The 121,896-nt window shown below is 41.8% G+C and overlaps 2 protein-coding genes across 2 annotated transcripts; both read left to right on the forward strand.

Moving 5' to 3' along the window:
* Nucleotides 1-2,338: 2,338 nt before the first annotated feature.
* Nucleotides 2,339-4,125, forward strand: LOC135981272 (uncharacterized). Its single transcript, XM_065582895.1, has 2 exons — nt 2,339-3,003; nt 3,548-4,125. Exons 1-2 carry the CDS (start codon nt 2,463-2,465, stop codon nt 4,015-4,017), a joined length of 1,011 nt encoding a protein of 336 aa, XP_065438967.1. The 5' UTR covers nt 2,339-2,462; the 3' UTR covers nt 4,018-4,125.
* A 50,215-nt stretch (nt 4,126-54,340) lies between these two features.
* On the forward strand, nt 54,341-121,671 carry KIF5B (kinesin family member 5B). The gene is made up of 26 exons (XM_005290971.5): nt 54,341-54,752; nt 66,304-66,391; nt 69,067-69,140; nt 69,642-69,746; nt 70,206-70,254; nt 70,657-70,712; nt 70,795-70,882; nt 72,695-72,819; nt 75,350-75,454; nt 75,918-76,063; nt 81,795-81,943; nt 84,885-85,078; nt 85,972-86,040; nt 94,568-94,774; nt 100,540-100,683; nt 101,734-101,922; nt 107,024-107,141; nt 107,510-107,571; nt 107,660-107,769; nt 108,511-108,612; nt 111,484-111,544; nt 111,642-111,713; nt 111,869-111,973; nt 113,219-113,435; nt 117,076-117,208; nt 118,818-121,671. The coding sequence occupies exons 1-26, from the start codon at nt 54,627-54,629 to the stop codon at nt 118,822-118,824; spliced, it is 2,901 nt and encodes a 966-aa protein (XP_005291028.1). The 5' UTR covers nt 54,341-54,626; the 3' UTR covers nt 118,825-121,671.
* Nucleotides 121,672-121,896: the final 225 nt, after the last annotated feature.

Genomic DNA, 121,896 nt, shown 5'->3' on the forward strand with positions numbered 1-121,896 from the left:
TGCCAAGTATGATAATCTTGTTTATATGTTTGTATCACCTGTGTATGATGAGTTACAGATATACCCTGTATATCTATATTTCCAAACTTGTGCAGTGTTTCTGGGTGACACCCCCGACATAATGGCATCAGCACTGCCTTGTCTGTTCACTGGCCCATCAAGAGTCATCAGCTGTACAACAAACCCATTGAAAGGAGTCAGAGGACACCTGATGAGTCAGCAAGGCATGAAAGGGCAGGCTGATGGACAGAACTCTAAGGCTTTTCCATGCCAGGTACGGTGAAGCTTGTGTTTCGGACACAGGAAGTACAAGCCACATGGCAAAAGGAATATAAAGGGCAGCTGCATCATAGATTCTGGAAGGGACCTCAAGAGGTCATCGAGTCCAGTACCCTACCACATGGCAGGACCAAATACTGTCTAGACAATCCCTGACAGACATTTATCTAACCTACTCTTAAATATCTCCAGAGATGGAGATTCCACAACCTCCCTAGGCATCATCTACATTTTGTCTTCATGATTCTTGCTTCTTACCTCTGGAGTAACTTTTCTACAAACTGAAGCTCTGAACAAAGGACTTCATGACCCATCCAAGCTGTGGAGATGTTCCAGACGGACTTTCAAGCCAGCAACTCACCAATACTGCTAAGAACCTGATATACAGACTTTGTAGTCTTATGTAGGTATCTGATTGCTTATCATTTAACAACTTTCTTCTTGTTCTTTTTTTCCCTTTAGTTTTAGACACTAAAGGATTGGCTGGCAGCATGGTATTTTGGGTAAGATCCAAACTAATATTGACCTGCTGATGTTGCTGACCCTTTGCTCACATATACAAAATGTTCTTCTGACCCCAGAATTTTTAAGTAACTTCTCACTGTACTGGACCTATGTACTGATTGGGAGCCAGGAAACTGGAATGCAATCAAGGGGGCTGTGTAATTTTTTTTTAACCTTCTTAATAACCAATGTGGGGGATCAGAAGCACAGTTTGTGACTGGTTGGTGAGTCTACTGCTCTCCCTTTTGCAGCCTGCCCTGCCCTTGGCATTTTCAGTGAGGGCTACCCTAAGCACACTGGGTCACATCTCCCAAAGCAGGAACAATGTAAAGCTGGCAAATATGGCCCTATGCTGTCCCCCTTTACAGTACCTGGCCAGGGGCATACTGGGGCAGGAGAGGGAGTGGTCAGAGCATTCTGAACGCTGGCTATGGGGGGCTGCAGAGCAGCCCATTCTGGGCACAGCCCGATAGCCGTGGCAAAGCTGCCATAAGTTGGACCAATAATTTCAGTGAAGAAACACAAACAAAACTGAAATAAGAAACACAAATGGAGAGAGGGGGAGAGCTTGAAACTAACATAGGCTGAAACTCAACAAGATCAGGAAAATCAAACATCAGTGCACAGACCCCCTACAGCAGAAAAATAAACCAAGAGAAAAGTCAAGCAAACTAAGGGGCATATTTTATATCATCCTCCCTGCTGCGCACATGGAACTAGTGTTAATGTCAGTGGCACTGAGATGAAAATATACCTGCAATCATTCACTAAGTGTCTCTTGTTTTCAGCTGCTGAGTTTGAGTTTTCTTCAAAGGGCAAACTGGAGGAAGCCATCTACCGCCACAGAAGTGGCAGCCATCCAAGAACTGATGCTTGGTACAGAAATTGGTTGAGCAAAACAGTATAAGTGTTTTTGACAAAGCACTTTAAAAAGAATCATAATGTAGGAACAGAAGGATAGGGACAGCATAGTCAGCTGTACACTGCCAAGACATTTCCCGTTAAGGCATCCTCTTTAAGATTTGTTTTACAGACTCAGTGGATGGGTCACTGCAAAAAGTAATTTTCCCTCTGCTGATACTCTCACCTTCTTGTCAACTGTTGGGAATGGGCAACGTCCACCTTAATTGCATTGGCCTTGCTAGCACTGACCCCCCACTTGGTAAGGCAACTCCCATCTTTTCATGTGTTGTAAAATATATATACTGCTTGCTGTATTTTTCACTCCATGCATCTGATGAAGTGGGTTTTATCCCATGAAAGTTTATGCCCAAATAAATTTGTTAGTCTCTAAGGCCTGGTCTACACTACGGGTTTAGGTCGACTTTAGCAGCGTTAAACCGAATTAAGCCTGGACACGTCCACACAACGAGGCCCTTTCTTTCGACTTAAAGGGCCCTTTAAACCGGTTTCTTTACACCACCTCCGACGAGGGGATTAGCAATAAAACCGGCCTTTGCGGGTCGGAATTGGGGTAGTGTGGACGGAATTCGATGTTATTGGCCTCCGGGAGCTATCCCACAGTGCTTCATTGTGACCGCTCTGGACAGCGCTCTCAACTCAGATGCACTGACCAGGTAGACAGGAAAAGACCCGCGAAGGTTTGAATTTCATTTCCTGTTTGCCCAGCGTGGAGAGCACAGGTGACCACGCAGAGCTCATCAGCACAGGTAACCGTCATGGAGTCCTCCCAGGATCGCAAAAGAGCTCCAGCATGGACCGAACGGGAGGTACGAGATCTGCTCGCCATATGGGGAGATGAAGCAGTGATAGCTGAACTCCGTAGCAGTAAAAGAAATGGAAAAGTATTAGAAAAGATCTCCAAGGCCATGAAGGACCGAGGCCATAACAGGGACACACAGCAGTGCCGCGTGAAAATTAAGGAGCTACGGCAAGCCTACCACAAAGCCAGAGAAGCAAACGGAAGGTCCGGGGCAGAGCCGCAAACTTGCCGCTACTACGCGGAGCTGCATGCGATCCTAGGGGGTGCAGCCACCACTACCCCAACCATGTGCTATGACTCTCTCACTGGAGAAACACACAGGGAAGACGGTTCGGGGAACGAGGAAGATGACGATGGAGGTACTGTAGGTAGCTCACAGCAGCAAGGAAGCGGAGAAACCGTTTTCCCCAACAGCCAGGATATGTTTGTGACCCTGGACCTGGAACCAGTAACCCCCGAACTCACCCAAGACCCTCAGGGCACACAGGAGACCTCTGGTGAGTGTAACTTTGTAAATATTTGTAAACATTACAAAAAAAAAGCAAGCAAGTCTGTTAACGTGTATGGGGATGGAGCGGAAATCCTCCAGGGACATCTCCAGAAAGCTCTCCTGGTTGAAATGGGGTGATTTTATTAAGGGGGACATTCAGAGGCGCCCGTTCCTGCTATTCTGACCAGAAATGTTCCCCGCTGTTAACCACGCGGTGGGGGGGAGGGGTGAAGTGATCATCCCAGAGAATCGTGTGTGTGTGGGGGGGGGGGCTTTACTTGTGTTTGTGCCGCATGTTAACCGGGAAACCGCAGCCCCCTCCTTTTACATTGAAACCCCATTTTAAATGGACAACCCAATTCATCCTTGATATGGGAAATGCGCTGCTGTTTGCAACCTTTCCCGCATGCTAAGAAGGTTAAAATAGCCAAAACACTGTGGCCTACGATGGCTGCCTGCAAGCCGAAATATGCGACCTTGTAATGAAAGAGTGTACCCTTTGTTCCCTAAAATGTGTCTTTTTTAACCACCTCTCCCTTCTCCTCCACCAGCTGCAAATGTTTCTCCTTCGCAGAGGCTCGTGAACATTAGAAAGAGAAAACGTAAGACGAGGGACGAGATGTTCACGGAGCTGCAGATGTCCTCCCACGCTGATAGAGCACAGCAGAATGCGTGGAGGCAGTCAATGTCGGAGATGAGAAAAGCCCAACATGAACGAGAGGAGAGGTGGCGGGCTGAAGACGATAGGTGGCGTCAGCTTGCAGACAGACGGCAAGAGGCAATGCTCCGTCTGCTGGAGCATCAAAGTGATATGCTCGAGCGTATGGTTGAGTTGCAGGAAAGGCAGCAGGAGCAGAGACCGCCGCTACAGCCCCTGTGTAACCAACAGCCCTCCTCCCCAAGTTCCATAGCCTCCTCACCCAGACGCCCAAGAACACGGTGGGGGGGCCTCCGTCCACCCAGTCACTCCACCCCAGATGATCGCCCAAGCATCAGAAGGCTGGGCTTCAATAAGAGTTAAAGTTTTAAAATGCAGTATGTCCTTTTCCATCCCTCCTCCCCCACCCATCCCAGCTACCTTGGCAATTATCCCCCTACCTCTGTAAGGAACTAATAAAGAATGCATGAATGTGAAAAAACAATGACTTTATTGCCTCTGCAAGCGGGAGGGGAGGGGAGGGTGGGGTGGGGTGGTTGGTTTACAGGGAAGTAGAGTGAACCGGGTCGGGGGGGGGGGTTGGAGGGTTCATCAAGGAGAAACAAACAGAAGTTTCACACAGTAGCCTGGCCAGTCACAAAACTCGTTTTCAAAGCTTCTCTGATGCGCACCGCGCCCTGCTGTGCTCCTCTAACCGCCCTGGTGTCTGGCTGCGCGTAATCAGCGGCCAGGCGAGTTGCCTCAACCTCCCACCCCGCCATAAAGGTCTCCCCCTTACTCTCACAGATATTGTGGAGCGCACAGCAAGCAGCAATAACAATGGGGATATTCTTTTCGCTGAGGTCTGAGCGAGTCAGTAAACTGCGCCAGCGTGCTTTTAAACGTCCAAATGCACATTCCACCACCATTCGGCACTTGCTCAGCCTGTAGTTGAACAGGTCCTGACTCCTGTCCAGGCTGCCTGTGTACGGCTTCATGAGCCATGGCATTAAGGGGTAGGCTGGGTCCCCAAGGATCACGATAGGCATTTCAACATCCCCAATGGTCACTTTCTGGTCCGGGAAGAAAGTCCCTTCCTCCAGCTTTCGAAACAGAGCAGAGTTCCTGAAGACGCGAGCATCATGTACCTTTCCCGGCCATCCCACGTTGATGTTGGTGAAACGTCCCTTGTGATCCACCAGGGCTTGCAGCAGCATTGAAAAGTACCCCTTGCGGTTTACGTAGTCGGTGGCTTGGTGCTCCGGTGACAAGATAGGGATATGGGTTCCGTCTATGGCCCCGCCACAGTTTGGGAATCCCATTTCAGCAAAACCATCCACTATTGACTGCACGTTGCCCAGAGTCACTACCCTTGCTATCACCAGGTCTTTCATTGCCCTGGCAAATTGGATCACAGCAGCCCCCACAGTAGATTTGCCCACTCCAAATTGATTCCCGACTGACCGGTAGCTGTCTGGCGTTGCAAGCTTCCACAGGGCTATCGCCACTCGCTTCTCAACTGTGAGGGCTGCTCTCATCTTGGTATCCTGCGTTTCAGGGCAGGGGAAAGCAAGTCACAAAGTTCCATGAAAGTGCCCTTACGCATGCGAAAGTTTCGCAGCCACTGGGAATCGTCCCATACCTGCAGCACGATGCGGTCCCACCAGTCTGTGCTTGTTTCCCGGGCCCAGAATCGGCGTTCCACGGTATCAACCTGCCCCAGTAACACCATGATTTCCACATTGCTGGGGCCTGTGCCTTGTGAGAGGTCTATGGCCATGTCAATTTCCTCATCACTCTCGTCGCCGCGCTGCAATCGCCTCCTCGCCTGGTCCGGGTTTCGCCTTGGCATGTTCTGGCTCTGCATATACTCCAGGACAATGCACGTGGTGTTCATAGTGCTCATAATTGCCGCGGTGATCTGAGCGGGCTCCATGATCCCAGTGCTAGCTATGGCGCCTGGTCAGAAAAAGGCGCGAAAGTAGTATCTGATGGACCAGGAGAAGGAGGGCGGGAGGGAGGGAGGGCCGAGTGACGACATGGCGTACAGGTACAGGAACAGGGAGAAACACAAACAACTGTCACACAGAATGGTGCCCCCAAAGATTAAACTGGAAACCCTGGCTTAGCAGGCCGTTGATTTCACGGAGGAAGGGGAAGCAAATGAACACAGAACAAATCTATTTTTTACATCTTAAGGTGGCAGCCGACGCTGCAGCATGAGTGACAGCCATACCAATATGACGATGACGGTTACCAATCATAAAATACCATCATCTGCCAAAAGGCAAGGGGCTGCTGCTGTGTAGCAATGCAGCCCCACGTCTGCCAGCCCCACGTCCGCCAGCACCCAGCATCGCCCTCGGCCTCTTCTGGGTGCTTAGCAGACAATACTGGGCAATTGGCAGAAAATAGTATATTATGACTGGTAACCGTCATCATCAAAACAGTAGCATGTCTGCCCAGGTGGCCATGATTGACAGCCATACCAGTATGACGACGATGGGTACCAGTCATAATATACCATCGCCTGGAAGGGGCTGGTGCAATGCAGCACTACGGCTGCCAGCCCCACAACTATCACTCATGCTACACTGTCTACCGCCAAAAGGCAGTTAGCAGCTGCTGCTGTGTAGCAATGCAGTCCCACGCCTGCCGGCACCCAGAGGACATATGGTGACGGTGAGCTCAGCTGAGCTGAGCGGGCTCCATGCTTGCCGTGGTATGTTGTCTGCACAGGTAACCCAGGTAAATAGGCGCGAATCTATTGTCTGCCGTTGCTGTGACGAGGGGGGAGGGGCCTGACGACATGTACCCAGAACCGCCCGCGACACTGTTTTGCATCATCCGGGCATTGGGATCTCAACCCAGAATTCAAAGAAAAGGCGCGAACCGCTTCTCGGCTCGAGCTGTGGCGCAAACGTAGTATCTGACGGCCTAGGGGAAGGAGGGAGGGGGGCCGAGTGACGACATGGCGTACAGGCACAGGGAATTAAAATAAAGAACGGTGGCTGTGCATCAGGGAGAGACACAAACAACTGTCACAGAGTGGTCCCCCCCAAAGATTAAACTGAAAACCCTGGGTTTAGCAGGCCGTTGATTTGACGGAGGGAGGGGGAAGCAAATGAATACAGAGAAAATCTATTTTTTTACATCTTAAGATGACGGTGCAGCGTGACTGATAGCCCTCGGCATCTTTCTGGGTGCTTGGCAGCAAATACGGGGCGGTGTATGACGATGGTCTTCAGGCCTATTGCACAATCGGCTGCTCGGGGAAGACTCTGCTAACGTGCGATGACCCGACTTGTAATAGGCCGGCTAACAGTCATAATACACCATTTACTGCCAAAAGGCAAGCCCCACGGCTGCCAGCACCCAGATCGCCGATGAAGGCTACCAGTCTACTGCACCGTCTACCGCCAAAAGGCAGTTAGCAGCTGCTGCTGTGTAGCAATGCAGTCCCACGTCTGCCGGCACCAAGAGGACATATGGTGACGGTGAGCTCAGCTGTGCTGAGCGGGCTCCATGTTGTCTGCACAGGTAACCCAGGTAACCCAGATAAAAAGGCGCGAATCTATTGTCTGCCGTTGCTGTGACGGGGGAGGGAGGGGCCTGACGACATGTACCCAGAACCGCCCGCGACACTGTTTTGCATCATCCGGGCATTGGGATCTCAACCCAGAATTCCAAGGGGCGGCGGAGACTGTGGGATAGCTGTGGGATAGCTACCCATAGTGCAATGCTCCGGAAGTCGACGCTAGCCTCGTACTGTGGACGCGGTCTGCCGACTAGAGCACCTAGAGCATTTTATGTGTGGACATACACAATCGGCTGTATATAACCGATTTCAATAAAACTGGCTTCTATAAATTCGAACTAATTTCGTAGTGTAGACATACCCTAAGGTGCCACAAGGACTCCTCGTTGTTTTTACAGACTCAGTTTCAGAGTCTTCCAAAAGTTACAGGGCTATAGTTTTTCCTTGTTCCCATAAGCTGCTCCTCTGACTTACCACATCTACACATTCATAAAGCGAGATTCTCACCCTTTCTCTGGCCTCTTAACAAATTTACAAACATTGGAGAGGTGGAAAGGAGTTCTACAAGCCCCATGTCCAGTTGGGGAAGGATTCCCCCAGTGCAAGCACTATGGATAGCCATATGGCTGCCTTCCAAGAATCCTCTCAGAAGCCAGGGTATAGAGTGCCTGTTGGGAGCGGGTCTGGGAGGGGAGGGGGCATGTTGAAGGGTGGGGCCACACTACACAGCACTTTGGAGATTTCAGGAAGCACTACAGATCATAAAGTAGTCCTTGACACTGCTGTAATTTACACAGGCCTCCAGGATTTCTCCAGGGGTCTCTGCAGTCCATGGAGCAGCCCAGGATCAGGAGGATGCAAAGGTGGCTTGTAGCTAGCTTAGCATCCCCCTTCCTCTTGGGCTGTGACTTCTGTGCTGGACTCACAGAATCTCACCCGTACATTTTAAGGCCAGAAGTGATGGAACATTTACCGTATGCAGTGGAGGTCAGACGGTGCTGGCGCTAGGCATAAACGGACTTAGCAATTGCTTTGGGCCCCAAGCAGCTCAAGGAGACCCTCTATTCACTTGTGCCCCCCCCTCAAAAAAATTCCTGCTTAGGGCCCCAATGGGCTAGCACCACCTCTAAGGTCAGATTAAATTATCCTAATGATCTCTCTGCCCTTAAAATCAATGTCAATAGGTGTGTCATGTCAGGAGTACTGCATGTGGGAACATGTTCACAGAATTTATTTGTATTTGCAGGTATAACTTAAGCTTTCTGGGATTCTTTTATATAAATAACTCTACATACAAAAGAATTGTATTATACATTAAATCAGAATATTCAAATGTCCAAACGAGGGATTCAAGGGCACTTGGTAAAATAGAATCAACTACATACATTTATTTTTTTAAATTATTGCTTTTCTTTGCTCAAAAGTATAAGGTATCCAGTTTTATCAACGTCTAGTATCCCTTGTTAAAATTCACTGCCCCCAAACTTCATTAATATAGAGTTAAGGTTGACCAGCAGTGCCTCATATTTTTCCAGAATGTTGAGTACACGTGTATTTAAGCCTCTGAAAACCAGCAAATAGAGTGAAAATATAATGGTAGATTTTACAGCACTTAGAAAAATCAGCTGTTAAACTATTAAGCTACTTCACTAACTATAATGGTGCTACTGCTGCACTATAATTCCAAATTTTGTTACACTTGCTGTTATATTGCTGTTTTTAATTCAACCCTTTTTCTTTCCTTGTTACTCTTGACCTATGAATCACAACTGAATAATTAGTCTCATTACTAAGAATGAAAAATAGAAGCTCAAGAGAAGTTAATTGGTCTCCTCACTCACTAGTGCAGGTACAGTACACTAATGAATTTATGCATTAGAAATAATTCCAACATTGCCTTGTGTGAAAATGAGCTTGGGTTGTGGCTATCTTTTCCCTTGTCAACAGCATGAGTCAGGTTTAAAAAAAACCTCACCATACTGGGTTGCATCTCCTCAGGACTTTAATATGCAATATGCCAACACCAAACATTCCAAAATCATCAGACAGGCCCCCCAAAAGCAAAAGATTAGCTTAATAATCATGCATTTAAAAAATAAATATTGGGTTCTTTTATTTTCCTTCTGGTTTTTGAGCCTTTAGGGTACACTCGGGTACATTGTCAAGTTCTTCTCTGTAACCATGAGGGCTAGAATCTTACTTTGTTTTAAAAAATCAGAGCTAAGATTCTCACCTAATCACTTGTCCCCAGGAGCTTTAAGTAAGAAACCAAATATCATAAGACATGATAAAACTGCAAGAGTTGGTAATGCTGATGGTTCAACAAAAATAATGATAATTGATGATGTTAATACAACTGAGGATCAACAGACAAGGTTAAATAATAATTCAATCAAAAACTTGTACCTGTATACCATAAACTTTTTATAAGCCAAAAGACCAAAAAAAAAATCTTAATAATCATATTGAAGTTGTGAATTGCATATTCCATAGAAATCTATTTGTATTTGCATGACACTTACTGGGATAATTCTATGTTATAAAGGCGATATAGATGTATAAAAAACCCAATCTCATAGAAAGTCAAAATAAAACAATTATAGAATTAGCTAATTCTGAGGTTCAACATCCATTGTAAGTTCAAAGTGTGTTCTCTTCCCACATCCTATCAGAACTACTGATGCAGCTTTCAGCTTTCCACAACTGACTGTCTGTGATTTAAGCTTTTTATTATTTTTGCTATAGGAATAAGAATTGCTATATGAGAACAGACTGCACTGGTTCCTTATAAACCTATAATCAGCAATGTATGGTATCCTGTAGACAGCATGATCAATCCTAAATGTTTCTGCAGAATAACAAAAAACATCCATAATACACACAATTGTGCAATACTACACAATAACACAGGGAAGAATTTCTTCCCAACCCAATCAAACCTAATGATTAGTTCATGCCCTGAAGCATAAGTATTGATAATCAGTATAACTTCTATTCTAGAAGGTAGTGTTATATCCTAAGATTCAGGGAGAGTGGGCCCCCAATAAACACAAGTAAATCAAGTAATTGTGTGCAAAGCTACCCATTTTCACATGCAGTTACCTTATTTGAAAATGTCAGTGTGTGAGTTTTATTGGTACAATGTGCACTTTTGCAGCTCAGTGAATCTGCATGTATTTTTGCGGGTACGCCCATGGCACTCTCAAATCCAACATAATGACATCTATGAATAGTTTTTTTTACTTGTAAGAACCTGCCTAGAGGATATGTGCCACAATACTGGGTGCAATCGGGAGCGATGTTGTCTCCTAAATGAAGAGGTGGATGTGGGGAAGCATGCAAGCAAGCCTTGGAGAAGAAAAGATCCAGAATTTCCTTAATACAGCTTCCTCTGATTTATTGCCATGTCTGTCAGTGACAAAGCATTAACAAACATTTGTGATATGCACTTTGTCAGGCTTCTCTTGTGAAAGCTTTGGAGCTGTGCCTGACCGTAGCTGCTGATAGCGCAGCAGCCTTTATCAGCCAAACCTTTATTCATGCAGCTTTAAATTTGGTATCAAAGAATGACCTTCTATATCTCCTTTGATTAGCCCCTGTTCACAGGAGGTGTTCCCAATTACCATCCTTCACTTCTTTTCCTGCAGCTTCTCTAGTGTTGCCATCTGTCCCTGCTTGTCCATTGCCCTTCCTGTTTTATTTGCATTGTTCCTTGGCATATATCAAATTGGGATTATTGAAGTTCCTGGTTTAAAGGGTTTCGATCACTCAGAGGACTTGTAATGGGATACAGCGCCTTACCTTGGGGACGTTTGTCTGCATCCAGCATAGGCTAGTAGTTAACAAAAGAAGTTAACCTTTGTTAGCTGAAATGGGTTGGTGGTCTCAAGGCCTGTTCCTGCTGAACATGAATCATCGTCATGAAACCACCACCATAACTAGCACTCCAGCGTGCAAACTCAGGAGTAAGGCAAAGGACCTAATGGCCTACACTTTGTCCCCTAAAACAGAGCTGAAGCATGTTGGTGGTGTGGTGTGCTGAGAATTTTGGTTTTTACTGGAATCATTACAGTATTTATCACAATTCTATTTTAAAAAGCTCCTGTTTTAGTGAGAATCCAAGTTCCCATCTCCATCTGCCAGGGTTTCTGAGCCAGTCCCACTACTAATAAACAGCTACAGCAAAAAATGAATGCATTTTACTCCTAGCCACTGCCACCCAAAAGATAAAGGAGATAGTCTGACTCCAACAATGTCAGTCAGTTGTTCACTGCAGAGATGTCTTGAAGGTTTCTACAGAATGGCTCAAGAAGCCATTACTTACAAGTCACAAAGAAACTGATGACTACTCACCCAGATGATTCTTCAGGGCAAGAAACATCTGAATTCCTTCTGTTTCCTTGCACTTTCAAGACAGATTTACAAGATAACATTTGCTGGAATTCTTGTTCACTTTACCATTTTCAGTAAGGATCTACAGAAACAGAGCAAGCAACAGGACTGAGCAACTAACAAGAAAATTAAAGCAAAAGAAAACCTGGTACCCATTATTCAGGCAATATAAAACCAAATAATCCAGCGCGGACTAGGACCTTTAGCATATTGTAAAAGTCAAACAACACCCCTGTTTTGAATTATAATGAAAATATGTGGAGTATAAGTTTCCAGTCAAAACTGCACACTTTTCTCCAGTTTGGATTAACTCCAGGGTTAAAACTGGTGGATGGATGGTTCTGGTGAGGTGAGAGCCTGGCATCAAAGTATTGAAGCATCTGTATCCGACTGTTGTATTTATGTCCTTCCCCAGCAATAGGAACAAATTAAGTATCTTCAGATTCACCATTTTCTGCAGAGACTTTACATATTTCCCTTGTGAACAGTCAGATCATTTTAGTGAGAAACCCCATATTCTATCTTCTCTTTGATAAGTCTAGCATTATTGGACCAGTTATGCAAATAGTCTGCATTCACAAAATTGAGTGTCAAATATACATTGAACCTGTGGTCATAAGCAATGGGGAGAATCCTGTTGGTGCCTTGTGTCTGCTTAGACAGTTAAAAATATTGCACAAAATATGGACTCATGCGAGTCTCTTCTGTATTGTCATTGGCTCCTGCTGATGCTGATAAGTCGCACATAGCTTTTGGTGATGCTTGGTCCAATAGACATTTTGACAACAAATAAGGGATAGCTTAGTGGTTTGAGCATTGGCCTGCTAAACCCAGGGTTGTGAGTTCAATCCTTGAGGGGGCCATTTAGGGAACTGGGGTAAAAATCTGTCTGGGGATTGGTCCTGCTTTGAGCAGGGGGTTGGACTAGATGACCTCCTGAGGTCCCTTCCAACCCTGATAGTCCATGATTCTATGACTCATGCATTTAGAACTGACTCTGGAAGAGATCCTGAGGTTAGACAATGACTGGACTGCATGCTGAGGGAGACATCAAGCCTCTCTGTTCCTGCATTGAGGTGTCTACTCAGTCTTATGCATCTGTTGGGACTGACATTATGACACTGAGATGAAAAGGCACAGATTCATCAACCACCAAAGAGGTTGTACACAGAGTGAAATTCGCTAGTGGACTTAAGTAGAGGTTAGACCTTGTACTGATCATCTGCACAGGGGTGAATTTCATCCACAGGTAATGGAAATAGCTTCCCATTAATGGGTTATACTCTCTATGCCTTCAGTGAGAGATAGGTATTGTCTGGGTCTGCGATGGGGTATACAAACCCCACACTGGGCAATAAGGGGTTAAGGAACTGCTCTGGGCTCAGCCAGACCCTCCCTGTCACAGCTGTAGGAAATGCACCAGCTGGAAGGGGAGTTAAAAGGCGGAGGAGCAGCTCATTTGGCAGCAGCCCAGGGAAGAGCGCAGACGTACAACCTGGAGCTCTAGGAGAGAAAAGCTGAGGTAAAGGCAGAATCTCTCCTCACAGCAATTGCCAAAACTGCCTGAGGGAAGGTAGGATCTGCTACAGATACAGTCTGAGAGGGAAGCATTTCCCTCTCCCTCTAATATAAACTCACCCCTCTTTATTTTGTTTGATTACCCAGCAGGGGAGAGCCCTAGGACTGAGTTGGCCCAGGAGGGCGGGTCATATCGCAGAAGGAGACAGTTGCCACTCGAGAAAGGAAGAGAGCTACCACATTACACGAAGCTACCAGAAGGTGCCTTGTGGACAAAGGACATCTTTCACAGCACCTTAACCCAGATAGTGACCTTGGGGCAATCGTAAGGTGAGTGATAGGAAGTGGCCCAGGGAGGGCAGCCTTAAGTATCCCCTGGCTGTTAGATCACTGACATCCCTTAAAAGGCCCTGGGTCAGACCCCAGTGGAGAGGGTGGGCCCAGGCTCCCTCATGGCAACCCCCTGCAAGTCATGGGCCTAAGACCCCAAATTTGCCTTCTGGTTTCTGAGCCTTTAGGCTCTGTTTTCAATTAATCTGCAACTATGAGGACTAGGAACTTGTTTTTTAAAAAAAATGAAAGCTGAGTGGCTATGTAATCATGTGACTCTAAGGACATTGTTTTTAATAAAGCCCCCAAATATTGCGAGACTCACTGTAAAACTGCATGAGTTGAAAACACTGCACTTCAGGAGCTTACAGCCAGCTTTTGGGCTACACTGGCCCCCAATTTTTTACTCCCTTATATATTAGCACCAATCACAATTTCCATTGTTTTTAATGTCAACATCACTTCATTGCTGCTGATATGGCCCTCTAAAATGTAAATTGATCTCACTGTGTAAGTCTGACCAAGTGGTTCTTCCTATTTCAGTTTGTGGATACCTTCTCCAGGGTTTCTCAAGAGGACGGCATTGTTTTTGGTTTAGAAAACAGTGACTGTTCTGACTTAACAAAGTAAGCAGTGTTGAAAAAAGCATAGCAAAAACAACCAGCGCTAAGAACCTTTCCAGGTGAAATGACTTTAGAGTCACCAGTCATATTTCCCTTCAACAGATGTCAATATCACATAATGCACCACCAGAACTGGCATTAGCTGGCAACTTTACAGGAAGTCTCAGCAGAAAGGCCCAGGTTTGAATGAGCCTTGGAGACTGAACTCCCATCTCAACCCTAGCGATGATCCTTTCAAGTCAGGGTTGATTCATGAAGTAAATGGGTGAAGAGAAGGTTCGAGGTCTGGAGAAACGAGTATCGACTCTGCGTTGCATAAGGGAAAATGAAGATTTCCTGGACAGACGTCAGGAGATGCTTCTACGGCCACAATGTTCTGAAGATTCAGAGCAGGCTCAGCAGGGACAGAAGGATGGTGAAGAAGTTTGGCAGCATGGACCTCCAGAAGGAGAAAGAGGAGCATCCATGTACCAGCAATGGAGATACAGGTGAGCAATCGTTTCCATGTTCTCTCTACAGGTACTAATGTGGAGAGTGGACTAGCTGTCCTATCTGAGGGAAGGGAGCAGAAGGAGACTCCACCGATTGGCAGGCAAAAGATGCACTGTCCTAGGGATGGGGGTTCCACGACCACCACTCCTAAGAGGAGGAGGAGGGTGGTGGTGGTCGGGGACTCCCTCCTCAGGGGGACTGAGTCATCTATCTGCTGCCCCGACTGGGAAAACCGAGAGGTCTGCTGCTTTCCAGGAGCTAGGATACACGATGTGACGGAGAGACTGCCGAGACTCATCAAGCCCTCAGATCACTACCCCTTCCTGCTTCTCCATGTGGGCACCAATGATACTGCCAAGAATGACCTTGAGCAGATCACTGCAGACTACGTGGCTCTGGGAAGAAGGATAAAGGAGGCGCAAGTGGTGTTCTTGTCCATCCTCCCTGTGCAAGGAAAAGGCCTGGGTGGAGCCCGTCGAATCATGGAAGTCAACGAATGGCTACACAGGTGGTGTCGGAGAGAAGGCTTTGGATTCTTCGACCATGGGATGGTGTTCCAAGAAGGAGGAGTGCTAGGCAGAGACGGGCTCCACCTAACGAAGAGAGGGAAGAGCATCTTCACAAGCAGGCTGGCTAACCTAGTGAGGAGGGCTTTAAACTAGGTTCACCGGGGGAAGGAGACCAAAGCCCTGAGGTAAGTGGAGATATGGGATCCTGGGAGGAAGCACAAGCAGGAGAGCGCAAGAGGGGGAGGACTCCTGTCTCATACTGAGAAAGAGGGACGATCGATGAGTTATCTTAAGTGGCTATACACAAATGCAAGAAGCCTGGGAAACAAGCAGGGAGAACTGGAAGTCCTGGCACAGTCAGGGAACTATGATGCGATTGGAATAACAGAGACTTGGTGGGATAACTCACATGACTGGAGTGCTGTCATGGATGGATATAAACTGTTCAGGAAGGACAGGCAGGGCAGAAAAGGTGGGGGAGTTGCATTGTATGTAAGAGAGGAGTATGACTGCTCAGAGCTCCGGTATGAAACTGCAGAAAAACCTGAGAGTCTCTGGATAAAGTTGAGAAGTGTGAGCAACAAGGGTGATGTCGTGGTCGGAGTCTGCTATAGACCACCAGACCAGGGGAATGAGGTGGACGAGGCTTTCTTCTGGCAACTAGCAGAAGTTTCTAGATCGCAGGCCCTGGTTCTCATGGGAGACTTTAATCACCCTGATATCTGCTGAGAGAGCAATACAGCGGTGCACAGACAATCCAGGAAGTTTTTGGAAAGTGTAGGGGACAATTTCCTGGTGCAAGTGCTGGAGGAACCAACTAGGGGCAGAGGTTTTCTTGACCTGCTGCTCACAAACAGGGAAGAATTAGTAGGGGAAGCAAAAGTGGATGGGAACCTGGGAGGCAGTGACCATGAGATGGTCGAGTTCAGGATCCTGACACAAGGAAGACAGGAGAGCAGCAGAATACGGACCCTGGACTTCAGAAAAGCAGACTTTGACTCCCTCAGGGAATAGATGGGCAGGATCCCCTAGGAGAATAACATGAAGGGCAAAGGGGTCCAGGAGAGCTGGCTGTATTTTAAAGAATCCTTATTGCGGTTGCAGGAACAAACCATCCCGATGTGTAGAAAGAATAGTAAATATGGCAGGCGACCAGCTTGGCTAAACAGTGAAATCCTTGCTGATCTTAAACGCAAAAAAGAAGCTTACAAGAAGTGGAAGATTGGACAAATGACCAGGGAGGGGTATAAAAATATTGCTCAGGCATGCAGGAGTGAAATCAGGAAGGCCAAATCACACTTGGAGTTGCAGCTAGCAAAAGATGTTAAGAGTAACAAGAAGGGTTTCTTCAGGTATGTTAGCAACAAGAAGAAAGTCAAGGAAAGTGTGGGCCCCTTACTGAATGAGGGAGGCAACCTAGTGACCGAGGATGTGGAAAAAGCTAATGTACTCAATGATTTTTTTGCCTCTGTCTTCACGAACAAGGTCAGCTCCCAGTCTGCTGCACTGGGCAGCACAGTATGGGGAGAAGGTGACCAGCCCTCTATGGAAAAAGAAGTGGTTCGGGACTATTTAGAAAAACTGGATGTGCACAAGTCCATGGGGCCGGATGCGCTGCATCCGAGGGTGCTAAAGGAGTTGGCGGATGAGATTGCAGAGCCATTAGCCATTATTTTTGAAAACTCATGGTGATCGGGGGAGGTCCTGGATGACTGGAAAAAGGCTAATGTAGTGCCCATCTTTAAAAAAGGGAAGGAGGAGGATCCAAGGAACTACAGGCCAGTCAGCCTCACCTCAGTCCCTGGAAAAATCATGGAGCAGGTCCTCAAGGAATCAATTATGAAACACTTAGAGGAGAGGAAAGTGATCAGGAACAGTCAGCATGGATTCACCAAGGGGAAGTTGTGCCTGACTAACCTAATTGCCTTCTATGATGAGATAACTAGCTCTATGGATGAGGGGAAAGCAGTGGATGTGTTATTCCTTGACTTCAGCAAAGCTTTTGATATGGTCTCCCACAGTATTCTTGCCGCCAAGTTAAAGAAGTATGGGCTGAATGAATGGACTGTAAGGTGGATAGAAAGCTGGCTAGATCGTCGGGCTCAAAGGGTAGTGATCCATGGCTCCATGTCTAGTTAGCAGCCGGTTTCAAGCGGAGTGTCCCAGGGGTCGGTCCTGGGGTCGGTTTTGTTTAATATCTTTATTAATGATCTGGAGGATGGTGTGGACTGCACTCTCAGCAAGTTTGCAGATGACACTAAACTGGGAGGCATGGTAGATACACTAGAGGGTAGGGATCGGATACAGAGGGACTTAGACAAATTAGACCATTGGGCCAAAAAAACCCTGATGAGGTTCAACAAGGACAAGTGCAGAGTCCTGCACTTAGGACGGAAGAATCCCATGCACAGCTACAGACTAGGGACCGAATGGCTAGGTAGCAGTTCTGCAGAAAAGGACCTAGGGGTCACAGGGGACGAGAAGCTGGATATGAGTCAACAGTGTACCCTTGTTGCCAAGAAGGCTAACGGCATTTTGGGCTGTATAAGTAGGGGAATTGCCAGCAGATCGAGGAACGTGATCGTTCCCCTTTATTCGACGTTGGTGAGGCCTCATCTGGAGTACTGTGTCCAGTTTTGGGCCCCACACTACAAGAAGGATGTGGAAAAATTGGAAAGAGTCCAGCGGAGGGCAACAAAAATGATTAGGGGTCTGGAGCACATGACTTATGAGGAGAGGCTGAGGGAACTGGGATTGTTTAGTCTCCAGAAGAGAAGAATGAGGGGAGATTTGATAGCTGTTTTCAACTACCTGAGGGGGGGTTCCAAAGAGGATGGAGCTCAGCTGTTCTCAGTGGTGGCAGATGACAGAACAAGGAGCAATGGTCTCAAGTTGCAGTGGGGGAGGTCTAGGTTGGATATTAGGAAACACTATTTCACTAGGAGGGTGGTGAAGCACTGGAATGCGTTACCTAGGGAGGTGGTGGAATCTCCTTCCTTAGAGGTTTTTAAGGCCCGGCTTGACAAAGCCCTGGCTGGGATGATTTAGTTGGGAATTGGTCCTGCTTTGAGCAGGGGGTTGGACTAGATGACCTCCTGAGGTCCCTTCGAACTCTGATATTCTATGATTCTATGATTCTAAGCAGGATGGAGAATTTTGCAGTGCTGCTGCACATGCCACACATATTCTACATATAAAACTTCACTCTACAAAGCCAGTGATACACTGGACAATAGTTTTACAAAGAAAATTTCTCAACAGTTGCTAGATAGAAGTTATTCCTAGTGCGGATAAGATTTTTGATGGAACCCTAGCCCTATTGAAGTCATTGGCAAAATTCCCATTCACTCCAATAGGACCAGGATTTCACCCATTGTGTCTAGAAAGGAGGTGAACTACAGAAGGGAAATTGTTTTAAACGTCTCATCAACTTAATGGTGCAAATTTAACTAAGGGTTCTTGTGAGCCCTCTCCAGCCTGGGTGCTCACATTAATTTAGTGGCTGTCAAGTCCATTTTTACTGTTCCCTCCCTCTTTGTATTCTGCTATTTAGGTGAAAATTTTAGGGAAAGATGTGATCCTATGCACTCAATTGGCATTCCTGCTGCACTCTTTGAGAAAGATCCCAGAATATAACCTTGCATGTGTCTTCCTTTGCTACATGTACTGTCTTTGGTGATTGAGGTGGTGTTGTATACTATCTTATAGGACTCTAATTAATGAATAATTAAAAACTTGCTTGTTCATATCAAATATAAAAACAATAACAACAATGAAACATCTTAAAGGCCTTGAACAGATCTTAATTTTAGTTTTTTTTATAAAAGGAAAAGCTGCCTGTTAATAATAAATCTGAAAAGTTACATTTTACAAATTCTCATATTTTGGAATTTACAAACTATGGATACCAGTGCCATGATTGAATTCAAATAAGCAGACCCTTTCGCCCACACAGAGCCCTATTGACTGCAATAGGGCTTCACATGGCCACAAGGGTCTGTTTGCACAGAATCAGTTGCAGGACTAGGCTGTAAAAAGAACATATGTGTTATATTCCTGGTCATAACTGAACTAATCCAGACAAATATAATAAGATAAGACCCTATAGAAACTTGTTTACAACACATAGGGTTTTAAAACAAACTAGAGACAATGCTGGAGGTCAAGCCAGTACAGAGATTTAAGAGTCCAAGTAATGTATTAGACTTAGCGTTGGAAAGAACCATGCACAGCAGAATTTTGAACCAGATGCAGTCTATGAATCAGCAGCTCTGGAATGCCAGTACAGAAAGAATGGCAGTAATGGATCCAAGAGGACACACAAGCATTTGTAGGTCATTCCAAATCTATTTTAGCAAAGCACATGTCTCTAAACTAAAAGATATTCCTGTGATGGTAAAATGATGTCTTGGTAACATATTAACTAAGATCTTCAAAGCTTTAATTCAGATCCCTAAGATTCTGAACAAAAGATAAAATCTGTTAACCAGACACAGAGAGAGAACAAAAAAGAGCTCCGTGAAGCAAGGAGTGCATGCTGGAGGGGCTGGGTGGGGAGACAGGATGTTGTCTTATCACTACTAAGTTTCCAAAACATTTTGGGCCAAATCCAGTGGTGCAAGTAAAAATAATTTCTTGCTGGTGTATGCTGCACTCATGGGAGGGGCACAAATGGGGGGGCACATGACCCCCCCACATGACTCTGCCCCACCTCCAGTCCAGGCCCCCCACGTCTCCCCGTTCCCTCCCTATGATCCACATCCATCCCATGTCACCGGGGGGGGGGGGGGGGGGAGGAAGAGGGGAGGCTCTGTTCTCCTCCCACTGCGCTGGAGACTTCTGCAGTACAGACCCCAGGCAGGAGGACTCAGGAGACACAGCTGTATGGAAGGGCTGGGGAGTGGGCCGGGGGCGGTACAGCCGTGACAGAGGAGCTGTTGGTGTGGGGTGGCCCTGCAGCCCCACATTCTGCTCCTTTTGCTGCTGCAGTTCCCGGGAGACCAGGGCTCTCTGGAACCGCAGCAGGAAAAGGAGCAGAGTGTGGAGCTGCCTGACAGTTCCTCCAGCATGGCTGCTGTACTGCCCCCAGCTCCGACCCCCTCCCCCAGCCCTGTCCTCCAGCGGGGCTGCTGTAGAGACCCGAGGCAGGAGGACTCAGGAGATGCAGCTGCGTGGAAGGGCTGGGGGCGGACTCCTCCTGTTGTACCAGCTATAAATATCTTACTGGTACGGTGTACCGGACCGTACCACTGTACTTGCACCACTGGCTAAATCCTACCATGGCTGGTACTGAGACAGACTAGAGGCAGCAGGGACTGCTGTCTCATAATCCTCTAAAAAGCAACAGAGGGTCCTGTGGCACCTTTGAGACTAACAGAAGTATTGGGAGCATAAGCTTTCGTGGGTAAGAACCTCACTTCTTCAGATGAACTTGCATCTGAAGAAGTGAGGTTCTTACCCACGAAAGCTTATGCTCCCAGTACTTCTGTTAGTCTCAAAGGTGCCACAGGACCCTCTGTTGCTTTTTACAGATTCAGACTAACACGGCTACCCTTCTGATACTTGATCATAATCCTCTGTTACTGACATCTTCCTGGCTAGAGCAGCATTCCTCAGAATGGGTGGGAAAAAGACGTACTCTGGACAAGAGCAGCATCTGTCCCCAGCTATCTCAGGCTACTTACTGCATTGCAGCAGGATATATGCCAACTATCTGGAAGGCTGGATATAAACCTTTAAATTGCAGAACACTCCCCCACTTAGGGAAGTAGTATGTTGGACCAATGCATTTCCTGGCCCTCATTACTAACATTCTCTTGAGCACTATGGAAAGATCTTGTCCTGCTATTCATGTAGTGGAAAAGATTCCCTATGCTCTCTTATCCTTTCCAGACCCCCATTCCCACCTCCTTGCCTCTCTCCACTTGTGCCCTAGCCCAGTACAGGACAGCATTTTTTCTCCAGCATCTTCCAGGATCCGAAAGCATCTGAATACTCATTAGAGAAAAATGATTTTAGACTAAGTTAATGTGAAGAAAAAGTGGAGTAAATGACCTTTTTGTTACAGTGAAGGAGGGGAAAGCATGTGAGCAATGCTAGAAGAATTTTGGAACTGTGCTTTATTTTTAAATGGGTCATAATTCAGGACCTCTTCCCCCTGTCTAACCTACCAATTTTGAGGCCAATATAACCTTTTTTTGCATTTTAGAGGGGAGACAAAAATCAGTCTTGGAATGAAACTCAGTTGCAAACTTAACTGCCATTGCTACATAAAAGCACAAATTGATTAAGAAATAAATGATTTCAGAATAAATTTCCCCCCAAGCTTCTGCACAAAAGAACACAGATATCAGAAAGACTCCTCTAGTTAACTTTCTGCATCAGAAGCAGCTGACTGAATGAGTAGATATTATGCACTGATCAGCATACAAAGAGTTCATTGCTATCATTCGCAGTTTTGACTCTAAACTCTATTAGAAATTACGTGGCAAGGCAATAATGGTTACTAGATGGATAGCTGGCAGGCAAGGCTCTGATAGTAATGGGAGGGACAGCTACTAAAAATTATCACTTAGTTCTCTGATTTTCAGTTGTGCAGGATTCTTTCACTCATTAGAGTTTTCTGTGAAAAGGCAGGCTGTATTGTCAGCAGAACAGAGTGTCTTCAGTGCTTCTTATACCTACATCTATAATAGTCTCTGACTGGAGCGTCTTTCAGCATATAATAGGGGGTAAACTTGTGGCACCTTAAGAAGCACCAGTCACAAACAGGTTCTAGTTTTGAATGGTTCCCTGGGTTATCCAGTAATTGCATTACAATTAATTTCTAAATAACAACATGGAGTCCTTTTTGGAGAGAAGGATAATCCTTCCACCACTACCTGCTGCACTGAAATCCTTGAATGGGATTGGGATGAGGGCAGGCCAGAAATTAGGAGGAAGAAGCGTCACTACATTTCATGCTGCTTGTCAGTATAAAAAATTCTCAAAGGTATAATGTATTTCAGCAAGGATTGTGGTCAGAGAGAGAATATTGCATTCAGAAGATTATTGCTAAAGTACTGTTCTGAAGAACTGAATATGCTGAACTCTGAGAACACTTTAAGACACATTCTTTTCAGCCTCGGTATGTCCAAACCAAAGTCTTAAGTGGAACTTTAATGATGCATAAGACCTTGTGTGGGCCACCTGCACTGGGGTGAATTTCACCCACAATAATGTGAATGCAGGCAGCAGCAGCAGGACAAGTTTCCCCACAAGGTTCTGCTAATGACCTTAGCACTGGTTTGAAGAATGAGAAAGCAATTCACTCCCCTTTGTTCATTCAGTCCTTGGTCTCTACTGAGACTTTCCACAAGTGTGACAATTAATGTCAAATGTGATAGTGTGGGTGATGAGGACACCTGTCCACTGAGAACTGGACTGAGACCACCAAAATAATTTCACACAAGACACTGAATAAACAACTTGGTAAAAACTGTTGATTACTACCATTGTGAGATTTGAACCAATAAGGCATAAGGCTCTGTTTCCCACTACAAAGCCCCTGAGCCATCCAATCCTCCTTCAAAATTTTCTGTGCTATGAAAGGAAACCACTGAAACCTGTGGCTATTTTCTTTTGAGTTATTGCACAGGGAGGCTTTGTCTTGCCTCTGAATAATGAGACCTGGTTCCTGCTCAGCACCCTGCCCTTAATGAATAATTTTAAATAATTCAAATTAAAACTAAGAAATCATTGCGGAGTAATTGTTTTAACCACTGCATATAAAGCTGGTCCTTGGAAATAAATACATCATTAAACAAACAAACATAGTCTGTAATCTTTCCGGTCGAAGACTCAATTCATTTAGATTACTCAGCTGGTCCCTTCCCCAAAGACTGAGTAAAAAGGGGTCTCCAGAGAAACAGGCAGAAAAGAGGAAACAAAACAAAATTATGTCTAATGGTTTGAACAGAATCACTCTCAATATGTGCAAATTAAATAAAACTGTTTAAAAAGCTTATGATTTTGGACATCACTGCTGTTTGTGGGTGGGAAAATTAGGCTGAACAGAGCATATACTGTGTTTTACCAGTAGAATGTCTGTTTTGGAACACTTAAAGTAAAAGTTAACTAGGTATGGTACATCACTGTTGTCATCTAGACAGCCAATTGTAATGCATGGCTATGCACTTTAGGATTATGTAATTCTTTATTTTAACATCCTTTTATCAATAACAATGTCTGTGGAAGCTTGTGGGGGAAAAGTGCATAATAATCCGTATTGGTAGGCTATTCTGTTAATTGTGTAAATGATTACACTTTAAAATCTGATTGCTCATTACTTTTCTTTCAAATAAGCAAGAGGCATATGCAGAATTTGTCCCTTTAATGTTAAAGTAAAATGTTTGCCTTTCTCTCTATTGGCTTTTTAATGGAGGAAGCATGACAGGACAGAAAATTGAGAAGTCACTGGCCGATTTGGGTGTGCAAGGAATACAGAGTTAGACTCTAAAGTGTGCATTCTCTGTATTAATGCTGTGTGCAAGCTATATCCCTTTATACGCTAACAGCCCATTTTTTGGTGAGCAATAAGCAGACATTTTAACAGTTTAAAGGCAGGCGGTCCACTTCATAAATAATATGAAAGTACTGTACAGAGTCTTAAACTTAAATAAAAATCTTTTATGGATTATTCTTGATCATGCACAAAATTTTGACCTGAGTCAATGGTTTGTTGTGGAGAAGGTTCTGTAAAGCTAGTGCCAGTAGCCAGTTCCGAGGTTACTTTAGGGCTGTCAATTAATCGCAGTTAACGCAAGTGAGTAACGCAAAACAAATTAACACTTTTTTTTAGGACTGTCAAGCGATTACAAAAATTAATCACATGATTAATCATGCTGTTAAACAATAATAGAATACCATTTACTTAAATATTTTTTGATGTTTTCTAAATGTTCAAATATATTGATTTCAATTACAACACTGAATACAAAGTGTACAGTGCTCACCTTACATTTATTTTTGATTACAAATATTTGCACTGTAAAAAACAAAAGAAATAGTATTTTTCAATTCACCGAATACAAGTACTGTAATGCAATCTCTTTATCATGAAAGTTGAACATACAAATGTAGAATTATGTACAAAAAAACCTGCATTCAAAAATAAAACAATGTAAAACTTTAGAGTCTAGAAGTCCAATCAGTCCTACTTCTTGTTCAGCCAATCACTCAAACAAGTTTGCTTACATTTACAGGAGATAATGCTGCCTCCTTCTTGTTTACAATGTCACCTGAAAGTGAGAACAGGTATTTGCATGGCACTGTTGTAGCCGGTGTTGCAAGATATTTACATGCCAGATGCACAATAGATTCATATGTCCCTTGATACTTCAACCATCATTCCAGAATACATGTATCCATGATGATGACAGGTTCTGCTTGATAACGATCCAAAGCAGTGTGGACCGACACATGTTCATTTTCATCATCTGAGTCAGATGCCACCAGCAGAAGGTTGATTTTCTTTTTTGGTGGTTTGGGTTCTGTATTTTCCGCATCAGAGTGTTGCTCTTTTAAGACTTCTGAAAGCATGCTCCACACCTCATCCCTCTCAGATTTTGGAAGGCAGTTCAGATTCTTAAACCGTGGGTCAAGTGCTGTAGCTATCTTTAGAAATCTCACATTGGTATCTTCTTTGCGTTTTGTCAAATCTGCTGTAAAAGAGTTCTTAAAATGAACATGTGCTGGGTCATCATCTGAGACTGCTATGACATGAAATATATGGCAGAATGTGGGTAAAATGAAGCAGAGACATTGAATTCTCCCCCAAGGAGTTCAGTCACAAATTTAATTAATGCATTATTTTTTTAACGAGCATCATCAGCATGGAAGCATGTCCTCTGAAACGATGGCAGAAGCATGAAGAGGCATATGAATCTTTAGCGTATCTGGCATGTAAATATCTTGCAAAGTCAGATACAACAGTGCCATGTGAATGCCTGTTCTCACTTCAGGTGACATTGTAATAAAGAAGTGGGCAGCATTATCTCCTGTAAATGTAAACAAACTTGTTTCTCTTTGACTGAACAAGAAGTAGGACTGAGTGGACTTGTAACCTCTAAAGTTTTACATTGTTTTGTTTTTGAGTGCAGTTATGTAACCAAAAAACCCTACATTGGTAAATTGCACTTTCATGAGAAAGAGTTTGCAATACAGTACTTGGATGAGGTGAACTGAAAGATACTATTTCTTTTGTTTATAATTTACACAGTGCAAATATTTGTAATAAAAATAATATAAAGTGAGCACTGACTTTGTTATTCTGTGTTGTCATTGAAATCGATATATTTGAAAATGTAGAAAAACATCCACAAATATTTAATAAAATTCAATTGGTATTCTATTGTTTAACAGTATGATTAATCGCAATTAATTTTTTAATCACGATTAATTTTTTTGAGTTAATCGCATGAGTTAACTGCGATTAATCGACAGCCCTATTTTTTTTTTAAATGAGCGTTAATCGTAAATCTCTGTTTTGAACCTCTTCACTTACTGTACTTTATCGCTTGGTGGAATTGGCACAGTTCCACTGTGTTCTCATGATCTGGAGTAATTAAATATCATAAAAAGTTAATGGAGCAAAGCAGCAAAAGTTCAGGTCTTTTGAATAGGATGTTTATTTTTTAAAAACTTCGGATCATTCTCTGGAAAAAAGATGGTTATCTGTAGCTATTCCAAGGATGAGTTCCAGTACTATCAAAGTACTACAAGTCTGCAGTAGGACCTATGTGCTAAACATGCTTTCGCCTCCAGTTCTTGTGCTAGAGATAACCCTCCGACAGCAAATGAATCCCACCAGCCATGACAGAGTACACTTACAGAGTTTCAGGATTGCTACAAGCCCATGGATCAAACAAAGTAGAACAGCTTAACCAATGCTATTGCAAAGTGGATAGCTACGGACTGCAGAACACTCAACATTGTAAACGACAGAGGGCTAAGACATATTATTCAAATTGTATCTTCCAGAATTGCATATTCTATGTTGTAATTGAAATCAATATATTTGAAAATGTAGAAAAACATCCAAAAATATTTATAATACATTTAAATTGGTATTCTAATATTGTTTAACAGTGTGATGAAAACTGTGATTAATTGCGACTATTTTTTTATCTCGAGATTAATTGCAATTACTTTTTTAATCGTTTGATGGCCCTAGTTACTATGTATCCCTATCAATAGCAGTTTTCTGGAAATCACATTAAGAAAGTTGATCCAAGTTTATTGTGGACAGCAACAATGATAAACTTAAGAATCAGCATGAAATTGCCCTGATTTTCTGTCTGGATAACAATAGTTCACTGACACAGTTTGAATATTGGATTTTGAATCATGTAGTTGTTTAACATTCTAAAGAGCCTCCTCATCTAGGACACAGTGAATGACGAATTTAGAATCTCTCTGGGTTCTAGAACTTGAAAACAAGTCTGGTGCAAAGTAAAATAACCTTCAGCTTTGCCCAACCTACGTTGAACCCAAAACAAAATATTGATCAGATTCAACCAGATACCAGCCAGATTACAGACCAAGAACCTTGCAGAACCTCCCCACTGCTGGAGATGCAGCCACTTGCATGCCTTGCTATCACAAATCGATTGATCCTGTCACATGACTGGCCCTCATATGGCCAGGTATCTGCACCCAATGTCTCAGAAGCACTGAACTACCACATTAGCCTTTCTGCAAAACTCTCAAGCAGGATAAGCCCATACCAGCCTATCTAATGTGCCATTAGAGTTTTTACTGTTTACAGAAGAGATTTATTGAGATATTAAAATTCTTCTCCTCCCCAGTATGAGGAGAAACTGGATTTATCATCTATCCTCATAGTGAAAAAACATTGTCCAAAGAGGGCAACTGGATTTGTTCTTTCAATCCTAGGAGATGCTGCCAGGTACAAGGCATTTTTATGCCATGAAAACCACTTGTATGATCACATTTTATTGTAGACCCTTCATCACACAAACTAATGGGTCCTTACTTGGTATGCCCATGCTCATCTCTTTTGGTCTCTTCCTTTCTTTCTCACTTCCTTTCTTTTTTGTTCCTCATGAACTTTTTCTTCTTCTTCGAGAGATGTCCCTGTGAGTGCTCCACTCCAGGTGTTGGTGCGTCCCTGAGCCTTTGCTTGGAGATTTTTGTAGCAGTACTCATACCGGCCACACATGTGTAGAGCCTGCCCCCCCGCTCTGAGTGTAGCTTAATAGTGCGCATGCGCGGCCGGTCTCCTTAGTTCCTTCTCTACCGTCCCCGGCCTGAGACAGAGCTCAGCAGACTCGTTAGAAAATTCTTTCACAACAATATCTCTTGTTACAATTACCCTCTGTGACGTTGTGCAGTCTATATGGTTTTATAAAAACTTGATAAGATAATAAGTCAATATAATGTAACTGAAATGGTTTTAGAGAAAATACGGTAATAAGTGAATGTAACGTAACTGGGATATGCTTCATGCAAAAGGTCTCTTGTAAGGTATCATTACAAAGCTTATAATCTACTGAGTATGATCATCTGATTTGTATAAATGTATCACTCTTGTATCTAAAACTAGAAATATAAAATGTAACTCTGAGGGCCTATTGTAATTGTGTAAAAGTGTGGACCATTAATGATGGTTTGGAATCTTGATGACTCCCATTGTCTGCAGATGGCTGTATTTACCTGTGAGTCTTCCTGTATATGTGTGTGCTGGCAAGTGAGTAATGAAGTCTTGCAGTGACATGTGATCATGTCACCTGAACTGGAGTCCATCTTTAACCTGGTGCTTTTCCAGTGGGGGGGGGGGGTGGAAACCCAGAGGGACAAAGGGTTCCCGCCTTATGCAAAAGATATATAAAGGGGGGAAGAGAACAGAGAGGGAGAGAAGCCATCATGAAGAATCCCCTAGCTACCACCTGAGCTGCAACAAGAGCTGTACCAGGGGAAAGAATTGTGCCCAGGCCTGGAAAGTGTCCAGTCTGAGAAAAAACTTACTGAAGCATCTCTGAGGGTGAGATTATCTGTATTCAGTTTGATTAGACATAGATTTGCGCATTTTATTTTATTTTACTTGGTGACTTACTTTGTTCTGTCTGTTACTACTTTGAACCACTTAAATCCTACTGTCTGTATTTAATAAAATCACTTTCTATTTAGTAATTCACTCAGAGTATGTATTAATACCTGGGGGAGCAAACAGCTGTGCATATCTCTCTATCAGTGTTATAGAGGGCGAACAATTTATGAGTTTGCCCTGCATAAGCTTTATGCAGGGTAAAACGGATTTATCTGGGTTTAGACCCCATTGGGAGTTGGGCATCTGAGTGCTAAAGACAAGCACACTACTGTGAGCTGTTTACAGGTAACTTGCAGCTTTGGGACAAGTGATTCGGACCCTGGATCTGTGTCTGGCTCAGCAAGACAGGGTGCTGGAGTCCTGAGCTGGCAGGGAAAACAGGAGCAGGGGTAGTCTTTGCACATCGGGTGGCAGCTCCCAAGGGGGTTTCTGTGATCCAACCCGTCACACCCTCCTAGTTAGTTAGTTTGTTGTTTGTTAGTTATAGTTAGTTACCATTTCTATCTCTTAAAAAAAAAAAAAATCCTGTCAGCTGCAGCCGCTTCGGACATGCCTGGCTCCACAGGCTTTAAGTGCTGCTCTAACTTCAAGGAGGCTATCCCCCTGTCAGATGGTCACTCACCGTGTATAAAATGTTTGGGGGAGACCCACATTCCCCAAAGATGTGCCCACTGCAGCAAACTTAGCTCCAGGGTGCGGAAGGTCGGGGAGCTTAGACTGAAACTGCTCCTCTTCCAGAAATCCCTAGGCGCAGCTTCAGACCCAGGCGCTGATTCCGGTTCCGCTGCCCACCACAGCCCCCCTGCCTCAAAGAAGCACAAGAAATCTTCAAAAAAAGGCACCTTTTGTCAGCTTCAAAGGAAACCCTGCGACACAGGATTTCCCCGGGCAGATCTACCGCTTCCCTACCTGTGCTCCCCCGCTTGAGCACATTTGACGAGCTGGGCTCTTCCGGCATCGCGTGAAACTTGCCTGAGGCTGCAGCGGCGGTGCGAAGCTCCAGTGCCAAAGCTTCAGGCTTCCAGCTGCCTGCCTCGCTTCTGGCACCGTTCAGCACCGCGTCCGTCACGGTGCCGACATTCCACAACCTTCCTGACCCCCTACAGGCTGAGACTGCTCTCCCAGCACCGGCCACAGCACCGGTACCCGCGGAGCAGATTGGCAGTGAGGCAAGAATCAAAACCCCGGCTCAGAGGAATGTTTCCTCACTGCAACTTCCTCCTGCACAGCCTTCACCTCACACAGGAGCCTCAGCACTTCAATTTACTCAGGCAAGAGATCTATTTGTGTCACCTATCCTGCAGTCACCCCTGCTGAATGCCTGCTTCTCCCCAGTGGCTGAGTCAGGGTCTGAACAGCCTTCCTCCAGTGAGGAGGAAGCTGAACCACAGGGGGATTTTTCACCATATCAAGACTCCCATCCGCAGACCCCAGTCAACAGAGGTTATAGAAAAATTACCTCATCTTATCCTCAGGATCCTGCCCCCTGGGGGGTGAACCCCTGGATGGCACCACCTATGCCCTAACCACCACCATGGCAATATTGGGCACCATGGGCATCGTACCCTCGAGAACACACGCGCTACTCCACCTCAACCAGGTCAACACTGGTCTAGCACCACCACCTGACAAACCTGCCAATGACACAGGACACCAGGCAGCACCGTCACACTTGCAGGAGCAACCAAGTCCTGCTCCTATTCCAGTAGAGCCGGAAGTAACGCTTGAGGAAGCCTTACTTCCCCCTCCTCCAACACTGTCGGATGACTACGCAAAATTCCAAGACCTTTTTAAAAGAGTTGACAGTGACTTGAGAATTCACTTGGAGGAAGTCCCTGAACAACAGCATGAGTTAACGGACATCCTACAGCCCTCTTCTTCCTCTAGGGTTGCATTACCAATCAACGTAGCCCTTTTAGAACCTGCTAAGTCCATCTGGCAGACTCCAGATACAAGCCTACATACCTGTAAACAAGCAGACCGGAAGTACTTCATCCCTTCTAAGGGCTCTGAATTCCTTTTTACCATCCGGCGCCAAACTCGTTGGTAGTAGACGCAGCGAACCAAAGGACCAAACAACAGTATTCCCGCTCCACCCCGGCCAACAAGGAAAGTAAACGCTTGGACCTCTTTGGTCGTAAAGTATATGCATCCTCAACGTTACAATTTTGTATAGCTAATTATACTGCAGTTCTTGCGAAATATGACCATAGAAACTATAATAAATTCCTGAACTTTACTGATGACATTCCAAAACAGAAGAAACAACAATTCACAGCTCTGGTTTCCGAGGGACAAATCATAGCATGTACCGCTCTTCAAGCGGCCCTAGATGTAGCCAATACTGCAGCAAGATTGACCGCCACAGCAGTGGTCATGTGCTGAGGTTCATGGCTCTCCTCCTCTTTCTTTCCTCGAGAGGTCCAGAGTACCATTGAAGATCTTCCCTTTGATGGTGAAGAAAAACTTTTCACTTCCACCACGAACGACGTGCTTCACTCAATGAAGGACTCAAGGGCAACCCTCCGGTCCTTAGGTCTCCAGACAACTACGACCAGAAGGCGACAATATAGATATCAACCTTACCAATGCCCATGCTACCCCGCATATACACAACACTTCCATAGAGCACAGAAGCAACAACAACAACAGCAACTCCAGAGACTGAGATTCCAGCGTCGTCGTCCCAATTCTGCAGGGGCACCTCAACCCCCTCCAACTAATAAGCAGATTTGAAGCCTTGGTCGAGGGTTTAGAAAACAGTGTTCCCACTTCAGCCAGCACACCTATTTTTGGACACCGCCTATGACCATTCTCCCATCAATGGCAGAACATTACCTCCGATAAGTGGGTTATAGAGGTCGTTACAATTGGATACGCCATCCCCTTCCTCTCCTTGCCTTCCAGCCACCCACCTTCCCCATCCCTCTTCAGGGACCTTTCTCACGAGCAACTACTCCGCCAAGAAGTGCAACATCTCCTTCAACTGGGAGCAACAGAAATTGTGCCAGAACAACACAAAGGGAAGGGTTTTTACTCCCATTATTTCTTAACAGAAAAGAAAACTGGGGGATGGTGACCAATCCTCGACCTCAGGCAGCTCAACAAATTTGTCAAAAAGCAAAAATTCAAGATAGTTACACTCACCACCATAATCCCAGCGCTGGAGCAGGGCGATTGGTTTTCAGCCCTCGACCTACAGGACGCCTATTTTCATGTGACTATACACCTGGCCCACAGACGCTTCCTATATTTTACCCTTGGCTCAACACATTTCCAATACAGGGTTCTCCCCTTTGGACTGTCCACGGCCCCCCGTGTTTTTTCCAAGATCCTAGCCATAGTCACTGCCCACCTCAGGAAACAAGGGGTCGTAATATTTCCTTACCTCGACGATTGCCTCCTCAAAGCCTCAACGTTCGATGAAGCTCTCCGATCCACATGGCTTACCATTGCTTGTTTCCTATCTCTAGGCCTGCAAATAAACAAAAACAAATCCACATTATGCCCCACCCAGCACCTGGCGTTCATAGGAGCAGACCTCGACTCCCGGACGGGATTGACATCTCTCCCACCTGACCGCTTCAACTCCATAAACCTACTGGCCACAAAACTTCGCAACAGTCCCCAGGTCACTACCCGAGATAGTCTACAACTACTAGGTCACATGGCCTCGTGCACTTTTGTGGTCCAAAATGCACAACTATACATGAGGTGCTTCCAAGCGTGATTGACCATGGTTTACAGACCGAATGTGCACGCTCTAAACAAACCTCTCTCCATACCTTTCAGAGTCAAAGACTCTCTACTATGGTGGACAGTTCCCTCCAACCTCTGTTCTGGAGTCCCTTTTCTCCAGGAGGCTCCATCCCTCATACTGACTACCGATGCATCCCTGACAGGATGGGGTGCACACATGTCTCACCACACAGTCCAGGGACTATGGTCTTCAACTGAAACCTCCCTGCACATAAATGTCCTAGAACTTCAAGCCATATGCAATGCGTGCCATCACTTCCTCCCACTAATCAGGAATCAACATGTACGCATAATGACAGACAACATTGCCTGCATGTTCTATGTAAACAGGCAGGGAGGAGCTCGCTCCCACTCACTTTGCACAGAGGCTATGAAGCTCTGGAATTGGTGCCTTGCGAACAACATCAGGATATCAGCTGTCTATCTTCCCGGAATGATGAACACCACAGTGGATGAATTAAGCAGACGCTTTCCCTGGGATCATGAATGGGAAATAGATGAGAGAACCATTCACAACATATTCCGCATTTGGTGTCACCCAACCATAGACCTTTTTGCAACTGCGAAAAACACGAAATGTCCCGACTTTTGCTCCAGAGCAGGACTGGGCAAACATTCCCTGGGCATTCATGATCCCGTGGCACCGGAACTTACTTTATGCTTTTCCCCCGATACCGGTTCTCAACAGAGTCCTGATAAAGATACGAACAGACCAGGCCACGGTGATCCTGATTGCCCCATCGTGGCCCAGACAACTGTGGTTTCCGTTTCTCACCAGAATGTCGATTCGACCTCCAATTTCATTGCCCCTCATCCCAAACCTCCTATCACAGCAACACGGCCGATTTCTTCACCCCAACCTGTCCATGCTTCACCTCAAAGCCTGGTTCTACATGGTTCTCCCAAAACGAACTAGGTGGCTCTGAACAAGTTCAAAGAGTGCTCCTACACAGCAGAACACAATCTACTCGCACCACCTATCGACAAAAGTGGAAGCAATTCACACATTGGTGTTCAGATAAACACCTTTTTCCCACGTCAGTACCTCTCCTGCTCATACTTGACTACCTATTGGACCTTAAGCAATCTGGCCTTTCTTTCAGCTCCATCAGAGTCCATTTAGCTGCTATTACAACCTTTCATGACAGAACTGATGATACCTCTGTTTTTGCTCATCCAATCACCAAGCGTTTCCTCAAGGGACTCCAAGCTCTATACCCAGACATTAAACCACCTACCCCTCCATGGGACCTTCCTTTAGTAGTATCCTGCCTAACTCAACAACCATTTGAGCCCCTAGCCACTTGCTCCCTTTTATACCTTTCTATGAAAACAGCATTTTTAGTAGCAATTACCTCCGCCAGACGGGCAGGAGAAATAGCAGCTCTTATGGCAGACCCACCATATACGCTAATTTTCAAGGACAAGGTTACCCTTAGATTACACTCCAAATTTCTTCCAAAGGGGCATTCCTCATTCCACATTAAAGAGCCGATACACCTACCAACCTCCTTTCCGAAACTACATGCAAACTTGTTCGAAGCCACAAAGCATACATTGGATGTACGCAGGGCCTTGTCCTTCTATTTGGATAGAACCAAACCTTTTAGAAATTCTTCTAGACTTTTTGTCTCCATCGCGGAGCATTCCAAAGGGACACCTATTTCAAACTGGATTTCTCAGTGCATCCAATTGTGCTATCAGATAAAGAAGGTTACACCCCCTGCCAGCAGCAGAACTCACTCCACTAGATCTCTGGCTGCCTCGGTGGTTTTCTTACGCAAAGTTCCCCTGGTGGACATCTGTAAAGCAGCCACTTGGTCCTCTGAACACACATTTGTTAAACACTATGCCCATACTCAGGGCCCTCTCTCTGATACACGACTGGACAGAGTTGTACTATCTACTGCATTCATATCAGATCCGAAGTCCCTACCTCCTTGAGACACACTGCTTTTAAGTCACCTGGAGTGGAGCACCCACAGGGACATCTCTCGAAGAAGAAAAGGAGGTTACTCACCCTGTGCAGTAACTGATGTTCTTCGAGATGAGTGTCCATGTGGGTGCTCCACTACTCACCCTCCTCCCCTCTACTTCGGAGTTGGGGTAGCCTCCGTTGTAGAGAAGGAACTGAGGAGACTGGCCGCGCATGCGCACTATTAAGCTAGACTCAGGGGGGGGGGCAGGCTCTACGCGTGCGTGGCCGGTACAAGTACTGCTACAAAAATCTCCGAGCAAAGGCGCAGGGACGCACCAACACCTGGAGTGGAGCACCCACAGGGACACTCATCTCGAAGAACGTCAGTTACTGCACAGGGTGAGTAACCTCCTCTTTTCTTTTTTTATTCCTCCTCCTCTGTTTTTATTTCATACAGGTTGACAAGGTGCTAATGGTATATTGTTAGACTGCACTCTTTTCTTAAGAGTTTGATTTTTAATGTTCTTGCATTTTTGCGTGCTTAAAAATCTGACCGTAAGTTATTTTTTTCCTAATTCCTTCTCTCACGTAATGGCAATCCCTTGGACCAAACCGAACCTTTAAATATTTCCCTTTAAAGTTTCCCTGGTCATTGCTTTCTTATATCAAATTAAGTTTCCTTGTATGGACTCTGTCCAATCTGCTATCACTTTACATCTGTACATTGTTTATATGTTTATAAAAAAAACCCAAAAAAGTATTTCATGTTAATAGAAAAAAAGAGAGCATTCTAAAGAGCTATTCCATTATAAACACAGCCTTTTAATAGATAAAAGATCACTCTTTTCTTACCCTTTAAAAGCATTGCTTGATAGTGGTCTAAGAAGGGGCAAACTAATCTGGATAAAATAATTGATCTGAAACTTCTTTTAAGTGTGGTTACCATTTCTTTTTGTTTATTTTAATGTTCTTGTTCCTGGGTTGGAAGTGGTACTACTAGAAAGCTATTCTTTTGACTCAGCCAAAGTCAGGAAGTACTGGAAATCTCAGGAGAAACCTGTTATTTCAAAACATCTAGCCCTGAAAGGTTCAGATAAATTTTGTTACGTAAAGGTTCAATTATTTATTAAGAAGACATCAAATACTCACAAATAACCAAATTTATTAACCCATGAGTACTAGTCAAAGATCAGTTAGCACAAATACAGAAAGATAAGAGTTAAATACTTTACTATTTAATTGATTATCTGGGGATGCAATCAGCAGCATGGACTGTTCCAAAAATATAACTGGCTGCTGAGGAGTATATATACCTTACGTTGTTACCATGGGCACAAATTCTCCAAAATTAGTTTGCATAATTCTTCCCCTAATATTTCCATTTCTGTGCAGTCTGCCAAGATTTGCTAGCCAAGTTTGTTGGAAAATTTTACCTAATTTTTAGCACAATTATATTAGTTGCTTCTTATTTTCACAAACCTCAGCAAAATACTGTTTTATCTCTGTGTGAGCTAAGAACAAAAGCTTACACCCAGTTTATAATATATTTCAGTATAGATGATTCTGGGGAAATGGTTTACTTTAGCATAAGCATGGATTCCCTTAAAATATATAATATTGACTGAGTAATTTTGGTAACAATTGGAAAAGTATCTGAATTTTTGATTTGATTCAAACAAGCATCCCAACCACCACAGTTTTTGAAGTATGCTCCTTATGGAGTTGCACAAATGTACTTGAATGGAATATAGTTGACAACTCTCCTGCTGCTGCACGAGAAAGAACAGAATTTGGCTCACTCCCTCTCAACAGGCAATACTTTTTTTTTTTGGTCATTAAAGCCAGCAAATAAAACTTTGTATAGACAAAGAAAGCAGATCTCATTCTCAGGTAATCACTTTTTCAGGATAGAACCATCCTTTAAAGTAAAGCAAAAACAATCCCCACCCGCCCCTGCCCAACACACACACACACACACACTTACTTTATATATTAAAAGTAAGGACTCCTTTGTATTCTTGATAATTTCCCACTCATTATTACTTATGTTTGTAGATCTTCTAAATCTCATGAGGCCTTCCAGGGTCTCACTAAAGATTCATGCTCACATTGGCGTTGCTGGTTAATTTAAAAGTGATGTAATCAGCAGTCTAACATTCTGTGTCTGTTTTATAGTCCAAGTCATACTGCTCAGCAGTAAAAAGCAATAGCTAAGGATATGTCTGCCCCCCAGGTAAAAAGCTGTGCCACACCCACATGCAAACAAGAAACAAAAATGCACTTCAGACCCAAAGAAATAACTGGATTGTCAACAATCTCCAAGCACTTGCCTGGAATTTATTAAGAAAAGGCTTAACTTTTATTAGACCTAGAAGAAAGTGTTCCAAGCAGTTTAGATCAAAAGAGCCAGCCTTCCATGCTTACAGAAACTGCTTCTCCCTCTGCCTCTAGATTTATACCTATGTGCAATGTAGAACATTAGCTGTAACAATAAACTATTGTCTGTCTGTTCCCAGACAAATCTAGCTTGTGGGAACACAGTAGGCACCGGGTGTGTTGTTCTTTGTTTTAAAGAAACAAGAGCTTGTAATTAACCCTTAAATTATTTTTATTGAAATGTTACGGGTGGGATCCATAAAGGAACTTAGGTGCCTAAGTCCCATTTTTAGGCACAAGTGTGAGCCACGAAACCTAGCTTAGTTGCTTTCTAACTCTGTAGGCATCTATAGTTGCTTGGTGTCTATGTTTTTTTAAGTAGAATTTCCCTAGGTGCCTATGTTTCTGCATCAAGCATGCATACTGCTGCCTCCCTCTAGGCACCTGGGTGCCTATCTCCCATCTAAGCCCCACAGCAATCATGGACCAGGGGAAAGATAGGTGTTTAAATTGTGCATGAGGTCTGATCCAGTAGGTGTGCTCAGAGGCCCCCTAACCACTAGGCTATAGAGTTAGTCTAATGCTTTCTCTAGTCCAATTAATATGTAATTGAATTAAAGTGGAACAACTTTAATAAGAGAGATTGACGGAGCCCTACATCAGAATATTCCACAGGATAGTGATTAGGGTTGCCAACTTCCTAATAGCACAAAACCTAACACCCTAGCCCACCCCCTGCCCTGCCCCTTGACTGAGGCCCTGCCCCCTGCCCCACCCCTTCTCCAAAGCCCTCCCCCTACATTTCCCCCCTTCTTCCGTCACTCGCTTTCCCCCACCCTCACTCACTTTCACCAGGCTGAAGTAGGGCGTTGAGGTGTGGTAGGAGGTGAGGGCTCCAGCTGGGGGTGCAGGCTCTGGAGTGGGGTCAGGGATGAGGGTTTTGGGGTGCAAGAGGGGGCTCTGGGCTGGAGTCAAGGGGTTTGGAGTGGGGGACCTCAGGACTGGGGCAGAGGGTTGGGGTGCAGGAGAGGGCCCAGGGTTGGGGCACAGTGCGGGCTCTGGCAGGGCAGCGCTTACCTCAGGCGACTCCGGTTGGCGGCGTTGCGGGGCTAAGGCAGGTTCCGTGGGGCACCCCGGAAGCGGGCGGAATGCCTGGCTCCTAGGCATACGTGGGGCCAGAGAGGCTTCTTCTGCTCAGAGTCTCCAACTGCAAACCCCCTTCTTGTATGAGGCACCTAAGCCAGATCAGCTGTTTAGGTAGTCCATGCGACTCCCATTTGCTTTTTATTTGCCCGTTTTAGTATTATGGGAAGGGGGCCAAAAATATTCTGCTTATGGCCCCCAATGGCCTTTTGGGTGTGGTGTTCTGTCCCATTTAGTGGCACTGAGCCCACTTAGAGAGAGAGATAAAATGAGTCTGCTCTACAGCCTTACCTAACAGCCAGTTGGCTTTTAGCTCATGCACTAAGTTCCAGAGGCCCCAGGTTCGATCCCGCCCATCGATGACCGGGGTCTGTCGGCGTTACACTAGCACTGGCTCTAAGTCCGGATTTGCAGTCTGCTGAGCCAAATGCTGGAGCGCTGCCCCAGTCTGTGATGTGCTCCAGCTGGCTGCAAGGAGAGGCTCAGTCAGAACAGAGATCCGTGTACCTGGCCTGAGGGGAGTCGGGCACCAACCTCCAGCACAGGAAGGCTAAGGCTGGTAAATCTCCGGCTGGGGGGGGCACAGACACTTTGCCTCCACCCTGTGCCTGGTGCTGTGCATGGGCAGTGTCACTGCGGCCTGCGGTATTGGGTCCCTGCGGGATCCTCACTGCTGGGGTGGACCGGCCGCAGGGTGTGCTGTGCTGCGCTGGCTGCCTCCCTCCAAGTTCCTCTTGGCTGCAGCGCCCGCCCTTCATTTTTCGGAGCCGGAAGTAGCAGCCAAACTGGGGGTAGAAGCCAGAGGCAGTGGTTCGGCCCCAGGGTGAGTGCCTGGGTGGGGGCCGCTGGGCCCAAGCCACTCAAGAACAGACCTGCCGGCCGCTTCCAGGGCACTGCAGGGAGCCTGTGGTAGCACCACAGCGCCTCTCTCTCCCCATTCATTGTACAGGGAGCTTAGTCACCAAACTCAGGCTTTATGGATTGCAGTGTTGTGCCTGTGATTTTCTAGGCACTTAAAAGTTAGCCTCAGTCCCTTTTGTGGATCTGGGCCTACATAACTCTAACATAAGAGCACCAGAAACTGGTGTTTACTACAACCAGCAGTGCCCTGCAGGACAGACCCCATCTTCCAAAAATGAATGATGATCTTTGGTCTATGTAGCCAACCCCCCCATCCTTACACAAGGATCCTTGCTCCACACATCTGGCATCTACTTAATCGACACAGAGAAGACTTCAATATAACTAGCCCTGCACAAACACTCTCACAACTATAACCAAGGAGGGAGGCAGCCGCATGGTGCAAACAAACTTGTATTACATGTCTACCACCAGGGCTGTTTATACTGTGTTCCTGAAAAATGTGCAGAGTATAGTGACACTCCAGCACAGTATTCACTGTGTGTAATTAGAAAAAGACTTTTATTGGGCCATTCCAATAGCAAAAATATGGCTCTATTTTTATGAGCCCTGGAGACAAGCCATTTCTGGCAAGGTGGATTCTATTCTCCTCCCTCCATTCTGGTAGTGTAATGTTAACCACAGGCTCTAGAGAGCCCCAGAGAGCTCTCACCAGCACATCTATTTTCATGCTTTATCCTTTCAGTTGGAGTGAAGGGTCTTACACCTTTGGTAGGGTCATTTTGTTAACATCTGCCATAGGATGAATGTTTCTCAATCATAAGATAAAAGAAAATTATGACACTTCCCTACTGCTGAAATCACAGGTTAAAATTCTTAGGTCCAAAAGAATCTGCTCTCCTGCTGTGACCCATAACTTCCCTGTGGCATTTATTAACGGCGACCCCATCAACACAAATCCTAACTCATCCCTTGTGTAACATTCTTACAGGTGTATCAAAGGAGATCTCATTTTATCTTGGCATATGTGATTTTTTTTCTGGGAATTTGCATATCCACACCTCCAGAATCACTTGATTGACTAATATATTGCTTCCCCTAGATGAGTCACATCCACTAACATTAAAGACCTCAAGATTTGGTCTGAGGAAGCAACAATGCAAAATCCTTATCAGCACTTCAGCTGTGTATACCTGAAAACATTTTTTGCATAAAAATTCACACTCAATTTTCTGCTGTTTCCTTTTGGATTATTTTTGTGCTTCTAAAATTTACTTTTTCATGAGATTGCTAAAATGCCTCGTTTTGCACTGAAGCCTGAATACATTCAGGTGTTTTACATTTCTTTTTGAATTTCAAAGCAATTTTTCATTTGAAATAGGCCCCTTTTCCACTGGCAAAAGGGGTCATTTTTGAGAGAAAAATTCATAAACCGTAGTATATTTTGAGAAAATCAATCTGTTTTTTAAGTTTGGAAGGAAATAAATGAAAAGAAAACGAGAAGTTTTGCTTCTTGTTGTAACTATTATACCCACTTCTGCTCAGCAGGTTGTGCTACCTGAGTAACAGGAAGGAAGAGCAGCCCATTTGTTTTGGATTGGTGGCGCACCAGGCAGGAAGATGGGCGTGGAACAATTCTGAGAGTGAGCTAAACTGCTACAGAATAGCAGAGAACAAAGGCAAAGAAAGGAGATTGTGAAAGCTTTGAAAATGGTTTTACAATTCTCTTCTTGTTGCTGTTGCCTTATCTATGCTAGTCCCACACTTTGCTAGGAGTATCCCCTTTTAAACAAAGGAGGTACCTGCTTTGTAGATGCTCAGACTTCACTGTCTGTTATGTAATAGGTGTATCAAATTAAATTCACAGAACAAAATATAGAAATACAGTAAATAAGATTGGGAATAAAATTCCTGGATAGCAATGCCAAAGAAGAAATTCAATACTGTACTACCAAAGACAATATAGATAGATCCAGCATATGGACCTGTGCAGGCAGACCCCTCTGGATCAATTTACAGGATCTGGCATATAGTAGGCATGGTATATAACTATTCTCATATCTTAGTGGTGGTCTGCTTACCCTGCTTTCCTTCTTCCCCTCTCCTATGCTGGTGCTGTGCTATGAATTACAAAGGCTATTGGTAAGCCTTTCAATACAAATACACATTTTATGGTGAATATTAGACTGATTTCACTGATTTTTGTTTGAGGACTGGGAGTCAGGAAGAAGCTCAGGTATCCAGGAATCTTTTCTGTCTATTATTTTCACTATTTATTATTTGTTTCCAGTAGCACTTACGATGCTGTGCAAACACCTAGGAATACAGCAGAGTCCCTGTTCTGAAGAGTTTTGGGAGAACTGAGGGTACAACACACAAGTGAAGTTATCGAAGGGATGACAGACCATGTCTTCATAATACATTAAAAGTACAAAGTGTATATAAACTATTCCCAGTTGTCCCTCTACTTTGCCATTACTAGTTGGCTAATTCTTGTAGGCATCAGAATAGTAGTGGTTTTTTAGGAAGAACTGGTAGCAGCTTACAGATCAGCTCAAGAGGGCATTTCATGTGTAAAAAGTGATGTGGTAGAAAGCATAGAGCCAGCTGTGGGAGAAGTAGACAAATAGTGTACTGAAGTTGGGATCATTGGCAGAGCAAAGAGGATGAAGATGCCATGAAAAGAGGCAAAGACAGATAAGTAAAGAGAGATAGGGTTATGCAGGGCTTTGAACACAAGAGCAAGGATCTTGAACTTAATACAGTGGAGGTATTCAAAGAAGGAGTGATATGATCAGAACAATGGGCAAGAAAGATTATTTTAGCAGCTTTGTTTTGTATGGATTAGATGAGTCAGTGTAGGAAATAGGAAAGCTAGAGAGGAGGATGTTACAGTAATCAAGGCAGGATATGATGAGAATTTTAGCAATAGGAATGGAAAGAAAAGGTAGGATCTTAGAAATGTTGCAACTGGTTGACAGCATGAATGAAATCTAGATGTAAATGAAATTTACTCATGATGATAAAAGCTGAGCCAGGGAGTGATTAGCAACTACCTTCTACCTTACCTCATTTTCTTTTTGACTCAGCCACTCCCATGTGTGCTAAATCAGCACTTCTAGAAGCAGAAGCTCCTGACTAACCACCAAGAGCCATTGCTTTCAGAGATGCCAATTCAGTGTTGTAAGGATTGGGCAAACATTCAAGTTGGAAAGGAGATCTTTCCTAAACACCCTGAAAAGCTATTGCAACCCCTTTGTTGTATCCTGTGTGTGTGGCACGATGAATGAGCATGGTGGTGGAGTGATTCTGAGGTGATTGAGAACTTTGTTTTTAAAGCTTGTACGCCTGAAGCTATGACACTATGACATGCACACGCATGCGCACACAAATAACGTCATACCAACTTTTGCAAGCTTTCCAGCAAATGAGGCCTCTTCTACTTCTTTGTATGCAGAGAACACATCCATTTATGGGAAGATCAGAAGTCAATACTGTTAGACTGTTTTGTATGAGGTTAGCAGGAACAATAGCAGAGGTTTAATTTTAATATACGGTTGTACTCTGAAAATGGATCTGTAAAAACAGCATAAGGTTCCAAGGTCTATCATTGCCAGAGAAATTATGCTCACTTTACAACTTTAAAAAAAAAATCTTTCAGCCTGACAAACTCAGCCTGGGTTCTGAAAGTCAAGATACATTCTTTTCCACCTGTATGACTCATGTATTAGAAGCAGTAATAAATATTGTAACCTAGTTAATTGTTTTCCTGATAAGTGAGCTAACATACAACTCAGATCCTTCTCCCATAGGTTTGTTGGCTCTGCAGAGCTTAAAATAGTAGAATTTATTAGAAAGTAGTAAAAAAATATTTGTCCCGTCATCAGTTCTGATCTGTAAAGTAATGCCTCTGTCCAAACTAAAATCTCAGCCTGTCTCTCTGACATCTCCTTATGGATATCAAGCTGTCAACTCAGGTTGAACATAGCTAAAACAGAACACCTAATCTTCCCACCAAGCCCTCCCCACTACCTCCATCACTGTGAAAACACCAATCATCCTGCTCGCCTCAAGCTCTCATCATCTCACATCTTGATTGCTGCAACATCCTTTCTCTAGCCTTGACAAGTTCAGTCTTGCCTAGGGTTACCATACGTCCGGATTTTCCCGGACATGTCCGGCTTTTGGGGGCTCAAATCCCCGTCCGGGGGGAAATCCCCAAAAGCCGGGCATGTCCGGGAAAATGGGGAGGCTCGGCCGGGGCCTCTTTGTGCGGGGCCGGGGTTGCGGGGCCGGGGGCATGGTGCCGGGCCGGGCGTGCGGTGCCGGGCCGGGGGCCAGGCCGGGCCAGGGTCGCAGTGCCGGGCCGGTCCCGCGGGGCCGGGGGCGCGGGGCCGGTCCGGGCCCACGGGGGCGCGGGGCCGGGGAGCCGGGCCGGGGTCAGGGAGCCGAGCCCGCGGGGCTGGGAGCCGGGCCGGGGTCGGGGAGCCGGGCTGGGAGCCGGGCCGGGGTCGGGGAGCTGGGCTCGGGGAGCCGAGCCGGGCTCGGGGAGCCGGGCCGGGCCCGCGGGGCTGGGAGCCGGGCCGGGGTCGGGGAGCCGGGCCCGCGGGGCTGGGAGCCGGGAGCCGGGGCTGGTCGGCCGGGGCCGCGCCTCCTCCCCCCACACCCTCCCCTTACCTGCTTCAGGCTTCCCGCGAATTAAATGTTCGCGGGAAGCAGGGGAGGGGGCGGAGACTTTGGGAGGGGGCGGAGTTGGGGCGGCGGCGGGGGCGGGGCTGGGAGCGGGGGCGGGGCCCCCGGGAGTGTCCTCCATTAGGAGGCACAAAATATGGTAACCCTAGTCTTGCCCCGCTTATATCCATTCAGAATGCTGCTACACAGATCATTTCCCCAGCCCACCGCTTTGACCATATCAACTTTTTCTTTGTATCTCTCCACGGGACAATCCTTTCTTTATGGCACCATACATAAGATGCTTGTGTTTACTTTCAAGTCTTCATGATCAATCCCCACCCTACCTGTAATCTCTTATTGGCTAATGGAACTGTCAATACTCACCTCTGATTGCCTCATGATGCCAACATCCATTGCCCACTTGTAAAATTTTCAACTAAACACCTTTGTGCTTTCTCCTATACTGCCCCACATGCTCATTGAGAGGTGCTCTCTGTAAACATCTGCAGAGCAACCTCATTATATCCACCTTCAAATTCCTCCTTAAAATTCTCTTTGCTATGATAGCTATAAAAAAAAAACTTACCCTTTAGGCAGCTGGTGTGCTGAGACCACAGCCTAACATACTGACCAATACTGTCTCACTGTTTTCTCTCCCACCTGTCTGTATCCATCTGTTATTTCTTGTTTTATACTTAGATTATAGCTCCTTGGGGTAACGATCATCTTTTTGTGTTGTGTTTGTACAGCACTTACCACAATGGACTGCTGATCCATGATTAGGGTTCTTAGGCCCGATGGAAATACAAATAAATAAATACATAAATAATAATAATAATAAATAATTACGTGTATATAACCACTTTTCCAATAATAACCACTCATGAAAAAATAAATTGTATGTGAATTTAGTTCATCCGTCATCTCACAGTGCAAGACATGTATTTCATTTAACTTTTAACCATCTTGCTGTGTTCCTGCTTTTATATTTTCATCTCTTTTTAAACTGTTCAAGTTGACAAGCACTAACAAATTAGTAGTAGTAATAACTGTCTCTTCTCTATATAATATTGTATGTGAAGTTATAAACCTCTTTCGGCAAATAAAAATTGGGTTTATATTTGTTTAAACACCCCTCCTCATTCAGTGCACAGCCTGGCCAGTGCTCACTGAATGAGCAGCTATTCAGTATTTTTTCCTCCTCATTGTTCAATGTGAGCATACTATTCATACAGCGCTCTGAAGACAGAAATATTAATTTCCTCCTGGTTTTTGATGGTGCTCATTATTATTGTATCCACATTAATTAGTTTATCTTCAAAAACAAGGAGTCCAGTGGCACCTTAAAGACTAACAGATTTATTTGGGCATAAGCTTTCATGGGTAAAAAACCCACTTCTGTAGATGCATGGAGTGAAAGTTTATCTTCATCACTCCCCTGTGAGATGAGGGGATGGTATTATCCCCTTTTACAAGATGGGAACTGAGGCACTGAGAGATTAAGATCAGTTATCCACTGCTTTTGGGTGCCCAATTTGAGATGCCAAGGAACTGATTTTTTAAGAGTACTTTGCATGACATGGCACTGTATAAGTTCAAAGCACAGTTCCCATTGACTTCGGTTGCAGTTATCAGTTCTCAGCACTTCTGCAAATCAGACCCTAGAGTCTCAAGTCAGGCACTCAGAAAACAAGGAACACCGTTAGTGACCACCTGTGAAAAGTTTAGTTTCAATGACTTGCATAGCTTGCTTAAACTTCCAAAAGGTGTTTGACTTGGATTAAAAAACTAGAACTATATAAAATTAACATGGCCCACATTAAATTGATTAAAAATTGGTTGACTGATAGGACTCACAATGTAACTGTAAATGAAAAATTCTCATTGAACAGGAGTGTTTCCAATTAGGTCCAAGAGGGATCAGTTCTTGGCCTTATGCTATTTAACATTTTCATCAATAATCTGGAAGAAAACAAAACAATCAGTGATTAAGTTTGCAGATGACACAAAAATTGGGGGAGTGGTAAATAATGAAGAGGCTACAGAGTGATCTGGATCACCTGGTAAACAGGAAACAAACGAACAACATGTGTTATATTATGGCTCACTGTAAATGTATACCTAAGAACAAAGAATGTAGACCATATTACACAATGGGGGACTTTATCCTGGGAAGCAGTGACTTTGAAAAATATTTGGTGGTTGTGGTAGATAATCAGTTGAACATAAGCTCCCAGTGTGACACTGTGGCCAAAAGAGCTAATGCAGTCCTGGCATGCATAAACAGGGGAATCTCCAGTAGGAGAAGAGAAGTTATTTTATCTCTATATTTAGCATTAGTGTGACTGCTGCTAGGATACGGTTTCCAGTTCTTGTATCTACAATTCAAGAAGGATGTTGATAAACTAGAACGGGTTCAGAGAAGAGCCACAAGAATGATTAAAGGATTAGAAAACATGCCTTATAGTAATAGAGAGCTCAATATATTTCGCTTAACAAAGGTTAAGGGGTGACTTGATTACAGTCTATAGGCACAGGCGCCAACTTTTTTCCGCACTGGTGGGTGCTCGTGCCCCCTCCCCGGCCCCGCCCCAACTCCGCCCCTCCCTGCCCCCATTGGACCCCTCCCCAAATTCCCAGCCCGGCCCCGTCTCCTCCCCCAAGCACGCCGCGTTCCCCCCAAGCGCTGGGAGGGAGGGGGGAGAAGCAGGACCTGGCGGCGCGCTCAGGGGAGGAGGCGGAGGCGGAGCGGAGGCAGAGGTGAATTGGGGCGGGGAACTGCCGGTGGGTGCAGAGCACCTACCAATTTTTCCCCGTGGGTGCTCCAGCCACGGAGCACCCATGGAGTTAGCGCCTATGTCTATAAGTATCTAAATAGGGAACAAATATTTAATAGTAGGCTCTTCAATCTAGCAGAGAACATTATAACACGATCCAATGGCTGGAAATTGAAGCTAGACAAATTCAAATGGGAAATAACAGTATTTTTAACAGTGAGAGTAATTAATCATTGGAACAACTTACCAAGGGTTGTGGCGGATTCTCCATTACTGACTATTTTAAATCAAGATTTGATGTTTTTCTAAAAGTATGCTTTAGGGATTATTTTGTGGAAGTTCTACGGCCTGTGTTATACAGGAGGTCAGATCACTAGATGATCAAAATTATCCTTTCTGACCTTTGAATCTATGAATCCAATCTCAGTCGCCTCCTAGCCCTCTTCCCAACTCTTTGCCCCACTCTAGCTCATTGTTCCAGTCTCTTTGCCTAACCAGTCCCAGTTCTCCCTGTCCCATGCACCCTGCCTCCTTGTCTTAGCCATCTTCCTCTGCCCTCTGGTTTCCAGTCCTAGTTCCCCCTCAGATCCCAGTTTCAATTTCCTTCCTCACCACCAGAACTAGTCTCATCCGCTACCCTTCAGGTTCCTTTTCCCAGTCTGTCCCTTCCCTCCTGCTTCTGTCCCTCTGCACGAGACAGGCAGCTTCTTCTTCTATGCTGCTTGAGAGCTAGCAGGAGGGGTCACTGATAGCACAAGAAAGACACACTCCCTACTCTCAGTTCTAGTGCCCAGACCATACCAAGCTGCAACAGCCATTGCAGGGAAAGTCCTGGTCAGCCCCTGTAGTCCTAGTATGGAGCATGCTCAGTTGCTCTGTGGGAATAGTGCATGCACCATCCAAAGATACATAGGAACTGTGATCACCTGGAATATGCTCACTGACAACAGCATCTTTGGAGATTTTAGCTGCAAAGATCCAACAACTTTCTGAACATGGGCAAACTAAGATTTTTCAAAGGCTTATAAAATGGCCAAATTTGGGCAGTTTTACAAGGGCACAGCAAAGGCATTTTCCTGGCACAAGGTTAACATTCCCCCGCCTACTGCCAAATTTCAAAGCACTGCTCCAAAGCTTGGGTAGGTTAGAGCTTCTAAATGACACAGTTGTAAGAATTTTTTTAACATGGCAAAACAGATGTTTCCCTAATCTGGTTCTTGGAAACTGATGAACTGTTTTGGCTGAAAAATAAACAAAACAGCCTGAAGCAGACACCCAGGGTGGACAATTTTCAGTCTAAATGGTTAAAGTTTGACAAAGTTAAAAGCAACTGAAAAAAGGATCTTATAATGGGAAATGTCAGGCAACCTTTATGAGAGGGAACAGTGCCAGTATAGTAGTTGAAAATTTAGATATAAGGTCCAAACCCATGTTCATTTATCTGAATGGGTTTCAGAGTCAGATTTCTAGCTAGGGAGGTTAATAAAAAAACTTATTTAAAAAAGTATTTATTTAAAAAAAAAGCTGAGATAAATATGTTATATGTAAGGACAATATTCTCCAGGAGAGTTTTAACTGGTTAAAAAATGGTATGAAATAATATGAAAATAATATGGAGCATGTGAATTGGATGAAAAGTCAAATCTGTTTTTAAGTGTTTCTGATTTAATCAGCAGAAAGAGTTGATTTGTGTAATTACTTAAGATGTACAACTAGAATAAGTTGATGTGCATCAGCATTTGCATCTTCAAAGATGTTCCATCCTGTTGCTTCATTCAGGACTCTAGCTATAACTGAGATAGGAGGTTCATTCCATAGAAATTCATACATTTCATATAATTTATGTCCAGAAGGAATCACTGGATTATATGCTCTGGCTTCCTATACATCACAGGCCATTAAATTTTACCCAGACACCACTATCTTGAGCCCATCAACTTGGGCACGTTGCAGAGCTCCCTGAGCTAAGCGGGGAAAACAGCTCCTTTTCAGGCATGTCATGTTAATGAGGGTATGAACTTTGAATGGAAACTGGACAGTGAATTTGAATTAAGAAATTTAACTTGAAGGGTGAAATGGGTTTGCAATCAAGTTTTATTGGATTGGACCGCAATAATATTATTCCTAGTTACAGGCCAATGAAAACATTAAACTGATGTTAATGTTGCTTACATGAAAATACAGGGTAAGAGGGATGAAAGGAAGATAATTCCTGACATCTGTGACTGTCAGGAGACCACAAATCAAGAAATGTGTGTGAGATAGAGAGCTACACTTGGAAAGGGCAAAGGATCCAGCAAGGCTTAAAATTGGCTAGGTTGCATGTGGAGGCAAATTGGTTGCTGGTGCAGAGATGTTATAAATGTATTTGAATAAGCTGTTAGAGCCCTAAAATATTTGTATTCTAAATTTCCATTGTCAGGCAATAACAGACCTAACATATCTTTGATGCCACTTTAAGCCATGTTGTCCATGGCTTGCTTTTGTCACTAGCACCCAGAAATTCTCTTGGTAGCCCTAGATATATGAAGCGAAGTGTGAGGTAACAAAGTATTTCAGACTGTTCAGAGGATGCTATGTCTGACTGACTATTCTCTCATCTGCCTCTGCATACTGATTTGCAAATTCTAAATAGCTTTGACATGCAATACGCTTTGAATTCTGGCAAGTGCTATATATTTCCAGCACATTGAAAATTAAAATGAAAAAAGCACTTGTGTTTGCATTATGGATACTGAATTTTGACTTGTGCTATCAATCGATGAATCTATCATCTCGGTAATTTTTTTTAAAGGGGGGGTAAGTAGCTTTGATTTGCTTCTGCATGAAAACCTGGGTTAAAGATTTAATAAAATATGTTCAATCTTTTTAGATCAACTCAAGATTGCTGTCATTGCTCCCAAAACAATTTTGATGGGGCAATTACATCATTATTTTGATATAGTTTCACTGTAAGCCTCAGAATTGGCATATCCTCTTTGCTGAAGATGCTGCTCTTATAATGCTGGATAGAGAGAGGAAATCTCAAGTAGCTGCAAATCTCCTTGAAGAATTTCTAAAGTTTGTTGCATAAATCATTAATGAGAAGAAACACTCTTGGTGAACTCAGACATATATCAGACAGATAAATTACTTTTTTACCAAAGTCATCAGTCTTTACCAACCTACTTTACTAAAGTTATCAGTAAGATAAAGTATGACTTTAAAATTATATATAGTACAGGTTCTACACTTGCCAAGACATAATCCCAGGAATCTGTTTGGAAAATTATTGGGGACTTTAAAAAATTCATTCTTTATGCCTACTAATCCTGTGCTTCTCTGAAACTTTGTAAAGGTGTTTTTGTGATGGGAACACCATTTCTTAAGAACTGATTAAGGCTCAGCAGAACTCATTTCACCCAATAGCAATTATGAGAAGTATTGTCAACCAATATTCCAATGAGTTTGCATGAAACTGGTAACACAGAAGTGAAAAGCGTTTTTAATGATACATTGAGCCAACTCTTCGAGATATCTTTTGTTCAAGAGTAATTCAAATATTTGTAATTATTTATTTCATGCTTCCTTTCTGTGTATTTGTGGCGTTTACACAATTTAAAACATTTAAAAGTTTAACAGTTGGCCCCTTCATGTAATTTCTTGAGAATTACTTCAATTTAGCACTAGAATATTATGGAGTACTTGGGGGCAAGCTATTGCAAACCTGCTCTTGTACTGAAGTTGTTTTAATATTATGCACAGTATCTCATCATATTTAGCTAATGATTTATATTCCCTTTGGTTCTGGATAATGATAATTACAAGTTTCCTAAATGGACCAAAATAAAGGATGTCTCAGCAGTTGAAACAATTGTTTATGTGAGTAATAACCATGGAGGGGAAAGCTTGTTGATTTTGCTGTTAGTATATTTGTTTTTGCTTGGAAATGGATAGAAAAAGAAAAGGAATTTACATGGTAAAAATAATTGACCTCCGTGTTCTTTAAGCAAGGTACATAAGCACATGCCTAATTCTAAGCACGTGAATAACCCTAATAATGGTTAAAGTTAGGCATGTGTTTACGTATCTAATCACAGTTCTGAAATTATCAATAAACAGAAATAGGCTCTTTTATTTAGAAATATAGAGGGCATATTCTTAAGGCTGGCAGCCATTATGTTTAAAATATTTTACTACAATTAAAGATAAACACAACTTTAGAGTGACATACATATGCTATACCTCTTATGTTAGATTGCATCAAGCATCAGTGCCCCGTTCACACCCTGTGCCTAGCAAATAATTATTGCATAGAGTACTTATGTGGCTGGAAGGTGTAGCTGTTGCTGTCCTGATTAAGACAGTATGCTCCTGCAAAGGTTTTAACTAGAGCAGAAAGATGGACTTGTTACAACATGATCTTGATTGAGAAGACTGAAAACTTGCTTCACAACACAGAACTAGATTTTAACAAATTATATCATGTATTAAAATGAGAAAAACAGCTCTGGATATATTTAGACAATTGGTAATATTTAGAATGATTCCCAGCTGCATGAGCCATGATGCGCTAGTATAATTATTGGAGCTGCATGGTGTCTGAGTGCCTCAAACCCTAGGGTGCCAGTTGCATGCCATGTATACTGCTATTCTGAGGCAAGCACTGTATGTTCTTCAGCAGGTAGGCTTTGTAGACATTAGCCCTGTTGAGTCCCCATAACCATTCAGATACATGGCTATGTGAAAAGGTATTTTACTAGGGCTGGCAGGAAAGCCGAAGTTTGCAAATACCCTAGGTACAGAGGCTTGAATAGTTACAGCTCAAAGTGAGCACTAGCGGTTCTTGGTTGGGCCACTGGGGCAGTCAAGGCTCTTCAGGCCTAGCTGTGCATGCTCCAGTCCAGTTTATATTCAAGAAAATAGGAACTTGCAGATTTCCAGGCAGAGTTCAGTTAATGCCTCTCATTGGGCCCTTCTGCACTGGCTCCCTATCCAGTCACTGCTGCTCCCCTATGAGTTCCACCCAGACCTGCACTTTGCTCTCATGTCTGGCAGTCACAACCTATTTCCTGAGGATCTTCTCTGGATTCAGCTTCTCTGCAGCTCCTTCTTCACCATCTGGCTGCTGCTTCTCAACAGAGCCTGGCCCCTTCCTGGTTCAGTACCTGACTAAGGGAAGGGGATATGCAGTAGGGAGGGGGCTGGTGAGAGTTGTAGTCCCCTGTGTTGTAGATCCATCACACTAGTTTTGGAACAGGATCCATCTAAATAACCTACACCCAACAAACACATAGTATTCAACCAAGTCTTTGCTGTGAGAATAGGGTTACCATACGTCCAGATTTTCCCAGACATGTCCGGTTTTTTGGACCTCAAATCCCCGTCTGGGAGGAAATCCCAAAAAGCCGGCCATGTCCGGGAAAATAGGGAGGGAGGGCCTGGCGGTGCGGGGCCGGGGCCAGGACGGGAACTTTGGGGAAGGGGCGGAGTTGGGGCTGGGGGCGGGGAAGGGGCGGAGTTGGGGCGGGGCCAGGGCCCCGTGGAGTGTCCTCCTTTTTTAAAACTAAAATATAACCCTATGTCAGAAGGATCTTGGGGATGGACAATGCTGTGTGGCAGATCAGTCCCCATTAAAACTCATAATCCTCACATTTAATTTATAAGCACAGCCACCATTTTTGTTCATAAAAGCCATAAATAGTGCAGCTACCATTAGGGGCCATTTAGACCGTCTAAATCTTACTAATTTAAGAAAGGGACTCCCTCATTTTTAAAAATAATTTCATGGCCATTTTAAAAGTTTCCATTTTGCAGGCTGCTAATCTCTGAAAGTGAGCAGACTAAACTGAACAGAGATGTAAATTTGTACTTGGATCCAATTTCCAGTAGTGGAAAAAGCTCATCGTATATCTGAATTTAAACCAGCATGGTGGTAAAACCTGCTTGGAACCACCCCTTGAGAGCCTCCACACTGAAGGATTTAATTGTGTTTCAATTACATTTAAAACTTCATTCAATTTTAACTCTCTCTCTGAAAATTGTTATAGCCTTAAAACCAACTGATGAGTCAGTTGATGTGGGGAGGTGGAGGGCGGGGATGGGGGGGGGGGGGGAGGGTGGCCTTGTGCTGTCTTCTCTTCCAGTCCAGGAGCACAGTGGCAGAACAACAATGATGAGCTTGGCTATTCAATAGTTCTCTCCAACATCCCTGCCACTGCTTTAACAAAACAAAATGAAAGATGTTAGGTAAACAGGGCCATCCTTAAGATTTATGGGGCCCTATACCGTATTATTAAACTGGTGCCCCAATGCCCGACGGCAGCCCGAGCTTGCATGTGTATTTTAGATAAGAGTGGTCTTTTGAAGGATTTATTTAAAAAACTATATGTCTGAAGATCCAAGCATTTAAGACTAAAGATGAATACTCAGATTATGCATCTAAAAATCTATGCAAGAATTTTGTAGAGATGTGATATTATAATCTTCAGCAACACACTAACGAAATATTTTTAAATCAAATTTTAAACTAAGGTTCTGTACACTAATATTTTCTGAGGCCTTGGCTACACTCGTGCAAGTGTAGTCGCGCCGCCAGCGCTGCGAGAGCTCTCTCGCAGTGCTGCAAGTACTCCACCTCTCTGAGGGGAATAGCTTGCAGCGCTGCGAGCGAGCGTGCAGCGCTGCAGGAGCTGATTACACTGGTGCTTTACAGCGCTGCACTCGCTGCGCTCAGGGGGGGTGTTTTTTCACACCCCTGAGCGCAGCAAGTGCAGCGCTGTGAATTGCCAGTATAGCCAAGGCCTAAGTAAATAATGTTTTCACCCCTCAGCTCATGCACAACTGTTTTTGTCAGTAAATTCAGAAACTGACAGTATATACCTGGGAGTTGGCAAATGTGTGTTAAATGGCTTCATTGCCACTTGAATGGCTCTTTAACAGTTTCAATGTTAAAAGTAACAGAGGATCCTGTGGCACCTTTAAGACTAACAGTTTCAATGTTGTGCTAATAGGTCTGGCAGGCTGGAAGGCTTTTTCACTTTTAAGTACTAGATCCCCTCCAGAGGAAGACTCACCAGGCTGCAACAGCCAGCTGTGGTGGGAGCCTGCAGGAAGGGTCAGATTAGAACAGGGATAGGAAGAGGCGGAAGGGTGGACACTAAGATCCAGGAGTGCCCCAAATTTTTGGGTGCCCTACGCAGCCACGTATGCTGCGTATGCCTAAGGGCGGCCCTGTAGGTAAACTTGACCTAAACTGGACAAAACCAATAGGTTTGTATTGATTAGAGTTTAAAGGGACTGGGACTTTTCAGCTTGGAAATGACACGACTAAGGGGGGATATGATAAAGGTCTATAAAACCATTACTGGTGTGGAGAAAGTAAACAAGGAAGTGTTATTTATTCCCTCTCATACCACAAGAACAAGGGGTCACCAAATGAAATTAATAGGCAGCAAGTTTAAAACAAACAAAAGTATTTTTTTCACACAATGCACAGTCAACCTGTGGAACTCCTTGTCAGAGGATGTTGTGAAGGCCAAGACTATAACAGGGTTCAAAAAAGAACTAGATAAATTCATGGAGGATAGGTCTATCAATGGCTATTAGTCAGGCAGGGTTGGTGTTGCTAGCTTCTTTTTGTCAGAAGCTGGGAATGGGTGACAGAGAATGGATCACTTGATGATTACCTGTTCTGTTCAGTCCCTCTGGGGCACGTGGCATTGGCCATTGTCGGAAGACAGGATACTGGGCTAGATGGACCTTTGGTCTGACCCAGTATAGCTGTTCTTATGTTACCTTACATATGGTACCCCAAATACCTATATGAAATGCTTTGTACACCCATTTTCTTTCAATGTGTAGTGTGTTTTGTGCCAGCCATCGTTCAAGGCAAAGCCTGTCATTACTTGTCAGATGACAACATTGCAATGAGTCTGAAAAGTGATGACCTGGTCTAATCTGTGTAAAATTCCTGTTCTGGCCTCTCCAGGCCAGTTGGTGAAGATATGTAGTGGCATGGTGCTCCCTCCCCGCCTCTCACTTGTGGTTGCCAGAGCCATAGGGATTTGTCCAGAAGCCACATATGGCTTCCTATTACAATTTCACGTAGACATGATTTCAAACAGATAGGAAACCACACGGATTATGCATATGACATCATTGCCCAGGCCTTCACGAGCAGTTTTATACAGATGCCCTTGGTACAGCTGGGTGGATCTGTGATATATCACACCATGGTGAATGACGATTTTGTCATGCCAAAACACGTCAGAAAACTGCCCTGGTTTGTGTATTTTGAAAACAGGGTGACTGCTGGGGGGGAAAACCCAGGGGCTGACCAGCTACAGTGGGGATGGCACTGACAGGCACAGACCCTTGTAAATGACCCCTGGGCAGCATCCCTGTCGCTCGACCCCTGCCTGAAAGCAGGGCGTCCTCTGCTACCGCGCCTTCCCACCATGCTGTTCACACGCCTCATCTCTAATGTGCCCCCTTGACCCAATGACTGCACCTGCGCTACGGCATAGCCCAAACCCCATTTGTGCGCCTGCGCAAGAGATTCTTGAGTCTGCGGGTGGCCATGTTTCCCCCCTCCTCCCGGCCAACCTAGTGTGCGCCTGCGCAAAGGAGCTCTTCGGTGGCAGCCGCGGCGCTGTCCTCGACGCGCGCCTGCGCGGTGAGTCTGAGATGGAGGGGGTGGGTGTTCTCTGCGGAGGGTGACGTCACCCCTCCCTGCTCTGCTGTCGGCACCGCCTCTGCTCGAGGAGGGGAGGGCCCGGACTCGCCGGCTGCAGGCGCCGCCATGGCTGCCATATTGGGGAGGAAGTGAGAGCAGGAGGCGGCAGCGGCGGCCAGGGAGGAGCCCTTCCCCTCTCCCCTCCGCTCAGTGAGGCGCTGCTTTGCAGGCGGCGGCCGCTCGCAGGACCCCGGAGTGAGCGGCGCGGAGGCAGCGGCGGCCGGGCTGAGCGCCCCGAAGGCGGCGGCTTTGGCCTAAAATGGCGGACCCGGCGGAATGTAACATCAAAGTGATGTGTCGCTTCAGGCCCCTCAACGACTCCGAGGTGACCCGCGGCGACAAGTACGTCGCCAAGTTCCAGGGAGAGGACACCGTCATCATCGCGGTGAGCGCCGGGCCGGGAGCGGCGGGCTGGGGAGAGGGCCGGATACCACGGGGATGGGCGCGGTACGAAGGGGAGAGACAAGTCGGAGAGGAGCGGAGGGGGCCAGGCTAGGGGAGCAGCCGGGCTTCGTGGGGACATGAGAGGGCAGAGGAGGGAGCAGGGCAGACGCAGGGGTTGACTTGGCCGGGCGGAGTGCATGTACTATATAAAGCTGCCACCTAATCAAAAACTCCCTGCCTAGCAGGCCTCTTGCAGCAGCAGCCCCCGAAACTTTGGGCATGACTTTAAGTGGCAGTTTTGAAATTGAGATGGGACCATCGTGCACGTTTCATACATTGTGGATATGAAAGTTGTGCTTTATCGCAGATCAGTCAGTGCTGCAATGGGTGCCCTCCCCCACGCCACATCAGAGACAGAGAGAAACAGCTCTTATGTGTGGAGGAAAATGGTGTATACAGTAGTGTGTGCCATTAATGGATTTGGACTGTTCGTTACTGATCACTAGTAACTTACTAATTCATATCTTTGTTTACTAATCAGTCTGAGGAAGTTTGCACTGAACTAAGGTACAAAATAAGGGTGACTCTGGAGAATAGAGCGCCCCAGATATTGGGCTTTCCATTCTTCTGTTTTCAGGATATTGAGAGTGGTTTTTTGAACACAGTAGTGAAATTTTAAAATAAAGAACCGACATCCTGGAAATAGGTGTATGGGAAGAGAGAGAAAATCTGCAAAAGAACTAGCCTTCTTTTGTGTAACCTAATGAGTTGGCAACTAATGTAACGTCTGCATTAGTAATGTCTAAGAAAGAAGTTACCAGAGTAATTTGTCCACTGAATAGTTTTGGCAAAAGAAAATCTGCTGAGTGGTTTTTGTGACCAGTACATCGACCAAGTATCAGAGGGGTAGCCATGTTAGTCTGAATCTGTAAAAAGCAACAGAGGGTCCTGTGGCACCTTTGAGACTAACAGAAGTACTGGGAGCATAAGCTTTCGTGGGTAAGAACCTCACTTCTTCAGATGCAAGTAATGGAAATCTCCAGAAGAAGTGAGGTTCTTACCCACGAAAGCTTATGCTCCCAGTACTTCTGTTAGTCTCAAAGGTGCCACAGGACCCTCTGTTGCTTTTTACATCGACCAGTGGGCTAGTGGCTAATACTTTGTCCAGCAAAATAAATTGAGATGGCTTATGTCTTTGTGGTTCATCACACATTTGTTTGCAATTTAACAAAAATCACATTCTGCAGAATAGAGGCCTGCTGTGAAGAGATCTTGTTGGTGTCCTGGAAAAGATATTTCCAGCAGTGCCAGTTTGCAATGCAGCTGCTGTAGAGTGAGTTATTGAGTGGAGAGCTAGACTATAATTTACAGTAACTGTCTTCTCTGGTGTCATTGGTATTTGTTGGTAAATGGGTTGTACAAAGATTTTTTTTCCCCCTCTAATGTTCATCTCTCATTTGTACTCATTCTTAATCTGCACATTCAGATGAAGAATTTGCCACACAGTGGCACAATTGCAAATTTAGAGAGGAAATGAGGAATATAACTTTAAAATTTACCTTGCTAATACTTGTTTAGATTTTAGGTTCTGTACACTATTTTCTTCTTGAAGCAACCCAAATTAAACATATCTATTCATAGCAGCTTAACTTGGAAGTGGAACAAATGTTTAATAGTAAATAAAGCTTCTGTTAAAAAGCTTCATATTTATAGTACAAGGCTTTAAAGTATTTCTTCTCTTATTCTACTTAAATTCAGTTTTAGAAAACAAATGGATTGCTAATGGAATACGGAACCTTTTGCTGTTTCTGGTATAAATGCAAATCAGGTCAGCAATGAGTAGACCACTGAAAAGCCAACAAAATGCTTGTGAGATGAGCTGGTATTGGCCCATTCAAGATCTCATTTCAGAGATTGGTGCAGCAGACTTCATTAATTCTCACAGTTACACAGAAGCCTCGACCCTCATTTATCTAGACTGTTAGCAGACACAGAATATGACAAAACTGGTGTCACTATCTGAAGTAAATATGCTCACTTTCATGCTTGGTTCTGAGTATCCATTCATAGATCTTGCATCTGAAGAAGTGAGGTTCTTACCCACGAAAGCTTATGCTCCCAGTACTTCTGTTAGTCTCAAAGGTGCCACAGGACCCTCTGTTGCTTTTTACAGATTCAGACTAACACAGCTACCCCTCTGATACTTGACATTCATAGGAGTGTGTCCCATCTGAAATCAAAGGTTGTTAATTCCATTCCTGATGTATCAGACTTTCTAGGTGATAAATTCTGTTCTGTCCCCACTCTCTAACCTTCTAGCAACTACCTTTTGGGCCAAAGTGCAATCATTGCTAATGGGGCAGGGGTTTGGAGTTCATTAGGAGGATCTGTGGTTTAGGTTTCAAATCATAAAAGTGAGGTAATTTGGGGTGGACATTGAGAAACATTACCATTGTGGTATAGACTGTGTAGGATCTTCCACAAGAACTTCAAGATGGTCAGTTTTTACAAATTAAAAAAAAATGATTGAATGTTTTTCTCTTTACAACTTTTTACCACTAATGCAAAAGCTAGACTCACTAAGTCAGTGTGAGGGGAACTAGTCATTCTCCTTAGAGACCACATGGAGCTTGAAATTGACAGAATTAGTAGGGAATTAACATGCATTGTAATGAATTTTTTATTAACCATATTCCTCTGCAATATTGAAAGCCGAATGTAAAACATCCAGAAGTCTTAGGTCCAGGACTTGCTATTTTCAGCCTTGGACCAGTGCCCAGGAAAGCGCTGATAGGTTGAGGTACCACTGACAGTCTTTTAAGTCCTGTCTCATGATATTCCAACCATTGGGATTGTAAACAAATGCTCTTTACAGTGACTATGCTGAAATTCCCATCATTCCAGTAACATAAAGCATTTTTACTCCTGATATATGGCAAAATTCTCAAACTCAAAATCACATCCTCTGATTACTAAATAAAATTGAAGACCTAATTCTCCAGAACTGTCAAACTTGCACCTTTCATGACCATTCAGTTTATCTCCAAGGATGAGTTAGTCAGAGTTTGCAAAGCTTCACTGATCTCTAGTAGCCTGAACATTTAACCAGCTAGCCTGTTTGAAATATCTTGTCTGAACTGAGGAATGGCTTTAGGAAGGCTATTTATTTCCATGCAGACTATATCAGTTTCCCTCTCCTTTTCATGCATATTTTATCGGGCTTCTCTTCACCACTATATATAGTGGTGGTTGCCTGCCAAGCTCTTCTTTCCAGTAAGTTGAGCTAGGATTCTCTTCACAGCCTCCTCACTTGAGGAGAGGCTCCAACCTCTTGATTGGTCCGTGATATTTACAGTGCTGCCTTTGCAGGCCCATGCTGAAATATGGAGAAGCTTGCCTCTTACCTACCCAGTAACATTTGGGAGAGTTATCCCTTTTCGCAGGGAGAAGGGCAAGACTGGAAATAAGTTAGGAGACAGAGTGGGAGCAGAGATGCTTCCAGTGCTCTTCTCTGGGTTTGTCCTACTCTAACCATACACATGCGTACCTTGACTTCCCCTTACTTTCTGGGGAAAGCAGCAATAGTTTTCTTTTTCCTACATCTAGAGGCATGCTTGTTATCCTGGACAAGTGAGTCTTTTCTATCTCTGTCTTTTAGAGAAACGATTTATTGTAATTGTAGATGTTATGTATTTCACAGCAATTTGTGGTTGAGATGTAGTATTAGTTTGTTTTGAAGAACAATAGCTATAAGAAAGATGCAGCTCATTAATAGTTCTCGCACGAGGCCATATCTCTTGGGCTTTGAATTCTAATTCCAAGAAAGTCTTTTCATTTTAGAAATAGTTAATTTTAAGGGAAATCTTTTCTAGCTGTTCTTCCTGATGAATTCATGTGTTTAAACAAATGCACATCATTAAGACAGTATGTGGACTTGTATGCATATAACATTTTTTGTTATAGCAGTATCAAGGGCATATGTTTTCATTGTGACTCCAGTTCTTTGGAGGTTGGGTGGGTATTATCCTATTCCTTCAAGTACTGTTAACACTGGGGATTTGCTCAAGATATTTTTGCTTTGGTGCTAGAAAAAGTTGTCAACCTAACCTCTTTTTAAATTGACTACATTTAAAAAAAATCTAATTTGTTAAAACACCCTCTAATTTTTAAAGATTCAGAACACAAATTTCTTTAAAAAAAAAAAAATAAGGATTTTGCTGATCTCCTTTAAATAATTACAGAGGGTTTTTTTTCATTTGAGGGATGAACTGACTATAGAGGGAAATAGTGAAACTGATAATATATTCACTGGTCAAATACACAAGTTAACTAAAAAAAATAATAATTCTGTAATCCTATAGTTTATAGTAACCTTAAGTGTTGTAATTATTGTAGGTAGAATATCTTCAGGTTTAAACATGGCATTTTGTGAGGAGCACTGGGACTGTCTGGAAACTGGGCTGTGGAAGTAGCTGTGCCCCCTAAATGTTGTTATGCAATTTAGTCCTAGCGTAGCTCCTCCTCTTTTCTCTAGGAAATTGAATTGTGCTTAAATTTTATTTTTAACAAGTTACAAGCACAATAATGAAGGTGTGTGTTGTAGGCAAGGACAAATCATATTGTTTGGGCTGTGCCGACAGAGGTATGTTGTTGGTAAAGCTTTCAAGTGTGGACCAGGCTATGATAAGCATCATGACACCTAACTCGAGGCAACTTAATCTTGTCTAAACGTGACTAATGTCTTAGTGATGATATTTCCTTGATGATTGCAACAGCATAATTTTCAATTGATATTTTTAAGTTATCGTGCTTTTAAAATAGTAAAGCCTTTTCCAGCTAGTGACTCTATTAAAATATTTACAGCATGAATTCAGAGAAAACTGGGTTCTTTAATGCAGAATTCATTATAATGCCTTTTTGTTTAAGAATGTATGCAAGGCAAGCTGAAACCTAACACAACTGCTGTGAACATGTTTTTATAAGTCCATATTGGAGTTACCCACAAACTTATATTTCTTCAGTGTTAAATGTAAGTTATGGGGAGTGCTTACTGAAAAGGTCACACGAAGAGAGAAACCAGCATGTTCATATGTATGTGGTTTTGACCTTTATTTTATTTACACTTGAAACTGTTTGCAAGCAGAGAGCATTATCACTCTGAATGAAATGCTTGTATGCCACTTTTAGTACCTGTACACGTGCTCTTTCTTGTCTTGTGATTGTTCCCATCCCCCCCCCCCCAACCAAAAACAAACTACTGTCACACCCAGGACTTTTAGACTGTTCACAACTGCTAAAGTCTGAATTGATATTTTCAAGAGCAGTCTGGGTATTAACATACAAATAAGCAGCGTCCCATTTTTCCTTCAAATGCCTATATTCGGTAATGTAGAGAGCACTCCCATCTTTTTCTGTTTTTTAGAAGACATCTGACTGCCTCAGTGTATTTTCTAATTAACTGGGTAGTATCCGTAACATGCAAGGCCTGGTGCCTGTCCTGAATATCTAAATATATCTGGCTTTGTATATTAAGTTAAAGAAAGGTTTGGCTCTGTCACTTTCTTGCAGAACCAGACTAGTGAAGAACTTTCTTCTACTGACTTCATCGTCTTGGCAGCGGAAAAGCAATATTCAGAAAGAAAATGTAATTCATATGGAACATTGAAAGAGGGTAGGGCATGCAAGGAGTGGGACACTTACACAAAACAGCAGAAGTACAACGATGATATGCTATTTTTGTATTTTAGAAGGAAAAAAACACTTCCATACTTGTAAAAGTACTCCACCTTAATATTATAATCTGACCTTATATGGAAAATGTATATGTTAGAAGCTGTACTCTGACCTATAACTGAAGTATTTGGATTTTTTGAGTGGTGGTGTTTAGTTTAATATTTTACAGAGCCTTGATCACTTAGGAGAAGTACAAGAGTTTCTCAAAGAATATGGCTTTGACAAACACTGTAGTAGTGCAGACCTGTATGGCTAGAAGACTTGTTTCAATATTGAACGAAGTAGACTGTACTGCTGCTGTGCTATCATCTTAGTAATAATCTCTGTTGGTCTCAAGTGTGGTGTTCATTTCTAAAACCTAAAGACACTTTTTAAATGTCAGCATTGTTAACTATTTCACTGTTGATCCCTTTAGAACAGACATCCAGCTAAAGCGATAATCCCAACCTACCTCCCAGGTCTCCTTGAATGCCAAAATTCCAGCTGTTCCCCACCCATCTGCTAGAACCTCCAGCTTTCCATAACATCTTCCCTGCTGCAATTATGCATTTTCATTACAAAAACTTCTCATGTTGAAAGTGAATATGGGGCCATCTTAAAATGGAGACCATCAAATTAAATAACAGGGCTGTTTCACTGATAGTATTTTCCCATTTATCCTCTGGCAAAGGAAATGCTGCAGAACTTTATCCCTACTTGTTGCAGAGTATCCAGAGCCTTATATTTGATGTACTATATAAGCAAGTAAGGAACCACTCAAATTTCAATCTTAACACAGAAAAATAAGAATGGAAGACAGGAAAACTAAGGTCCAATGACAAACCCTGCACCCTCTACAGTTACAGAAAATCAGTTCTATATGCATCTTATTCTTCTCATGCACTTCAAAAGAATTGAAAAGCATCATTTTTCTTACTAGAAGCAGAATACTATACTGGGACTCTGCTTACCTGTCTTTTTTGCTACTTTGAACTCTGTTACTGATAGAGCAAAAATACATTATCTTTCAAACTAGGAAAGAGGATTGGGAATGGAAAATAAATGTGCTCTCTAATTATTGGGAAAAAAAATATGTTAAAATCGCTCAGTTTGGGATAGCAATACTGTATCATACCGTTTTGCATTGGGAGAAAAGCTGTTTTTTAATACCTCAGTCTTTTATAAACTGTCTTGTGTTCTTCATGCCAAGAATAAGCCAGCTACAGTGTCAGACAGGATGGGTTTATAAAATGATGCATTACATTAGCAAAAAGAATATGCCTTAGAGTTAAAAGCGCTGTGTACATTGTGATAGAGAAATGGAACGTTACTGGCTGCTCATCTTATAGTATCAATAATGAAAAGACTATTCCAGGTGTTAAGGATCAGAAAACAAGATGATCCAAGCCACACATTGCTATGGATGGACTCTGAAAATCTTACAGTAAACTTCAAAACTATAGAGTATGAATGCAATAGAAATAAATACTTAATACTGTTATACAATTTATTTTCTGTACTTCTGAGGATAACCTGAAGTTAGAGGTTATTCTGTCTCATTAAGAGTAATGGAATTGTCTTCTATGAAGAAGACGCTAGGAGATGATGACTTGCTAGCGGACATCTGTGAAGAGCAAAGTTTTGTACATTTCAGTTGTTTTGAATATATTTGTATATAGGCTAATACTGAAAACTGTTGCCCAGTAAAGCTAAACTGTCCATTAATTATGATGATAAAAAGATACTGTGTCAAAGTCTGTGTAAACCCTCCATTAAGATTTGAGTAACTACTGCTGGGTCATGCTGGCAGGTGGCTGCAAGTTAGCTTCAACAAGGGCTTGGAATGTTGCTTTGAGACAGACTGATTTAGGTTCATTTAGAGAAGGTTCATAGCGTGAAACCGTAGAAGCAGCCAAGGAGGAAGCTTAGGCTGATGTCTTATGGGGTAATGTTTGTTTACCAGTATAGCCAAACTCTGAGAAAGAGGTGAATCTGGATGTTTAACTCAGGGTCTGTGGGCTCTGGGGAGACTGGAAAATAGGGACTTGGCACACACATGAATAGGCAATCTATAGGCTTAATTTGCAATGTTAACTGAAATATTTTACTGAGCTATTGAGAATCTGATTCCTAGTCAAAAGGATATCTGTATCCCAAAACACAAGGCTTATTACACCTAACGTATAGAGTATGTGATGGTCCAACTTGGTTTTTTGTCACTTATGGTAGTACCCAAAAACTGCAATCCAGAAAAAGGCCTGATTCTGTACCCTTCCTCAGAAAGCTTTCAGTCATAGCTTCTTGATGCAGATAAGGTGTTTGTGGCGAAGTGAGGGAAATATGTGCCACAATAATGGTGCGATCCGGGCACTGAAAAATAGGATTGTGCTTCTTCATAATGTATAAAGATGTACTGATAGGTTTTTTTCTGAAGATATTTTTTTAGAAATTTGGTTGTTCTGCTGTGAGAAAGTAGGCCACTGGAAAAACCAGGTAGAATTGATATTGCAAATGCCAAATAAATGAAACCTGTTTGGAATTACACAACAATCTTTCAGAGTGCTTTTTGTGATCAGTGTATATGTAGTTCTTTTAAAATTAGTCACAGTAGTAGGCAAAGCTGTTCTTTATCACCTCTGCTTATTTTGGCATTGAAATATTTTTTTTAAATTAACAGTTGTTGATGTTTGACAAATACGGATCAGTGGAGATGCCTGAGCTAGAGCCTCATTGGTATAAAGTGTGATGGGAGGGAGTGGACTGCAGGTAGACAATTCTGTTAGGGCACTGAACCTTTGGAATTTGCTTTCCTAGTTTGGTCTGTAATCACTCAACTTTCAGGGCATGCCACCAAGACCACCTTCTTCCTGGTCAGTAATGAGAATGGGGAATCTAGTGGGGATTCTGGTAGACTTAGTAAATTTGTTACAGGGATCTGTGTTTTGGAGTTAGTCAGTCTGTCAAGGATTCCTGAAGCTTGTGATGTATAAACTTATATGTTTAAGATCAATTCAAATAAGAGATTCACTGTTTGAGAGAGAAGTCCTTAAATATAGATTAATTCCTCTAACTAATCCATAAAATTCAACAAGGCATAGTATGTATAGTGAGTAATCCTATAAATCAGTAGGAGTGGGAAGAAAATTAGTTTTTTTTTCTCCTTTTACCTCTTTCCCTTTCATAGTAGTATCTCAATGGCAGCTTAAAGGGGAATTATAAAGGCATGACATAGCTAAATTATTTTAAGTAGAGCTAGTAAATACAACCTCCCTCCATACTGTTTGTTAATGGGAATAAATGTTATACCTTAGAATGTGGGGAAGAATGTTAAAACTGATTTTCAAAGAAGCTTGTCTCTCACCAACAGAAGTTAGTGCAGTAGAAGATATTCCTCACCCACCTTGTCTCTCTAAAGAGCTCAAAAAAGTTAGACTAACATGAAGTTTAATTTGATTGAATAAATTGTTTTGATTGAAACTAAAATGTGTTACAGGCACACAGAATGCGATGTTTAAGAAATTCCTGTATGACTTGGCATTAAATCAAAATAAAATATAGCAGTCTGATTGTTTTGGACAACATCACTAACCTATCTATCCACTACTATAACAAAGAATTTTGGAAGTTTCTTATGCAGCTTACAGCTTTGTTTCATAGCTCTATTTTCATTTTCCCATGTGAGGAAATGAAAAGCTAAAAATTAACCATACATTGTACTGGAAACATCAGGGATCAGGTACATTGACAATCTACATGAAGAAAAAAAACTTGATGAGTTAAACAGTCTTTTAACTATCAGGAGGTAGCCATGTTAGTCTGTATCCACAAAAACAACAAAGAGTCAAGTGGCATCTTAAAGACTAACAGATTTATTTGGGCATAAGCTTTCGTGGGTAAAAAACCTCACTTCTTCAGATGCATGGAGTGAAAATTACAGATGCAGGCATTATAACAGTCTTTTAACTGTTAAAGATAGATCTGGATTACTGCAAGATCTAAGAAGTGTTTTAAGATCAATGACATGCCTGACTTAATCCCTCCAGAGAGAGTCTCCAAAATCAGTTGATAGTCACTTAAGACTTTCTCAAAAATGTACTGACTTGGAATAGTGTATTCATGAATATCAATTTTTTTTTTAAGTGGAAAAGTAATTTAGAGGAGGTTTCAAATTGCATCTGAACCTGAAGGAATGCCAGCCACATCAACAGTACACCATAAATTTTGTTTAGGATGTTATTGGACACAATCTGAATAGCATAGATATGGAACAAAAGGTGATAATGGGGGGCAACGTGATCCAGCAATAGGGATGTTCACTTCATATGAAGTAGTGCATGCAGACTTGTACGTACACCTCTACCCCAATATAACGCGACCCGATATAACATGAATTCAGATATAACGCGGTAAAGCAGCGCTCCAGGGGGGCGGGGCTGCGCACTCCGGCGGATCAAAGCAAGTTCGATATAATGCGGTTTCACCTATAACGCGGTAAGATTTTTTTGGCTCCCGAGGACAGCGTTATATCGGGGTAAAGGTGTATTAGACAAATGTTACCTGTGAGTTATAATGGAGTTGGCCTGCAACACACACAATAGCAGATGTGCCTGTTAATATTCCCTTTTTTCAAAGTCACTACAGGAAGGTTGAGGAAATGGCTGTCTATAGCTGTATCCTTTATTCAATGGCTAATTTTATATATGTGCTTATTGAAACTTCAGCCTCACACCTCAAGACTGATAGTAATTGTTAAAGAAGGCATCTCTCTTGCTAATAATGTAGCAGTGTCCATCCCAGTTTTAATTTGGATTGGATAAACTTCTTAGACTGTATTAAAAGAAACTAGCATAAATCATGGGTGGGATTTCCAAAAGCACCTGAATGATTTCATGAAGATCCGTGGATCTTGTGTCCTAAATTACTTAAGTGCTTTGGGAAATCCCGCCCCAAAATACAAAATTTCTTTCATCATAATGCATCTACCATCCCAATGGGAGTGGTTATGAGTGTCTCAGCATACTCACTCAGATGATGGGAGTGGTAGCAGCATACTCCGGAAAAAGGGGATAGTGACATACTCTACCTCAGTGACATAATACTACATTGTCTCTTTAGTCAGATCAGCATGTAGTCACAAGAATATCCAAAATAGTAGTAATGGACAGCTCCAAGAGCCTGCTAAGTCCAAAACTAAGTCTGCACTAACTGAAACACTTGGAAGTAGAATTCAGTACTGCAGCAGCTTGAATATTTCCTTCCATCCAGAGAATAAAATATAGGCAGCAGTCTGCTTTTCCAGTGTAGACTTCAGCTACCTCAGGTTTAGCTTCTGCCGATTAAGCACTGAAGTTTCTTGGCATACTTCCTCTAGAATGCTACTACTCTTCCCTTTCAAGAGGGGAGACTATCAGAATCCTGAAGTAATAACCTTGTAGTCCTTTTCCCAGAGGGAAAAATGTTCTTGGGTGTACAGTACTAACCTGAGCATTTTGGTTTAAGATTTGTGTGAAAACTTAAAATGAACTGACTTGTTGCTAAACAGTAATGAAGTGAGACTGGACCATACTTCTGGTGAAAGTTCTTTTGAAAAACTGTTTAGGCTGATTTCAGGATGCAAATATGTTTAGTTCAAGGCTTCATTCATATGTGGTCAGGTATGGATTATCTTTCACTCAGGTAACTTGTGTATAAATCAGTTCTTCTTATTGAAGGCTTCAAGTATACAAACGAGCAAAAAGATACTGTAGAAGCAGGCTATTAATATGGACAGTTCAAATTTGAAAAATGTTCAGTTTTACTTTCTGTGACTGGGATTTTTTACTCTTCTTGTGTCTTTTCAGTCCAAGCCGTACGTGTTTGACCATGTATTCCAGTCAAGTACATCACAGGAACAAGTGTACAATGATTGTGCTAAAAAAATTGTAAAAGGTAAGGAAAAACATTGAACTTGACAATAAGGAGGCCATCAGTAGATTAAGTGGCTTTTACTGTTGAAAATTGTGTTGTAGTTCCAGCTCTTCTCTTCCTACCCATCTTTCCCCCAAAAACTGTATCTAAAAGAAACAGCGTGAATTATAGCGGGAATGGCAGCAATCACTACAGTTAAAGTTGATGAATGACATCAATTTTGACCCCATGTATTCAGTTCATAACTGTTTGAAATGTTAATCTTGTCAGGTTGCAATCTTTCAGGCCAGGTCTCTTCCATTAAAATTTTCTCTTGGACAATTATAGGGGAAAAGTTGTTCTTACGTAAAAAAAAAAAAAGAAAAATATAACTTTTCTATTTTAAAATGATGCTTGAGACTCTTTTAAAAAAAAAATTGCAGCCAAAATCAATGGGGTTGAAATATGGCATAGGAATAGATGATGCTATGGAAATATCTGTTCCAGGAAAAAGCCTTGATTAGTATGAACCTTCAAAAATCAAGCATATGCAATGTTTTTCTAAGCTTGTATAATACATAGCTAAGTAAGAGTTTGAGATCATCTTAGTTGACTAAAGTTCTCATTGCACAACTATAGTGAAGATCCTCTGCAGATAGAACTCCTGCCTCAATGCTTATACATCTTAGAGTACAGAATCTCTGTCCTTGAATATATTAAATTGGTTGCGGCAATACTTTTAAAATAGAATTATAAAAAACCTAGAAAATCATCATGTGATAGTCTAACCAGTTCATCTTCTGCAAAATAAAATCTTGCTTTACAACTGTAGTAGAATCCCTTGAACAGGTCAGTAAAATATTGGGTAAAGGAAAGGCGTCCCAGTAGATGTAAATTATTTGGGCTTTCAAAAGGCTTTTAACCAAACCTTCACAAATAACTAAAAAAAAAAATTAGTCTTGGTGTAATAGGCAATTTACTGGTAAGGATCAGAAGCTGGCTAAGAGATAAAACAGAAATAAATGTTAAATTTTCATGATAGCTGAAGTTAAGCAGTGAATTGCTATAAGGGTCTATAGTAGCACTCGTTATGAATGCATTAATGATTTTTAAAGGGGGATGAGCAGTTTGGTACTCAGACTTGCAGATACAAATTACTTGAGCAAGACTGCAGAAGACTGAGAAACTTCAGAGGATCCTTACCAAGCTAGGTAAATGCATAACATGGTTGCAGATGAAATTAATTCATAACAAATGCAAAGTAATGAGCACTGGAAGAGATAATTTGAACTAATCATACACCTTTCGAGGTTCTAAATTAACTGTAAAAACTTAAGAAAATCATAACTGTGGACAGCAAAATTAAGACTTAAGCTCAATATGCAGCAGTTGTCTAAAAAGCAAATAAAGTTAGGAGGCATAAGGAATGACAGAATTAATAGTACAGAAGTATTATGTCAATTGTATAAATAGTGTGTTCTAACCTGGACTGCAGTGTTCTTTATAGTTATTTTATGGGGGGAGGGATAGCTCAGTGGTTTGAGCATTGGCCTGTTAAACCCAGGGTTGTGAGTTCAATCCTTGAGGGGGCCACTTGGGGATTTGGGGCAAAATCAGTACTTGGTCTTGCTAGTGAAGGCAGAGGGCTGGACTCAATGTCCTTTCAAGGTCCCTTCCAGTTCTAGGAGATGGGATATCTCCATTAATTATTATTATTATTGCCTCCCCCAAAAAAATATTGCATTATTTGAGGGAGTTCAGAAGATGAGCGATTAAGGGGATGTGTAAACTGTCATGAAGAGTTTTAAAGATTGGTACTACTCCTTTTCATCGTGTCCCTCCTTATTAGTCTCCTCTCAAGTAATTAATAGTATTGAGAAGGTAGATAAGGAACTTCTGTTTGTCCTCTCTCATAACAAAAAGACAAGGGGCCATTTAATGAAACTGGCAAATGGCAAATTCAAAACTGATAAAAAGGATTTCCTTTTTCACACAAGTCACAATTAAATTGTGAACTTGTGGCAGTGAATTAATCATTTAGACAAGTTACCTAGGAGACTTCAAAAAAGTTTAGACATTTATATGGATAACAAGAATATCAGTTCTATAAATATTACAATTACAATAAATTTGAAATGTTACATATATTAGTCACAATACTTTAAAAAAAAACCAACTAGCTTTAGAAAAGATACAAACGTTTACGTTTATGGCATAAGCTAACCTCTTAACTACTGGAAGTTAGAAAGTTTCTCTGGGTGGGCTGGTTATCCAATAACAGCATGTTGCAGGATTTCTTCCTCTGTCTTCAGAAGCACAGTATTTGTGTTCCTAGTTTTTCAGTTTTCATAGTTTTCCAGCCTAAACAAGACACTAAACTTTTTAAAAAAGCCTTTCACTCTGCCTTTATATACTAAAAAGAAGCAAAAAGGTACAATCCCATTTTTTTCCTTTGTCGCTCACCTTTTAAAAGTGTCTGTATCTTGAGTCTGAAACTCTTATGTAATGCATTAGTTTACATTTTAATCTATTAATGTAATTTCTCCTACTCTAGCAACATGCAATTCTGTTTTATTAGACTTGTGTTCATAGTGGAGACACCTTGTAATGGTCAAAATTCATTTGGAGTCAAAATCCTTTATTAGATTTGTCCATCAAACACTGAATTATCTTCTTGCTTAGAAAAGAACCCTAATGCATCAATTCTTTCTTGTTAGATGTACTTGAGGGATACAATGGTACAATATTTGCTTATGGACAAACATCATCTGGGAAAACACACACTATGGAGGTAAGGTATCTAAAAAGGACTGTCTCATAATATTTCTTTTTCTGCTGCTGGAGGATCAAATAAGGCTCCACAAATTAATTACTGCTATTCCCAGTCTCATGGTAATAATGATGCCCAAAATACTATATTATGGTCAAGCCCACCAAGAAATTGTGGGAGAAGGGATGCCAGATGAACAGAGGAGACTGAGGATTTTTATTTCAAAAGGAGAAGGGTAGATAACTATGGGAAAAAATGATAAAATATTAAGTATTCCATTAATAGCAGCTTTTTATCTTCAATTTATTATTTAAGAGATTACTGGGGTCATTTTTTTACGCTAACAAATCTTGGTCCTAAATGGGTTGGCAAGACTTGTTAAAAATTTTCTTTCTAGTTACTATTCTAAAATCAACTCCTTCAGGTTCAGTTTGTCGTCTTTGAATAGTAGAAATCTGTTGTGTGCATGGAATTATAACTGATAAAGAATATTGCATTTAGTTGTCTTTTTTTTCTCAAAAGGGAACACTTCATGATCCAGATGGGATGGGGATTATTCCAAGAATAGTGCAAGATATTTTTAATTATATTTACTCCATGGATGAAAATTTGGAGTTCCACATTAAGGTAAATTGTTTGGTTTAAGAAGTACTTTTGAAACAAAAAAAAGTTGCATCTGATTTTAAAGTAAAGTAATTGATGGTTAAATCTTCGGGGGTGTTGGGGGGTGTATATACAAGTCTCCCATTTAATTTGGAAGATATGAATCCAAAGACAGTTGGACCCAGAGGTTGGGAATTCATTGACAGTAAGATGCTAATCTTTAACAGTGAGGGAAGTTATCCTTTGGTAACTTAGATAATGGTTGTGGTAAATTCTCCATCACTTGAAGTCTTAATTAAGATTGGATGTTTTTCTAAGAGATGCTTTGGTTCAACCACAAATTCTTGGGCTAGGTGCAGGTATCACTGGAAGGAAGAAAGTCTCCTCTGTTAGGCAGGAGGTCAGACTACATTATTATAATGGTTCCTTTTGGCCTAAAATCTATGAATTACTGTGTTTTTAATGCTGTATCTTTTTTATTAGGTGTCATATTTTGAAATATACTTGGATAAAATAAGGGACCTTTTAGATGGTAAGTCTGTGCCCTTTATATAGGATGGGGATAGCAGCTTGTTAGACTGCAAAGAAGGGGAAAGAAACTTTACCGCCAGATTAGGATAGTTATGTGGCATACTAATGATACATTGTAAATGGCAACTATAAATGTAGTCTTTCATTGGTTTTCATAATCTTATAATTGTAAAATTAAGTATAGCTCTGCCTTTTCTTTGTATAATGTGTTATCTGTATAAAAGCATAAAAGTTTCTCTAATGGCCATTTTGTGTAAATCCTTGTTCAGATGTTAGAATATAAGAATTGCATGGGATATCATGGGAAATGATGTTTGTTTCCCTCGGGATATATATGCTCATTCCCCATATTATTCTTTTGAACAAATGAAATATCTTATCTGTAGAGTTTTTTTTCTTCCAGTTTCAAAGACCAATCTTTCTGTTCATGAGGACAAAAACAGAGTTCCTTATGTAAAGGTGAGTATAAGTGTTACACTATTGAACTAACCTATCTTTTCTCCGTGTACATCACTTATTTATGTTTTGTCAATTTTTAAAGGGCTGCACTGAACGTTTTGTATGTAGTCCAGATGAAGTTATGGATACTATAGATGAAGGAAAATCTAACAGACATGTAGCAGTTACAAGTAAGTGGTTTTTTCCCCCATGGCATTCTTTTCCTTTCATTAAGTTTATAAACGAGAGAAGCCCAAACTGTGAATATAAGTGAATGGTTCTAGTTTTTTTGAAATATTGACTTGTGTGACTCACCTCAGTGTGTCACTTGGGGGAGGCAAGAGTAGGTTAAGACAAATTAAAACAATCTTGGTCTACTTAGTTTGTCTCCCCTTCATTTAACTTCCTGTTTCTAGGGCAGTGTTACTCAACTTGAGGTTGCGTGCCCCCTCTTGGAGTAGGGGCAGAGCACAAGCATGGGGTAGTGAACGTTCATGATCCCAGATCCATGTCCCTCACCCCTTGAATGTACTCCTGTATCTGGAAGTAAAGCAATTTGTCTCTCATGAAGCCACCTGCTTTTTGTCTCTACTACTGCAGAGGCCTATAACAAAGCTGATCACGAGATGCCCACGTTTACTTGTCTGCAGATTTAGGCAGCATCCCATAGGTCCAAGTTTCTCTCTTTGGTCCTATGGCATTCCACTAAGTTGTAAAAGCAGGTGCCTTCTGTCTTTGGAGCTGTCAGTGGACTCTCTCACTGTAAGCAATATGTAACCTTCTACTGAGTGGGACGTAGGGAGGGAAGCTACAACATGAGATGGCAAAAAGAGGAAAAACAGAAAATGCTGCATTGGCGACAGAACAGAGGCAGAAAAGGTAAAACTGAGGCAGAAGAAAAGAGAATATAAACAAAAAATATGGCAGCATTTGGCCAAGGGAATGGACAAGCTTTTCATCTACAGAGGACTTCATCAGAAAAATGTTGGGAAAAATGCTGTTTTTGGCAGAAATTTCCTGTTCCTGCTGCCTTTTCTTTTTTTATCAGTAAAAGGTTGGGGAAGGCAATCAAATATCAAGGCCAAGCCTTTTCTGGCCCTCCCTTTGATCAGGAGAGTGTTTTTGGAGGAGTGATAAGCCAAACACAGTTACTTTTTTTTCTTGGTGGCAGCAAGGAACAGAAACCAGAACTGGTCAGCATTTAAAAGCTGAGGAACAGGGAAGTAACAGTGGCTGGGAACAAGGGACTATTCCTTCTTTACACTTCCTCAGCTTCTCTTGTAGCTACCCCCACGTCTTTAGAGGGCTGTGGGGGATTTAGGGTTGTTTCTGTCTGACACAGAGCTAGAGAGAAGACTAAATAGGGGGCTCATCTTCTCCCTCTTCCCCTCCAAAGTAAATCAGCTCTCCCTCTTCAAAGTAAATCAGCTTAGACTTCTGTTACTGAACTCGAAGAACTGTTTTAATTCAGTATGAACTGTGTGTCTTTAAAAGTTTACTTGTGCTTCACATATCTTACCTATGCCATGAAGCATAAAGGAAAAAAGAAAAAAATCTATCTTTAATTTATAACAAAAATGAAATAGTTTCTAAAGGAAACTCTGACACGTTGGGTCAGTATGTAACAGCTTTGAAAAATTTTTTGACAAATGTTCTAGTGTTTCTTATAATCTCCAAAAATACTTAAGCCCAGAGTAAAAGGCCAGATTAGTAAACTGTCAATACACTTTACATTTTATTAATAGAAATGTATAGGAAAAAAGATGACTTAATCTATTGAATAATATGGGATTGACCCTTCATTTGCCTACTTTAGTTTAAATACGCTGTATTCATCACAAACTACTGTAAGGCTGTCTATCTCTAGATATATTTGTTCACTGTGAGAGGTTCATATTAGTATACTAAACGTTCAGCTAAAGTCAAATTAAAGTAATTGTTATCCAGGACAGATTTGTTGCGTAACCAAATGTTTTGAACATTCTTAAATATTTTCATTATAGATATGAATGAACACAGCTCTCGAAGTCATAGTATCTTCCTTATTAATGTAAAACAAGAAAACACTCAAACAGAACAGAAACTGAGTGGAAAACTTTACCTTGTGGACTTGGCAGGTAGTGAAAAGGTAACTTTTTCTTTATATATTTGAAAACTAAAGGAACATACGGAACCTTGTTTAACGTAGAGCTTAGGTTGCTGAAGTATCACTTCCTAAGAACACACAAATCATAATACTGACTCCCCAGTCAGCTTCATGACTCTTCTTAAATCCAGCGCTCATATGTGAAACCCAGACTCCAGTATAGGCTAGTTTGACATGCTCCCTATTGATAGATAAGCTTGAATTTGGTAAAAGGTGTCGTGATTTTTTTGTACATGAAAAAAGTAGATTGAAGTTCCATTGACCCTGTTTAAATGTGATATGACAAACTGGAGGTGTGGGTTGTGATTGGTTATATGTTGGAATTGAAAAGGAGTTTGTTGTGAAGGTGGTGCCAGTGTGGATATTGTGTCGGTTGTGGTTGCTTGTATTAACACTGTCCTAACTGGTGATCACGTTGACTGGAAATGCACTTGAGAAACCTTAATTCTGAGACAAGGCTGTTATGTGGAAATTTCTTCCTTATTTTAACTGAATGAAGTGGAGTCACCTTGTGCACCACTCTGCCAGTACTGTGAGCTCCCTATTTATGGGATCCTGTTTGTCCCCTATAGTCCACCAGGAGGCCCACATTAGGCCTGAGTGAACTATGGTTTTTAAATTGAGTTTGGATAGTAGCATGAGGGATAGGCGCAAAGCATTTGACCAAAGACAATCCCCCTTTCTCATGATCTTATTCTTTGTTAAGTTTGTAGTGGCCCTTGAAGTACCAGTGTTATCTTACTTAAGGTTTGGGTTGAGGTAATCAAAATAAAGAAAAACATGGCTAATTGGATACCCACCAGGTGCAGGAAATAATTAGTTATATTAGTTTGTTTTTGAAAATAAATTCTTGCTCCTGTAACTAGGGGAAAATATAGCAAAGTGAGATGAGGAAACCTTGAAGAGAGCAGGTTTCAGCCCTGAACTGCTTCATCTGGCGTTAGTTAAGGTCCAATAACCAGCAGTGACATCACTTGTTTATTTACAGTGTATAAAAAAAACAAGGTTTTAAAGGTTTCTTTGTCAGAGCTTTTCCTTGCCGCTCTGGAGTCATGCCATGATGGGAAGGCATTTCCAGGCCTGATCCTGTTTGTGAGTATTTGGCCAGAGGAATGCAACAAAAATGACAAAAGGTTTAGAAAACTTGATCTACAAGGAAAGGTTAAAAAAGTGGCCATGTTGTCGAATCCCCTTTATTGTTTAACTGGTTCCTAAAAATGGTCAATGAGCAGTTTTCCAACAAATTGTGCACCCACCTTCTAGCATATGTATTTGTGTTTTAGTAGTTTACACTTAACGCTTGTTTACATTAATAAAATAAAATGTAACTTCAAAATTCTTTCAGTGTAGATTGGGAGAATGTGAGGGAGGGGAGATGCAGATCATAGAACTGTAGAGCAAGGTTGGGCATTTAGACTAGGAAACTAGGCTGGGCAGCAGAACTGGGGAAAGGTGTTAATAGGAACTGGTGACGCTTCTTGTTCTTCAGTCTCTCCCATCTTTATCCATGACCCTCAGGTACCTTCTGAGGGAAGTCAGGTTACAGTAATTTTCCACTGCAATCTTCTCTGCTCTTGTAGACTTTCAGTGTCAGGAACCTGTATCTGAGGTTTTTTTGTGACAGAGGCTGTTTTTGAATCTGGTATATATAGTCTTTCCCTATTGTTTAGGATGGTAACTTTCCTGCCTGACTTGATTGACTTTTGGATTAATTAGTGTCCATAACTTTGAATTTCTTAGCCTTATTCATGTGCAAAAGCTAAGATTTTTGTCACAGAGGTCATGGAAGTCACGGAATCGGTGACTTCCAGAGACCTCTGTGACATTTTCGCTTCAGCCCTGGGGTAGCGGGGCTGAAGCTGTCAGCCAGTGGGGCAACCTGCTGACGCGGGCAGACCACTGCATCTCCGAGCTGCTGCCAGGAGCAGGGGGATCCCACACTCTCAGTTACCGAGGGTAGGGGGAATCCTGGAGGCCCAGCAGCAATGGGTGCTGGACCCTCCTCTTTCCCCATTTTGTCATAGTTATTTTTAATAAAAGTCAGAGACAGGTCACGGGTTTCTGTGAATTTTGGTTATTTCCTGTGACCTGTCCATAACTGACACAGTCTTAGCCTTACGCATGAATTGTTTGCATTCAGTCCTTTTTTTTTTTTTTTTTATGACTGGTGAGTACAGTTGGTCAAACTTTTCACCAAAATTGGGTTTTCAACTAAATTAATTTTTTTTCACAGAAAGTATCTGCTTTCCTTGGTAAATTTTTGATTTTCATTGGAAAAACTGAATAGTCTTGAGCTGAAAACTTTTGTTTTTTGATAGAAAATCAGAATTTTTCTTCAGGTGGTGTGGAGTGAGGGAAGAGAATCCATTTTCCCAACTGACTCTGCAAGTTAGAGGTGCTACAGTGACACTTCGTTTTAAAAAAGAGCAAGCTGTTCAGGCTTTTTTTATAAGCACTGAACCTGAATAATGCTTTCTAGAATGTTTACTTTTATTTACTCAATCTTTTTTAGGTTAGTAAAACTGGAGCAGAAGGTGCTCTGCTGGATGAAGCTAAGAACATCAACAAGTCTCTCTCAGCTCTTGGAAATGTCATTTCTGCTTTGGCTGAAAGCAGCGTAAGTGTATTTTTTTTAAGTCCAGAAAGAGAGACAATACAGATGTAATAGTACCCAGGAACTATGGGCTGAAATTTTCAAGGTAGTGCATGAGATTTAACCACACATCTCCCCATGCACTGCCTTAAAAATCTCAACTATTGTATCACTACATTGCAAGTGCAATAGTGTCTGTTAGAGTCAGTCTTGCTGTGTAAAGCAGAAATCTTAATGGAAGCTTCTTCTACCCTAAAAGTACAAAAGCTTAGACATAACTCTTTTTTTGAAAGGTTTGTACTTGTACCACTGTGTTGGGCATTGTTTAAGAACCTGAAGAGAAATTACCTTTACTATTCTTCTTGCTAATTTATTGGTCCTAGCTGAATTAAATGCAGATCCTTATCCAACAAACTAAATAGTTAAGTCTGTCAACTCTAACTTATTTCTTCAAACATATGCTAATCTATTCATTTATTTATTCCAGACTTACGTTCCATATCGTGACAGTAAAATGACCAGAATCCTCCAGGATTCATTGGGTGGTAACTGTAGAACCACTATTGTAATTTGCTGCTCTCCATCATCATACAATGAGTCTGAAACTAAATCTACGCTCTTGTTTGGTCAAAGGTGAGTAAACACTTCAAAAATGCTAGTAGGGAGAGACATTTGTTTCATTGAAGTCTTGTAAGTCATGAAGTACAAGCATCTTTTTATTAAGCTCCTATGCAACTTTTCTGGTAACATTGGTGTAAGTAAACACATTCGATGAAATGATAACTGCCAAAGATGTCTGCTCTAATCAAGCAAGGTAGGTTGAGCTCTTAAATTCTATTGCTGACTGCATGTTCAACTATACACATTTGCTTTTTAAAAACCAAAAAGCTCAGTGAAGAAAGACACTAATGCAGAATAATTAATTTTTAATTTAAATTCACAGATGGTGACGGTTCCTATATCAAATATAACATCAACACTTAATATTTCTTTAACTCGTGTATATACACTGCTAAGCATTTTAGTGCCCGATTACGTAATGTGCCTAAAATATCCATAAGCAAGGCTTGAAAAATCCACTCATCATGGCAAGTGTAGTGAGTGTGGAGGACCAATATCATCCTCTTCAGCAGAGTTTACTTTAATTTAAAATAAAGCTCTCATCCTTATGGAAGAAAAGATTGATCTAATGCTGTCTTCCGCAGTTCCAGCGCTTCTGCATCTGCTCTTACTATGCTGCAGAGTAAATACCAACCAGTGTGTGTGAGGATTTGAGGGAGTGGGGGGTTGTTACTATTCATTACCTTATGTGCTTCAGTGAAACAGGGAATTGTTGATCTTGCTCTTTTGCTGCTTAGCAAAGCACTGAGCAGTAGCAAAGGCTGTCACTGGAGCTATTTGTGGTGGAGGAAAACTCAGAAATGAGAACAGTGAGTGGTAGAGTAGCAGAGACCTCACCAAAGCCCGCTTCAGGCTTTTGAATGCGGGGAACACACACACAACGCTGCATCTCCTTTCTGGCAGCTGAGGAAAGAGGGGTTCAAATTTCAGACCCCTGCTGTTTATGGGAAATACAGCTAGTCCCTGAACGAGATCCAGTGACACCACCCAGGTAGGAATCCCAGCAGGTGGGGGTGTATGGATATAGGCATCTCATGTGGGACTCCATCATTGGATGGGATAAAAAACTTGAGGGCAGAAAGTAAGGTGGGAAAGTCCTTCCTGAGAGGGGCATGCCTGATTCACTGGAGTTTAAATGTTGCCTCTTGTGTAGAGAGGCCATCCTGGTCAGTGACAGACACACAAAGTGCATTTGCTGCTGGGAGAGTCGTACATACTACAAAAGTGTAACTTCTATTTAGCTTTCAAATCTAGGGCTCAGAAGAACAGTCATTATGACTTGACTTCCTGGATGACGATGCACCCCCATACATCAGTTTCCCCCATGGGTCTCTAGCACCTCTTTGGCCTCAGTGCAACACTCTCCCAGAAGGGGGAAGTCCTCAGAGACCTCCTCTAAACACTGTAAGAGGAGCTTTAATTTCCCTCCCAGGAATGCAACCCCAAAAAACTTAGTTTCCTGACCAGGTTGACAACCTCAGAAACATCATCCTTGAGGCTCAGTACTGTGGAGGCAAGGAGTCCACCAGTACTGGTGAAATAGGAAAGTGCCGCCGCCCTAAGGCTAAACATGGCTCTGAGAAGGCTTTGATACCATCTAGTGGAGATGGTCAGAACAAGCTCAGATGTTCCGTACCATCAGAGTTTACTCTTGTTCTGTTACGCGTATCGAGTTCTTTGGTACCAAATAAACTTCCAGACATATCATCACCATTTGTAAAGCACTTCAAGCTATTGGTACTGTCTGGCAAGGACAAGCTTACAGGTCCGTCTCTCTCACAGACGTTTGTGGCTCCCCCATCTGATACAACTTCACAACAGGCTTCATCACTGAAGGATCAGTTTTGACAGAATGATTGAGGGTTTGACCCCCTCCTGCCTCATTAGCCTGCCAGCTTCAACATTTTGTCCATCTCCCCCCCATTTGGAGACCGACTGTTCCATTTCCAATAACCATGGGAACGCATCACCTTGGACAAATGGGTGATGGAAGTAATATCATTAGGCTACGCCATCCATTTTACCTTCCTCCTTGTCCCGCTTCAGGGACATCTCTAACAAATTACTGGTAAGACAGGAAATAAAATCCCTTCTTCATTTAGGGGTGATAGAACTGGTCACCACTCAGCACAGGAGAGGGTTGGGGAGGGGGGCTTCTATTCCCAGGTGTTTGCTTGTACTGAAGAAAAATTGAGGGTAGAGACAAGTATGAGATCTAAGACTTCTGAACAAATTTGTGAGGCCTCAAAAGTTCAGGGTGGTGATTCTGATAGTTATCATTCGTTCTCTAGATTCAGGGGTTGGTTTTGGCCCTTGACCTTCAAGATGCGTACTTCTGTGTAGCGATACACCTGCCTCACAAAAGTTCCGGCAGTTTGTCATAGGCCAGGATCATTTTCAATACGGGGTGTTCCTGTTCGGGGTCTCCTTGGCTCCAAGAGTGTTTTCAAATATTCTATCTATGGTGACTGCCTATTTGCATTGTCAGGCAATTATAGTATTCTGTACCTCGACGATTGGATACTCAAGCATCAGTCATACCAAGAGGTGTTGTCTGCCACAAGGACAGCACTTTCTCTATTCTTGGACTTGGGTCTTCAGTGTAGAAAAAGTCCACACTGACTCACGTTCAGAACATATGCTTTATAGGGGCATCCCTGGATTCCTTGGCATCCAGGGCCTTCCTACCCCTGGACAGATTTGTGATTTTATCACACCTTGTCAGAACTATTCAAGGGAGCCCCCAGACTTCAGTCAGAAACTGTCTTCATCTTGGTCACATGGCAGCTTGCACCTTTGTGACAGTGTGTGCAAGGTTATGCCTTCACTGTTTTCAGGGGTGGCTCAAATCCGTTTACTCGCCCAACAGGCACACCTACTTGTCTAGACTGTCCGTTCCCCAGCAGGTGAAGTATTCCCTAGACTAGTGTAAGGTCCATTGCAAGGTAGCAGCGGGGGTTCCCTTCCTCCAACATAATTGGTAACCGTGACCACGGATTCATCTCTGTTATGGTGGGTGGAGGGGCACACCTTGATTCTCTAACAGTGCAGGGCAGATGTTGATCCTAGGAAACCACCCTCCATCTCAACCTGTTGGAGCTCAAAACGATCAGATATAGCTGCCTTGAATTTCTGCCTCTCATCAGGCAGATCTGTCAAGGTCATGATGGACTACCTAGCCTGCATGTTCTGTATCAGCTGGCAGAGAGGAACAAGATTGCCTTCTGTCTGTGCCGAAGCAGTGAAATTATGGAAGTGGTGCATAAAATATTGCATAGGAATTTCAGTAGTGTAACTTCCGAGCAGACAAACTGTCATGGCTGATGTTCTCAGCAGGTGGTTTTCCCAAGATTATGAATCGGAGTTGGATCTCCAGGTTCTAGTTGGTATTTTTTAGATTTGGGAGTTTCGAGAAGTCGACCTCTGCCACAACTGCAAACAAAAAATGCCATTTGCTTGCTTTGGGGAGGGTAACGTCACAATTCCTGGGGGGACACCTTCCTTCTCCCTTGGATGAAAAAGCAGTTTTATGCTTTTCTCCTGATGCCTCTGATCCTCAGAATGACAAACAAAATCAGACAGGACAAGACCAGAGTCATCCTTAAAGCCCCGATGTTCAAGGCAAGCATGGTTTCCTTATCTGTTCCACCTAGCTCTTTATCCACTGATAAATCTTCTGATCACATCTGAACCTCTCTCTCAGGACGCCAGTCGACTGCTGCATGCGAATCTGAGCAGTCTCCTCGAGCCGTGGCTCCTCAGTGGTTTGCGGGGCTAGAGGTTGTCCTGTTCTGGAGAGGAACAATACAGATTATTCAATAGTAGGAAATATTCAACCAGAAATACTTACCTTTAAAAAGCACCCTCTGTTGCTTTTTACAGATTCAGACTAACACGGCTACCCCTCTGATACTTACCTTTAAAAGTGGAGATGAGTTAGTCATTAGTGTGAACTCCAGAAAGCTGTCCATGAAGTTGCCTTGCTTCTGCTCATTTTGGAATTCTTGTTGCAGCTTAAGAAAGCAGGACTTTCACTTAGTTCCTTCCAGGTTCTTCTGGCTGCCCTGATGGCTTTTCACACCACTATTGAGAGGTTCTCCCTGTTTGTAAGGTTCATGAAAGGTCTGGGAAATCTCTTCCCATGGGTGAAAGTCCCTACCCCATTTTGGGACCTTTTAATTTGGTTCTTAAATCATATAAAGCCTCCTCTTGAACTGACGGCGACCTACTCCTTATTGAATTTCTCTATGGAAACAGACTTCCTACTGGCTATTACCTCAACCCACAGAGTTCGAGAGTTTGGGGCATTAATGACTGACCCTCCTTTCACAATATTCTACAAGGATAAGGTTTCCATTACAGCTGCATCCTAGTTCCTTCCTAAAGTGTCTTCTAAGTTTCATCTAAATCAGATAATTTAGTTACCAGTCGCCCTCCCTGCCCCCAAAACTGCACAGTTCCAACTGGGAGGCTGTCCTCCATATTCTAGCAGTCAGAGTGTTATCCTTCTCCCTAGATAGAACTAAACTGTTTTTGTGACTCTCCTAAACTGTTCACTTTCTTTGCAGACAGATAAAAAGGTTCTGCCTTTTCTACCCTGGGACTATCAAAATCAATACAGGTGTGTCATCTCATTCAGTGAGGTCACAATCTACGTCTCTGACTTTACTCAAAACACTCCAGTTGCAGATATCTGCAGAGCTGCTACAAGGTTTTTGGCACATACCTTCTCCAGACACTATGCCTTAGTCAATGCCTCCAGATCTGATGCGGCAGTTGGCATTGCAGTTCTTTCCTTTAACTTATTTGACTCTGAATTGCCTTCCTCCATATGGGAATGCTGCTCCGGAGTCACTTGAAGTGGAGCACCCATAGGGATACTCAAAGAAAGAGAAGTTACCCTATGCAGTAACTGTAGTTCTTTGAGATGTGCATTTCTATGGGTGCTCCACTACTTGCCCTCCTTCCTCTCTGCTTTGGAGTTTCTCTCTGAGACTCAGATGTGGAGAAGGAACTGAGGCAGATTCACCCATGCAATCTGATACAGCTTCAGTGTTGGGCACAAAGATATCAGTGGCACATGCAGGGGCTCAACAGACAGTGGTAATAGAAAATCTCCATTCGAAGGTGTGTGGGGCACATGAACACCTGTAGGGGGACACATCTCAAAGAACTACAGTCCCTTCTCTTTTTGCCTAAACTAGAGAACATGAAAGAATCTGAGAGATTCAGATAGTTTGTCAGGGCACATATCCTTTACCTCAGGCTATTCTCAGTTTAAACCCTACTTCGTTGAGTCCACATTAGTGATTCTTCTAAAGTTGGCATTTATGTAGAATTTGCAGAATTAAAATTTGCATATGTCTGGCACTGGAATTATCTTTATGATTGAAGTTAAGGCCACCCACTGGTTGTTGAGCATATGGAGCTTATCTATAGATGGTTGGAACGAAGATGGTGGTGGTTTAGAAGGGGAACTGATTAGTGCAGTGTAGACTGGATGTTTAAGAACTTCACTGCTTAACTTTTGATGTACTATGTAGTTGTCTTATCACAGTTTTATTGAAGGTTTTGTGTGTGGAAAGAAGAATAAGGACACAGTCAGGCACAATATTGTGCCTGTTGGATAGGCTAGGTAATGAATCAAATCTGATCAAGCTGTGAGTAGGCTGGAATCTCTGTATCAGACTTGTTCAGCCTGGCTAATTTTCTGTTTTTTTTTTTTTTTTTTTTTTTCCCCCAGAGCTAAGACTATTAAGAACACAGTCTGTGTCAATGTGGAACTCACTGCAGAACAATGGAAAAAAAAGTATGAAAAAGAAAAAGAGAAAAACAAGACACTGCGTAACACTATACAGTGGCTTGAAAATGAGCTCAACAGATGGCGCAATGGTAAGAAGTTATTACATTTTTTGTTGCTTGAATTTTAGCTTAGTGAATATAGTTGAGTTAGTCAAACTAGATCAGGCGTGGCCAGACGGTGGCTCGTGAGACAGATGAAGCTCTTTTATAATTAGTGTGGCCCATTCTCCACCTACCAGACAGGGGAGTGGGGAAAGCTTGGAGCTTCTGCCCTGCAGCGGGGTGGTGGGGCTGGGGGCTTCTACCCTATGGGGGGGGGGGGGAATGTTGCGGGGCATCAGGGCAGAAGCCCTGCGGGGCAGATTGTGTCTTGTGGCTCTCAAACTTCTGAAAATTATCATACGCAGCTTGGAAGGTCAGTAAGTTTGTCCACCCCTGGATTTAGATGATCATCGTAATCCCTTGGAATCTATGAATCGTTGAAAAGTAAATTTAAAAAAATGGGTATATCAAAAACTGATAAATCATAAACTGTAGTGTCAATCTGAAGTCTCATCTTCCACTTTGCATTTCATGGCTTGTTATAGCCATAATGATACTGATTTCTAGGTTAACTCTTCAATGTTACGCATTTTTTTTGCATTTTGTGAATCTGAGGTAAGGCCTATGAATTGCTGTTCTTTTCCAAATAAACTCAATACACTAATTGAATCTTATTAAATTAATTTTAAAAAGTTAGTTTGGTACAGTTGCAGGTGTCTGAATGAGGTACAGACACTCCCTGGGTTACACAAACCCCGACTTACGCAAACCCACACTTACAGAAAAAGTTCCATAAATGTGGGTTTGTTTTGTTTTTTGCGTAATTGTCGGGTATACATCCCCAATTTATACAAAATTCGACTTACCGGAACGCTTGCGTAAGTCAGGGAGCGTCTGTAAACTATTTTTTACCCTTATATAACTTAGACACTGACCAAATCTATTTTTCCAATTCAGTTTGTGTTACTATAAGACTTTGCTGACAATTTTAACCAGGAGCAAACTTTTACAGGCACATTAATGGCCTGTGAAAACTAGGGTTGTATAATCTTGAAACATGCTATTAAAATAGCATATAATCTTTGAGGCTACTGTAGTAGTCCTTATTCCTTTTAAAATAAATTGTACCTGAAACTACTGAAACGTTTGGCTAAGAATATTCCTTCATGTTCCAGTTGAGATGACATGCGTTAGCTTTCAATTTACTGGATTTTTACTTCAGTAGACACTGTATTTGTGTTAGGTGTTTAACTTCTAGGAAAATATTGATTGCATTAAACCAGGGGTTCCCAAACTTGGTTCACGGCTTGTCTCGCGGCCCACGAGGGGCTTACCCTGAACAAGCTGCGAACCAAATTTGGGAACCCCTGCATTAAACTGTTGTACTTTTTAAATACATTAAATTGTATAGGAATGGTGGCTGTTTAAAGTAAATGTGCACTAATATGTTCTTTGTGGGAAGCACTTGTGGGATTATGGAAAGCGGAAACTTGAAATGCTGTGTTTTGGAAAATTTACTGTCTGTGGATGGCAAGATAGTTTTCATAATACTAATATTTAACAGGATTCTATTAATTAAAGGATAAGAATATAATGAATGCTACTCAAAATGGTTTAATCAAACAAACAGATTACATTCTCTGAGATTACAAGTTTGGCTGATAAAGGTAATTACATACATGAACTAGACTTGTATAATATGTTTGATTTAGTACTCACACCAGTCTAAAAAATTTGCAATATTAAAGCACAAATTAAATAGATTAAGAACTGGTGAATTGACAGATCTCAAAGTAGTCATCAGTGGGAAATCATTGAATGGTGGGAGGGCTAGTAGGGTTATGACTTGATAGTATCAATAGCAGTGTTAATTACTGTTTAGTAAATACTATTTATTATTTGATACTATTTACTAATATTTATATACTAAATATTGACACTATTTAACTGCTTGGTAAAGCCATTCAAATAATATGCATTTTAATATAGCCAAATGCAAAGATAAACATCTAGAAACAAAGAATGCAGGCTATGCTGTATCCTGGAAAGCAGGGACTATGAATGATATCTAGGGATCATAGTGAACAAGCAACTCAGCCTGAACTCCCAGTGTGATGCTGTGGCTAAAAGGTCTAATGTGATCCTTAGATGCATAAACAAGGAAGTAGAGACTATAGGAGTTGGGAGGTGATTTGACCTGTGTATAGTAGTAGTGTGATTGACTCTAGAATACTGTGTACAGTTCTGGTGTCCACATTCTAAAAATTGGAGTGGGTGTGGAAAAGAGCTGTAGAAGTAATTCAAGGGCTTGAAGAATGCCTTATCAGAGAGAGACAAGGTGGTTGATATCTTTTATTGTACCAACTTCTGTTGGTGAAAGACAAGATTTCACGCTTACACAGAGCTCCTCTTATAGCAAGAGACTTAAAGCTCAATATATTTATCTTGTCAAAAAGAAGATTGAGAGGTGATTTGATTACAGGGTATAAGTGCCTTCAAAGGGAGAAATGCTGGGTACTAAAAAGCTCTTCAGTTTACCAGAGAAAGGCATAACAAGACTCAAACTGGAAGCCGAAGCAGAAATAAGACCTACGTTTTTAAGTGAGGGTGATTTAACAACTGTCCCAAACTATCCAGGGAAGTCATGAATTCTCAGTCTTTCAAATAAAAGCTAGATCCTTTTCTAGAAGTTATGCTTTAGTCAAACAAATTGTGCTTACTCAAGCACACAAGTTATTAGACTCAGTAATTAACTGGAATAATAACTGGGTGAAATTTAAGGCCAGAAAACACCATTCGCCCATCAGGTCTGACTTCCTGTATATCACAGGCCCTTAAACTCTCTGGAATATTTTATTTACCATTTAACTACTACCTGTCATAACTACAGACTATCTCATATATAACTTCTCAGGGATACTTCCCTTTGAAAGACATTTCTAAACTAACTGTGATAAGAGAACATATTTATAAAATCTTTTTACTTAAGGGGAGATTGTACCAGTTGATGAGCAGTTTGACAAAGAGAAAGCCAACTTGGAAGCTTTTGCAGTGGATAAGGATGTTGCTATCAATAATGATAAACCAGCTGCTACAATTGGAGTGACTGGTAATTTTACTGATGCTGAAAGAAGAAAGTGTGACGAAGAAATCACTAAATTATACAAGCAACTTGATGACAAGGTATGTTGTTCTTGTTAAATATAAAATCTCTTAGTAAGCATGTTTGGAGCTACAGTAGTTGATTTTTAATTCAGACAAATCTTCATTTGTTAGTACAAATGAGCATGATGGGTGTTCTCAATCCATATAACATGGTCTCACTGCAGTTCCCATGGATTAAACACAACAGAAACCATCCCCTCATTTGGGACTAATTGGCATTCTCTTTGTCAATTTCAACAGGCGGGGGCGGAGATTGAAAGGATAGAAAGAACAAAGCAAAGTGGGCAGAGCATAGGAAATAGATGAAAATGGAGTCTGATGTAGGCAGAGTAGAGTTGAATGCAGAACATTCTTTGAGACCACTCAACTCCTTGATAGTTGGATGTCTGTGATAATACAATACTAATGGGAGGGGGAGGTAATATGCAGTTAAACTGATATTTGAGTGATCTGTTTTGGAAAAGCTGAGAGATGTTGCTTATTTGTCCATTATTATATTTTACAAAATATGCCATTTGGTTACATATCTCTAACATGTAAACAATATTCTGGTACTAAATATCTTAAAGTAATAAATTTATCTAAAGTCAGGAGAATTTTCATTCCAAGTAGGTTACTTGGAAGTTAGAGAGCACATGTCCTAGTTCTTGAACTTGGAGAAGACGTTGTGACGTAACAAAGGGGTAGGATTTTGCTCTTGGGTGCAAGGTAAATTACTACAAATGCATCTAAAGCTAGAAGCCTACTATATTTTTTTTCATATCCCTTTTGAGTCCATGAATCATCGGTCTTGTATTTAGTTTCCATTTTTGGAAACAATTATCAAAGGTTGGTGAACAACTGACTTCTAATGTGTGTTTGAGATTTTTGTGTGTTCAAACGGTTCAATGGATTGCTGGTTTTAATTGCAGGATGAAGAAATCAATCAGCAGAGCCAATTAGTAGAAAAGTTGAAGACACAAATGTTGGATCAGGAAGAGGTGAGTTTCACTATTGTGTATTTTATTTTGGGTTTTTCATTTGATTAAAAAAAATAATTGGGGATAATGCAGAAAAAAAACCACCTTAAAGTCATAACTAACTTTTCAGTAAACTGAAAGTAGGATGATTATATAAGGAAACCAGTTTATTCATTTACCACATCATAATCCTTCTCCAGTTTTAAAGTCAGAATCTAACTGTTCAATGTCTATCCAGAGCTCCCCGTTTGATGTACTTTGGCCAGTCAGTAACTACAGATTCACGAACCCCTTTACCAATTTAGTGTGTCTGTTCAGAGTTTTGTCGCAGTAGGACTTCCCCACCTTTTCCATGGGTATCAAGAAGTCTCATTCTTTAGAAGTTTCAAAATACTTGCATTCCTCTGTAGGAAGAATATGAAATGGAGGGGGGAAAAAAACCCTCTAGTGTTCATTTTAATCACCATATTTTGATTACAAAACTATTCAGTTTTACAAGGCATTGAGTTGTGACATCATAATTTGTATACAGTTATCCTCTTATCTAGGTTTGCTGGAAGTATTGGACATAATGTTTTCTTTTTATTTATGAACTGTATATGAATCTGCTCTTGCTGTGTAATGCCAACCAAAAGTATTTAATTTGGTATAATTTATTTAAAAAACAAAGCTTTTACCAGATCCTTCTGTTTGTTAATTTTGACAGATGTTTAGATTAGGTAATATTAATATCTAATCTCCATACAAAGCTAATATGTTTTTACTAAAAACTAGCTCTTTCGGTCACTGAATTATTTCTTAATTTTAGATGCAAATGATTCCGTTGCTAGAGAAAACAGAAGGGAAGCATGGGCAACCTTGCCTGGCTCTCCTATGTAAGAAAATAGATTTACTTAATTTTAAATATTTGTCTGAAGCCATGTCTACACTACAGAGTTATATTGACTTAAGATAGAGCTATTCAGGCTGGAGCCGCAGATGCCAAAATGTCCACCAGTTTGAGAGATTTTTCCTGGACCACCTCTGGTTGGATATCTAGGGCCATAGCCATCCTCCTCAACCACTCCTGATGAGTCTTAAAATTGTCCCAAGGTGACGAAATAGTCTTCGCTACAACTGCCTCATCTGGGGATGAGGAAGAGGGACTTAAGTTATGTCGACGATCATAAGCCACTTTAATTACATCAGTTGTGCATGTCCACACAATGCTCCTTGGGTTGGCGGAATGTGTCCACAGTGAGTGCTTCGTTTTGTGCTGTTTTTCAACAGCCCTTGTTAACTGTGCGCCCACCATCTCTGCCTGAAAGCATGGATCCTGACCTGCTGACCAGTCTGGTAATGAGCATTATGAACACAACAGGGCTGGTTCTGCAGTATTTCGTGAGCTGTGAATCGGTGGTGCCTGCCCTGCTGCCTGCCATAGAAAGAAATAATTCAAGATTGCTGCTTGCATTCATGGAGCAGCTGCACACAGTGGACTGTCGGTACTGAGCTTGGGGAAACAAGCACAGAGTGGTGGTATCGCATTGTGATGCAAGTATGGGATGACAAGCAGTGTCTGCAGAACTTTCAGATGCACAAATCCACCTTCCTGGAACGGTGTGCGGAGCTCACCCTAGCGCTGCAGCACAAGGACACCAGAATGAGAGCTGTCCTCACTGTGGAAAAGCGAGTGGTAATCGCCGTGTGGAAGCTTGCAACTCCAGACTGCTACTGGTCAGTCATGAATCAGTTTGGAGTTGGAAAGTCCAGCAGGGCCATTAATCACCTTCTGCTATGAAGGACTGTGACTCTCGGTAATGTGCAGGAAATCATAGAATATCAGGCTTGGAAGGGACCTCAAGAGGTCATCTAGTCCAACCCCCTGCTCAAAGCAGGACCAATTCCCAACTAAATCATCCCAGCCAGGGCTTTGTCAAGCCTGACCTTAAAAAAACTCCAAGGAAGGAGACTCCACCACCTCCCTAGGTAACGCATTCCAGTGTTTCACCACCCTCCTAGTGAAATAGTTTTTCCTAATATCCAACCTGGACCCCCCCCCACTGCAACTTGAGACCATTGCTCCTTGTTCTGTCATCTGCCACCACTGAGAACAGCCGAGCTCCATCCTCTTTGGAACCCCTCTTCAGGTAGTTGAAGGCTGCTATCAAATCCCCCCTCATTCTTCTCTTCTGGAGACTAAACAATCCCAGTTCCCTCAGCCTCTCCTCATAAGTCATGTGCTCCAGACCCCTAATCATTTTTGTTGCCCTCCGCTGGACTCTTTCCAATTTTTCCACATCCTTCTTGTAGTGTGGGGCCCAAAACTGGACACAGTATTCCAGATGAGGCCTCACCAATGTCGAATAAAGGGGAACGATCATGTTCCTCCATCTGCTGGCAATGCCCCTACTTATACAGCCCAAAATGCCGTTAGCCTTCTTGGCAACAAGAGCACACTGTTGACTCATATCCAGCTTCTCGTCCACTGTGACCCATAGGTCCTTTTCTGCAGAACTGCTACCTAGCCATTCGGTCCTTAGTCTGTAGCAGTGCATGGGATTCTTCCGTCCTAAGTGCAGGACTCTGCACTTGTCCTTGTTGAACCTCATCAGGTTTTTTTTTTGGCCCAATCCTCTAATTTGTCTAGGTCCCTCTGTATCCGATCCCTACCCTCTAGTGTATCTACCACGCCTCTTGGTTTAGTGTCATCTGCAAACTTGCTGAGAGTGCAGTCCACACCATCCTTCAGATCATTAATAAAGATATTAAACAAAACTGGCCCCAGGACCGACCCTTGGGGCACTCCGCTTGAAACCGGCTGCCAACTAGACATGGAGCCATTGATCACTACCCGTTGAGCCCGACGATCTAGCCAGCTTTCTATCCACCTTACAGTCCATTCATCCAGCCCATACTTCTTTAACTTGGCGGCAAGAATACTGTGGGAGACTGTATCAAACGCTTTGCTAAAGTCAAGGAATAACACATCCACTGCTTTCCCCTCATCCACAGAGCCAGTTATCTCATCATAGAAGGCAATTAGGTTAGTCAGGCACGACTTCCCCTTGGTGAATCCATGCTGACTGTTCCTGATCACTTTCCTCTCCTCTAAATGTTTCATAATTGATTCCTTGAGGACCTGCTCCATGATTTTTCCAGGGACTGAGGTGAGGCTGACTGGCCTGTAGTTCCCCGGATCCTCCTCCTTCCCTTTTTTAAAGATGGGCACTACATTAGCCTTTTTCCAGTCATCTGGGACCTCCCCCGATCACCATGAGTTTTCAAAAATAATGGCTAATGGCTCTGCAATCTCACCCGCCAACTCCTTTAGCACCCTCGGATGCAGCGCATCCGGCCCCATGGACTTGTGCACGTCCAGTTTTTCTAAATAGTCCCGAATCACCTTCTCCCCATACTGTGCTGCCCAGTGCAGCAGACTGGGAGCTGACCTTGTTCGTGAAGACAGAGGCAAAAAAATCATTGAGTACATTAGCTTTTTCCACATCCTCGGTCACTAGGTTGCCTCCCTCATTCAGTAAGGGGCCCACACTTTCCTTGACTTTCTTCTTGTTGCTAACATACCTGAAGAAACCCTTCTTGTTACTCTTAACATCTCTTGCTAGCTGCAACTCCAAGTGTGATTTGGCCTTCCTGATTTCACTCCTGCATGCCTGAGCAATATTTTTATACTCCTCCCTGGTCATTTGTCCAATCTTCCACTTTTTGTAAGCTGCTTTGTTGCGTTTAAGATCAGCAAGGATTTCACTGTTTAGCCAAGCTGGTCGCCTGCCATATTTACTATTCTTTCTACACATCGGGATGGTTTGTTCCTGCAACCGCAATAAGGATTCTTTAAAATACAGCCAGCTCTCCTGGATCCCTTTGCCCTTCATGTTGTTCTCCCAGGGAATCCTGCCCATCTGTTCCCTGAGGGAGTCAAAGTCTGCTTTTCTGAAGTCCAGGGTCCGTATTCTGCTGCTCTCCTTTCTTCCTTGTGTCAGGATCCTGAACTCTACCATCTCATGATCACTGCTTCCCAGGTTCCCATCCACTTTTGCTTCCCCTACTAATTCTTCCCTGTTTGTGAGCAGCAGGTCAAGAAAACCTCTGCCCCTAGTTGGTTCCTCCAGCACTTGCACCAGGAAATTGTCCCCTACACTTTCCAAAAACTTCCTGGATTGTCTGTGCACCGCTGTATTGCTCTCCCAGCAGATATCAGGGTGATTAAAGTCTCCCATGAGAACCAGGGCCTGCGATCTAGCAACTTCTGCTAGTTGCCAGAAGAAAGCCTTGTCCACCTCATCCCCCTGGTCTGGTGGTCTATAGCAGACTCCAACCACGACATCACCCTTGTTGCTCACACTTCTCAACTTTATCCAGAGACTCTCAGGTTTTTCTGCAGTTTCATACCGGAGCTCTGAGCAGTCATACTCCTCTTACATACAACGCAACTCCCCCACCTTTTCTGCCCTGCCTGTCCTTCCTGAACAGTTTATATCCATCCATGACAGTACTCCAGTCATGTGAGTTAGCCCACCAAATCTCTGTTATTCCAATCGCATCATAGTTCCCTGACTGTGCCAGGACTTCCAGTTCTCCCTGCTTGTTTCCCAGGCTTCTTGCATTTGTGTATAGGCACTTAAGATAACTCATCGATCGTCCCTCTTTCTCAGCATGAGCCAGGAGTCCTCCCCTCTTGCGCTCTCCTGCTTGTGCTTCCTCCCAGGATCCCATTTCCCCACTTACCTCAGGGCTTTGGTCTCCTTACCCCGGTGAACCTAGTTTAAAGCCCTTCTCACTAGGTTAGCCAGCCTGCTGGCGAAGATGCTCTTCCCTCTCTTCGTTAGGTGGAGCCCGTCTCTGCCTAGCACTCCTCCTTCTTGGAACACCATCCCATGGTCGAAGAATCCAAAGCCTTCTCTTCGACACCATCTGCGTAGCCATTCGTTGACTTCCACGATTCGATGGTCTCTACCCCGGCCTTTTCCTTGCACGGGAGGATGGACGAGAACACCACTTGCGCCTCAAACTCCTTTATCCTTCTTCCCAGAGCCACGTAGTCTGCAGTGATCCGCTCAAGGTCATTCTTGGCAGTATCATTGGTGCCCACGTGAAGAAGCAGGAAGGGGTAGCGATCCGAGGGCTTGATGAGTCTCGGCAGTCTCTTGTGGATGGCTGTGGGGCAATGGGATTCCCTAACTGTGGCAGGGCAACATGTGGAATGAATATCCCAATTTTGGCCCCAGACCATCTTGCAAACGAGTACATCAACTGGAAGGGCTACTTTTCCATTGTGGATCACCAAGGCCATTTCACTGACATCAATGCGGGGTGGTCAGGAAAGGTGCGCACATCTTTAGGAACACTGGACTACATAGAAAGCTGCACAGTGGGACTTTCTTTCCTGACCAGAAGATCCAAATGGGGGATATGGAAATGTCCATAGTAATCCTGGGAGACCCCATCTACCCCTTTTTCTCCTGGTTGTGACTTTGCTGGTTAAAAGATTGCTGGTACTGCCTTTTGGCAGGTTGATCATTTTCAGTCGACTGTGCTCCGCATAACATTTGCGAAGCAAAGGGAGAAAAGTTTCCTTGGGATGGAGCGCTGAGGTAGATCAGCTGGCTACTGATTTGGAGCGGCTAGATACCTGGGCAATTAGAGGGGCACAGCAGGGAGGGGGCTATTCGAATTAGGGAGGCTTTGAAGAAGCATTTTGACAATGATTTGCAGTAACGTGTCTTTATGTGATGCATTCGGCCAGGCAATATTTACTTGCCACCCTGAACAATCCCTTTAGTGCTTGCTTCCTGAGCTTTAATTGTACTGAGTAAATATTCCTGCCAATAGTCACTGTGTTTAAATGTTAGCACCAACTAACATGTATGAAACAAATAGACTCATTTTATTTCAAAGACTAAAGTTTAATAACAGGACGAAACACAAATTTTGTCAAACAGGACATGGTAATGAGGAACAGTCTCTCGGTTACGGCTCTCACAGCTGCATGTAACTGCAGCTTTCATTATGAAACCAGTCCTTGGAGTGCACGGGGTACTGCGAGGGACTGGGAACATGTGAGGAATGTGGTGGGGGAGTTTGGGGAGGGCATGGAATGAAGTTCTGTATTGGCTGCAGGGGGTGTCATGCATGAATATGCTCTGATTGCAGGCTAAAAGGGGACTTCAGCATCTCTGGCCCTCCAGTAGCTTTATCATCCGCTCCTGCCCCTGTGTCCTTTCCAGGCTACCCAGCCTGAGTCTTGTTAGTTGTCTCCCTCCATGCTCTTGTTTTGCTATGTGCTGCATCTGTTGATTGCAGCACTTTGCGAAACATATCCTCCTTACTCCTTCTGGTTTGCCGCCTTATCTGATTGAGGCGCGGCACTGGTGTGGAGGAATGGGTCTTCAAGGGCACATCTGCAGAAGCCAAAGAAACAATTAACAGACAGTATTGTGAATTCACTCAGAGCCATGAATCACAAAAGTTACACACACCTCTTTCTCACTGTCCCTTTGCTAGCACACAGCTTGGTGAGAGTCTCAAATATGGTGAGTTTGACGGGGGGGGGGGGGGGGGGTTCGGAAGTGGGGAATGAGCAAGAAGGGACAAAGGGTCTGGGTGGTTTGCAAAGAGTGTCACTACATGCATAATAAAACCCAATATCTTACTCCTAAGGGTAACCCAGGATGCATCTCCTGCATGCATGCAGCTTCAGACTGGGTCTGTATGCTGCTCTGATCCCTGCAGAAATAATTTCCGGTTGGCGTGGCAGTTTCCTACAGCGGGGGGGGGAAACAAGGCAGCTCTGCCAAGGAACTTTCAGCAGAGGATTGCAGAATACCTACAGAAAAATTTCCTAGAGATCTCTGGCAGATTCTCGGGACATGCAGGTGTACATTAAAGAACTTTTCCGCTGGGCCCGCGCTGCGTAGAAATTTGTTAATTTCTGTGCCTTATCCCTCCTCTACCATATAACAAAGTACATGAACTCAATTTCCTCTCACCATGCTGTATCAAAACAAAATCAAAGCTTACCAGAGCTCGCGTCCCTTGCTTCAGGAACACCAGAGCTGGAGTGCTGGGACTGGCTGGACCTCTCCGGAGTCAAAAAGAGGTCCTGACTCACCTCACCACACCACTGGCTGACCCTGTCGTTTTCCACAGCCTCCTCCAACTCCACTTCCTCATCTATCACTTTACCACTTCATCCTCAGGGTTGACTCTGCTGGCCGCTGCCTCAAGTCCTCCCGAAGTATCCTTGGGGTTTTTGGTGGTTGAGGTAGGGTCGCCGCCAAGGATGGTGTGCAGCACCTTGTAGAAGCGGCATGTCTTCTGCACTGCACCAGAGCGACGGTTGGCCTCCCTTGCCTTCTGGTATGTCTGACTCAGCACATTGATCTTAGCACAGCACTGCTGCATGTCCCTTTCTTGCCCCTTCTGCATCCCACTAGTAATCAGGCTCTAGGTATCAAAGTTCCTATGGCTGAAACGAAGCTGCAACTGCACAGCCTCCTCTCCCCACAGACCCAGAAGATCCAACAGCTCTGGTATACTCCACGCAGGAGCGTGTCTACTGTGGAAAGCTGGCATGGTCAGCTGGAAAGGTGCTGTGTTAACTGTCCATGCTGAACAAACAGGAAGAGGAATTTCAAAAATTCCCAATCCTTTAAACGGGGCAGGGGCGCATGCCTGTGTTTCTTCAGGGCAGCAGAGTTCAAACTGCTGACTAGAGCAGTCATGATGGGCATTGTGGGACACCTCCTGGAAGCCAGTTAGAGCAACATAAGCAAGCGCAGTGTCTACACTGACACTGCGTTGATCTGCCTTTTGTCACAAAAAGCTCTACACCTCTCGTCGAGGTGATCTTATTTTGTTGGCATAGCAGGAATGTTAAACCAGCGGGAGGAGCATTGTAGTGTGTACACCTCCAGTGTTTTGTTGATGAAAGCTGACTTTTGTTGACAAAACTGTAGTGTAGACAAGGCCTGAGCATATAAGACTTCGACCATACTTCAGAAAATGGTTTCAGCTCCGGTTTTTCAATATTTTGAAAACTCTCCATTCTGCTTGGTCATGTGCCTATTCAGTAATGAAATATTAAAATACAGAGAGGGTGAAGTACTGGCCACGTTTAAGTCAGTTGGGAGTTTAGAACATTCTAAGTAAACTAACGATTAGCAACTTCTTTAAAGTTCACCAGGAAGATCTGCTATATGATTTTCAAGCCTTCACACTTGCTCCCCACACACACAGGTTTTGACTAATAGTTAACTGTAAATAAAAATGCAGATCTTGTCAGTTAGACCAGATGTTGAAATATACAACAAGAGCTTTGTCTGCTATCCTTGACAAATAGTTTAACCATCTGTTTATTAAAATATGGTTGTACTGAGGATAAGTTCAGGGATTGCTATTTCATAATGATAGACCATGTACAAATACTAAATAAATAAGGCTTTATACTCTAGGAGAAAATGTTCAGTAAGTTTAGGCTCCCACTTGCATTTCTTAATGTCACTGAAATGACAACTTGTGTTTTATTACTTTTTTATCGCTTTTGTAGCTTCTAGCATCTACCAGGCGGGACCAAGACAATATGCAAGCTGAGCTGAATCGCCTCCAGGCTGAAAATGATGCCTCTAAAGAAGAAGTAAAAGAGGTGCTACAAGCCCTTGAGGAACTTGCTGTCAACTATGATCAGAAATCTCAGGAAGTAGAAGACAAAGCAAAGGAATATGAGCTGCTTAGTGACGAACTCAATCAGAAATCGGTAGGAAATCAGGACAGGGAATTACTAAATTTTTTTTATTAGGAAACATGTTTTTTCAACTGCTTACATACGTTGTCTCTTTTAAATGGCTTTTTTGAGTGTTAAAACATGAAATTTAGCTTTATATTTTTCTGATGTGGAATTGTAATAGTTCTGATTTGATTATCTAAATCAGATTTTGGCAAATATTAATGTGATATGTAGCTTGCACAACAAATCATAGTTAATGGGAAAGATAGAAAATGTAATTTATATCTGCCATTCAGATTTCTCTTCTGGAGTCTCGGCTTGGAGTTGCCCGTTTGAGGAGTTATTCCATAGCTGCTAATTTTTGCAATTTGCTTGGGGGAGTGGTGTCAAAATCCTGTTAAGTCACTGTAGCAGCAGGTTGTGCAGTCAGTTCTGTTGCCTAAAGTGAGCAGAGGTAGGTGTTGACTCTCAACATGTTAATGCAATAGGCAGTTCAAACTTATCACCCTTCAAAGGCTACCAGCAGTTAAGGGTGGAAAGTAGGCAGTTACTGTATTATTGATGAGAGAAGTGCCTGCCTGCCTTGCACTCTTGGTGTCCAAGTCTCATTCTGTGGGTCTGTTCTGTCCTCGTCCAGGTGTTAGCGGTATATCACCAACCAAAAGGTGGAGAAAGATTCCGCTCTATACTTTCTTCTATTTGAGCTGCTTCAGAAGTTCTAATGTTTGTCAGGTTTTGAATTCATAAACAAAAAATCTACTTAATCCTCTTTCCTGTGGATTCTTTCAATACTTTTCAAAACTAGTACCCAGGTAAAATATTTTTCTTGTTGATTCAGTTTCCAGAACTGCTCTGTTTTTAGGATGAATTTTGCCTTTGCTTCCATCACACTAGTAACACACAATTTTCTTTGTTTTCATTGCTTATATAAAAATTGTGTGGTTTCAGACAGGCAACATAGACATTTCCATTTGTTTCCTTACCAACCAGTTGCAGAGTTTCTTAATTAAAAAAGCATTTCGTGATACAGTTTTGTATCTTCATTTGCATGAAACATTTTTAGTTCTGTCAGCTGTACTCCAGCTTGGGGAGTTTTCTTTTCTTCTCTTCCCTGGAGGGATAGCTCAGTGGCTTGAGCACTGGCCTGCTAAACCAAGGGTTGTGAGTTCAATCCTTGAGGGGGCTATTTAGGGATCAGGGCAAAAATCTGTCAGGGGATTGGTCCCGCTTTGAGCAGGGGGTTGGACTAGATGACCTCCTGAGGTCCCTTCCAACCCTGATATTCTATTCTATTCTATTCTATTCTATTCTTCTTCTTTATTTACATTTCACTTCCTTGCTATGCCAATGAGTAAATAACTGGATACTAGCTTGAGGTTTTCGTTCGAAACTCTCTGCTATGGTGACTAGATGTACATAAGAGGTAGTATTTGTTGACTGTCAGCAACATAAGGCTGGTTGGGCCTTATTTGAAATAGCAATTAGTGTCTGCCATCATGCCCATCTTTTTTTTTTCCCCCCTCCAAACATTCTAGGTTGAGTGGATAGCAGATACTTTAAGAACGAGAGCGCTGGTAAATTAGGATTATTTGACACGAACAATTTTAGAAGAAAGTGCTTCTCCATCTTTTTTTAGGAGGATTTTATCAAACTTGAGTAGTACAAAGAGCTTAAATGATCAATCTAGAACCAGTACAAAAATATTTTTAAATTCACACTTCTCCAAAGAACCTAACTCCAGGAATCCCTCTTGTGTGTCTGTGTGCTAGCCAGCTTGGGAGTTCTAGTAGTTATCCTAAACTTTTGGGCTCAGCAGCAGGCCTGTGACATCCCTCTTGCCTGGGAATCTGCTAACTTCAGTCTGCATTTAAAGGCTTAGTTTCTTTCTGATTATAGTTAACGAAAAAGTTTCTTACGAGTGGGATCCTCTGATCACTAGTTTTTCTTAACTCGGTGTGAGGTGTCAAGACATTGCTGCATATACCCCAGTGAAATTTTTTTGTTTTGGGTATAAATTTTCTGTTTAAACAAGATTTTGACAACTGGTGTCCCTTTGTCAGTGACAGGCTTGTCTCTTCTGGGCATGTTTGTGCCAAAATTGGGATAATTGGTTTCAGGCCTCCCTTGGTCACAGGTGTGACGGGGGATCCCTGGGGTACAACCTGGAACTGTGGGACTGCTGTTGCCCCTTAACTCTCCAGCCTGGGCTGTCTCTCACAAAGCTATGCCAGTGACAAGCAGCAAAACTCCTGTGATCAAAAGAGGCGCTGTGATCACTCAGCCATCAGCATGTGGAGTCTCACACCCAGCTAAATTACATGAATGCTCTCTGAGCCACTCATGAATCGTAGAGAGAGCCACCAGCAAATCACTCCAGCCTTGCACCCTGGAAATTTACAGTCTTACATTGCTCAAGACTCACTTGGACAGTGCAAGCTCATTAATTAGTTTGCCACTTTGTCAAAGGAAAGTGAACATGCATCAGCCTTTGTAATCTGAGCTGAGATTCCCCAAGGACTTCAACCAAAAACACACTGTTCAGGTAAAATATAAAAACAGATTTATTAATTACAGAAAGATTTTAAGTGATTGTAAGTAGCAGGTATATAGATCAAAGTTGATTACATAAGAAATAGAATTTAGAGTGTGAATTTATTTTTAACTTTGAGACTAAGCAGGATTTGAATCAGTCTCTCACCCTAATAGATCATACAGGCAGCTCACAGTTCTCAGTACACAGGCTGGATGCCCTTTCCAGCCTGGACCAATCTCCCCAGCTCAAAGTCTTTGTCTTTCAGATGACCTTCCAGGTTTTGAGATGGGGGAAGAGAGGCCAAATGATGACCAGCATGCATTGTACAAAACATAACATAATCATATGACAGTGGTGAATATGGGGGGTTTCATGGTGCTACTTTGAGGTCTAGAGAGTCACAACATGTGTAGTTGATGTTGAGCTTATTAATCCCAACTTCATTGGAACATTGGGCTTCTGAAACTTGCCTTGATACAAGTGTACTATTTGCATTCCAAGCTTTGTGCTAATCTTAGTAAATCATTCCTTAGCAACAAGGATGGGCCTCACATTTTTACTAGAAGTAGTAAACAGTCTCCTCTGTGTAGCTTCCCCCTCCACCTTTTTTTAAAATAGTTTTTGCCAGAGCCTTTTAAGTGTGTGTAGAGTGCAGTTTTAACTTGCCTGTCATAGAATGGTATGATTTACATGGGGCATTCTTCAGAAACATTCATGATTGGCTGTGGGATATATCAGTTGTTGCCATGATCCAGTGAACACACCTGAAAGCTCCTCCGGTTTCGTACAGTTCTTTAGCCAAGTCCTTTTCAAAAACCAGTCTTAAGACTTAAAAGTGATTTGAGACTTTATATTGGTGCCATAAATCCAATAAGGCAGGCACTGGTGTCATTCTCATCATTGTAAAACACCTAGCTGGATCCCATGCACTACTTCTGCTGCTCTGTCAAGGCTTTGATTCCTCAGGTGCCTGAATCTGCTTTGAGTAAGATGTCACCTCTGTCCATCGTGATCTTTGAGAGTGGACCATGCTTGATTTGTAACATACTCTGCTCTTAACTTCAGAGACCAAAAGTTTCTGGTCACTTCAGGATAGACCTGGTACCTTTGACGGTGTTCCTGGTCTTTGCACTGAAGCACTGGCCTAACAGCTGTAATGGTCAGTGTCCTCTACATCCTGGAATACCTGGGTGCATTGGCTTTGGTACCCATGCACTGAGTCTTGGACCATAAACGCCATTGCCTTGGCCACATTGTTGACCTCTTTGTAAACAGCGTATGTTGCTGCCAGTGCAGCCACTATGCTGCAAGTTATTACAGCATACTGATGTTTGTCTGGGATGAAGTGAATGCTGCTAAGGAACAGGAATGTTAGAAATTTGTTTCGTGTTGAGAAGGACACGAACTACCAGTTTCCCTCAGGATGATCCAGCTTTGTTTTTTGTTTAAAGGTAGCTATAGCCATCCCATTTGAGATGGAGACCATCCAGGAAAGCCCAAGGGTACTAAGAACAGAGATACTTCCCACAGAAAGGGCCCTTATACTGTACTCTGGATCAGTTGGTAAAATATGGCAGAACACTCAATTGTAGAAAGTACCATTTGGGTTTAGGATGTCACAGGCTGTTCTTCCCACTATGCCTATGGTACAGTGTTCCCTAGCCATGATTCAGAATACCAAGATGTCTTTGGATGCAAGATAAGAGTGAGCAGTGTTGGCAACATTAGTTCGGACTGTCTTCCTGCTAAAATATCAGCAAACTGTGGGAGAAGTTGCACCTTTGTTTAAAGAATTCACAGACTAACATGCTACAGTGTGGACATGACCACACGTCAGGTGCAAGGTTCCCTTGATAATGCATTGATATCTGTTTATTTGTGATGTTTGAGGTAATAGTGATAAGTATTTATCATTGATGCTTGCAGTCATGTATGGCCGCATTCATCAAGCCTTTGTATTGATACTCGGCAGAAGGTAAAGAACCTGGCAACAAACCTTTGTGAAAATGGAGTCACTCAAAGACTAAGGAAACTAAAACAACCTTCTGTCCTCTTAGGCCTGGTCCACACTAACCCCCCACTTCGAACTAAGATACGCAACTTCAGCTATGTGAATAACGTAGCTGAAGTTGAAGTACCTTAGTTCGAACTTACCGCAGGTCCAGACGCGGCAGGCAGGCTCCCCCATCGACTCCGCGTACTCCTCTCGCGGAGTAGGAGTACCGGCGTCGACGGCGAGCACTTCCGGGATCGATTTATCACATCTAGACAAGATGCGATAAATCGAACCCAGAAGATCGATTGCTTACCGCCGGATCCGGAGGTAAGTATAGACGTACCCTAAGGGTCATTATCCAGTATTTGTCTACCTCCATCTATAGAAAAGGCAGTCTTTTGGTATAAGTTTCTGATGCTGAACCTAAATGTGCTTCGGATGACTTTATCAAAATTAAGGTTGGAGAACAACGAAGAAGTATGGTCTGTTTGGCAGCTGGTATTGGCATAAAGTGGCTTCTTCAATTTAAGTCTAACCCTGGATTTAGAGTTCGCTGTTGGTGGCACATGGATGGGCCAATCCTCAATCTGTGTAAATTGTCATACCTTTATTGTGAATGTCTTCTCTAGAATTAATGGCACTGCACAAAAAGACAATTTAGAAACTTCTCCCACAGCCATATCTGTTCAGAAAGCTCTAGGCAGGGATGGACTGAAATTGATGTAATCTGCTTCTGTGCAGTGGACAACAGATAAACATCTAAATTGTCCCACCAGCAAAACATACATAGTGATGAATGCATGTCTTACTATGAGAGAAAGCAGATAAAGGATGGGTCACATTTTAATGTCTTTGAGAAAAACCCCTGTGCTGTCACGCATTGGTAAATGTAACCATAAATGCTCTTCTAGGGTGTTGGCAGAATTATTGGCAGAGTTGCAGGATTATGTATTGTGTGCTGAAGGGCTTTGTGTCTTTCAGAAAAGAACTCTAGGAGTTTTGGTGAAATACTATTAGTTGTTGAAACTTTTGTTTTGCATATTATGCTACTCTACAGTGCTTGCAGGTTTTTAACAGTTACTTTTAAAACATAATGTAGTTATCAGTTTGGGGCACTTTAATGGAGGGAAAAGATTTTGCTAATATCTAAATTAAAAAATTAGAAAATTAATTTTGAGATTGCAGATGGAAAAACAAAGAAAAATATTCCCATGTAAAGATTTAAACTGATAAAATCTAATTTTACACCTTCATCCCTTGTTCTAGGTAATTTTAGCCAATATAGATGCAGAGCTTCAGAAACTTAAAGAAATGACCAACCACCAGAAAAAGCGGGCAACAGAGATGATGGCCTCCTTATTAAAAGATCTTGCGGAAATAGGAATTGCAGTAGGAAATAATGACGCAAAGGTAAAAAGAGGAGCTGTCACAAATGTAAAATGATACATACATTTATTCATGTTTAGGTCTCTTCAGTCTAGTAAAGATGTAATAACTAGGGTAATTTATAACACCTGTAACCATATAAATGTCTTCCTGTAAGGTTCTGAGAGCGGATAAAGAGAACCAAGTGTTAGTATTTGCCTTTTACAGTTTATACAGTGTTTATCTCTGACTTATTTATAACAAGGCATAGTGTACAAAGTCTGAGAACAGTTTAGTCTAACTATGCAAATACAGTGCAAACATTCCTCAACTTAAGTCACCAGATGTAATTTGGCACAGTTGATGGTACCTGCTTAGGAAAGGCTGAGCACTGACCGGGAATGGTTGCTTTTACTTCTAGAATAGCTGTTCCTTCCAGAGTAATTGAGTTAACTAATAAGCCATGTACAGAAGATACTACAGCTGCCTATACCTTCCCTGTGGGTGAGCATTGGCCTGCTAAACCCAGGGTTGTGAGTTCAATTCTTGAGGGGGCCATTTAGGGAACTGGGGTAAAAATCTGTCTGGGGATTGGTGCTGCTTTGAGCAGGGGTTGGACTAGATGACCTCCTGAGGTCCCTTCCAACCCTGATATTCTATGATCTAAGACGACTTCATTTTCCACTTCAGTTAGTTTCTTTTCAAATGCTCACCTGTGTTCAATTAGAAAAATCCCAAATAGACTAAAAAACTAAATTATTTTGAAGAGTTTGTCGCTGACCTGTAAACACTTGCAGTGAACTACAGCTTGGCAAACACAAGTCAGAATTTCTTGAGGGGGAAAAAAGTATGACTTATACTAGCCTTTCTAGTGGGAAGCAGGTGGAGTTAAGTTGTGTGAAAATGAAAAACAGTAGTAGCTGTGGCTACCATAAACATGGTCTGAAATTGAATAGCAGTGCCATGACTGTGTACTAGGGACTAGGCACTTCTGTTTTCTGATTGCACTTTGAGCGGCCGCATCCCATATTTAATATGAATATTAATGAATTTTTTGATCACTTAAACCTTTCAAATTCTGAATTTCTCTTTCAGCAGCCTGAAGGAACTGGCATGATAGATGAAGAATTCACAGTTGCAAGACTGTACATTAGCAAAATGAAATCAGAAGTGAAAACAATGGTAAAACGCTGCAAGCAGTTAGAAAGCACTCAAATTGAAAGCAATAAAAAAATTGAAGAAAACGAAAAGGAGCTGGCAGCATGTCAGCTTCTTATCTCACAGGTAAATGTTGCATTACTCTAGCTTTGCTGATTCAAGTCATTTTTGAAACATGATTCTTATGTTGGTTGTTTATCTAGTTACTGGTCAGTAGCTAGGTTGCTCTCACTTAACCTATGCATACATTTTTGAAAATAGACAGACAAGGTGGAAGCAGTAATATCTTTTATTCAGCCAGCTTCTGTTGGTGAGAGACAAGCTTTCGAGCTTACACAGAAGTCTTTTTCAGGTCAGATTTTGAAAACAGTAATTCAGAGGTTTTGATCTGAACTTCTTTTTGCAGAACAAGTGAGAAGTCAGACATCTGTTTCTTCAAACTGTCTTAATGTTGTATTAATCAACCTGTTTTTAATATCAGCAATACACTAAAGTGTTTAAGATTATCTTAAAAAAATCTTATCATTCCTGATACAAAGTACACTGAGAACTATAGACACCAGGGGGACTTAATGCTTCCTGTGAAGCATAAGAGCACAGTTGAGTGGTTTCGGATGTCTTAAAACCCCAATATAGGTTCCTAGACTTAAATCTCCATTTTCATAATTTTATATTTAACACTGAAACAACATTCTTACACTGGGTTAATCTTACTTTTGTGACTTGTTGACTTTTTTTGCTGTTGGAGGAGTGTTGCATACAAATAACAATTTCTCAAAGCTTGAAAAAGCGGTCACTTTTTCTGAAGTGCTCTGAGGAGACCGCCAGTTTAAACACCAATTGAAAGGAGGAGGGGAGGCAAGGCATCAGGGTGTAGACACAGTATGAGGAGGTTATCACAGTAGAACTGCTCTTTTTTTTTTTTTTTCCCCCTATTCAAAATTTTCAAATTAGCTGTCCATATGTAATAATCTGGCTGTTCCCCTAATTCTTTTCTCTGTGGGACTGGTATGACTTTATCTCCATCTTATAGGGCAAGCAACTTTCCATTTCTGGATAGATAAATCCTCAAGTGCAACAGGGTGGATTGATTTAAATCAAGGCAATTTAAATAATCATTTTGAATCAACTTTTCCATTTATACTTCAGTTATTTTCTAAAGAAAGGTGCATTCTCATTGGTAGATCTAACCATTAAAACATATTGATTTACAACTAAATAGAGCCTCCACACTTGATTTGGTACATCTTTTTGACACCTAGGAAGCTACACTATAACTAGATACATTTATTTAAGCAACTATATAGCTCAATATTTTCAGGTTCTTATTAATTATACATTTTAAGTATGTTAGAAAATGGTAAACGAAATATTTATTTACTAGATAATTAACTTTTTGCTTATGATGTGTGTCAAGCTGCATTAGGATGGTAACTGGTATTTAAACAAACACACACAACCACATATAACATTATTTTGTTTAATAAAAATAAACCTTAAATGTTTTGGATACATAAACTTATCAAAACATGTTTCACATTTACAGCTAAGTGATTTATTAAAGAAACAGAGGTATTAACAATAGTCAGTGAATTAAACTGATTGTTTCAGGTCTGCTGGGGACATTTTTTCAAATATGCCTTAGTAAAAGTGACTGGAGCTGAAGTTCCTACTCACCTAAGTCTCTTGAATATGAGACAGCAGTCTCCTAACTTACATAGGCTGCCTACAGACTTTTAAAACAGTAAATATCATCCCCTCCCTCCTCATTTTTAGTCATAGACTGCTTTTTCAACTCCCAATCAATTTTTCAACTTTGAATTAGTCTAAATGAAGAAAATATTCCTTCTGTGCCTGCAGAAGAGGCTAGTGCTGTCAAAAGCTGGGTTAGCATTTCAACAATATCTGATTCTACAGATTTCCATCAGTTCATTAGTATGACTTTCTTTAAAACATCAGCAAACATGTACTGTTTGAGTGGTTCACTTCCACTCCTGAAATTTAATAGGTTTGCCATGATTGGTTGGTGCCCATGTTACAGCAGCATCTTCTCCAGCACTTAGGTATCTACCCTTGTACTTTGCGTTGAGAATATTGACAAGAAAATGAGATGGAGTAAGTGCTTGATCCATCCATTTCCGTACTGCCTGCAATTTAACTTTGTTATTGGGCATTTCTTTCTCCAGTGTCTCTTGAAGTACATTTCCAAATTTCAACACCATCAGCAATACAGCAGCAATCTTTCTGCAGTTTGTTCAAAGCCATGGAAATACATTTCAGAGTATTCAGTTTCAGTTTATCTTCATGTCTGTTAAATCCATACTTTGGCTTAGATAGTTTCATTTGTTTTTTTATAATTTTCCTCACAAATTGTCATCAGAATAGGCCAGTTCTTAATAAATAGCACAAAACAGTCACCCACATAGTATTTTGCTATTTCAACATTTTCCTTTATTCCTGCAGTTTTATTTACATCTTTGGCTAAAAGATGCATCAGATGGGCATGGCCCCCATGTTACAAGTTTCAGGTTCACTTCATTATCTTCTGGATTTCTTCTCATCTTTTACAGCATTGTTACATTTACAGCATTGCCTCTGACAGAGTTATGCATTTGATACTTGAATTTTTGTCCAGTTTGTTGCAGCGCTTTTTTTTTTCTTTTAAGTATTCTGATATATGGGCATTTACTGATTGCTTCAATTGTTTTGGTAAGATAGACAACCACATCTAGTGTTACACAGCACATATTACTGGATCAGTGTGTGCATGGCTAAACCATCAAGACTGTAATTAACAAATTTCCTGTCAGTTTTTTGCGCACTGTTCATTTTCCTTCTCATACACTGTATCCAGCAACCTTCCAGCAATGTCTGCTCTGCTGAGTTGAGTATAGACTGGTCATATTGATTGTACCATGTCAATAAAATGTTTGTTCTGAACAAGACAAAAGGAGCGAACTTGATGCATAAATAAACCATGCATCCTTTTCATCTATGGAGTCTTGCTGGAATTTGCTGATCCAGATTATAAATTCTTCCATGATTTTACGGGATGACGAAGAAAGCCTGCGCGCCCCCCCCCCCCTTTTTCTTTTTTAAGCAGGTGATTTACTATCTGGTGTCTGTTGTTAGTTGCAGCACTGCTGGTGATACCAGCAGATGACTCTGAAGCTGTAGACATTGCAGATGGATGTTCATAACTCTTTATGTCTAAGCTGGATCCTGAAACAAAATGGTTTAAAAAAAAAAAAAAAAAGTGCCATTCACGCTGAGTATTACTCCGTGAACTGCTTTAATAGTGCACTGAGATTTGTAAACTGATTCATACCACTGCAGCTGTTTGTACCACTGTTTAAATAATATAACTTATTGTAAACCCAACTTCATAGGGAAATAATTAATAAATCATAAGTATTATCTAAATCTATTTAAATCTTTATTTCTAGCAACCTATCAAACAACTTGGGGGGGAAAAGAATTAAAAATGTTAAAATTTATGAATGACTAATAAAACTTTACTGTTAAACAGGAAATCTGCACCTAGGACGTTTGATCATGTTAGCAATAAAAAAGTTGTCTCAGAAGTTCAGCAGTTACAGTAAAATGTAATTGATAACTACTCCTACAGCAGACTAACATACCAACTATAGTTGGAACATTTTGAAATTCATAAGTAATCAAGCCATCCAAAACTCAACTTAGATTACTGTCAAAAATGTATTATTCTCTAGCATAGTAAAACATGGTAGGTAGTGCTTAAGAATGGTGCAAAAATAAGTTGACCAATCAGTGATCCAAATTGTTTCAAACATGTCCACATCATCCTCTTCAAAGTCATTGCATTCTGAGAAGCATTTTTCATAATGTTTCATTCTGACAACTAGATCGTACATCTTTGTTGTACTGTTTACATTTGGCACATGTTCCTTTTTTTTACTCTGAGCTACAGGATTTTCTTGAAAATACTCCCTAACAGGGACTATGACATGCAGCCATGGCGTTTTTTTCCTCCTGTTTCCAGGTGTTGAAATCAACACTAGAGGCTGCACTCAAATGAATGTCATCCCTTCTTCACACAGTGTCCTGCTTTGACACCAGTGTTGCTCCCTTTGGGTTGTGTACACTACTTCTCCCTTATTATATAACTCCGCCATCACTGCCCCCAGAAAAACAAGGACTAATAACAATCCAGGATTGTTGCTTGTGTAACCCACATGCCTTTTGCACTGCAGTATTTTATTTGTTTGGAGACAGAGAGAGGCAATTAAGAAATTAATGGATTTCTGTTTGTAACTCTCTGTGTACACATGCCAGGAGACAGAGCAAGGTCATTTACTTGAAGTGTCCAGAACCAACACGAAGCAAGGGCTGGTAGTTACTAGGCAGATCAGTGTTTGTCCATGAGCTGGAGAGTAAGTTTCAATGGAAGGTGGAATCTTAAATATTCATAATTTGAGACCATGTAGAGAGAAGCTATAAAACAGGAGTGGATGATCCTAATGAGATGCATGATGGTGTCTCCTGAAGTCAGAGGCCAGATTCCAGTGCCTGTGATGATTTTGTCAGTCTCTTGCACCAAGTAGTACAGTCCCTGGGTCCCCCACAGGATCAAACCCTTAAATAGTATATGATGTATTATGCCATATTTATAAAGTTTGACCTCAAAAGCCAGATATTTCCCCCCTGACTTTCTTTATAGAGAAAAGCAGCCTTTAACTCAGTTTTTGATAGAGACTCATGGATTCAGCATATTTTTTTATTTTAATGTTTTAAGAGATTATAATTTTAGGCCTTAACAAATCTTGCATTAGATTCAGATTTCATTGTAAACAGGTTTATTTTAAAAATAAAACTTATGTAAATAATAAAATATTTAAATTTTAAAAAATAATTTTTAAACATTTTCCCAAAAAATCAATTTTTATCCACCTGATGTACAAAGATAAAAATCTATAGCTTGCCTTTCTCTCATTCCATCAATGTATTTACCTGTGAGCAGAGATTTTCGAAGTATTATGATAGTGTGTACAAGGCATACTATGAGGGTCCTGATCCTGAATTGGGTCAAGCCTTCCTTTTTCTAGAAAAAGAGACTATTTGTATGCATTTGGTTTTCAGATTAGTTATTTTTGCCTTTTAAATTTTTTAATATTTTTAAGTCTTGCATGGAACTTCACTTTGATATGCCTAGTTTAAATGTAAATTAATGTTGTTTTCATTCTGAAAGCATGAAGCCAAGATCAAGTCACTGACAGAGTATCTTCAGAATGTGGAACAGAAAAGGAGGCAACTAGAAGAATCTGTGGATTCCCTTAATGAAGAACTAGTCCAGCTTCGGGCACAGGGTCTGAATTATTCTTTATATTTAAGAATGTAACCATTAATGTGGCTATGCAGTATGCATAACTGGCATCGGAGAAGATATGTGGTTAGTGTTTGTCCTATTAAGATAGCAGTCTAGTGCTATATAATGTGTAATTTAGAAGTTTTAGAAAACAAAGTAAAGTAGTTAGAGATAATGTATTTGGAGACACTTGTTGTCTGAAAGAACTATTCAGAACAGGGTTAAGATACAGATATAAGACTGCACCTTAATCTGTCTGCATATGAAAAACTAATTCAAGGTTTAAAATGAAAGGGTGTAAGTATAAATCTGACAGTTGTTCCTGTGATTGACTAGGCTCTGTAACTGAAAACTTTATTTTCTCTTTAGAAAAAGTCCATGAAATGGAGAAGGAGCACTTAAATAAGGTCGAAACTGCAAATGAAGTCAAGGCAAGTTAACGTATTTTGCTTCTCCTTAATAGTGTTATATAAAATTTCATATTTTAAATAGTAAAACAAATATTCTTTTTTTCTATAGCAAGCTGTTGAGCAGCAGATTCAGAGCCACCGTGAGACACATCAAAAGCAACTTAGTAGCCTAAGAGATGAAATTGATGCAAAGGAGAAGCTTATTACTGAACTTCAAGAGTAAGAGTTGTGCTGTTAAAATATTTTATTGATTTTTACTTAAATTTTTAGACTACAGAGGTAATTCTTTAACCATATACCTAGCATATTACTGAATTCCTTAGGATATTAATTTCTGGGTAATATTTGATTATTCTGATTTAATTAGTTCTTCAGTTAAGTCTTTAACCATTCTTCATAGTAGTGAGTAGGATAACTCATTGCTGTCACCTGAAGTACAGTGCTCAAAACAAAGCAGAGAATGTCATCCCTTTTTTTTTTTACTCTGGTTTGTTGGTGCTGAGTTTCAGGGTTTCTACAAGTGATGAGTAATGAAAAAACCAATGACATTTAGCATTTGGAAATCCTAACTTTAGTGTGAATAAAATAAAGATAATATATTAGGCATCTATTAGTATAGTGAAAAAACCTTCTTTCCAACATTGTAAACATATTTACTGTGAGCATGATGCTTTGATAAAGATTTCATTCATCTGACAGATGATCATTTCATTTGTTGACCATTTATCAGATAATCAGACCTGCGTAAGAGTTGGTTGCTAAGATTTCTGATTAAATTTATAATGCAGTCTGAACAGACTCCTTTTGGACCTTATAATCCTTTAATAAAGGGAGCAGAGCATGTCCTGTCTCAGCTTAGTTTTGTTAAGAATGGTATATAATGATGAAGACTTGGAGCATTGTTGAAGTATCGTCATGTTTCTCTATAATTGTATCTTAATCCTAACTTTCTGTGTCCAGCCAAAACCAGAAGATGATGCTTGAGCAAGAACGTCTTAGAGTTGAGCATGAGAAACTGAGAGCTACAGATCAGGAGAAAAGCAGAAAACTGCATGAACTTACGTAAGTAATAATCTTACTTCAGGCAAGAATGTGTGGCTGGGGATCTTAAAATTGTAAATACTGGTGAGCTGAAGTGGTGTGGGAGATGTTCATTACTTAACACATTACTAAGGATACGATTCTGTCACAGAGGTCACGAGTTCTGTGGCTTTCTGGGGACCTCTGAGACTACTTCTGAGGCAGGGTGGGAGCAGCTGTCAGATCCGGGCTGCCAGAGCAAAGGCTGCTGGAACAGCTGACCGGTGGCCACCCAGGGGTCGACGGAACAGCTGGCCACCATCCAGCCCCAGAGCAGGGGGCCGGTGGAACAACTGGCTGGCGGGGGGACACCAGAGCAGTGGCTTGGGTTGTGTGAGCAACAGTGGTCAGCCCCCTGCGGGGCTGGAGCAGCTGCAAGCCCCAGCAGCTCTCTTTGTCCCTCTCTGGCCCCCAAGGTTGCGGGCTTCCGTGAATTTTTGTTTATTGTCTGCGGCCTGTCCCTGACTTTTACTAAAAAATATCTGATAGAATCTTAACCTTGCATATTACGTAAAGGCTCCAGAACTGCTCAGCCACACTATCCATAGTCATGTTAGTTCCTCCAATATTAGAATGTTATATTAGTTTCGTGCCACTTCACTTCAAAATAGTCCATATTTTAAGAGAATTGTTTTCCCTCCCCATGGCAGCCACAGTTACTTGAGATGTTATTGTGATTTAAGAATTCCATTACTGTTCTGAAGTGGAAATGGGCTACTACTTATAGGATTGTTTACTCATCTTTAATATATTTTCTTCCTCTCATCTCACTGTTCTCCCTCTCCCCTTTTTAAAAATCAGTCTGAAAGTGTGACCTGATTCTGAGGCACTCTCCCCCTCCCCCACCCCAAAATAAACATGCTACCATTTAGTCGGCTGTAATGCCAGTTCTTTATGGGAGAACCATTTTGGATTACCCACATGTCAAATTTAAAATGGGTAGTGGTTTGCCCAGTGCATGCAAGATTGAATCTCCTATAGACTTTTTCAGGAAACTAAATAAACTGTTTAAGGGAATTGGTTATGATGGCTCAAAATTGGATGTATAAATGTAAAAAGAAATTTCTCTAAATGCCTCTAGCCAGAGGAGCTCTCATGGATATCTTTTTAAAGACTTTGTCCAAAAATGTATTGATTTATGTGGGGATTGGGACACAAAACATACTCTAGTTTACAGAAAATTGGTGAGCATGTATTTGGAAGGATTACCAGAGAGTTGAATGCATTGTTTTATTGACTGCCTTATTGAACTATGTAATTTACATTTACTGGGTGTCATATTTTGCCCTGTCGTATTGTAGTTTTCCGTAAAGACAAAACCTGAAATTTTTATTTGTGCCTGAAAATTTGTAGATTTTAATTTTGCCTACCTAAAACTTGAAAATCAGTCATGAACTTGGTTACATTGGTCTGGGAGCTGCTGGTCAGTCAATGATCTGTGGCAAAACAAAATCCCTTTGTTTTGCCACGGATGTGAGTGATGGCAGCCAAAGCACGTCTAAGGTCTAATATTATCAATCGTCAAAGATTTTTAAACAAATGCCCTTACACCAGTGCAGCTTTATTTTATATCCTGGTAGGTTACAATTTTTTGGCCCATAAAGTCACTTCATTCTAACTCTGCTTTATATCCACACCCCCAAAGCAACTTGGAACCAAATTATATCAAGCATTAATCTCTTAATCTATCGGTTCCTCATACAGTATGCATAATTGAATCATATTATTGAAGTTTGGATGGCGTGAAGTGCAAGATTATCACAATTAGATGATTTTAAAGTGTAGGCCAAGGTATATCATTTTTAACTTTATACAGTACAGTACCATAAATGCATGGCCTTTTCAAACCAAAGACAATGCTGAATACTAACAGTGTAAAACTTCTTTAGTCTCAAACTCAAAAACATATTTATAAATTTGCTGTGACTCCCTCCAGATGAGATCTGAAATGCAGCTGGAGCTCATGAGCATTTCCTGTTGCAACACTAGAAGTGGTAGAATAGCCTAATCAATTTAGACTTCAGACTTTTGGTGATACTGGGTGGAAGGAAATTGTTGTTATAAAGACCAAAAAAAAAAAAAAAACATGGCAAAGTTCTGTTTCCTTTCTCGTTAAACCCAACACTGGTTCCCTACTTTTCACCCTTCACTATGTTTTTGATCATAATAAAGTGCCTGGGTCCTTTCCCCAGTATCCTGCCTGATCTCTCCAATTGCCTCATAATTTGAAAGAAGCTGAAACCAGAGGCCTTAACAATAAAGTTGATGCTTATTTCCCAGGAAGGAATCTTAAATAAGATGTTGAGAGAGACCCTATAATGTGATTGGTGTCATTAGGCTGTTGTATCTTTTGGAAATTGGAAATCTGAACTTCTAATACATAAAGGAAGAAATCGGCATAACAACATGAAAAGTTTTTTTCAAATTGAATAAATCCTCCAGCCCATCCCCACATACTATCTATTATCTCCTTGATCAGTCAACGCAAGAAATATTTGTAGGACCAGTAGCTCTTTCCGAGCAATGGTTCTGGACCTATAATCAGAAGTTTTCAACCTCTGGTATGTTAATATGGCGGTTTTAGGGGGTTCTGCAACTCAGCTGTCTGAACTGACTTATTAAAATCCCTTTTAACGCTAATTGTATACAGATTTTCACACAATATCCCTGCTCTTCTAGTCTTGGGCTCTTGAATGCTCTGCCATCTGTGACTGATTGTAAGGTGGTTTTGCACTTTGCATAATTAAGGATTAATCTCCTTTCTATTTGGAACATAAAGTAGGATTTATAAGGTTTGTATTTTACACAAATATAAATGTTTGTACTAGTGTGTATATATTCTCTAATTGTTAGGGTTATGCAAGACAGACGAGAACAAGCAAGACAAGATTTGAAGGGTTTGGAAGAGACTGTGGTAAGTTAGTTATTACAATGTGTACTTAAAATAAATGCTTGTAACTTTTGTTCATGTTAAGAATTCTAAGCTGTAAAATGCTTATTTATTGTTTTAGGCAAAAGAACTTCAAACGCTACACAACCTTCGGAAGCTGTTTGTTCAAGATCTGGCTACCAGAGTTAAAAAGGTAACATGACATGATAGCAAGACTTGTCTCTATTTTAAATGTGGAAGGAAGGAAGGAAGTGAGCCTAACTAATTTAATGTAATGTAGTTCCTTTGGTTCCGGTTTTATTAGAAATCTGAACACCCACATATCACTATTTTCTGTTATTACCATAGAGTGCAGAGATTGACTCAGATGATACGGGAGGCAGTGCTGCGCAAAAACAGAAAATTTCCTTTCTTGAGAATAATCTTGAGCAGCTCACAAAAGTCCACAAACAGGTATAGTAAAACTCAAGACTAAATGAATTTAACTTTAGAACTTTAAAATACATCTTGAACAAGGAACAGTTTTTGAAGGTATAATGCATGTGTACATATTTGTATTGTGGAGTAGTTGTTCAGACATTTCAGAGATGCTTGCTTGTCTCAAATTTTAACTTCAATTTTTAATATTAAATACATAGACTAATGTATTCCTATGAAGGTTTTTTTACAATAATTTAGACTTAAATGGTGGTGTGTGTTTGTATATATAATGTAGTGATGTCTATATTTAGATAAGTGGTGTAGTTCTATTGACTCTTAATACTTAAAAGGAAATTTTACTGCTCATATGTATTATTTTAATTACCGTATATACTCGTTCATAAGCTGAATTTTTTTAAGTAAAAGGAAGCACCAGAGAAGGGGGTCGGCTTATGAGAGGGTATAGAGAAGGGAGAGGTGGGACACAGCCCCTCCCCCCCAGCAAGGAGAGGCAGCCCAGCCAGCAGAGCCAGAAGGGAAGAGGTGGGGCCAGAGTGTCTCTGCTTCTGGGCACACTGCTCTCCCCCCAGCCTCCGAAGCAGCTGTGCAGCTCTGAGGCTGGCAGGCTGCAGCCAGGCCGCTCGGCCCCGCCCCTCAGAGCACCCTGCGGCCATGCCGCCTGGCCCAGCCTGCTGGAACATGCTGTGGCCATGCCACCCAGTCTGGCCCTCCAGAGCAACTCTAGCCAAGCCAGAGACATCCTTGCCTGGCCCTCCCCAGGTGGGAAGGGATGGGATGGGGAGAGTGTGTGGGTCCCAGACTAGGGATGGGGTCATGTGGGGGGTGGTCACAAGGGTTATTGCCGTGACCCCCAGCTTCTCCCTCCTCCCCTCTCCCAAAATTTCCCCACCAGTTGCTGTCCCAGCCCGTCAGGGTAAGCAGCTGGTGCGCCGTGACACTTTGTTTACTTAGGTTTACCTCCGTGCCTGCGGACACTCGAGGTAAACAAACCATCTCGGCCCCCCCAGCGGCTTATCCTGTTGGCCCGGGAGCCAAAGTTTGCTGACCCCTGAATTATAAAGTCGGCTTATGAACATGTCATAAATGTTTTCCATTTTTACTTATCCGGGGGGGGGGGCTTATAAACGAACCGGCTTATGATCGAGTATATACAGTTTATTCAGTTTAAACTTTCAACAAAGAAAGTATTGTCCCATCTATTATGGTTACTTTCATCTTGCTACAGTGAAAAACTAAAGATATTTTGCTTATCCTCAGCTGGTACGTGATAATGCAGATCTTCGCTGTGAGCTTCCTAAACTTGAGAAACGACTTAGAGCTACAGCTGAGAGAGTTAAAGCTTTGGAGTCTGCACTAAGGGAAGCCAAAGAGAATGCATCTCGTGATCGCAGACGATATCAGCAAGAGGTAGACCGTATTAAGGAAGCCGTGAGATCCAAGAACATGGCCCGAAGAGGACACTCTGCACAGATTGGTTAGTAAAGAAGATACTGCAGTTTCCAAACATGTTTTGCTTAATTTTCCTTTCCTTTCCTTTCCTTTCTATTCTATTCTATTTTTTTTTTTTTTTTTTAAATAACTTCAGGCCAAATTCTGTCCTGCATACATGCCTGCAGCTCCTAGTAATGTCAGTGAGAGTTGCACATGTGAAAAAAGGCAAGATTTGTCACTTAGTACAAAAACTGCTATAGTTAATTTCAGTGTACAATACATGCAAATCTTTGTAAGTCATTGCTTTGTTGACCTGATTTGTCTCTTCGGTGGTTGGACTTTCACACCATATAAAACCTCACCTGCATGGAACACTAACTACCGAGGTGAATGTTCTGTCTCCTTTAAAAACAAAACAAAAGTTTGAACATAAACCAAAAAATTCTATAATTTGCCCTTCAAGTCTTTGCTGTACTCTTGTGATGGCAATATTACGAAGTGGCTATCAAAACAAGGGAAGGACAAGAAACTTAAGTGTACCCAATTTCATAATCAAATTATTAATGCCTTTGCTAAAGCAATAAACAATTTTCTCAGTACTTTTTTGGTAATTGATTTGCTTAGTTAAGTATTTTGAATAGAAGGATTTCATCAAAACTTGACTATCATTTCTTTATAAAACTGGAAAATCCAAGGAGAAAACACGCAAGATCTAAGACTTCCGTAATTCAGTGTTTTGAACTTAAACGTAAGGATCACAACAATCCTCATCACCTTCCATTCCAAATGCAAGGTCCATTCCTTCAACTTTGCCTTCTCTAATATCTGTACAAAGCAAAATGTACTTAAACAAACAAACAAAGCCCAATCTCAAAACACTCCATCGCTCACAAAATTTCCCCTCTGGAGAGGATGAGAACAAAACCACATATGACTAATGTTACTCAAATCTCTTAATGCAAGGCTGTAAGGCACTTGGATACTGTGGTGATGAGAACAGTATAAGAACATGGAATAGTCCATACATTCTATTAATTTATAAAAAGTTACCCTAATTTTCACTTTAAACAGTAGGATAGGTACAAGTTACTATGCACAGTAATTATCATCTGTAAAGACACTCCTCTGCACGCTCAAATATTGAAGGTGCTTGCCAATCAAAATAGAATTCTTTTTACTCAAGGATTTAATGCTGTGGCCATTACCTTAGTAGCTATCACCTACCATGATCTATTACACAACATAAAGAATAAGATGGTGTCATCTCTAAAAAGAGGATGTCAACCTGTGAAATTCGTTGCCAAGGGATGGTTGTGAAACTATAACTGGGTTCAAAAAAGAATAGGTAAGTTCATGGTGGATGGGTCCATCAATGGCTGTTAGCCAACATGGTCAGGGATGTCCCTAAATCTCTGACTGTAAGATGCTGTGACTGTCTGACAGAGGATGGATCACTCAATAATCACCCTGTTCTGTTCATTCCCTCTGAAGCATCAGCATCTGCCACTGTAGAAAGACAGGGTACTGGGCTAGATGAACTATTAGTCTGACCCAGTATGGCCATTCTAATGCTGGGAACAGAAAGTGATTAAGAGAGTTAATCTCTCTAAAATGTCTTGCTTTCACAGAAATTGATCGGGATGTGCAGAAGTATTTGCTCAGAGAGCAAGTTCTGTATCCAAAAAATGAGTCACTAGACAACTTTTATAACTTGCATTAATCCAAAATACCAGTTATTAAACAGGAGTTCACTTGACACAAATTCTTCTGTCTGTGGGAAGTCACTGAAAACAATTCTGATATCCGATCTAGCTAACCTGAGGGTGGTCTAACAGCATTATTATCCATTTTTCTTGTGTTATACAGTAACAACTTTCAACCTCAGATTTCAATGGCAGATTAAACCACATCAAGAGTATTTGCTTATTTAAACCTGAAAACACAGTAGAATCTTGCTAATCTATACTTTAGTAAACCATCAGTCTATATTGAAAATGGATTTAAAGATTTGTTGCTCAAAGTAGGAGGAATCTGGAAAATTTTCCTTGTGCTGCTGGGATGGGGCCAGTGCAGTGAGCTAACGCTCCCCACTGGTCAATAGCGGAGCACCATCTCGTCCACTAACCTTAATCCAGTCTTCACTGAAGCCCTGAGACAGGACTGGAAAAGCTGCTCCCATCTTGCCTGTCTCCTTCCCCCCCCCACCCCCCCCAAAGGCCTTGCTTCTGAAAGTGGAATGGGATAAACCATGCAGCAAGTGTCTGATGTTTGTTTGCTGCAGAAGTAGAGGGGAGAACTGCTGTATTAAAATGGCTTTGGTTGTGCAGACAGTAGTTTGCTTTGAGGGGAAAAGATAGTCCCTTATTTCTACTTCCTCTTAGATCACCAGAAGGACAAGAGAATGGGGAAGATTTGAGGGTCTCTTTCTACCTTTATCACAGAGCATAGGGAGAGTCCTCTGATATGCTAGAAAATGGCCCTGGGCTGACCTATTAGGAAAGATTGGCTGTCTATGAAAGGCCAAAAGCTAGCTGGACAGGGAAGGGAGGAGGTAAACTATTTTAGTCCAAATTTATAAAATTGTGCATGCAGATTTCTCTGAGCATACCAATTTTAACTATAATACAAGCACAGAGCTTCTTGTGCTTCCAAAATCCCAGTTTTAGAGCTGTACCCTCTCTTCCTACTGCTGAGGTCAGCTAGGCAGGAGAAATTGCTCCAACTTCAGATCCCTAAGAGGGAAGTGGGACATGTCCCAGGCCTTTTTTATGATTTTTTGCTATAAGTTGGGGAAGGGAGGAAAGGCCCCTTCCCATTCTGAGTTGCTGGAGAGTGATGGCTGTGGTCCTGTCCCTGATCTCCCATCTTCTCCCTGGGGGATTTCTAAAGAGGAAGAGAATCTGTATCTCGGTGTGGGCCATAGCTTCAATTTTGTCAGGGAGTAGCAGCTGTTTGTCAAGATAAGACTTCACCCCACTAGCTTTCAGCCTTGGCTCCAAAACTTCTCCAGCTGATGCTGTCAGCTAAGATGATACCTAGTCAGGATGTAAAAGAATGCATGACCACCATGAACCCAGTTGCTATATATGATGATCACACTGACAGATCTTTTGATTCAGCTGTTTGAAGGGAGGATCTGACAGTAAATGCTGAATGCCTGATGTAGTACACCTTTAGCCGTTAGCAAAAAGTTGGCACCTCCACCTTTGGATAGGGCGCAGCTTCTGCAACTGCATAACTCAAGAAGCATATACCAACTGCATAACTCAAGAAGCATATACCAACTGCATAACTCAAGAAGCATATACCAACTGCATAACTCAAGATGCATATACCAACAGCAGAAATTTCAGTAACTTGTTTTCTTGATGAGGCAGAATCAGGCTGGTTGGGCCTTAAGGTGCAGAGTGCATGGTTATAGATTTGACATTGATCTGTTTCATACAACCAATCATAAGTTACATTGCCTGAGTCTAACGATCTTGTTGTTATAATCCCCAGAACATCACTTCCTAGATTTTAAAAATGTTTTTCTCATTTTAGAAAGCATGATGCAAATAGTAAGAATATGCCTTTCTCAAGGTGTCATAAAACAAAATATTAATGAATTTGAACAACAAAAGGTCAAATGATTAGAATTGCTTGGTGTATGATTTCTAACAGTCACATTTTATTTCGTGTAGCTAAGCCTATCCGTCCCGGCCAGCATCCAGCAGCTTCTCCAACTCATCCAAGTGCAATTCGTGGAGGAGGTGCATTTACTCAAAACAGCCAGCCAGTCACACTGCGTGGAGGTGGAGGACGGCAGGATAAAGTGTAAGTTTCTCTTTATTGGGGCTGTTTTTTAGTGTCTCCTTAAGATAGTGTATTTCATAGTTTGTGTTTGTAATCCATCCAACCGTGTGAACAAACCAGTTGAATATTCTGTGGTTATGTCTTGCCTTTAGAGGACTGTGCTAAAATATGTAAATAAGTATACTAGTTGGCATTGGGAAATTCAAGCAGGGAGACTGTTAGCTGTTAGACTGAGTTCTTAAGTATAGCAGATTAGCCAGCTAAGGGAGATAAGTTACATAACTTTTGAAGCCTTACATTTTTGTTGTCAGTGCTGCGAAAAATTGCTTCTGCATTAGGTTATTGCAGTACTCCCTTGGGGGGGAGGGAAGGAAAAGTGGGATAGTCATCTGGGCTAGTTAGAAATGAATTTTTACCCAATGACATCAGTAGTAAGTGTCCATGTGTCCATCAAAGGCATGGTAATGGCCCCTAGTATTTATGCTTTTCACATTTAATTTATACTGGTAATGTTTTTTACTCTGTAATGGGCAAATGGAGTTGTGCTCTCTTTGAGCAGTTACATCAGTTTTACCATTGAAAACTCATAATTTGCTCCTCGGTCTGCAGATCATGTCAAAAACCCCTACCTCCCCACTTTCCAGCCACCCAACAATGGTATTTTGTTCTGAACAGGTGTGCAGCAGAGAGTGTGGGAGATTAGAAATATAGGTACATTATTTAACCATTTCTGCCAGGGTTAGTATGGATATTTCTCACTTAAAATTTACTGAGTGGCAGGCTGTTAGGGGTCTTGGAAGAAACAGGGAGTCCACTTTTTAACAGGTAATGTCATTTAATTGTTTTCATGCAAAAATATTAAATCAAAAGAAGGGTAATTATTAGTCTACTACCCATAAAACCCAGCCTTTTGGGAATGACTAGTGGGTAAGGATGTCTCATTCCAAACACCCCCTTCTTTCTAAAACAGCTGAAAAGATTGTTTGAAGAGCATCTTTATCAGGTGCTGCACCCAACCACCACCCACCTCTGTGAAAATTTTGCATGCTGAAAACTGCCAAAATATCAGTTCTAAGTAGCTGTCAACTTGATGCTGGATACATGAGCAATGATCATAGAAAGTATTGGCATATAATGTGCTTGTATTAACGGCCATACTGGGTCAGACCAAAGGTCCATCTAGCCCAGTATCCTGTCTGCCAACAGTGGCCAATGCCAGGTATCCCAAAGGGAATGAACAGAACAGGTAATCATGAAGTGATCCATCCCCTGTCGCCCATTCCCAACTTTTGGCAATATAAAAGAAAAGACATTATAGAAAAGTCTTTTTTTCCTGCCTTCCAGGAAATTGGCTACATAAAACAATCATAATTACTGCAAGCTACTTACCTTCCTGTAAATTGTAGACATCAAGGTATTTAAAACAACCACGCCTGTTGTTCATTTTGACATTGTCAGGTATAAAGCAAACTTCAGACTATCAATTTGATAAAAGCGACTAAAGGTTGAAATGGATATTATATTGAAAATAGCACTAAGCACCTTGTTCTTAATTAGTGTAAATAATTGATTATATTTCATGTCTTTGGCATATGTTTGCATATCAATTTAACTGTCTTTTTCTTTATAGTTGCTGAAAAGTGAATGAAATATGAAGATGATTGGATATCATGCAGAGAGAGTCATTCCATGACAATAATCTCTCCCATTGAGGATTGTAGGATTATTTTTTGAAAATGTATAAATTATACCTGGCCTGTACAGCGCTCTCCCCTCCTACAAATTCTGCTGATTCCCAACAAAACTAGAGTGCAATTTTGGCGTCTTGAAAAATGACATGTTACTTCAAGTGTAGCTCTGTCCATTACAGTTTGTCTTTCATGTCTTAAATTTAGTCTGCACTGTGCCAAGTTGAATGTATGTTAAGAAAATCTTAGTTCGAATTTCCTAGTTTAATTTGTGTACATTTTATTGTCTTAGGGAAAGTTGGACAACGTTGAAATATTTTTTTTTTTTTTAATTTTTACCACTTTAAATAACACTACTTGTCCCACTCTGAGTTAGAACAGCACTGTACATCGAAGTTCTCCTGAAGTGATGTTCTGTTTAGCCAGGACTAATATTATTTGTACAGTGTGGAAATACTGAAGTGTGCTTATGACAGCTGCCATCAGGCACTTAAATCTTGAAACCACCGAACTAAAGATTTCAGTTTGAACAAGGCTGTTTAACTGTTATCTGATTAAATACCTGTTATGTTATTTTTAGTTAAATACTGTAAAAGTAACAAGAGTAAACTTAAGTTTACATGGGAAAAGGCTTTGGCAATAGAATATTTAATCTGTCCTGTTCTTGATTCTACACATAGCGTAGCCTGATGGAATGAAAACATTCTGCTTCATTCTGATGAACATTCTGTTCACTATCACCAGAGTTGGACAAATGGATATTTTTCACTAATTTAGTGTACACTGAAATGAGCTAGAATAATCTAAGATTCAATTCTTATGTTTCCAATACTGTATACATACTGGAATTCTTGAGATGAAATTTAAATTTTCAATTTAAGAAAATGAGTCAATTGAACCGTTGGAGAATGAATTAAAATCCACTAATAATGGAAGCAAAGAAACATTTTCATAGCTGATACAGCCAGAAATCCCAGAGATATGTGTAAAAACTGTGCTACACTGAATTGTATTGTAATCTGTTTACTTCTAGAAATAGTTAAATGTCTACTCTACAGTAGTTTATCAAACTTTTTTCTTTTTCTTTTGCAATATAGTTGTGTAGGATTGGCTAACAACAAGTAAACTGTTTTGGTTTTGAGCTGATTCTCAAAAGTTTTGAGCACCCATAACTCCCACTGAGGTTAGGATCAGGCTTTTAATGTTGTAATTCCATCATTTGTGTAATTTATTCCTAGGGTTTTAGCCACTACATTTTTAGAACAGTACTTCTCAAAAGATGGAAATGTTACCAGATCTTTGAGAGGGAAGGAACTTAGCAATATGAAAGAGAGTTCAAATAATTGTTTTTTCCCAAACCAGCTAATGTTATCTTTAATATTAGTGGTCTGACTTTTTTGGCTATTCATCAGTTGTTGTGGAAACGTAAAAGCTCCATAAAGACCTCAATGGTAAATCACTTTTAAAAACTTTATACAAAGTAAAATATTTGTGCTATGATGGAGCATAGTCAAATCTTAGACCTTAATTCAACTTACTTTTTTCTGTTTCCTTCCAACTACTGCAGCTTGACTTTTGTAATAGGTTAGATTTTTAAACCTATTTGCTTCAGTCAGAAATCCTCACTGTTTTGGAGTTTTCAACCTTTTAAACATCTATTTTTGCTCTTTGGAGTGTTTGTCTCTGAGTCCTAATCTTGCAAATTCTTCTGAAGCATGATAAAGGCAGCATATCAAGGAAAGAGGACAGTGAAGTAGCAGTTATGATAGATGGTTTTAAATGGAGTCCTCTTAATGGAAACAGCCTTGTCCATTATCTCTCAATATTAACTGCACATTTTCAGACCTCTGCATATTTTACTTTACACTGGCTAAAAACTGGCTTCCTTGGAAATATTCTCAGATGAAGCAGGATTTTTTCTCATGTAGATGGTAGTTTCATTCCTGTAAGTAATGTATCACGGGTATTGGTGCTGAACATTGCTGTGTAATAAGCAGTAAAATAAACTGTAACTAGCATGTAGCTCAAAATGTACATCACTTTTTTTATATCTAAGCTTTTTTATTTTAAGCTTTTATGAAGTTTACCAAGAATTGCAACTTACAATTTTCAAAGAAATTGCTATTTTGTTCTTTTTGATTCAGTTATGGTAGGTCATCTGGACAGGACAGTTACTGTTTTGTAAATTAAATCTGTAATAGAATGTTAAATGCATTGCTGTTTCAATTTGCAGTCTGAGTGGTTTTTATTTTTATGTTCCTCTGGATCATATTTTTTAAAAATGGTTTAGAGTAGGAACTGAATTAAATAAAGGAATAATATTTATTCATGGTGATCAACTAAATTATTTGCATAACTTAAATACTGACTCACTACTGTGTGTAACTCTAAATTTGACATGAGATGACAAGTCTACCTGTGGAACACAGTGACTTAATTTCAGTACATGAAGATGCATTAAAACATAATTGGTTTGGGGAAGACGCCATCTAGTTTTAACTTACCTGCATGCTGTAAATGTATCTGTGTTTAAATAAAGAGGAAAAAAAAAATCTTGGAAATGTAGTGAACTTTATTAAGACCTTGCAACAGTGTCATTGAGTCAGCTTCATATTAATACTTTTCACTTGGCAAGACATGTATTTTGCTGTGGGTTACAATCAGTATACTCCTTCACTTTATTAGCGCCTTTGTTGTGTCGTTAATGTCAGTTAGTGTAGGTATTGGAAAAAGATTGTTCCATCAGTCTTAACAGTTTGTGTTTTTTCACTCTAGTAAATTCATATTATGAAAAGCTTCCAAGATTGATTGCATCTTATTCATGACAAGACTTTTAAATATGGTGTGAGCTGCTTCAGCTGTGGATTTGTTGACCCACCACAAAGACAGAGGCAGTGATAGCATATACTGTTTTCCTAAATAAACTGATATGGAGAAGAGGGCTTGGACTTGATTTCCTTTTCACCAGTATCTTCACTGACTCCTACAGTTACTCCTAATTTTTAAGTATGAAATCAGGAT

The sequence above is a fragment of the Chrysemys picta genome, chromosome 2 (genome assembly GCF_011386835.1).
Source record: "Chrysemys picta bellii isolate R12L10 chromosome 2, ASM1138683v2, whole genome shotgun sequence".
Classification (NCBI taxonomy): domain Eukaryota; kingdom Metazoa; phylum Chordata; order Testudines; family Emydidae; genus Chrysemys; species Chrysemys picta.

What these genes read in the sequence shown, in the direction of transcription:
- LOC135981272 (XM_065582895.1), top strand. Translation starts at nt 2,463, where the DNA reads ATGGAGTCCTCCCAGGATCGCAAAAGAGCTCCAGCATGGACCGAACGG. An exon ending in GGGCACACAGGAGACCTCTG is followed by an intron (nt 3,004 to 3,547) that starts GTGAGTGTAACT and finishes CTCCTCCACCAG; the next exon opens with CTGCAAATGTTTCTCCTTCG.
- KIF5B (XM_005290971.5), top strand. Translation starts at nt 54,627, where the DNA reads ATGGCGGACCCGGCGGAATGTAACATCAAAGTGATGTGTCGCTTCAGG. An exon ending in TGCTAAAAAAATTGTAAAAG is followed by an intron (nt 66,392 to 69,066) that starts GTAAGGAAAAAC and finishes CTTTCTTGTTAG; the next exon opens with ATGTACTTGAGGGATACAAT. An exon ending in ACAGAGTTCCTTATGTAAAG is followed by an intron (nt 70,713 to 70,794) that starts GTGAGTATAAGT and finishes CAATTTTTAAAG; the next exon opens with GGCTGCACTGAACGTTTTGT.